Consider the following 112,619-nt stretch of genomic DNA (forward strand, 5'->3'; position numbering starts at 1 on the left):
ATATGCACATTCCATAAACAAAAATGTCAACTTTCAAAACGAAAAATACACAAAAAACTTAACTTCGTTTTCACATGTTGAATGTTTCTGAGCATTGATTTATCATTTCGGCATTATTATGTATGTAAACCGTTCAGAAATATGTTATTTTTTATCCTTTTTGTAACTTACTTATTTCCTATTAATCGAAAAATTCAGATGGAAACAAATATTAATATTTTTCTTTTGCTAGGAATTTTTTAAGAACTAACTTTGCCTTAATCAACGTGAAATACGATGATCACCACAATATAATTCTTAGTTTAAACGATTGAACTATATATATATCAACTTCTTTCACTTTTCACTTCTCTATAATTAATTAAAGAGAAAATTTATTATTAAAAAAGAATATAATTGATCAATTTTATAGTAAAGAATGTCAGAATGATTTGTTATGATGATTATCATATTGTTACTAGTCTGAAGGAATAACTAAATTCTCGATCTCTCCTATATATACAGCTAGTACCCGTGAACTATATTTTTGGCATGTTCGACCTTATTTTATTATCGGAATATAATAAAATAAATACCACTTTTGTACACGAAACTACGTTATTTATTCAGGAAAAGGCTAAAAGTAGTATGATCTCGAAAATATATATCTCATTCAATATTAGATGATAGAAACATTTAATCCGAAAGAGAAATAACAACGATGATTTTATCGTTATGACACCTTAATATAGATTTTATTTGGATCTACTTTAAAATATATATATATATATATAATTCATATTGGATTGTATAAGATTGGCCGCATAAGTATTCCTAAATTTCAAGTTACTCGAATTGGGGTTTTAATTTTTTCCACACTATTGAGCTTTGACCTCATTATTGTGTTAAACCATCTAATAAAATGGGGAAAGTCTGACATTGAAATTATACGATTGAGATATATAAATATATATTTAAAATCCAAACTAGTCTATCTGTCCATCTTGTAACCCCTGTTATGGGGAATGATGTGATAAGTAATAAGTCTACCCATTTGAGATTTACTAAATTAACAATTATCACATGAAAGTGAAGTCATAAACTTTGTCTTTGTTTGAGATTATGAGTAGACTAAATGATGATTCAGAAATAAAGAACAATCATTCCGTTTTAGTCTTTAGATGTGCTTAGTTACTTATATTGGTCGTTTTAGTATGACTTTAATTTGCCTCTTTTAAAGAAACTAACGTTTAATGGGTTCAAAATTTCTAGTTATGAAAAAAAAACCTAGATACATATACTCACTTGCAATGTACTCTAGGTAATATATTTGCTTATTGCTTGGTGTTATACTAATAACGATATGAATAATTGGTCTTTACTAACGTACTAATATAACTACAGTCTAAAAGGTCACAATCGAGTAATATATATTTTTTTTTTCAATCTGAATGATTCATTGATAATACAAAGACCGACAAAGAAATAAACCCTTCCGCAGACTAAAGCCGGCGAGTACAAAAACATTTCTGGAGAGTAAGACCAAACAAGGTGAGCTAAGGGAAAACAATCCGGACAGAATCACACAACATCCATTCATTACTTCATCGAGTAATAACTGATACGATTCATTTTTTACAAATTAATAATATATTTTCGTTTTTATAATTTAATTTAATTATATCAATTAGTTTTTTATATTTTTAGCCTTAGTGGCTATTCTTAATTTGTTCTTTGAAACATATACTAGTAATGGCATTTGACTATAAAAATATATACCCTTATGAAGCTTATTTTTATTGTGTACTTTCTAATTAATAAAGAGGGGATACAAATTTGGCATAAAAACTCTTAAGTTAAGCGGCCTTATCTTTTAGGTCAAGGGCCTGAGAAAACTCTAGAGTTAAGCGTGCTTAAGCTGGAGTAGTCTTAAGATGGTAACCTTCCGAGAAGTGACTGTCGGAACTGTGGGAGTGAGGAAAAAAGACAGGAAAAGATCATGTGGTGATTTGTAGGGATGGTAACAAGTATTTAAAACCTCCCGAACGTAGCAAACCGGCTGTTGGATATTGATGGGCTCACGGGCCTAGTGAGAGGATGTAAGGCCCATTAAGAAAGTTGGGCCGATGGACTGGGATTGGACATGGGACCCATTGAGAGGTGGCGGTCCGAGCGTTACAAGTGATACCATAGCCGAACCTAGACGAGTGTAGAGTCTTGTGGACTCACACCATAGGGGGTGACGGTCTTGGTGCGCAACGAGGACGTTGCGATCAGTTAGTGGGGGTGAATTGTGACATTTCGGTTTCAGGGACTTGTGGAGAGGTTATAAAGAATTGATTTGGACACCTATATCACAAAAGTGCACTTATCTTTTCGGTCAAGGAGCCTGAGAGAACTCTAGAGTTAAACGTGCTTGAGCTGGAGTAGTCTCAGGATGGGTGACCTTCCGGGAAGTGACCGTCGGAACTGTGCAAGTGAGGTCAAAACACATGGAAAAATCATGTGTTGATAAAGTGATTTGTAGGGACGTTAACAAGTCTTTAAAACTTCCCGAACGTAGCAAACTGGTTGTCGGATATTGATGGGCTCACAGGCCTAGTGAGAGGACGTGAGGCCCATTAAAAAAGTTGGGCTCATGGACTGGGAGTGGACATGGAGACCACTGAAAGGTGGCAGGCAGGGCGTTACAGTTGCTCTAATTATTTATGTTCTCTATATCATCTATATTGAAGATCAGTTTAGCTCTAAACTGCTCGAGGAGATTTTTGTAATGCTGGAGTCTGGCTAAAGACTATACCTTTGATTGGGATTGAATCTTTTATGCAGACAAGAAAATATCTTTTGGGATATCTGATTTTTTGGTATTATTCAATCTTAAGAGCTACTTTGAGGAAGAAATGGGCATTAGACTACGACATAATTTACGTTCTTGTCTCCATCAATAATAATCACTGGATATCTTTGTGCATTAATTTTGGCCTAAGAACAGTTGAAGTATTTAATTTTTCTGGTCATACCCACATAAGTCATGTGGATCCATTTTCAATCATCATCCCTCGAATTGTGAAGGAAATTCAGACTAAAACCTACGGTAAATATCTACATGTAGCTCCATATTCTATCATTTTTGTTTCGGTACCACCAAATCTTAATAAGTCACATTGTTACCCACATACTTGTTGATTTTCCAATACGTAGGCCCTTCTAAGCACTCAGCACGAACACGCCATTTGCAAACATTATCAATACAGCGTATACACCATAATCTTGTATCAGATTTTGTAACTCTGTAATCAAAGTTATACTTCAGCGTCCTTAGAAGTTATGAAGTTACAATCATTCGGTTTTGCTTTGCTCACAAAATTTGGCGGGTTTTCATGCATAAGACCGTCAACGCCTCTCTCACTTGAATCACTTGGTTCCTTATTCAAATCAATATTTCTTCTATCACTCACGGTGGCTTTAAACGTCACACACAACCGTATGTTATTCTTCAGTTTCCAATAAGCAACAAAAATTTTCACTTGGCGATCATTCATCATAACAACCGGAGGAGAATCAACACTAAGATCAAAGGGTAAATAATTGAATTCCACATCAACCATATTTTGTTGTGTTTCGTAGTCTTCCAAAACCATCATCTTTAGCTCTTCAAGAGTTGAATTGGCTTGAAAAGTAAGAAGTCTCCCACGTTTTTCTTCATCAACAATATTTATCCATTCATTTTGGCCAATACATCTCCATATGCCACATGTTACATAGATTTGCAACATATTGCAGAATGAACTCTTGAATAAAAGAACAAAAATTTAGGTTAAAAAGTATAGAAGCGTAGGAAAATTATGAAAAGAATGAAAAAATCTCCCAAGTATTTTAACCTGATCGATTAATAATGTTTTCAAAACACGTATTCTAAACGTGTTAGAATGTAATCTTAAGAATATATATGATTTGCATAATTTTGGGATTACGTACATATTTTGTTTCCTTTAATTTTAGGATTCAGTTTACTTGTTAAACATAATTCTAAACTTTGTAGAATATACTTTCTAAATTATGAAGAACATAGAGTAAAGTGTAGAATTAGTGTTCTAATTTTCGGAGGACACATGATAAAATGTATATTTCATATTCTGACTTTTGTAGAATATGTATAAAGTGAAGAAAACAAATTCTAGCATTTGTAGAACATAGAGTTATGAGTAGAATATATATTCTAGTTATTTTAGAACACATACAAAATCCGACATCTAAAAGTTTTAGGAGACATACTTGGGTGAACCTCTTCATTCACCCCCTTATAAAATAATGAAACAAAATCTTATACATTATTATAAAATTCAAAACTTAAACCGCTTATTTATAAACCCAAACCGATATAGAATTTCATTCTATTTGTAAAATCTAAACCCTAACCATCTCATTTGTAAACCAAAACCGACATATAATTTCATTCTAATAGTAAAATCTAAACCCTAACCATCTCATTTGTAAACCCAAACCGACATATAATTTCGTTCTAAATGTAAAATCTAGACCCTAACCATCTCATTTGTAAACCCAAACCGAAATATAATTTTGTTCTAATTGTAAAATCTAAACCCTAACCATCTCATTTGTAAACACAAACCGACATATAATTTTATTCTAATTATGAAATCTAAACCCTAACCACCTTATTTATAAACCCAAACTGACATAGAATTTTGTTTTAATTATAAAATCTAAACCCTAATTCTCATTTATAAATCCAAACCGATATATAAACTTGTTTAATTTTAAAATCTAAACCAAGCCATTATTTAACTTTCTTTAAATAAAAGTATACATAATTTGTTTCCTTAATTTGTTTTGCCTTTTAATTTAATTTTGATTTATTTTTTAAATAAAATATTAGATATAACATTTTGATTGGTTGAGAGGGGAGGGGGTGAATACAAAGGTTCATGTACAGTGCATAGAAGATATATCTATTCTAAAGTTTACAGAACAAGTACAGTGCGTAGAATTTGTAACCTACCATACTTTGAACATGTATAGTACGTAGAATTCATAATCAAATATCTTCAGAATATATACAATTAGTAGAAGATGTATTCTAAATATTGGAGAACAATATTTTCAATGTTAAAAGACCATTTTTTCATCAAAAACACCTTTGGGCAACCTTAAAGCATACTCTTTTTAACTTGTTAATTTTTTTTAAGGAATTAAAACTTAAAATTGTTTAAAAGTTAGTTTCTTTTTTTTTAAAGGATAGTTTAGGCATAAAGGAGGATTTTTTAAAAGTTTGTCCATCTACACTTTTTTAAAAAAGGTTTGGTAAAATAGGTTTTATGGTGTAAATAAAAGCCAATTAAACTGTCAATTATATATTTAGATTAAATTTGTAGATCAATTATATATTCAGATTAAATTTGTAGTTTTTTATTAAATTAATTTAGAAAAACACCAATTTATAGGAGACTAGTATTATACAGTTTAAGAATCACCTAACTATTAAATTATATAATGTTTACATTTTCAGTTTGACATGTACTAATGCTACGTAAATTTATATTTTTGTCCAAAAAATGTTTAAATCTAGATTATGCTCTAGAAAGTATCATGGAGAAGTGATTTAGCTAGCCTAACTTTATTTGAATTACTCTGTACTGTCTCAAAACACTAACTTTTATTGATCTGGGATAAATGAAAATTATTGGGTTTAGGGACACAAATTATGTGGTCTTGTTAACGCTTTTGTAGATCACATGTAACTAAAGAACTCACCAAGATTCAAAAACAATAGTATTAGTTTTGTAGCCAAACTAAGGAAATGCAAAGGAATCAAAGAACAATATGCAGAAAATTGAACTACTATAAATACCTTTTTCTTTGAGATATATGTGGAGTTATATGTGGGAAGGTGGGGAGATATATGTGGAGTTAGAATAAACCAAAATTTAGTTTGCGTTTCTTTAATCAATTAAAATTTTAAAAATATGTGTTAAATTGTTTTCTTTTTATTTTTTTTTAGCCAACGATCATTTTATGTTATATATATCTTGTTAAAAATTAATTTGGTTTTGCTGACATGTCAAAATTTTATTGGTGCAGTGACTTGTGCTTTATAAGATAAAGGATATTGGTTGCAAATGGAGTGGACATAATTTCTACCGTCGTCTCTCCATCTTCACGATCTCACCGTCGTATCTCTCCATCTTCATTCTTCACGATCTCACATTAGGTTAAGGTAAGTGAAATCAATTTTTATGTTTTGTTTTCCTTCTAAATAAATCAGAATACACATTCTAAAATATATTTGAACATATCTAAACAATAAATACACAATCCTAACTATTTATTAAAATTATTTAAAAAATATTTATATCCCTTATTTCATTTATTTTCTTTCCTTTTCTATGGCATTCTAATTTTTACAGATTATAAATTCTAAATTATGTATCATATATCTTCTACTTCTTTTAGTATACAGGGTAAAACGTGGAAAATATATTCTGAATTATGTAGAATAGAGTAAAATGTAGAATACATGTTCTTAGGGGGGTGTATTCAAACCATGATTTTGGAGAATTTGATGGGATTTAGGAAATTTAGAATTTTGATAGATTTTAGGGAAGTTGATATGATTTTCTGTAAAATTCTTTCAAATCTATGAGATATGGATTTCTGTATTTTTAACTAAACAAATCCTCTCAAATCCTCCAGAATCCTAAAAATCATTAAAATCCTAATCCACAAAACTGTTTTGAATAACACTGGATTTTAAAGTAGATTTTTAAATCATATATAAGTTCAATAACAGTGGATTTTAATAGACTTTTTAAAATTCATGATTGAATAACATAATATTTGTAAATTTTACACAAATCACTTAAAATGTCAAGTTAAATACACCCCCTTAATTTTTTAGAACATACAAAATTCAGTATTCTAAAGGTTTTAGAACAAATTTTCCTTCTAAACTATGTAGAACATATACAAACTGTAGAATGAATAATCTAAATGTTTCAGAACTTGAAAAACGTAGAAAATATTTTCTGAATATTTTAGATCAGAAATCATCAATATAAAAACTGATTTTTGACACCAAAACAATTAAAAAAACGAAGAAAAAACCTTAATCATAGTTGTTTAGTAACATGGTTTTCTGGTTTATTTTTGTTTAAAATCTTTAAAACATGGGAGAATTGGAAAAAGGACGTTTTTCCAAAAAATCTCCATATGTACTTTTATTTTCTAGGTTTTATAATAATAAAAACTCATTTTTACCCTTAATTACCTAAATACGAAAATACAAAAATTAATAATTAACAACATTTAAAAAGAAAAGAAAAAACTAAAGGAAACCTCTAATCGATTTAGAGGTTTCTACACCCAAAAGAATGAAAACCCTTTTTCACATTCGTTTCACTTTTACCAACTCAATTGTAAAACAAGAAAAAAATCGACATCGACAGCGGTTTTGACGGTGAGTTTCTTCCACTTGTTCTTCCGATTAATTGACAGCGGTGAGGTTTCTTCCACTTGTTCTCATCTGGGTGAAGTTTCTTCCTTGATTTGTTCCCCTCCTGATCTGTTTTTCTCTTATTCTTGTGATTCATGGTTTTATTTGCTCTCATGGTTTTGTTTGTTCCCATCGCTCAATATCGTTTGCTTCTCCTCAAATCATTTGAAATTCGGCTTGATATTACAGTGTAAATCACTCTAGATTTCTCATTTTGTATAGATTTAATAGTTGCATGTAGATTTTGTTAATCACTTTTGAATTCCTAGCAAAATAAATAAATAGATATTTGAATCTACTGTCGCAATCAACTTCATAATTTGTAAACGTATCCGGATTGGCTTCTTGTATCATGTAAAAGTAGTTTGGTATTTTACCATCACTTTTCTCAGGAATTCCTCTAACTTCATTCACAGCATACTCGCGAGACTCCTATGCCTGCGAGTAAGTTAAATCACAACCATACTCTGTACGAATAATATTAATGATATCATTTGGTTTAGACCCTTTCAATACACCCTCATAATTCTGCATAATGAGATGTCCAATTGTTTTAGCTAAAGGAGTTTACGTCGGAAGTTTTTTTCCCTAAAACATCCTTCCGTTTCGCATCATCAACAACCATAAATAAAGCCAGGTTTTCATTTGGTCTACCATCGCCATCTTCATCACTTCAAATCCAGTTTGACTTTGCTACCACTATCCTCAACACCATCTTTGAATGTCACACACAAATTTATTGTTTTCTTCTTTTTATATTATGAAAGAAAATTTATAACCTGACTATTACTCATCATAATGACAGGAGGACAATCATGAGTGAGGTTTGTGGGTAAAAAAACTAAGCTCCATATCAACAATACTCGGCTCTATTCCATAAGCTTCTGAAACCATAATCTTCAATTCTTCATGTGTTGTACTCGATTCCAAAAGTAGTAATCTTCCACACACCACTCTTAACATAGATATGCATTGCAATCGAAAACAGACGAAACAGTGAAAAGAAATCAGATAAAACGGTTTTAGAGACCATAAACTAGTGCACTAATCGATTAGATTCTTTTAACACTTTTAAAATTTTCTAAAACAGTTAGACTATGTTTTCTAACAATCAATTACGATCATACCTAATATTAGATAAATATTCAGTTTCTTTTTTTAAAGATTCACTTTCTATATTTAGTGGTCTCTAAAAGTTTCAGTGTATCCATTCTATTTTTTCTTAGTAGATATCTACTAATTTTCTCAGAGATAGAGTAAAAGGAATAAAACACATTATAGCGTTTTCAGAGCATAGAGTAAATTGTAGAAGGTTTGTACTAAAAAGTTTATAACATAGAGTAACACGTATAATACACACTCTGAAATATTTAGAATTAAGAATTTCGCACTACTAAACTATTTAGAACATAAATAATTCCTGAAATTAGTATAAAATGTACAAAATGTTAGAACACATCATCCGCTTTTTTCAGAACAACAAAAAACGTTTTCTAAATGTTGTATATCAAACTTTATCCACCAAAAAAATAACTTATACAATTTTTGTTTTTTTTGGAAAAAAATTATATTACCTCTATTATTGTATATCTACTTATTTTCCTATATTTCACTCCTTATAACTTTTTTAATTAAGGTTTTTTTAATTTGTATGAGTATTTTAGGTAAATATGACTATTTTAAAAAAATGTGTCTATGGACAAAAAACATTTTAGTGATCCTTTATTTCCAATTTTTCCATATATTTATTAGTAGCGATATTTATGTCATAATAAAAAATCTTCAAAAAAGGTGTAGATGAACGATTGTTTTAAAAAAAACATCCTTTATTTCCAATTTTCCCTTTTTGTTTTGGGAAATCTCATTAAAATTAGTTACAATTTCATTTCGAATTTTTTCTAATTTTTGAAATTTTATCGTTAGTTAGATAATTTGCTATTTTAAACTTTCATAATGGTTTCAGTATTTGCATATCCATAAACCTTAATTAATAGACAAATTTTACAGTTCCATTTTGGTTACATATAATGACAATTTTAATTTTAGTTTTGTATCATAGTAAAAAAATAGTTAAATTTCTTATAATAAAAGAAGATGAAGGGAGATGTGACAAAATTTTCATATTAACTTTCGTATAGTTTAATATTTTATATTGTAAATGGGAAATTGTAATTTCAACGAAGCAAGATTTTGTTTTTTGTTTGTCAAAAACATTTTCATTAAATGAATTATGTACATGGTTAAGTGACATTAACGCCTCTTTAGCTAACATATCCCCTTTGGAGTTTTCCTCTCTTTTAATAAAAACAAAATTGCAACAAGAGAAAAAGAGAGATAGTTGTAGGATGTCATGGAGAATCCCATGGAATTTCTTGGGTGAAAGCTCCCCGATGATTGCTTTGACCAGCTGTTGCGAATCTGAAGCAAACGTATTTTCCACAGAAGGACCATGCCGGTATCCGCAGCATCTCCTACTAGTGGTGTACCATCCCTAGCATTGTCTAAGACTCCACAGAAGGCAATGTCTAGCAGCTGGAGCTCATGGTTATTCACATTCCCAATCTCCTTTATAGCAAAAAGAGTGCAGGCGAAGGACTTGTGAAAATACCTCTAAATAGGGCTCCTTATTTGAGCAGACTTGGAGCTTGTGGACTTGTAAGGGAGCTTGTCGCCTATTGTCAGCCATAGGGACTTCATTTCTTCCTTGCTCACCTCCATGTTATCTCCATTCCCAGCCTTGAAACCATATAGCTTCTCCATCTCCTTGTAGGTGAGTCGGTATTCCTTGTTGCGCACGGAGAAGGTGATAAACCCGATCCCCCCATCGGGTAGTAGGGTTGGGTGGTCTTCAAAATAGTGCAACCGCAGTGTGGAGAGGAAGTGAACTGTCTCCTCCTCATAAGCTTCGAGGTTGGTTCGCATCATCTTGCCCAGGTGGCACATGTAGAACAGGAAATTGACGTCTCTAGCGATGCCCAATTGCTTCATCATTTCTCGGTGGGGATAGCGGGTACCAACGAAGCTCATCTTGCAGAGGACCTTGAAGAGCTTCGCCAGAGTTTCCACCTCCTTCTGCTTCAGCCTCCACGAAGCTTGGCGTGTCCGTTCCCTCTGCTCCTCCTCACGGTCACGGCTCTCTTCCTCTGAGTCTCGATCCTCTTCCTCCGCTGCTCTCACGGCCACCTTCTTAGCCCTTTCAGAGGCTGGTCTCTTCCCTCTTGCAACCACAGCTCTGCTTCTCAACCTAGAGGATTGGATCTCCTCTGGTTCTCCTCCACCGGCATCAGAATTGACCTCCATAGGATCTGTAACAGTTCTCTCGGACGTAGACAGGTCCCTACGTCTAGGAGATCGGCGGACTGCAACAGCTACTGGGTCAGGAGATAGAACTCGGGTATCTGCCCGATCGGCCGCTCGAGTATCTGCTCGGGTGGTGGATCGGGTTGAGCATCGGGTTGGGGATTGGAAACGTCCACTCAATGGTTGGGAATGCGAGACGTCTCCCATTTAATTCTATTTTCTTTTTCCCTAGAAAACACACACTTGGGATCCATTGATAACAGGGACAGTGCAACATTTTTTCAATGAGATATGTAACGCCGGATGAAAAACATGGTAAGCGATGCTAGGACTAGTCGAGTGCAACCTAAATGGATCGCGGGTGAACTCTGGAAAACAATGGTTGTGCACTGGGATACTGAAGAAGCACAGGAAAGGAGTCGAATCTATTCCAATGCTCGTATGTCAGACCGTAATGGTCTCGGTCCACACTAGCACTTATCTGGGCCAACATCGTATCAACAAGTCAAACAAGGCTTGCTGAGTAACTATAACTTCTGTCTTAACCTTGTTTTTGTAACTTTAACTTCTGTCTTAACCTTGTTTTTGTTTTTGTAACATTCCAGGAAGAGAAACTTGGGAGATCAATGAGTCTTGGTGAGGTTTTCAAACAGACACATACAAGGCCAGATGGTACATATGTCGATCGAAAAGCTGAGAAGATCTTCTCAACTTATGAGAAAAACTTACAAGCTAAGTTATCCGAGATCGAGTCAGATCCTTCACGAGCTCAGGAGCTCACAGCAGAAGATTATACGACCATCTTTCTCCAGGTAAAGTATCATTTTCACAATCTACATTTAAAGAGTCTTCAAAACTTTCATTTTCAGCACTTAACAATTTCAGTTTTTCTTCTCTAAGTCCACTGAGAAGGATTCACGAGGTAATCTTTTTGGACTTAGAAGCCTCAAGGATCATCTTCAGTATCTTCTCAGTGGCAAGAGCTATCAACAAGGACAGTCGTCATTTGTAGCATTTGAAGAGCAAATGAAAGAAACTCATCGTATAATTGAAGAACAAGTTGCCTATAATGCAAAACGTGATGCTGAGATTGCTGCTCGTGAAGCAGAGCATTCCAAAGTTGTGGCTGAGCAACAGAAGAAGATAGAGCACTTGGAAAACTACTTGCGCAAAACTGATCCAGCCTTTTTGGAATTCCTTGTGTCTGAATCAAGTGATGCATCCACCGCCTCTCCAACACAAAGATAACCTACTTCTTAGGCTAATTATCTCTATAACTTAACTCTAATGAACTTGTCAATCATAGTTTTTTGATTGATCATTTTGGTTCTCTTTTGGTTATTATGAACTTGTCACTTTGGGATGATGTGTCAATCATAGTTTATGATTGATCATTTTGGTTCTCTTTTTATAATTGTTAATGTGGTGAACATATTATAATTGTGGTGAACTTTTGGTTATTAAGAATGTGAATTTTAGGTTTCTGTTTGATTGTAAATTCGATTTATAAAACAAAACAAAACAATTATGGTTGTAATCACTATAGTCGTCAAACCAGACATTAAATCTTGTTTAAAGTCGTCATAACATAGTCTTCAAATAGTCGTCTGATAGTAGTAACAGAGTCACATAATAGCCACAAATAGTCGTAACATTGCCACAATCTATTCTCAGACTAGTCGTAACATTGTTATTAGATAGTCGTAAACAGTAATGACTAAATTAGGACTACGTTTACGGCTATGTGTAATAGTCGTAATATCGTCGCTATTTACCGACTATGTTACGACTGAAACCGACTACCGATTTACGACAACGATTATTAGACGTAACTTAGTCGTTATATATGAATTAGCGACTATATAGTGACTATTAGTGCAGTCGTAAATCATCTGTTTTCTTGTAGTGGTTGATGGGACGGCTTGTGTCGCAAATGTATCAATTTCATTTTACAAATTGTTTTGATTTCTGCAAAGATTGGATGATTATGTCCCAACTGAAGCGAAAAGTCGATTACTGTATGATAAATGATTTTTCGCTTTTAGTATAGTTACTTTAATACTTTAACTTCCTTGGTATTTGGCAAAATACCAAAATATATATAGAATACTATGTTCTATGTATACTTCTTTAACATCACAATATATATAGTTCTTAAATCCAATTTTGCAGAAATATCTTCTCTAGTTTGATACTTTTATTAATCAGATTCGTTTTTGTCAGCAATGGTCTGATGTTACATGACTTAATGTTTACAACGGAATACTAATATGGGCATGTTTTTGAAGTGATATATTACAGTATAATGTCACTTTGGTTTCTAAGATAGGCATATAGACAACGACATCGGTTCATACTTTTATTAATCATATCCGGAAGACAAAGTTATAAAGAAGAAATGGAGGAACAATGAAGCAAAGGAGTGCAAAAACACACACAACCCCACTATCCATTATTATTGCATGAGAATGTAAATAAAACAAAACATCAACTGTATGATTCACTCATTTTATAGGTAAGTTATAAGTGTTCAACTTAGCACTGGTAGTTCGCTGGAGCTTTTCTACCGCAAACATTGAGGAGTACGGTGAGATCGATGGGAAGGTTAAGGTTGATTCCAAGAACGTTAGCCTTGACCAAAGTGCAGAGGCAGGCTGCGGCCTCAAGGTCAGCCAAGCCTTGGATGAGAGTGCAGCATGGCTGTACAGGTGGGGATCCCACTGTTATGTCCACTAGCTTGAGAACATTTGCGCAAAGAGCGACCTTAAGGGTATCATTAGGACAAGTCCCTGTGGTTGCGGTGGTGTAAGTGAAGAAGAGGAGGTTGAGGGAAAGGAAGAGTGCAAGGGAGGTTCTTGGAGCCATTTGTTTTTTGGAGTTGAAAAGGCTTAAGAAGTAGCAGTGAGTTTAAGTTTGTTTGAGATTGGTGGAGAGAAATGTTAAATGTTTAGTGGGTATTTATAGGGTTTTCATTAGGAGAGAAATGTGAAGGTTTTCACTAGGAGACAAATGTGAAGGTTCCGATGAGTTGACTAATTTTTTTTTAAAGATAAGATTCGATTACTAATAAAACTTAATTTTCATCATTGTTCAAATTAGCTGGTAATCTCTAAAAGTATATAGTTTTAGTTATAAAGAACGTACAACTTAGTTGGCCGGTGCCTTGGTGGTAAGAAATTATATGTCCATAAAAACAGAAAAATTGGTTAATTGATGAGTTCGTTTTAAACTTTTAACACAAACTTGAGATCTAAAGTCAATTTGATAGTGTGGGAAAAAAAATCCAAATTCGTCGAACTTAAAAGAAAAAAAAATTGTGAATACTCATTTGGCCTTTTCCAATATGATTTGTTACAAAAACAAATTGCAAGAATTAGATCCAATATATGACAAAATCATCGTTGTTATTTCTCTTTCGGATAATATGTTTCTCTATTGAATTGAGATGCATGCGCGAGATCATACTACGTATATCCTTTTGCTGAATAAATAACATAAAATTTCGTGTAGTAGTGGTATCTATTTTATCATATTTCGGATTATAAATAAGGTCGAACACATGCCAAAACGTGGTTCACGGCATTGGTAGTGTGGCTATAGGAGAGATCGAGAAATAGTACTAATTTTGATCAATTGATTTGTAAATTATACTCATTTCTTATTAATATTGATCAATTGATATATATATATATATATATACATTTCTATCATGTGACATTTTTTTGGAGATTATAAAACTTAACAGTCCAATGATAAATTGACGCAATGACATTTCTCTCGTATATAATTTTTCCGTTGGAACTATTATTTCTAATCCAATTTTTAAACACAAACGAAATCAAATTTAATTTTTCACCTGTTCGTTAAACCATTATCCCACCAAATTCGTATGTCCAACGATTAATTCAAAATTTTAAAATAATTTTAGACCTGAATTATAAGCAAATGAATAAAACACCTAATCTTCATAAAATCTTACATATTTCTGTCACAATAAATAAAAACTGTAATGCATAACTATCAGAATTAAGAATTTATACAAGAAAAAAATACAAAATACATTAGTTAAAAAAATTTCAAACCTTTTCTACAGGAATATTCATTCTTAAAGTTCAGTATATTATAATATTTCTTGTATCTGCACACACCTTAAGCTAACTCTTATATTATGGTAAGTATATTTATGGATATAATCTGAAATCTTAGACTACCTAGGGGTGTCAATCGGGCTGGTCCGGTCCGGCCTGGCCCAAAACCCGTAAAACCCACATATATTTGAGCCCGGATTGATCCGGTCTGAAATATTTCCGAGCCTATATTTCAAAGTCCGAGTCCGGCTCTAACAGGGCTACAGGACTTTTCGGGCTTTTTTGGGCTTATCTTACCGATCAAAAATTCAAACTTATAAACCTTAAAAAGTAGTATTTGAAGGTGCACTATAAAACAAATCAATCAAAAAATTAATAACTCATCTATATTCACTACAACCAACTTAATTTAATAGAAAAAGTTTAAAACTAAATAAAATTTCGATACTTTAACCAAATAAACTAATATGTAATTCATATAAAATATCATAGATAAAAAATTATAAAGTATTAAGTATGGTTGTTAAGTAATTATGAAAACTAGGATTTGATTTTAAAACTTTATTTACAATAAATTATTAATCAAATATTGCAATCAAAGAAAAATGTTAACAAAAGGTACAAATATATTTGTTAAAGGGCTTTTCAGGCTGGCCCGAACCCGGTCCGGCTAAGCCCGAAAAATCCTATAGCACAAAAGGCCCGATTTTTTCTGGACATATATATTTAAGCCCGAATTCGATATTTTTTAGAGCTGAACCAGGCTAGCCCGCGGGATTTAGCTAATTGACATGCCTAGCTACACCACATATACACATATCATTATTTCATCTCGAAACGAAGTTGAACTTTTTGTGTACCTCTATTTCTTTTTGAAAGTGGACCCGAAATATTGGGAACGGGTAAAAATAACCAATTACATCTAATTCAAATAACCAATTACATTCTGAAGCTTCGGTTTTCATAGAATATAATTTGTTACCAAAAGAACATGGTCCACACTTCATAATATTTGTTAACAATTCAATAAAATCTAAACTCCCAAGAATTTAGTTGAAATATACAACTGTCTCGTGTCCTATTCTATTGTCATTGGGCTAGAAAAAAAAAACATAATTTAATCTACATTTGATCAAAATTTTAAAATAGATATTAAAGTAAAAGAAAAAATATCAATGAGTTTATCGAGTCTGAAAAAATTCAAAAAAAAAAGAAATTCAAGATCCGAAAAAATTAAAGATAAACTAAAAAAACAAATTTTAATCCTCACTGATCAGAATTTTAAAATAAAACAAAAAAAAATATATATATAACGAATCAGAAAAAAAAACCAAGATTTATAGGATAAATATTGAAATTAAAAATCATCTAAAAAAGAAAATTGATGTTTTAGTAAATCTAATATCAGTTGAGACGAGACTTACATTAATGTATAACAACATAGACGTGAAATCTAATAACTGTCAATATGTTTTGAGTCGGAAATCACATTTTCATATAGTATTATAGTCTAACACATCCTAACGGAAATAAAACCAATAGTCCACCAACTCAAAAATAATAGTTTTAATTTATCGAGTCTAAAAAAAATAAAAAAGAAAAAAGAAATTCAGGATCCGTAAAATTAAGGATAAACTAAAAACAAATTTGAATCCTCACTTTTTAAAATTTTAAAATAAAAGAAAAAAAATAATTACAGAATAAAGAATCAGAGCAAAACAAGAAAAAAATCAAGATTCATAGGATAAATATTGAAACTAAATATAAACTAAGAAAGAAAATTAAAGTTTTAGTAAATTTAATATCAGTTGACTTTTCTCTTTTCTCTTTCCTCTAAACAATGTTATATATTCTTTTTTGCACATTCATTCATTCATTACATATTCAACATTCTATTTTGAATATTCATTCATTACATATTTATTACTTATAATATATAATAGTAATAAATAAATAAAAAACAAATTAACTAAAATTGACGAAAATTTTAAAATAGTTAAAACAATAATATAATTTTTTAGTAAATTATAAAATAAGAAATATATAATATGAATTACGTCAAATAAATGAACATTTAAAATAGTAAAAATAATAGGATGAATTTATTTTAATAATAATGTTATTATTCAAATTTTAAACAAAATGGATCACACAGTATTTCAAAATTTATAATGGGTTAATGAGTTTTAGAAAAAGGTAAGATTTTAATGCATGGTGAAGTAAAAAAACAATTTATGAAATCTATATATACATTTTTGAAGTACATTTTGGGTTCTACCCTTTTAGTTTTGCTTATTTACTAAATTATTCTCTAAAACATTTCCAAAAATAACACTACTTTAGATTTTGTTTCCTAAATAATTTACATTCCATTTCAAATAAACTATGATATATTTAACTACATTTCCTATTATATTTTGAAGATAATCTATCTCTGAATCATGTACAGACAAACAACAAAATTTGATTACCATTTTGTTTTCTAAAACCTGTGAGCTTTGATTGTTAACGTAAGAAGAACTTTGATTGACATTTATTCATATATTATAATTAACAGATATATACTTAATAAAATTTTAAATATTACGAATATGTAAAATTAAAATACTATATAAAGTGGTTATATAGTAGATGATTTATAAAGAGAACATGTTAGAATTAATAAAATATTATTAAATTTGTGCTAACATGGGTTCAATCCTTATTTTATTATTTGTCAAAATTACTAATATTAGAGTATTTAACATATAAAATCAAGTTGATTTAACGAAAAATGTGTAAAATAATTAAATCATTAGGAACAGTGTGACTTAATCACAACATATAAAAATTACTTATTATGTATTTGGATCCTCTATTTTTTGTTATAATAATTAAAAATAAAAATAGAATCTCAAACACTAAACAAAACAAACTAAATATAACAAACAAATAGTCATGAAGTGTATTACGGGTGAAAAAAATTAATATAAACATTTAACCGCACAACGACCAAAAATTTAGTTATTTCTCTATTTGAAAAACATCCAATATTTAACAAATAAATCCAACATAAAATTAAATTATAATAAAAATTATATGTCTGCGGTGTACCGCGAGTTAAAATCTAATTGTATTATAAAATTCTCAGCATAAAAATAAAATTAAAGTGAAACTTTAGTTTTTAGGAAACATATACTACAAAAATTTTGTGACACTCCAGTTTCAGAGACTTGCCTAAAGGTTTAAAAAAAATAGTCACTAATGCCACTAAAGTGCATATTTACCACAAAATCATCGTTGTTATTTCTCTTTCGGATAATATGTTTCTATATTGAATTGAGATGTATGCGCGAGTCAAACTACTTAAATCCTTTTGCTGAATAAATAACATATATTAGTGTATTAGTTGTATCTATTTTATCATATTTCAGATTATAAATAAGGTCGAACACATGCCAAAACGTGGTTTACGGCATGCGTAGTGTGCCTATTGGAGAGATCGAGAAATAGTACTAATATTTATCAATTGATTTTTGTAATTTATATTTTTTTATTAATAATGAATTTACCTTTAGTTAAAGAACATAATATTTCTATAAAAATTGAAAAATATTCACAAAGTATTTATGATAATACTTATGCATCTCATTTGTGTTTTTGTTGTAGGTAAAGACAAAATGTAATTGTGAAATCAATGCAATGAAGAGGAAGATATTTTAAAGATTCAGTTGTTTGTTCTATGCTGTTGTTAGTTTGCTAGAATATAATGTAAAAGTCTAGGACGGTTGTTTAAGCTACTGTTTTCATTGTTCTGTGACTTGATTACGTTATTAGCAATGCTGGATTTATGTTATTGGTTTATATTGGTTATTGTTTCTATTGGAGTTTCTGGTTTAATTTTGTTGTGTATTTTCGTCGTTATATCGATTGGGGTTAGCTTATTAATGTGCATGAGATCACTACTATAATATTCTATTAAAAACAAAAATATAGGTCGGTTCGTTTCACTTCTTCGCAGACATAAGTATGGTCCATATCCCTTCCATGGTCGGGCAATCTCGTAACACATATGAGACAAAACCAAACTAGAACAGAGGTCTTGCTCTGTATTACTCAAACCAGTAATGGGCCTGCTATAGTCGGGCTTAACAAAGGAAGAGAAGTGGGCCTTACGACCAAACCAGAACCCACCAAGTCTGTCCCACAAACTCTGCATCAAGACAGAGGATCTCTGCAGAACTGTGACACAAGGACTGTTAAGTCTGTTCCTCAAATCAAGTTAAGCAGCACGGTCAAGCCTGCTCCCCAAATCAAGCTGAACAACCGTTACGATTGTCTCCTATCACAAGATGCCTTCAGCAACTAATCATATGTCGTTTATGACAACTCATCATTTATGTTTTATGCTTTCTGTCTATATAAAACGAGAGTAGATGTAATCTTTCTTTCTTAAGTTGAATAAAGGTTTTTCACCATTATCTTCTTCATCAAGCTTTTATAAAGATCTTGAAAGATCTTTCATGGTATCAGAGCGTCATGGCTCTCGATCCAACTCCTATTTAGCCTACTACTTCTACTCTTGTTCCAGTCACTACTCCTTTTCTTTCAACTACACTTGTTTTTGCTTCCTCTCTAAGCATCTCACAATGTGTCCCACTAAAACTCTCCTAAAACAACTATCTACTCTGGAAAACTCAATTTGAGTCCTTTCTCTCAAGTCAAAATCTGCTTGGCTATGTCAATGGTGGAACTCCACGTCCTCCCTCGACAGTCACTGTCAGATCTCGAGAAACAACCTCAGAATCTCCTAATCCAAACTTCCACACATGGATACGCAATGATCAACTGGTTCTTGCTTGGCTCTTTGGCTCTCTCTCAGAAGAAGCACTACGTAATGTCTACGGTCTCCACACGTCTCATGAGGTATGGCAAGGTCTAGCCAAAAAGTTTAATCATGTTTCCGTCTCTAGAAAGCATGATCTCCAGAGACGTTTAAACATTGTGCCTAAGTTAGGAAAAACCATGGCTGCATATTTAGATGAGATTAAGGCTATTAGTGATCAGTTAGACTCCATAGGCTTTCCAGTCCCAGATCAGGAGAAAATTTATGGTGCTCTAAGTGGATTAGGTCCAGAATATCAGTCTATTGACACATATGTTGAGAACTCCATGGACCAGTTCCTAGGAACAACCTTTGAAGATGTGGAGTTCAAGCTGATCAACATTGAGAACAAGCTTCTCAAATATTCTAAGACACCTGCAGTCTCCCCTCATTTGGCGTTTCACACTGGTCGTGAGTACTCCAATAGAGGCTGTGGTCAGAGTAATGGCAGAAATGAAGGTTACAGAGGATGTGGCTCCTACTCTACTTGTGGTCGTGGATTCCACCAACAGATCAACACTTCAAACTCCGGTTCCTCTGAATGACCTACTTGTCAAATCTGTGGGAAGTATGGTCACTCTGCAGTAAAATGCTATAAGCGGTTTGATCATGCCTACCAATCAGAAGAACTTCACAATGCTTTAGCTGCTATGAGGATAACAGATCAATCAGGTCCACCAGGACATGAGTGGTATCCAGACTCGGGTGCTACTGCACACATCACCAACAATGTGGAAACTCTCCAGTCTGCTCAACCTTACACTGGTAATGACAGAGTAATCGTAGGGAATGGAGACTTCCTTCCCATCACTCACATTGGTTCACTTCCTCTTCAAACTCTGCAAGGTACATTTCTACCTCTGAAAGATGTATTGGTCTGCCCTCAAATGGCTAAGTCTCTTATGTCTGTTTCAAAACTCTGTGATGATTATCCCTGTTCCGTCAAATTTGATTCTGATGGTGTCCTTGTGAAGGACAAGCGGACAAAGCTGCATCTAGCACAAAGAAAGAGAGATAAAGACATCTACAAGTTGGAAAACCATCAATTGCAAGCTTTTTACTCCTCTCGGCAGCAAGCAACAAGTGATGAAGTGTGGCACATGCGTCTTGGTCACCCTAATAAGGATATAATAATGAATAAAACAAGCTCTCGTGTGTGTGATGCTTGTTAGTTGGGAAAGACATGTAAACTCCCGTTTATTGCTTCAGAATTTGTTTCTACTAGACCTCTTGAACGCATTCATTGTGACTTATGGGGTCTTGCACATGTTTCTTCTACACAGGGCTTTCGGTTTTATGCAATCTTTATTGATAACTTCTCAAGATTCGTCTAGTTTTATCCATTAAAGACCAAATCGGACTTCTACTCAGTGTTTGTCATGTTTCAACAGTTGGTGGAAAACTTATTTTCTCAGAAAATTGCTTACTTTCAGTGTGATGGAGGGGATGAGTTTACAAACAACAAATTGGTGACACATCTGGCAAGTCATGGTATAAAACAACTCATCTCCTGTCCATATACACCAGAACAGAATGGTCTAGCTGAGCGTAAACACAGGCATATCACTGAGTTAGGTCTGTCAATGCTTTTTCAGAGTAAAACTCCTTCTTTTCTCTGGGTAGAGGCTTTCTACACTGCAAGTTTTCTGGGAAATCTTCTTCCCTCATCGGTTTTACCTGATCATAAAAGTCCATTTGAGATGCTCATGGGTAAATCTCATGTCTATACTTCACTAAGAGTCTTTGGTTGTGCTTGTTATCCATACCTTAGACCATATGCTAAGAACAAGTTTGATCCCAAGTCTCTCCCCTGCGTTTTCTTGAGATATAATGAGAAATACAAGGGGTATCAATGTTATCATCCACCTATAGGGAGAGTCTTTATCTGCAGGCATGCTATTTTTTATGAAGCTCACTTTTCTTTCGGTTCCTCCTATGCTCATCTTCTGACTCCATCATCAACACCACTTGCAACTGCTTGGAGACAAAGTCTTTCACCACCTTCATCACCTCAACAGTCTTCCACACTGTCATCACAATCCGATACTGCTGAAGTGAGTGATCCATTGACTCATATGGAGAGGGATGTCCTGAGCGTACGTCAGGCTTTGATCCTGTTACTATTGGCGACAACGTTCCTCTGTCCACAGACAGTCCAGTGGTTGTCTCTAGTTCAGCTACATTAGCAGTGTCTCCCAACAATGAAGTCACTACAACTACAAGCTTGCCGGAAGTCACAACGGATGATGAGATATCTTTATCTACCGATGATGACTTTCCTCCTTTATCATAAAATGAAGACTCTACCTCCTCAACACTAAACACTCATCCCATGACTACAAGAAGGAAAGTAGGAGTGATAACAAATCCTAAATATGCTCTAGTTACTGTAAAACAGAACTATCCTGAGCAAAAGACAGTGCAATCAGCCTTGAAAGATAAAGGATGGACAAATGCAATGACCGATGATTATGATACACTAAAAGTCACGAATACATGGGATTTGGTTCCTCCAGAAGAAGATATTAAATCTCTTGGCTGCAGATGGGTCTTCAAAACTAAGCTATGTGTTGATGGATCTTTGGATAAACTTAAAGCGAGATTAGTGGCTAAGGGATATGAACAAGAAGAATGTGTTGATTTTTTTAAAACTTACAGCCCATTGGTGAGAACAGCGACTATCAGATCAGTTCTTCATCATGCGGTAGTCAACAAATGGGATATCAAACAACTTGATGTTAAAAATGTATTCCTTTATGGAGATTTAAAAGAGACAGTTTATATGGTACAGCCTCCAGGATTCGAAGATGAGAGCAAACCAGAGTATTTATGCAAGCTCAACAAAGCTATATACGGCTTAAAACAAGCCCCTAGAGCATGGTTCGACAAATTTAGTACCTTTTTGCTCGACTTTGGCTTCTTCTGCAGTCTCGCTGATCCATCGCTATTCGTGTATGACAAATGTTCAGACAAAATGTATTTCTTGCTTTATGTGGATGATATGTCTCTCACTAATCAACGACACTCTCATCAAAAACCTTCTTGACAGTCTTGCCAAAGAATTCATGATGAAAGATCTGGGTCGTCTGCATTACTTCCTTGGAGTACAGGCGCACTTTCACAGAGATGGATTGTTCTTGAGTCAAGAAAAGTATGCTATGGATCTTCTCATTAATGCTAGAATGAAAGATTGTTCTCCGATGCCTACTCCTCTTCCTCTGCAACTCGACAAGTTACAGGGTCAACATGAGCTGTTTTCCGATCCAACTTATTTTAGGAGCTTAGCAGGAAAGCTTCCATATCTTAATTTAACTCGTCTAGACATTCAGTTCTCTGTCAACTACGTCTGTCAAAAGATGCACCAGCCGACAATGTCAGATTTTCAACTTCTGAAGTGGATACTTAGATACGTTAAAGGCACAGTTCGAGTGGGGATCAATCTGTACAGAAAATCTGCTTCTAAACTCACCGCCTTTAGTGACAGTGATTACGCAGGCTGCAAAGACACAAGACGTTCAACAAGAGGATTATGTATGTTTGTTGGAACCAATATCATCTCCTGGTCTGCTAAGCGCCATCCCACAGTCTCCAAGTCTTCTACTGAAGCAGAGTATCGAACTATGTCAGAAGTGGCTTCGGAGATGAATTGGATATCATCTCTCGTCCATGATCTGGGTATAGCTCAACCAGACACCCCAAAACTTTTCTGTGAGAATCTCTCTGCCATATACTTATCTGCCAATCCCACTCTTCATAACCGGTCCAAACATTTTGATACTGATTTTCACTATGTGAGGGAACGTGTCGCCCTTGTCATATTGGTGGTTAAACACATTCCTGCACACTCCCAGCTCGCAGATGTGTTTACCAAGTCACTGCCTCAACAACCTTTTTGCTCTTCGTTCCAAACTTGGTGTTTGCTTACCACCCAACACAACTTTGTGGGGGTGTATGAGCCAAAACCAAACTAGAACAGAGGTTTTGCTCTGTATTACTCAAACCAGTAATGGGCCTGCTATAGTCGAGCTTAACAAAGGAAGAGAAGTGGGCCTTACGACCAAACCAGAGCCCACCAAGTCTGTCCCACAAACTCTGCATCAAGACAGAGGATTTCTGCAAAACTGTGACGCAAGGACTGTTAAGTTTGTTCCTCCAATCAAGCTGAGCAACACGGTCAAGCCTGCTCCCCAAATCAAGCTGAATAACCGTTATGATTGTCTCCTATCACAAGATGTCTTCAGCAACTAGTCATATGTCGTTTATGACAACTCATCATTTATGTTTTATGCTTTCTGTCTATATAAAACGAGAGTAGATGTAATCTTTCTTTCTTAACTTGAATGAAGGTTTTTCACCATTATCTTCTTCATCAAGCTTTTATCAAGATCTTGAAAGATCTTTCAACACATGCACCCACTTTTACATACTTCACATTGTGTCACATAAGTGTCTTTTATGTCTCTCCACATTATTCATTGGTGCATCACCAACCAAAGAATCAGTCGCACTCACTTTGGAGCCACAACTTTGCATAGTTGATGAAAAAACTTCCCCATCTCCTACCTAGTTTAGCTATCACGTGTTATAAACGACTAGGCTAACTTCACCGTGAATCCCAATCTGGACATTTCCCCCACGATATTAAGTTCTTAGCCCATGTGACATGTTCTAACTATGTGTTCTCTGAAATATATGGCAGAATACATGCTAGCTCTCAGCACGTCCCATCTCTCAATAAGTCTCGGGCTGAAGCCTCCCCATCAACTTCCAATATATGACATATTAGCAAGGGTTCACCATCCCCAAAACCTAACTCAAATTGCGTATTCACACTCTTCTATGTGGAAGACCAATTACTTTTAACTACAGTCCAAGAAAAATCATGCATCTCCCACTTTATATGTAACCATTTGATTATAGGAGATTAATATAATGTATATATGTTTTCCTCTGAAATCTTTCGAATTGATAAAAGATTTCATGTCACTATTGAATTAAGCACAAGAACACAAGAAACACTTACACAATAACTCTCGTTTTATTGCATTAGAAACTTCTCAAAACTAATGCAAACTCAATCTCTCTAATCTCACAAGTGTTGTTACATCTCAACAATTTCTTATATATATAGAGACCCTTAAATATTCTTTATTTAAAATAATAATTAGATAACTCGTAATTTGTCTTAATCCTAATCTCTTTAGAAACCATAACTCCGTGAGATTAGGATGACTTCTAGTCTAAGCTATCTCAAGCTTATCCTCAACAATCACTACATGCTTATATGGATATTATATGATTTCATCTGAAATCTTTGGCTACACTACATAATAATAATAATCAAGTGATTGAGTATAAACGAAGTTGAAATTTCGGGGTACATATATTTCTTTTTGAAAGTTGACCCGAAATAGTTGGGATGGGTAATGAGATTTAATTCACACACTTCATAATATTTGTTACCAATTTAGCATCTGAACTCCCAAGAATTTAGTTCAAATATATGAATGTGAAATGTCTCGGTGTCTTTCCGACTCTCATTGGGCCAGAACTAAAAAATGAAAAGAAAACAAATTTTAATCCTCACTTAGTGAGAATTTATAATGATTTAAAAACAATAAAACAAAATCAACAGGTTTAAAAGTCAAGAAAAAAATTCAGATTCATAGAATAATTGTTGAAATTAAGATAAACTAAAACAATGGACGTTTAGCAAACCTAATATCAGTTGAGACAAGACTAAATGTAATATATAAGAACATAGGCATTCAATAAATCAAATTAACTGTTAATTAGTTTTGAGTTAGAAATCCGAATATTTTAATATAGGATGTGAAAGGTTGCAGTGGTCAGGGTGGACAAAGCCGTCAGCGGATTAAAGCATTTTTTATTTACCATTCACAAGTTTAGTGCGCAGTTGTGCGGTCCAAAAGATACAGAAAAAAATCACTGCAGACCAATTGTGGACAATTTTTATGTACTAATAAAGTTGGTCAGCAGCAGTCGCCCTAATTTTTAACTGCAGATGAATTTGGCCGCCCCAACCGCAATCACCATTCAGACCCATAATGTTATAGTCTAATGCATGCTAACTGAAATAAAACACGCCAACTCCAAAACTAATAGTATCAAATTTATGTGAAATTTTTATTGAACTGTGTTAAAATTAATTTTGTAATGAATTTAATGAGAATAAATAGTTAGAAAAGTCATATGTATTGAAAGTCTCACATCTACAAACAAACGAAGCTCTAGCAACTATGGCAACAGTGAGAGTTGTGATTGAATTGGAATTCATCAATATTTTCTTTACTTCAGACTCATTAGCCCTATAAAATCACTGAATTGAAAGATCCAAGTTAAAAATTTTATGGAATTCTACAAAAGTTTTAAAAGTGTGTTACCAATCAGGGCTATAATCTGAAACCTTAGGCTACACCACAAAGATAATAATAATCAAGTGATTGAGTGAGAACGAAGTTGAACTTTTTGTGTACATATATTTATTTTTGAAAGTTGACCCGAAATATTGGGAACGGGTAAAAGATCTAATTCAAATAACCAATTACATTCTGAAGCTTCGGTTTTCATAGAATATAATTTGTTACCAAAAGAATATGGTCCACACTTCATAATATTTGTTAACAATTCATTAAAATCTAAACTCCCAAGAATTTAGTTGAAATATACAATTGTCTCGTGTCCTATTCTATTGTCATTGGGCCAGAAAAAAAAACATATTTTAATCCACATTTGATCAAAATTTTATACTAGATATTAAAATAAAAGAAAAAATATCAATGAGTTTATCGAGTCAGAAAAAAAAATCAAAAAATCAAAAAGAATTTCAAGATCCGTAAAATTAAAGATAAACTAAAAAACAAATTTTAATCCTTACGGATCAGAATTTTAATATAAAACAAAAAAGAATTAACAAATATAACGAATCAGAAAAATACAATAAAAAAAAATCAAGATTCATAGGATAAATATTGAAATTAAAGATAAACTAAGAAAGAAAATTGACGTTTTAGTAAATCTAATATCAGTTGAGACGAGATTTACATTAATGTATAACATGTAAAATCTAATAACTGTCAATATGTTTTAAGTAGGAAATCCATGCATTTTAATATAGTGTTATAGTCTAACACATGCTAACTGAAATAAAACCAATAGTCCGCCAACTCAAAAATAATAGTATTAATTTTATGTGAGATTTTTACGGAATTGTAACAAAGGTTATTTTATAAAGAAATTTAATCAGTAAGTAGTTAGAAAAGTTATATGTGTTCTAGCACCTCTGACGACAATGATAGTTGTGAGTGAATCCGAATTCACCAACATATTCTAATTTTTTGTTGTTGTTAATGCTCTAGCAAAAGATGCTTTTATTGTTGTAATGACCACTATCGCAGTGAAATGAGGATTGTTATATTTATTAATATAATGATTTACCCAAAAAAAACAAACGACTTCTAAAATTTTATATCAAAAACAAGGATTGTCAGTTTTCTCTTTACAAATTAATTTTGATTATGCATCTTATAATCTAAACTCGCTACAGCTATACATAACAGTTCACAGATAAAACATTAATATTCTAAAATTAACATACTCTTGTTCGTTTGAGGTTTAACCAGTTTTTGGGTATAAATCAAGATTCGAACGGAAAACAGTTAAATTTGCTTGAAGTGAGTTTAGTGCAGTGGTCAATGGTAAATCCTTAATGCACAAGGCACCATCACACCAGAGATCGAGTCCTTCTCCCTACAAATGTAAAGATTAAGCTAATGGACCGGTCTGTTGTGGCTCAATGGTTGACAAAAAAACAGTTAGATTTGCAATTTTGTAAACTCTATAAACCAAGTTTACAGTTCAAGAGTACATAGCTGATTTTAAATAACGCTTATCGTATTTAAAAAAAATATATATATTTTTGTCTTTTATATGTTTGAAAATGTTAGTAATTTTTGTTTTGGGAAATCTCATTAAAATTAGTTACAATTTCATTTCAAATTTTTCTAATTTTGGAAATTTAATCTTTAATTAGATAATTTGCTATTTGCGGACCCATAAACCTTAATAAATAGACAAATTTTACAGTTCCTTTTTGGTTACATATAGTGACAATTTTAATTTTAATTTTGTATCATAGTAAATAGTTAAATTGGTTATAATAGAAGAAGATGAAGGGAGATGTGACAACAATTTCATAGTAACTTTGGTATCGTTTAATATTTTATTTTGTAAATGGGAAATTGCAATTTCATCGAAGCAAAATTGTGTTCTCCGTCCAAACTTGTAGTTGGAATCTCCAGACTTTACCATACAAATACAATTCATACATCAGTCTCTGTGGCTAAGTACTTAGCTAGGAAAGTATCAAAAGATTGTCTGTGTTCTAGCTATTGACAATGGGAAAATCATGTTTCAGAAACATGGTTCCTTGTCGATCACTCATCACTCAAAAGGTTTAGTTCACTACAAGAAAACAGGGTATTTACGACTACGCTTGGCGACTAAATACGTAGTCACTAAATTTCCCGACTCTCTGCCGACCACTAAGTGACCAAGTTACAACTACACAAATTTAGTCGTAACTCAGATGTCATTTGCCGACCAAATAGAGTAGCCGGTAATGTATTTGTTGATTAACGACCATTATACGACTAAATGGGATAAACTTAATTGAGTTGTATCCAAGTAGCTAATTTGGCGACGAGTTAGCGACTAAGGCAAGGAGTCGGTAAGTTGGCGACTATACATCGACTACTTTTAACTATAAATACAAGAATCATGTGTTTGCATTCTCATATCTATACTTATGTTTAGGTGCAGCATGTCTTATTAATTGTTTTCTATTACTGCAGATGTGAATTGGTTTAATATATGTAACTAATGTTTATATGTAACTAATGTTTTTAAGTTTACATATATCCATGTTTACATTCTTTATATACTATTAGATATTCACATTCTTTAAGTTTATATGTAACTAATGTTTTGTAATTTTTAAGTGATCAATATATATATCATGTAGTGTTGATATATAAGTAGCAAATTTCAAATAATATGCATACTAAACTAAATTATATGTTTTCTAAAATTAAATATGGCTACAGAATCGCGGCTAATAAGTGACTAACTACACAATATTGGGTTTAAACATGTTTATTACGTGTTGGACCAGGTTTTGGACTACAAGACAAGCCCAATTTGTTAAAATAAAATCACATACCAACTCATCAGCTACTAATAAGCGACTAATTTAAAAACATTTTGGGACTAAACAAGCCCGGGAATCCATTTACGCGGTCCAGCCCATAAACAAACGACCTAACCCTAATGCTCAAACCCTAATCTCTCATTTCTGATTTCTCACCGTTCTTCGCCGTTTCTCTCAATCTCTCATCGACGCAATCGCCGATTCTCTCAATCTTCTATGATGCCGGTTAAGAAGGCTAGACGAAAGAGGAATGTTTTCCCCAATGCTTCTCTTAGACACGGTGGCTCGAAGGTGAGAAAAGTTAATCATCTACCGCCGCAGTACAACTACACGTCGGCGGCTTAAAATCCGATTCCTCAGACGCCTCAAGAACAAGTCCGCATTTTCCCCCAACTATCGACGTCAGCCGCATCGCAGGTCAGAAACTATCCACCGCCACAGATCCTGTTTGAGAATTCCTTGAATCGAAGTCGAGAATACCAACCAGCTCTGTCATTACCAGAAGTCCAGAACAATCCACTGGTTCAATTGAACCCTTTGCATGATTCCGCGAGAACTCCAGTTCAAAACTCTCACGCTCAAAGCCATCCGTCAAGGTAACAACTTTGAGGAGCCAGATCCAGTATTGCCGGAACTCCAAAAGGACAAGTTGAGGGCTCTTAACGCCATACTTATGGTGCCGGACCGCGACAAATTTACCACCGTGGTCTCTTCGGAACCGAAGCCTAACACGACCTGGTATGTAAACATGTTTTAAAATGATTGAGTGTTATGTGATTGTTTTGTCATACATGTGTTACATAGTCGAGTGTTATGTGATTGTTTTGTCATTGGTTTGTGATTGTTTTGTGATGCATGTGTTACATAGTCGAGTGTTATGTGATTGTTTTATCATTGGTTTGTGATTGTTTTGTCATTGTTTTGTCGAGTATTATTGTTTTGACATGAAATTTTGTGTTTTGCCATGAACTATTGTTTATTGTTTTGTCATTCCCAAGTCTCTCACCAGTTAGTAGTAAAAAGAAAAGTATATGTGTTTGTCATGAACTATTGTTTATTGTTTTGTCATTCCCAAGTCTGACTTGATTCTTATGTTTTGAGGTTTATGATAGTAGGATTTCCACCGAGGGTATCAATTCCCTATGCAGTTGTAGTACAAAGGGTTATCAATCCACATGGTTGTTATGCTAGCAGATAAGATATGATCAGAACTTTGCAAGTCAAGCCAAGCAATAGTTAGGTTTGTTCTAACAATCCTAAAATAAACAAAAGAAAGCAAATGAACAAGAACCACACGACCTAAGGACTCAATGCAAGCATTCGAGTACAGGATCGGGTAGGGTGATCGAGTAAACTAGATAAACAAGAACAACTCGAAGGTATACTCGAAACAGGTGATCGTGTACCTGTTCGGGTAAGGGATCGAGTGATGAATAAAAATGCAAACAATCTAAATACGAAAGCTCCTAAGGATGGGGTAATCGACTCCTAAGTGTTCCTGACCAATACGGATGTCCTACATGCCTCAAGCAAATATTCCCTAGACAATGAATCTCTAAAATCTTGTTAAAACACTCTCGTGATAGAAACAATCAACCTTAATCACTTCCCTACCCAACTCTCGTTGGAGAAACATGACCAAGCAGGCAATACAAACCGATTCATTATTGTCAATAAAACCCTTACTCATCTAATCTCTTAGGCTAAGTGAGTAAATCTCTAACATTGATTGATTCAAGCATTTCATCTACACCTCTCGGTGGTAAAACGCCTTAGATCTAATCTCAATCTCTCGGTCTGCTGATAGCATTAAGAACACCAATCTAGAAGGGAATTTATAAAACATAAACAACCAAGCTAAGACATCCTAACCGATCAAGAACACAAAATCGTCTATCCCATCCCTAGAAACTTTACTACACTACTCATATCTCATTGCAGTAAACATAAAAGAATAGAGAAACGAAAATTGCATTATATTAAAAATAGAGTAGAGTAGAAGAGTATAGAGTAGAAATCTAAAAGAATAGCAAAAAAGAAGTAAAATAAATCCTAACAAAGATAGAAAAATGTTTGAGTTGCTCAAGATCTCTCTCAGAAGCTCTCGCTCTCTGGTTTGAGGGTTTGCGGCGTGCTAGGGCGAGTGGAAGAAGAGAGGGGTTTATATATGGAAATCCATTAACCCTAGCTTCCCAGTCCTGCCCGAGGGTTTTCTCGATGGGGTGCACGAGGATGTGCTCGGGTCGCTCTTCGGGTAGGCTCTCAGATTGTTCTTTTTGTTCTTAGATCCTCCTTGATCGGGTTGGTGTTTGGGCTGTTCTTCCTGTTCCATAGCTCCTTCGGGTACATGCTCGGGTTTGACCTTGTTTCTCCCCATTTTCGGCTCTTAAGCACCTGTTTTCATCCAAAATATGCAAATGCAAGAATGCAACGCCCTAAATGGCCTAAATGTGGATTCCTACAGTAAATGACCTAAAAATGCTACGGTCAGGGTAAAAACAATGCAAAATATGGACAAAAAGAGATGCTTAAAACATATAAATTAGAGAGTTATCAGACCGCCAAACTTAAATATTGCTAGTCGTCTAGCAAGGAAGTAGGAGGGTGCGGTTCCAAAATGGGACTCATAACCTTTTTGAGCTAAGCGAAGGATTCAAGCTATAGTCCTTAAAGATAGTTTAATGGTGCTAAGATCAATCAACATACTTACAAATATTTTTCTATGCTTATTACTATGCATCGATCTAGTTCATCCTCCAACTAAAAGTAAAGACTTGCAATTCCAAAGAACATCTCTTTCACATTCATTAAAGTGTTTGGCGAATTCTTGCAAATGGAAGGTGAATCAAGCTCAATCTCTTTCAAGGGTAAGGCTTTTGGTAGAGTGGTTTTAAACAGTTTCTTTGGGTGGCTTACTCTCAAAAGAAGAAATTGTAGACAGTTGTGAAAACTATCTAAGATTGAGAACAATCAGGGCATACAAAGCTTAGCTCTTGATAATCTACCCATTTCTCATTCATTTCCTTTTGTTTTTTTTACTTAAAGACTTAGAGCTAATTGAATCGAGCCATAGGGACTTTCTTCTTTAATTTCTCTTTTATTCCTCAACCCAACCACAAATAATCATGCTAACCACCTATCATTCAAAACCGATCTATTAGCTAGTCTAAATGATTCTAAACTTAGCTAAAGCAAGAGCCAGTTCTTTGTCGTTCTCAATACTCTCAAGGTTTCACACCCTATAGCACAATGAAAAGGCCTCACTCAACGATTCACAACAAGGCTTGAAAGAAATTTTTGGTGTCAAGGGTAGGGAAAAACAAATCGGATTAAACGAAAAGATTGGTAAAAATGGTGTGTTAACCCGATTTTAGAGTCACCATGAGCAAGTATTCAAATTCCATGAGCAAGACAATTTAAGTTCAGGTTAGGTCTAATAATATAGAGATGATGCAATGTTCAAGCAAGTGGAGGAAGCTTTCAAAAGATACAAGGCTTTAAACAAAGATTTTTCATTTTTTTTTTTTCAAAGATTGATCTAGCAACAATGAACTGTCATTAAGGGCTATAGCTTCAATTCTAAGGTTTGGCATTAAACAAGGTGGTTTTAATCATTGTCCCCTAAGATGCATATGCAACAATCCTATATGAAGCAATCTAGACTCAATCCTAATATGAAAATGCAACTACATGGACACTTTTTTTTTATTTAATTTTTTTCAAATTTTTAGGATTTTTTTTATGAAAATAGATGCAGACTCAAATTAATAAAACTAGTATGCAAAAATTTGAAATAAGAAAATAAAACACAGTGTTATATACATCCTAGGACCCTCCCCCAAACTTAAATTACACAGTCCCTGTGTAAATAAAAGTCTGAAAAAGAACCCAAGAATCACTCAAAATGAAATAAAACTAAATGCAATGTTATTTACAAAGGTTGGATGAATGTGGTACCTCATGGGTTGGTGAAGAAGGAGGTTGTAGCATCCTCCATACTCGTCAACGTGTAGCCAGGGTCGTCACAGGCTTCAGCAGGCGCCGGGATCGCTCATAAGAGAGCTCGGTTATGCGCACGGACGACCTACTCGGACCAACATCCGAGGGGTTGATCAGGTAAGGCGTCGCGTAGGTCATCGGGTATGGCATCAGGTAGTATGACGGGTATGGTGGGAGAGGTCCGGAATGATCACCCGTATAGCTGCTTGCAGGGTGCATCGAGTAGGGCATTTGATACGGCATCTGATAAGGCGGAGGGAAAGTACCTAAGTGGTCACCCGGATGGGTTCTCGATGGGTGCATCGGATAAGGCATCGTGTACCCCATTGTGTTGGGCATTGGATAGGCGTCTGAGTGGCTTCTCTGCGATCTTTCAGGTCTCATGACTCCCTCTTCTAATTGGGACTCGTAGGAGGATGTCTTGTGGGGCTCTAGAGGTGCAAATCCTCCTAATGGTCCGCTCCTCCCCATCCATGTGGGTGCATAAGCTGAAGTGGGAGCTGAGGCACAGCTTGCCTTGTCTTGCAGCTCCTTGATCTGTCCTCCCATTACCTTCACTGAGCTAGTGAGGTGTTTTACCTTCTTGGCTAGGAACTTGTTCATGCTCTTCAGCCAGTCGATCCTCTTGTGAGCTTCTCTCACCCCAACAGGTTGCTTTTGAGAGCACACATACTCCTCAAAATCATACTCATCCGAGTTGTCTCCCTGTTCTTGCCCAGTCATCTCTCTCTCTCCTGCCTCGGACTCCTCCTCCGGATTGTACAGATCCTCCAAAGGTGGTGTGAAATCTATGTTATCCCCTAGCCAGATTTTGGTGCACACGACGTTGGGCAGGATCATTTGGGTGGCTCCGGTAGTTGGATGGACAAACTTTAAGAGCAGAATGTCGTTTGGCTTTTCATAAGCCAGGAACCTCGCCAATGTGAGGTAGTCGACGTCTAGCCATCTCGGCTCATGAACCACTCCCTTTAGAGGCACATCGCAAGCTACCAAAATTGGTGTGACCAATCCTCCTATGGAGATCTCTTCAGCTCCATCTCTCCTCTCAGTTTTCATTGCCCAAGACTTAAGATGGAGGAACTGATCAAGCAGCACAAAGACCATGCCGGTATCCGCAGCATCTCCTACTAGTGGTGTACCATCCCTAGCATTGTCTAAGACTCCACAGAAGGCAATGTCTAGCAGCTGGAGCTCATGGTCATTCACATTCCCAATCTCCTTTATAGCAAAAAGAGTGCAGGCGAAGGACTTGTGAAAATACCTCTAAATAGGGCTCCTTATTTGAGCAGACTTGGAGCTTGTGGACTTGTAAGGGAGCTTGTCGCCTATTGTCAGCCATAGGGACTTCATTTCTTCCTTGCTCACCTCCATGTTATCTCCATTCCCAGCCTTGAAACCATATAGCTTCTCCATCTCCTTGTAGGTGAGTCGGTATTCCTTGTTGCGCACGGAGAAGGTGATAAACCCGATCCCCCCATCGGGTAGTAGGGTTGGGTGGTCTTCAAAATAGTGCAACCGCAGTGTGGAGAGGAAGTGAACTGTCTCCTCCTCATAAGCTTCGAGGTTGGTTCGCATCATCTTGCCCAGGTGGCACATGTAGAACAGGAAATTGACGTCTCTAGCGATGCCCAATTGCTTCATCATTTCTCGGTGGGGATAGCGGGTACCAACGAAGCTCATCTTGCAGAGGACCTTGAAGAGCTTCGCCAGAGTTTCCACCTCCTTCTGCTTCAGCCTCCACGAAGCTTGGCGTGTCCGTTCCCTCTGCTCCTCCTCACGGTCACGGCTCTCTTCCTCTGAGTCTCGATCCTCTTCCTCCGCTGCTCTCACGGCCACCTTCTCAGCCCTTTCAGAGGCTGGTCTCTTCCCTCTTGCAACCACAGCTCTGCTTCTCAACCTAGAGGATTGGATCTCCTCTGGTTCTCCTCCACCGGCATCAGAATTGACCTCCATAGGATCTGTAACAGTTCTCTCGGACGTAGACAGGTCCCTACGTCTAGGAGATCGGCGGACTGCAACAGCTACTGGGTCAGGAGATAGAACTCGGGTATCTGCCCGATCGGCCGCTCGAGTATCTGCTCGGGTGGTGGATCGGGTGGAGCATCGGGTTGGGGATTGGAAACGTCCACTCAATGGTTGGGAATGCGAAACGTCTCCCATTTAATTCTATTTTCTTTTTCCCTAGAAAACACACACTTGGGATCCATTGATAACAGGGACAGTGCAACATTTTTTCAATGAGATATGTAACGCCGGATGAAAAACATGGTAAGCGATGCTAGGACTAGTCGAGTGCAACCTAAATGGATCGCGGGTGAACTCTGGAAAACAATGGTTGTGCACTGGGATACTGAAGAAGCACAGGAAAGGAGTCGAATCTATTCCAATGCTCGTATGTCAGACCGTAATGGTCTCGGTCCACACTAGCACTTATCTGGGCCAACATCGTATCAACAAGTCAAACAAGGCTTGCTGAGTAACTATAACTTCTGTCTTAACCTTGTTTTTGTAACTTTAACTTCTGTCTTAACCTTGTTTTTGTTTTTGTAACATTCCAGGAAGAGAAACTTGGGAGATCAATGAGTCTTGGTGAGGTTTTCAAACAGACACATACAAGGCCAGATGGTACATATGTCGATCGAAAAGCTGAGAAGATCTTCTCAACTTATGAGAAAAACTTACAAGCTAAGTTATCCGAGATCGAGTCAGATCCTTCACGAGCTCAGGAGCTCACAGCAGAAGATTATACGACCATCTTTCTCCAGGTAAAGTATCATTTTCACAATCTACATTTAAAGAGTCTTCAAAACTTTCATTTTCAGCACTTAACAATTTCAGTTTTTCTTCTCTAAGTCCACTGAGAAGGATTCACGAGGTAATCTTTTTGGACTTAGAAGCCTCAAGGATCATCTTCAGTATCTTCTCAGTGGCAAGAGCTATCAACAAGGACAGTCGTCATTTGTAGCATTTGAAGAGCAAATGAAAGAAACTCATCGTATAATTGAAGAACAAGTTGCCTATAATGCAAAACGTGATGCTGAGATTGCTGCTCGTGAAGCAGAGCATTCCAAAGTTGTGGCTGAGCAACAGAAGAAGATAGAGCACTTGGAAAACTACTTGCGCAAAACTGATCCAGCCTTTTTGGAATTCCTTGTGTCTGAATCAAGTGATGCATCCACCGCCTCTCCAACACAAAGATAACCTACTTCTTAGGCTAATTATCTCTATAACTTAACTCTAATGAACTTGTCAATCATAGTTTTTTGATTGATCATTTTGGTTCTCTTTTGGTTATTATGAACTTGTCACTTTGGGATGATGTGTCAATCATAGTTTATGATTGATCATTTTGGTTCTCTTTTTATAATTGTTAATGTGGTGAACATATTATAATTGTGGTGAACTTTTGGTTATTAAGAATGTGAATTTTAGGTTTCTGTTTGATTGTAAATTCGATTTATAAAACAAAACAAAACAATTATGGTTGTAATCACTATAGTCGTCAAACCAGACATTAAATCTTGTTTAAAGTCGTCATAACATAGTCTTCAAATAGTCGTCTGATAGTAGTAACAGAGTCACATAATAGCCACAAATAGTCGTAACATTGCCACAATCTATTCTCAGACTAGTCGTAACATTGTTATTAGATAGTCGTAAACAGTAATGACTAAATTAGGACTACGTTTACGGCTATGTGTAATAGTCGTAATATCGTCGCTATTTACCGACTATGTTACGACTGAAACCGACTACCGATTTACGACAACGATTATTAGACGTAACTTAGTCGTTATATATGAATTAGCGACTATATAGTGACTATTAGTGCAGTCGTAAATCATCTGTTTTCTTGTAGTGGTTGATGGGACGGCTTGTGTCGCAAATGTATCAATTTCATTTTACAAATTGTTTTGATTTCTGCAAAGATTGGATGATTATGTCCCAACTGAAGCGAAAAGTCGATTACTGTATGATAAATGATTTTTCGCTTTTAGTATAGTTACTTTAATACTTTAACTTCCTTGGTATTTGGCAAAATACCAAAATATATATAGAATACTATGTTCTATGTATACTTCTTTAACATCACAATATATATAGTTCTTAAATCCAATTTTGCAGAAATATCTTCTCTAGTTTGATACTTTTATTAATCAGATTCGTTTTTGTCAGCAATGGTCTGATGTTACATGACTTAATGTTTACAACGGAATACTAATATGGGCATGTTTTTGAAGTGATATATTACAGTATAATGTCACTTTGGTTTCTAAGATAGGCATATAGACAACGACATCGGTTCATACTTTTATTAATCATATCCGGAAGACAAAGTTATAAAGAAGAAATGGAGGAACAATGAAGCAAAGGAGTGCAAAAACACACACAACCCCACTATCCATTATTATTGCATGAGAATGTAAATAAAACAAAACATCAACTGTATGATTCACTCATTTTATAGGTAAGTTATAAGTGTTCAACTTAGCACTGGTAGTTCGCTGGAGCTTTTCTACCGCAAACATTGAGGAGTACGGTGAGATCGATGGGAAGGTTAAGGTTGATTCCAAGAACGTTAGCCTTGACCAAAGTGCAGAGGCAGGCTGCGGCCTCAAGGTCAGCCAAGCCTTGGATGAGAGTGCAGCATGGCTGTACAGGTGGGGATCCCACTGTTATGTCCACTAGCTTGAGAACATTTGCGCAAAGAGCGACCTTAAGGGTATCATTAGGACAAGTCCCTGTGGTTGCGGTGGTGTAAGTGAAGAAGAGGAGGTTGAGGGAAAGGAAGAGTGCAAGGGAGGTTCTTGGAGCCATTTGTTTTTTGGAGTTGAAAAGGCTTAAGAAGTAGCAGTGAGTTTAAGTTTGTTTGAGATTGGTGGAGAGAAATGTTAAATGTTTAGTGGGTATTTATAGGGTTTTCATTAGGAGAGAAATGTGAAGGTTTTCACTAGGAGACAAATGTGAAGGTTCCGATGAGTTGACTAATTTTTTTTTAAAGATAAGATTCGATTACTAATAAAACTTAATTTTCATCATTGTTCAAATTAGCTGGTAATCTCTAAAAGTATATAGTTTTAGTTATAAAGAACGTACAACTTAGTTGGCCGGTGCCTTGGTGGTAAGAAATTATATGTCCATAAAAACAGAAAAATTGGTTAATTGATGAGTTCGTTTTAAACTTTTAACACAAACTTGAGATCTAAAGTCAATTTGATAGTGTGGGAAAAAAAATCCAAATTCGTCGAACTTAAAAGAAAAAAAAATTGTGAATACTCATTTGGCCTTTTCCAATATGATTTGTTACAAAAACAAATTGCAAGAATTAGATCCAATATATGACAAAATCATCGTTGTTATTTCTCTTTCGGATAATATGTTTCTCTATTGAATTGAGATGCATGCGCGAGATCATACTACGTATATCCTTTTGCTGAATAAATAACATAAAATTTCGTGTAGTAGTGGTATCTATTTTATCATATTTCGGATTATAAATAAGGTCGAACACATGCCAAAACGTGGTTCACGGCATTGGTAGTGTGGCTATAGGAGAGATCGAGAAATAGTACTAATTTTGATCAATTGATTTGTAAATTATACTCATTTCTTATTAATATTGATCAATTGATATATATATATATATATACATTTCTATCATGTGACATTTTTTTGGAGATTATAAAACTTAACAGTCCAATGATAAATTGACGCAATGACATTTCTCTCGTATATAATTTTTCCGTTGGAACTATTATTTCTAATCCAATTTTTAAACACAAACGAAATCAAATTTAATTTTTCACCTGTTCGTTAAACCATTATCCCACCAAATTCGTATGTCCAACGATTAATTCAAAATTTTAAAATAATTTTAGACCTGAATTATAAGCAAATGAATAAAACACCTAATCTTCATAAAATCTTACATATTTCTGTCACAATAAATAAAAACTGTAATGCATAACTATCAGAATTAAGAATTTATACAAGAAAAAAATACAAAATACATTAGTTAAAAAAATTTCAAACCTTTTCTACAGGAATATTCATTCTTAAAGTTCAGTATATTATAATATTTCTTGTATCTGCACACACCTTAAGCTAACTCTAAAAGCATTTGCATAAACCACATATGGCTTATCCTGCTCAGCCAAAGCCACTACTTGTGTACTAGTCAACATCTGCTTCACGCTCGCAAAAGCCGTCTCACACTCCGATGACCACATAAAAGGAACGTCCTTCCCTATCAACTTAGTCATCGTTTGGGCCATACTCGCAAAACCCTTCACAAACTTCCTGCACTTGCTCAACTTAACAAAAAGCTTCTACTCCTACAACTTCTTCAGAACTGCTCTCAGATGGATTTTATGCTCTTCATGACTCTTCAAATACACCAGGATGTTGTCGATGAAGATAATAACAAACTAATCCAGAAACTCCTGAAACACACTGTTCATCAACCTCATAAACGCAGTTGGCGCATTAGTCAAACAAAAGGTAACCAGACACCAATTCAATCTTGGAACCAAATAACACCTCTCAACAGATCCAACAACTCATCAATCTGTGGAAGAGGATACTTGTTCTTCACAGTGACCCGGTTCATACCCCACCTATTACAAAGATTTCAATATTTTCAAGTAATCACATTAAATACTGTTGTATTCATTCATCAGCTAAAACAGAGAAAAAAAACAAACAAATTGATACTTAACTACCGCTTCCGTGAAAAGAAAACAAAAACTACCACTGGCTTTGCTAATCGAAATCTACTCACCTTAACTTAATTGGTCGTTGAGAATTGAAAAATCCACTCTGTCATTTAAGTTCACAGGAAATCAAAACTATATCAAGATTTAATAAGTGGTTAATTATGCAAAATATTGGGAATCAAAACTATTTCAAGATTTAATTTGATGTTGGATAGTGAAGTTAAACCATATTTATAAACTAACAGTAGTATCATCTTTCATCTAGAGATGGCGCATCATCTAGAAATTAAAAGTAGTAACAAAACAAATAATTTTTATTTCTAAATTATTACGTGAAGAAACGATATATATCAGATAAAGTGATAAATCGTTGTGTTCGAATTAAATAGTCTTCACATATAAACATGTACTTCTTTCTTAGTTACAAACCTGTACTTTTTGAGTGATTTTCTGCGTTTGAGCTCTGCATAAGCATCGGCAAGAGAAACATCCTTCTCAAGAAGATGCTGAAGATCTAAGATGACTTTCCTCGGTGAATCTTCCACTTCTTTACTGAGCTTATCGACTAGATCCACCAATGGAGTAATCCTGATCGTAGCGTCGTGACGGTCCAAGATACATCTTGTTGTTAAAGATCTATATATCTTTTGCTCTTATGATAGCATCGTGAAGGTCCAAGAGCTGCCCCTTTCGTAAGCTCACTAATTGGCATTCTTTTTCGAGACTAATGAATCGTGATTAGGAGGAAATTAGCAATTCAGCTCTTGTGGTTAATGTATGAAGGAATTCATGTACATGCATGGATTCTTTTGTCAACAAAACGAGTTGTTTTGAAAGAACTGCTTGAAGATTGAAGACTAGAGACGTTGACTTAGACTAATAGGTATGGATCGACGACTCTCTTTCTTTTTAGGTAAGAGCAGATTTTGGAAATTTATATACAATATAATCCAAGTGTTATTTATATCACTGTAAATTAAATATCATTAAAAATGAAATGTTTAGGAAATTACATCAAGTTAAACCTATGGCTTTTCTAACCTTGCCAAAATTAAATAAAAAAAGAGAGTAAAAAACAAGAGTTACAAATAATATGAAGACACAGCTTGTAGTCATTAAATCATGGAGAAGGAAAAAAATTTATCGTTGACTTGCACGAAAATATCCAGAAAAGCTCTTAACCATGATTCCATGAAGGAGAAGGACTAAGGATCTTGATTAAGTAGAAACCATTATTGAAAACTTGTATGTTTAAGTGGAAACCATTATATAAATGTATGTTTTTTTCCATAAGCAAATTTGTGAGTTTCATTTTACCTTCATACAAAAAAATATTGTCTTTCATTTACCATTTTCCATGTAAGGTTTTGTCATTTTAAAGACAGAATGACAGATTAATTAACGGATCTAAGCTGAGGAGGATTCATTGATTAGTGAAATAGTCGAGGTTACACTTAATGGGCCAAAAACTTTCTTTTCGTAAAATGACCTTAATTTTTATGTCGATGAACCTTTTAGGAGCCCAAGTTCACAAAAGGTTGAGTATAAATAGCAAACTAATATCTTTATCCGATTTTAAATCTATATTAACATTTTTACACTATTTTTTATAAAGAAAACTTGGAGTTCAAAACTATTTACATCCAATGCCATTAATATTTAATTTTTAGTAAAGAAAATTTAAACTAAAATATGAAAATTGATTTAACGATTTTGATCACCAAAAATATATTAAATTGGAAGTAATTTAAATCTGATAAATATGGTAACTAATTATTTTTTTTTATGGTGATAACAAAAACCACATTTATAGGAATATTTTCTAGATTTTTTAAATAAAAATATATTAATTGTTTACAAAAATCTTGCTATCAATCATGATTTGCAATCTCGAATAAAGATCTAATAATGAGAATATTCCATATCCTAATGTTTTCACGTTAATTAAGTAATTAGTTTTGTAAAGATTTATTCAGCCATAAATCTAGGAGGATCCACACTCATTCCATCTTACATATATATGTTGTTTGCAAACATTCAACTGGAAATATATATGCTGATGACGTAGGGCGTGGTGGGTATGTTGGTGGATACCGTGGTGGCGGAATTCATAGAGGAGGCGTGGTCAATTAAACCGTGTTGAATGATCACAAAAGAATTACGAGTGTCATAGCGGGACATATCGTGGGTAAGCTTTCTTTTTGTTTTGTTCACTATTTTGATTGGGTAACTTCTAATATTTTGTGTTTTTTTACTTGTTACTTGAAGATGTTAGTAAGTGATCTACAACGTGAGAGAGTGGTCATGAAATCGAGGTACTATTGAAGATGAGATTCTTCCGTAAGTATTCTGCCTTAAGTCTAACTTTCACTCTCTATGTCGTGAACTCTACACGGTTTTACGAATGAATTTTTGTTTTTAGTTTATTCGTCTTTCAATAACTCATTCATGACATATGAGAGTACTATGAAAGGAAAGGAAGACAGTGCCAAAAAGACAGCGAAGGAAAGAATGATCTTAAGGATAAGAGATTATGGGAGCAACGTGTAATATAGTTAAATTAACAATATATATTGTTGAAAATCTCATAAACACAAAAGAGCCTACTTCTATAAGGTTTTTTCATATGTTTGACAAAAAAAAGTTTTTTCATATATGTTTGTTGCAACATTTCATAGTTTAAATTTATATGAAATCTATGTAGGTAACTTTAGTGAACTAGATTTGAATTGAAAATATACTTTTTAATTATATGTTGTTCGTTTCAAACTATGTATATGATTTTTACAATTATTAAGATTCTGAAAGAAAAAATTTTGAACATATATGTAATATCAATACTTAGTTACATATACTTTAAATCTAAAAATAAAAAGGTTTAAATCATATACTTTAAATAATAATATAAAAGTAAGCTTTAATTTAACATAATTGTATATATAAATAGAATATTTTCTTGCAGTTTATAGGTAAATATTTTCTTAAACGGGTTAAATATTTTCTTACCGGTTAAAACCAACGTTTAAAAACCAAATATCAAGTTCAATATATGTTCATGTTAATTCTTAAATACTAACCATTCTCTAATACAAATCTTCTAATATGAATCATTTACAAAATCGTCTTGCGGTACACCGCGAGTTAAATTCTAGTGTTTTCTTTATAGATAATAAATATTTTTATTTATTTCTCATTTCATATATTTTTAAAAAAATCTTAATCAAAAAGGAAAATTTTATATTTTAGGTCTTTATAATAATACTAAAACCAAGAAGAGTTCGTAATAGGGAAAAAAAAAATCCTAAAAAAGACCCGAAACAAACGAAAATTTAATGTATTTGTTTGATAAAAAAAAAAAAAAAAAAAAAAAAAAAAAAAAAAAAAAAAAAACATTATCTCCAATACCTAACCGACTCTTCTCATCCAACCACTGTTAAAAAGCACTCAAAACCAAAAACTTGCCCCCGAGGAAAAAAAATCTCAAAATCTTTCGCAGAAATGAAAACCCAAGCTTCTCTACTAGTAGATCTCCTAGAAATGGCGACGATTCCAATGGACATCGTCAACGACATATTCCTCCAATTACCAGCAAAAACCTTAGTTCGTTGCCGTGCTCTCTCAAAGCCATGTTATCATCTCATCAACGATCCCGATTTCATCTCATCTCATCTCCGTCGCGTCCTTCAAACCGGTGATCATCTCATGATTCTTCTCAGAGGCGCTCTTCGTCTCTACTCCGTGGATCTCGATTCGCTAGATTCGGTCCACGACGTTGAGCATCCGATGAAACGTGGTGGTCCGACTGAAGTTTTCGGATCCTGTAACGGTTTGATCGGGTTATCGAATTCTCCGACTGATTTAGCGGTTTTTAATCCGTCTACTAGACAGATCCGTAGATTACCTCCTTCGTCTATCGATCTCCCCGACGGTTCGAGTAATCGCGGTTACGTGTTTTTCGGATTGGGATATGATTCCGTGAGTGATGATTATAAAGTTGTTAGGATGGTTCAGTTTAAGAGAGATTCTGATGATGAGCTTGGTTGTACTTTTCCTTATGAGGTTAAAGTGTTTAGTTTAAAGAAGGATTCGTGGAAGAGGATTGAATCGGTTTCGTCTTCGATTCAGCTCTTGTTTTACTTTTCTTATCATCTCTTGTATCGTCGTGGTTACGGTGTTCTTGCTGGTAATAGTCTTCATTGGGTTTTGCCTCGAAGGCCTGGTTTGATTGCGTTTAATCTCATTGTGAGGTTTGATCTTGCCTTGGAAGAGTTTGGGATTGTTAGGCTTCCTGAAGTTGTTGCGTATGGTAACGTTGATATTCAGATGGATATAGGTGTTCTAGATGGTTGTCTTTGTTTGCTGTGTTACCACGACTTGGGTTATGTTGACGTTTGGATGATGAAAAAATACAATGTGAGAGGCTCTTGGACTAAGGCTTTTACGGTTTATAAGCCGAGTAGTGTCAAATCGTTTTCGTATATTAGACCTTTGGTTTATTCTAAGGACAGAGATAAGGTTCTTTTGGAGATTAACAATACAAAGCTAGTGTGGTTTGATATAGAGAGTAAGAAGATGAGTACTGTTAGGATTAAGGATTGCCCTAGCTCGTATAGTGCTGAACTTGTTGTGAGTAGCCTTGTTTTGGGATGTAAAGGAGATCTTAATAACATTAGGTTGCGGAAAGAACAACAAGCTAAAGAAGCGGAAGAAGCTAAAATGATGCAGAACAGTAGAAAGAGGTGTGGCTTTATTCTTCTTTCATAGATATATTATGAGAGTAAACAAATCTAATGATTATGTATTGATATACTCAGCATCTTTCTTGTTGTTCATGTTAGGGATGACTTCCTGTCCAAGGGATTTAAGCTGGTCTTATAAGTAAAAAAAAAAGCAAGAAACAGAGAAGTTAAGTGTAAAAGTGACCATTGTTAATGGTGTTTAGTTTGCTGTTATGTCCTTATTTTCTTCTTTGCTTGCTTTCTGTCTCTGTTTTCTTTTGTCGCGGACGAGCATTTTTCATATTCGGGTGGGCACAAGAGAGTCAAAGGCAGAAGTCTGTCATAGGTATTGATTGCTTAGAGCATTCTTCAGAAAGTGTGTTAAGCAGTCATCATTAGGACCAATACTTTAGCTTATAACCATTTCCAAGTGTGCTTTTTTTCACACGAGTCTTTATGAGAATTGTCGATCTGCAAACCATCATTGGGATTTGATTTTTCAGGGCGGGGATATGGAGGAGTGGAGAATTAACTTCAACCAAAAAGCTTCGAATACCACAGGAGATGGTAATAAACAACTTAACCCAAGTATATGTATTTAGAGAAGAAGAGAGTATACTTCAGATAAACAAGTGTCGTTGGTTTGTAAATAAGTGAAATCTAGAATCCCTACATAACTCTTTTGAAGCTTGTCATTACTTAATAATACTAACGCTTTGTACATGCTTTTAAGGTCTCAGCATATACATAGATCAAAACAAAACTTTAATCACTTGCACACCTTCAAAACAATACAGTAGCTGTTTTTTGTTAGTTTTAAAAATTTCTGAAATTATTGAGACGAAAGTTGAATTTTTCAACGTCAAATTTTTACTAGTCAATAAGAAACATTACAGTGTCTGCTTATCAGCCTCGTCAAAATGATGTGTTTGGTGAGCAAACCTAGTCACGGTACACTATTTTGCCCAAACTCTTTTAATGACAAAAAAAAATTGCAATAATCCAGGAAGACACAAGAAAGATTGGATTGCATAAAGACACATTTGATCTGGGCTGCTCCGTGGGGTTTGATTTGTTATATCGTGAAAGATTAGATTGCAACAAATAGTCCACTTTCTAGAATTTTAGTGTTGTTATATAAAGTTCAGCACCATTTCGACTAGCTAGCCAAATGATATGAGCTAATTTGCGATGACAATGAAACTTTAGGAAATAACTGACTGATTACGTCTTGTTCGAGCTCGTTTACCACCAACATCCACCAAAAGTTCCTTGAAAACCAACTCTTAAGAGCCGTCCCTTCATTCATTTTATGTGAGAGTTGTCGTCCAAAAGAGGATGGTACATATTACATATCATTGGTGCTTACTGCTTTTATCCTTATGGCCAATTTTTTTAATTGTTGTTTTTTTTCTGGTGTTTTTTGTTCAAAGATGTGTTCTGTATTTATTATTTACAAAGTATTATTACACAAACTTTTTGGTGTTTTTCATAAATGTACTTTTTTATACAGATTATAACATTTCTATAGCAGAAAATATTACATTTATCAAATTTTATGATAAATAATCACTATATAATAAGTTAACTATCAACATTCAATATAAGAGCCTTATGTTTTCATGGAATATGAATGTGAAATATACTATTTTAAGGATAAGAGATTGTAAGATTTTGTCATCTTTGTTTACTCTTCGAGTGAGTTTTTTGAATTATTTTTCATATGATATATATTGAATTATTGATTTGTCAATGTTTTTATTGTTACATTAGACAATATATGTTGTATATAGATTAGTAAAATAAGTATGAACATTTATATAGTTTTCTTTTTGAAACTTATGTTATATTCAACAATTCACATTGATACAAGTTTCTAACTAAAATTTTGTGTATCGCGCGTGTAGGAATTCTGCATAGTGCGTGTATAGAAACTTCTAAGTGACGCGCCTCTAGAAACTTCATCGCGCGAGTAGTTTATTGTTTGCTTGTTCAAAGTAACTTTTTGTATTTATTATTTTTATAGTATTATTATTACACAAATATTTTGGTATTTTCAGAAAAAACTTTTTTTTATATAGAGATTATAACATTTATATGGGAGAAAATAAAACTAGAAAGTAAATATTTTTATTTTGGTAGGAACTATAAAGTTAATATTGACTTGGTAATTAAAGACCAAAGAAAGTAATTAAGCAAAAAAAAAAAAGTCCTTACTTTTTTTCTGTATCTGAGTAAACTAGGAACCGTTTTAACCATAAATGGCATTATTACTTAAATTCAGAGATTCTAATTGTAATACTATAAATTTCACATAGCAAATACATTCATCTAATCACAATTAATATAATTAAAATAAAAATAATTACGTCTGTTTTAACAATGGCGTAGAGAGAGAGAGAGAGCCGTAATCTCTCTGTGTTAAACCCAGACGAAACCTCCGATCATCTTCTCCTCTCTCTCTCTCACTCTAATCTCTTCATCTTCCTCACCTCACCGCACCGTTACGGTTATTTTTCCGGAGCAATCGATTTTGGGATAAGGTTTTGGTTAAACTCAAACCAGAACCAAGGGAGAGAGAGCTAAAAGAGGGGTTTCTCGTCTCTCGATGACTCTAAGCCGTTCATCAGCCGCCGATTCAACCAATAACTCTAACCGATCTTTCTCCGCCGTGGCTGGAACCGATCTCAAACGGAAACTAGACGATTTCGACGCTTCGTCGTCGACTCCTGATAATCGCCATAGGATGAAGAAACACGAGGCTGAACCCGATCACATGGCTCAGCAGACTTCGGTTTCCTGGAGATCCGGTGAGAATTCCGGGTTTGATCGGTCTTCCGCCGACGACTGTTCTTCCTCGAATCGCCCCGAGTCGACTCGGTTACAAATCTTTGTGAGGATGATGTCTGGAGGCAAAACGATAGTGATCCACGCCGATAAAAACGACACCGTGGAGAAGCTCCATCACAGGATTGAGTGTAAAACGAAGATTCCGGCGGCTCAGCAGCGAGTTATCTACAAAGGTAAGCAGTTACAGAACGAACACTCGCTTGCTTACTACTCGATCGAACAAGACGCTTCGCTTCACCTCGTTGCTAGGATGCAGAGTACAGAGCATCCCGTGGCTTGGCAAACGATTGATGATATTATGTACACAATCTCGAGATTGTACAAAGGTGAAACTGTTCATTCCAACATCAACGAGAAGCTCGTTGCCTTCTTTGCCATGATTCCTCCGGAGAACGATCACAACATTGCCAACTATTTGGGGATTTTCTCGAATTCTTCGGTTCCAGCTGCTTTAGTGATGCTCTACGCTTCTTCCTTAGAAAGGAACAAATCATGTGCTAAAAGTTCTGTTAAGCTCTTCTTGAGTAGTTGCACAGCGTTGCCCAAGATTCAGCAGAACCATTGTTTACCCATAGTGTTAGACTTCTGTAAATTGCTTAGGAAAGTTTGCCCTGATCAGAAGCTCTATATTACTTGCCGGAACGCCTTGGGCTCAATGCTGGAAACGTTTGATAACCCTGATGTATTCAATAAGGGTAATGGATTAACGACTGTTGGGGTGGAAATTTTCCCCTTCTTTACTGAGTTAACTGGTCTTTTGGTGAATGAGTTACACCAGAATTCAGGGCCTAGTTTCAGTGACTTTCATAAATTATCTTCCTTTTGGCAACACTTGAGGAAGGCCATTGAATACCAAGTTGCCTACCCGGTTCCCATTGTCTTACCTCTGCGGAATAATGTATTAGAGGCGGAGATCGGACATCTCCATCGGTTATTCGGAACATTGCTGAGTGCAATGGACGTTTGTATGTGCAGGGTCGAATCTACGCTGGCTGACAAAGAAGTTGGAAACAGTGAAGCTACGTCTTCATCATGGTCTCAGTATCTTGCTATTCTCAAGATTATCAATTCGATGTCTAACCTCTATCGTGGTGGTAAGGGGCAGCTAGCTGCTATGTTAAATAAAAATAAGGCTTCATTCTGTACCCTCATTCTGAAATTGGCAAAGAGAGGAGATGACCACCAATGGATCTTTGAGTACAAGGAATCTACCAACTTTGAAGCTAGGAGGCATTTGGCAATGCTGCTGTTTCCTGATGTGAAAGAAGACTTTGATGAGATGCATGAAATGCTAATTGATCGCTCTAATTTGTTAGCAGAATCTTTTGAATACATAGCGGGCGCAAGCTCTGAAGGACTTCATGGTGGACTGTTCATGGAATTTAAGAATGAGGAAGCGACAGGTCCTGGTGTTCTACGAGAATGGTTCTATCTGGTATGTCAGGAGATATTCAATCCAAACAATACCCTCTTCCTTCGATCTGCTGATGATTTTAGAAGATTCTCTCCAAATCCGGGTAAGCTTTGTACCAGGTTATGTTGCTTTTCTCATGTAGTCTCTAGCCTAGATACAAGTGAATTGAACATGCCTCTAGTTTCTTATTGTCTGATATCCCCATTCTCCTTAGAATCCTGAGAACTTATTTTTAGTCTGTCAGTATTGCATAGTCTGTTTTTCCTACTGTGCTCGTAATTTGTTTGGTGGTTATGTGAAGTATACATGCACAAGTATACACTTTATATATAAACCATTATTGTACTGTCATCATTAGTGATGAACTCATCAGAATCCTAAATTCTTACATGATTGCTTGACTAATGGTACTTCATTTCCTGCTTAATTATCTGAATTGAAGCTTCATTGAGTTGAAAATATTTGGAAGCTGCCTTGGAAACAAGAAAGAAAGCTTTTGAGATGTCGCTATTTGCTCTAATTAGATATTTTTATTGTCTATGTTGATCCAATAATATTAGATTAATTGTCTTATATTCAGCATCCAAGGTGGATCCGTTGCATCCTGATTTCTTCGAGTTCACGGGTCGTGTGATTGCCTTGGCGTTGATGCACAAAGTTCAAGTGGGTGTGCTGTTCGATCGTGTATTCTTCTTACAATTGGCCGGAATGAAAATTTCTCTGGAAGATATTAAGGACACGGATCGAATCATCTACAATAGCTGCAAACAGGTGTTAGAAATGGATCCAGAGTATTTCGATGCAAACGCTGGTCTTGGTCTAACATTCGTGTTGGAAACCGAGGAGCTGGGAAAGAGGGATTTAATAGAGCTATGTGTAGGCGGGAAATCCCTGGCTGTTAACAGCAAGAACAGGAAACTATACGTCGATCTCCTCATCGAGCGTCGATTTGCAACACCAATCGTTGAGCAAGTAAAACAATTTTCCAGGGGTTTCAATCATATGCTTTCGGATTCTGCACCGCCCAGATCCTTTTTCAAGAGGTTATACCTAGAGGATCTCGATGGAATGCTTCGAGGAGGAGAAAACGCGATAAGCATAGATGATTGGAAAGCTCATACAGAGTACAACGGATTCAAAGAGACTGATCGCCAAATAGACTGGTTCTGGAAGGTAATAAGTAAAAAGCTCAAGTTATTTTGCTCAAATTTTAAACTTAGGATTTCTGATTTTTGAACCCCTCATTGGATTTTTGTATAGATTCTGAAGAAAATGACAGAGGAAGAACAGCGGAATATACTCTTCTTTTGGACATCGAATAAGTTTGTACCGGTGGAAGGTTTTAGAGGATTATCATCAAAGCTTTACATCTACAGATTATATGAAGCTAATGATCATCTTCCAATGTCTCATACTTGCTTTTACCGTCTCTGTATACCAAAATACCCGTCGATCAGTCTCATGGAACAACGCCTAAGACTCATCGCTCAAGATCATGTCAGCTCCAGTTTCGGTAAATGGTGACGAGTTATCAAAGTAATCTCGTTCTCTTTCTATCTATCTCTAATTAGGGGTTAGTAGATTCGTGCTTTTGGTGTATAGATTTAGGGGTTGTGGTCATATCTCTGTTTATGGCCGGGAGAGGAAGGTGAAACCTTTCTTAACTTCTGTTTCTTAACTTAATGGATGATTTAATTTTATGTCGAGGAGTAAAATATAAGTAAAAAAAAAAGTATCCTTTTGACATATTTGGCTTTTTGTTCTCTCTTTTGTTATTGGTGTTGTTGTGGTGTGTGTTTGGATATGTCGAATCATGTAAATAAGAATAAACATTAGGGTGATTAACTTCGATTTGCAAATATGTGTATGCGTTTGTAGTTTGGTTATCTGTGACATTTCTTTGTTTAAGTAAAAGAAATTAGATCTACAAGAACAGTATAAAGCTTTTTTGTATTATTATTGACCAAACAAACATCAAACTTTTTAAGACCACCTCAATGGTCTCATGATAGACAAATAAACTCATATTATATTACATGAATCGTACTAGCACCTTAGTAATCTTATTATAATCGAAGCTCATCAGTCATCACCTTATATTAGGATTTAAGAGGAAACAAAATATTCTCATAGGTAGAAAAGCTCTTTTTTAAACTGTCTTGCCGTCAACAGCCGGAGCTTCTGCAGCCGGTTTAACATCTTTCTCCTCCACAGCTGCTGGAACTTCAACTGGTTTCTCCTCTGTAACTGGAGCTGTCTCGGTTTCTTCCGTTTCTTTCTCTACCTTTGGTGCTTCTTCTCCTTTGATTTCAACTTCGACCGCGGTGGCTGAGTCATCTGTGTGAACGGTTTCTTTAGGCGTATGGGTGGTTGGCTCGGTTGTTGTTGTTGTCTTCTCTTCTGTGTTTGGTACTATTTTCTCAACCTGCAGTAAGTAATCAATCGAGCGTTACATCATGAATCAGCCTTTATAGAGAGGATTAACAGATCAACCAACAACTAATGGTGATGGACTATTAAACAATAGATATTATTACACTAACACACATGTTTAGTTGTCTGAAAATACGGTTAAGTTTAGTTAGTTGTACATATGTGACATGAGTATGAAATTTACAAATGGATAAAAAAAGAAATTGATAAATACCTCAACACCAGCCATTTGGAGATTCTGAATATGAATACTAGGAACAAAAAAAATATTGAAGTATGTGTGAGTTTAGAAAAGAATTGATAGGTTTGTGAGTGAGTTTGGCGAAGAAGAGAAGGATGGTATTTATAGACTTGATCTTCAAAAAGTTCAAAAAAAACATATAAATAAATAAAAATTGTTGAAGCATATGGATGATGACAGATGTGTCATATTTACAGGTAAGAGCTCAAAGTGTCCAAAGTAAAGTACCTTGTGATGAAGTGTCGATGTTTTGGCTCGTGGAGAACAAATATCTGTTACCCGTCTTTATCTATCATGTACTAAATTTTATTATATTTCCCACAAAATTTTGATATCTTTTTATAAGTTAAATTTGTTTCTGATGTCTACTAATATCATCATTAGATCTTATCATAATACAAACGATGATTTTATCACTCATGAAGAAACGAATCTAATCTTTAAACATCACTTGAAAAGTACATCAAACAGAGTTAAATAGAAGAACACTTTGATGTGAGTATAACAACAATGTCCAAATAAAATAAAATTTTGATAATGAGTTGGTTCACACTATTTTGTGTGTGTGTGTGTGTGTGTGGTACATTTAGACATATGTATAGATGACTGATGACACCCATCTGTCGTTCTTATGCTTTCCTTTTCGTCCTTTTTTTCTACTTTAGAAGTTTAATTACCTCACGTCACTTCTGTTTATTATAAAATCTTTATTCCTTCAAGTTCTTTGGTCCATCCATTGCTTTCAAGTTCTCCCATGTTTTGATATTCAACCGAGCTTTATAATACTACAAAACGAATCATTCGATTCTTTTCTTGCTTTTGCTAGTTTTGCTATTTTATTCTGATACTCTTTCTTTCAAGAGAACCAAGACTGAGTGTTTAGCATCAAATCTGGTTTTTACCAATATAAAAAGTTTTGTTATTATTATGTGATTCGAGCCACTACTAGCAAACCATTTGTTTTATCCTTACCAAACTAAATCGAAGCATTCCGTTCTCGTAATACACAGTAAACCAAACCAAATCATACCGGCAATAAATAGTACTATTTGGAGAAAATTTTATAAAGAGAGTTTTTTGCAAGTTACAATAAAAAAGAAATAGAAAAAACTGAAGCAGAATCTATTAGCTGAAAGCTGAAACATAAGAAACAACTGGTTAAGATTCGGGTTCAAATGGATATTTCTACAGAGTTTGAACGTTTTCAACGTCTGAGTGAAGTAAACCAGATCTGATCGTCTGAAAACCATATGTCTCTCTACTTCACGAGTTTTCTTAATACGGATTCTGCGCGCTGCTCAAATCGAGGTAGAGCCCATTCGTGTTGAATTATGTCGAGACCATCCTTCTCTGCACCCAGGCTCTGATCAAAGTTACAATGCAATGATACAGATTCAGAAAGTGACTTGAGAATGATCATACATAAGGTTAAACTTAGATATTTTGATTACCTTTGATGCATCAAATCCAAACCCACCCATTTGCATCATACGCTGTGTGTCATCAATGGCTGCATAAGAAGCAAAAGGATACCATTATGGCAAAAATGTTACTGTAGAGATATGTGAGAAAATTAGTGTGAAAAAGTTAGGATACGAAAATTAACCATTTTCATCTCCGAGAATTAGACTGAACAAGCCTCTTAATCCAAACAAGTTCAAAAAGTACCTGAAAAGTGACAGAATAACTCATGAAACAAGAGAAAGGGCAATCAATATTCAGAAGCAACTATGATCGGCATATCGAAAAGTTGGAGAGGACCGAGATAACAGAAAATCCTTTATGTAAAGGAGGGAAAACTTACCAAGAACGACTACTCACGTAGCTAACATCAACAGTGCTCAAGTCAATGCCATTCTGTAGCATTGATCTGAACCTTTGAGTCAATGGAAACGGTATTTTGGCTGCAAGATAAACGAAGAAGACTCAGATGCTATGGGATTGTTAAAACTTTCCGGAGACTAGTTAATCATAACAGTGAAACAGTTATGATTGCAGTTTATCAAGTGAGAGAAAAAAAACAAGGACAAAAACTTTGTTTAGGGTAGTGAACCTGCGACAAATCCAGAGAAGAAAAAGTTGACCCATGCAAAAGTGAGAGTCTGCAAAATTGAAAGTGATATCAGTTTCTAATATTACCAGTAATGCAAAAAGATAGAAGAAAATTTTCAGATTCAATCTACCTGAGGAATAATCATGGAAAGGTTCTTCTTCATCATATCCATGGCCATGTTAGGATCAGAAAACATAGCAGCTTGTGGATTTGGAGCTTCTCCCTTGGGAACATGTAGCAAACCATTCTCCTACAACAAGCAAAAAGACACATATTTCTCACATTCCATATCCATAGAAACACTCATTTGAAACAATTGAGCTGTTCACTTCCATTTCCCACAAGCAAAACAAAGAGACAGTATAAGAAAGACAAGAGGCAATAAAAAGCTTTCCTCGTGCAAAGCTACACTGCACAAAACTAATAACTAACTACACCGAGCTTAGCAGCACACAAGGGTACAAAGAAAGGTAACTAATTCTATACAAATGATCACAATTCAAATGGTTGAACACTGCCAGGTTAACACGACCCCATAACCCTTTTACACATTGGAATGTTTCTATCCATTTAAAAAGCTTTGACCTTTGATGAACAAAGCTAAGCAGAACCTAAAAACAAAGACCACAAAGATGCTATCTACATAGGTTATGAGCTACTCACGACTAACCCACAAAAAAAATAACCAAGCTTTCAAAGGAATCACACAATGAAAATCTCAAAATTAGAAACCAAAGACGAGACGAAAGGTCAAAACTTTCTTTGAAAACTCAAATACCTCGTTAGTAAAGTAGAATCTCCGAGTACGAAATGATCTCGGCGGGATGAAATTAGCACCAACTTTAAGATTACGAGCTCTGATTACAACTTGCCTAGAAAACCAAAATCAAAATCAAATCAGCTAACAACAACACACATATATATATATATATAGATCACAGTTCTCCATAGAACGGGGAAGAAGAACAAACTCACCCTTCTTTAACCATCTTAGCATCTGGAGTTGGAGAAGAACGCATAAGCTTAGAGACAAAGTATCTCAAAATACCAATAAGAACCATCACAACTGAGAGAGGAATCAGAACCCAATCTCTGATCGCCGTATCAAGAACCAGATCCTCCGCCATTGAAGCTCCTCTCCTAAACCCTAATTCTCTCGTCTCTGCTTCTTTTGAGATCTTCTTCTTCTTTCTTCTCTCTGTTTCGATCCGATGAAAGCAAAAAACACGATCTGAGAGAATTGTCTGAGCAATCAGATAAATCAAGTGGAATTATTTTTATTTACTAAAAATAAAAAAATGTGAAACCTTCTGACTCAGCCGGAAGTGTTGTAGAGGGGCAAAAATGACAATTCACAATACGAATTAAAACCCTAATTCGTTGTTGTTGGCAAACATAAAACCCTAAGCTTATTCTTCTTCTTCTTGTCGTCGCTTCCTTCTTCTCTCAACTCTAAAAACACTCAGAACCTAAGAGACGCAGAAGAAGAAGATGACGGTAGAAGCAGTAAACCCTAAGGCTTACCCTTTAGCTGATGCTCAGCTAGCGATAACGATTCTTGATCTTGTTCAACAAGCTACGAATTACAAACAGCTTAAGAAGGGAGCTAATGAAGCTACAAAGACATTGAACCGTGGTATCTCTGAGTTCGTTGTTATGGCTGCTGATGCTGAGCCTCTTGAGATTCTTCTCCATCTTCCTCTTCTTGCTGAAGATAAGGTGAATTGATTCCCCCGTCTTATCCTTCTTATGAATCTCAATTAGTAGTTTCTTTGGCTCTGGAGATTTTTTGAATATGTTTACTTGTTGTATATCTTCTTCGTATGATGTACAAGTTGAGATTTTTTGGTCTATTAGACTCTAATTTATAGATTGTGTTCTGATTTAGCAATCACTTAAACTAATTGATAGCTGTGTAGATCTTGGTTTTTGAATGTTAGAGACTGAATCATTTCAAGATTCTTAGGTATTAAGAAACTCTTTTTGTTCTGTATTAACATAGCTGATGTGATTAGTTTAGTCTGTGGTTCTTGGTCTTGGGATTTGAAATTTCAGGACTTTAGTTTCTGGGTATCAAACTCTGTTGATTCATGAAATGTTAAGCTGACAAGGAAACCAAGGATGTGATTGTTGCATCCTTAAATTTGGATGCATATGTGTTTTAACAAATCTGTTTAACAAGCTTGAGTCTCTGTGTAACTAACTTTGTTCACTGTCTTTGTCTTTGAATTGTTTGCAGAATGTGCCCTATGTGTTTGTGCCATCAAAGCAAGCCCTTGGAAGAGCATGTGGTGTAACAAGGCCTGTTATCGCCTGTTCGGTTACATCAAACGAGGCTAGTCAGTTGAAAACTCAAATTCAGCACCTCAAGGATGCTATTGAGAAGCTCCTCATCTAATACTTTTGGTGGGTATGATTGAATGAATGAATGATGGGTCTCTCTCCGTTTACGGTGTGTGGCTTTGACTGAAGTGGAGTTTTGTGCATCTTTTTAGCTTATGAGAAAAAAAACAAAAACATGAACAATTCCTGTCCCATTTTGAAGATTTGTAGTGCTTTTATTTATTTGATATTTTGTGTTGGTGCTAATGCATCTTTGAACAAGAACAATGATTTTGAAATTGAGTTTCTTAGATTTTGGTTGTTGGTTTGGTGATTTTAATTTTTTGTTCGTTCAAGGAGGGAGACATAATAAGTATTGAAGAATCAATATGCGAATACAAATAATTTTCCGTAAGGAAAAGAAAGCATACTTTAAATCGATTTTTTTCCCCACTCATTTAGGTATATTGAGTTAATTAGTGAGCTAACATTGTTAGTTGTTTAAGAAAGTGATTAATAACTTGGTGTATTTAATTTTAAGTGATTTGTGTGAAATTATTCAATTTTAAGTGATTTGTGTGAAATTTACAAATTCTATGTTATTCAATCATGGATTTTGAAAAGTCTATTAAAATTTATTGTTATTGAACTGATGATTTAAAAATCTATTGTTATTCAAAATAGTTTAGTGGATTAGGATTTTAATAATTTTTAGGATTTTAGAGGATTTGTTTAGATAAAAATACAGAAATTCAAATCTCATAGTTTTACAGAAAATTATATGAACTTCCCTAAAATCTATCAAAATTCTAAATTTCCTAAATACCATCAAATTCTCCAAAATCATGGTTTGGATACACCCCTTTAATGATTTGTTTTTGGATTTCAAAATCCAGAGTATGTTTTAAATGGATTTGAATGGATTTGAAAGTGTAAAATAGAAGGGTTCAAATCCAAGGATAGAACATGTTATTTCAAAATCCATGTGTTTTGATTTCTAGAATTTACAATTCTATATGGATTTAGAAATCATCTCTCCAATAACAGTCCCAGCCTAGCGATGGCAAAAAGATTAGACGTCCACCCCCATGCTACGGTTCCCTGTGTCCAAATGGACCTATTATCATTAACTACTCTCCAAATGGACCCATTATCATTAGTCTTTTAGAGCATTATTACTGGAAGATGCTCTCACACATTACTGGGAGATGCTCTCACAGTTACTCTTATAAATGAAACCCAAAAACAAAATTAAAAATCCATTATTTGGTTCAGTAAGAAGAGAATTGTTTTTTCTGTTGCTCGTGGAAGCAACGATTCTCAACAAATATCAACATGTGTCAACTTTTGAATGACTACAATTAATTGTCATAAAAATAATATATTTTTTTTAAAGGAACGTTGAGAGCGGTGCTGGGCTAATGATGGTTTTAGGTGTTCAAATTAAATTATATCAACTGTTTTAGAATGTATTGAATCCGTATTTTTTTAAAGTATGGTAAATTAAAAATAAAATGTAAATTGAATATTTCCATAAAATATAATCGAATATATGATATTACTAATATTTTACATTTATCTCGTGACTTTATAATATAAATTACTGAAATCTTATTATCTAAAGTTGGATTTTGAAAATTAGCCATTAACTGAATTTTGACACGTGTCAAGTTATTAATCTTAGATTTTGACATATATAAAAGTTAATATTTAATAGGAGTGATTTGATTATGACAAAAAAAACAAAAAAAAAATTGTTTAAACAAAAATTAATAATGTAAAACTATAATTATAAAAAAAATTATAAAAATTAAACAGTTTTTTTGATAACACAAGAAAATTAACAATATGACAACAACAACAAAAGACATAAAAAGACCAATGCAACAAGACTCTTAAACCAAACAAAGGAACAACGACACAAGAGAACATAAAACGAAACCAGCATCATCATCAACCACTGATGAAGAAATGTCCGTTACTGATGACTCAAGTCTCAATCCATTTTTCCAAGGTCATCAGGACCTGCCACATGAGAAGACTCCGGAGATTCCAGAGGGGCATAGCACAACTGGCACTCTTTATCAACATATCGGTTTTGAAACTCGCACTTACGGCAGTTGATCCAGCGAATGATCGGTCCATCCCCATACACTTCTGGCATTCCTTCTTCAAGATTCTTGACGAATCCATCGAAGTGGTTACCAGTGTTTGTTGTACTGGTTTCCAACTTGTGCTTTAAGCAAGTGAAGTTTCCTTCGTCGAGGGCTTTCTGTATAACCCAACGTCGAGTCATTTCGTGATTCCAAACCATTATGCTCGCTAGATCTCGTCGGTGTCCCAGGTACTGCATCTTCGTGCTACCATACTCCTCCGTCATGTAGTATTCGAACACACAACTCCACTTCAGTACCTGCCTGCACTGAACAATTAGCATCTCTGCTTCTTTTACTGTCCTTATGTCCAGCTCGCTCACTCCGCATCTCTCCACTAGTTTCGGAATGAAGTTGTCCTCTACGAATCTCTGATTGGACTTAGCATTCTCCATTTCCTTCTGGCGTGCCTCCCAGATATTCAGGCGGTAGATCTGAGTGAGTTCACGTGAAGAAGATTCCCCCACTGGACCAGCCACTGGAACACAATTCCAGTTCCCATTATGCTCTTGCGCAGTGCGTAAGCAGACCCAACAGAAGCTATACCTGATTCATAACAGTTATAAGGAAAACAATAATGTGAGTTTAAAGATCTAATCTTTGCAAATGTTTTTGAACATACAAATGAAAAAAAAAACCAAACCTGCAGATACACTCCATTAGCTTGTAATCAGGATCCTCATTCTGCTGCACAGGACTTCTGCAGTTGGGACAGCGTTTGGTGTTTGCATGGATCCAAGAAACGGTCCTTGACTGATCCAACAGGTCCGTCGACCAAATTGATGCTTTCTTGCAGTCCATCGGACGGTGTGACTCAAGGCCACATGTCCAACAGAAGGTGTGGCCACACAAACAGACCACACCGAAATCGACTTCGGCATCTTCCTCAAGCAGTATGGCGTTTTCACAATCCGATGCAGGACACCATTGGATGGTTGCCTTATGGCACTCCATGAAGGATTCGAGAAGCCATCCCTCGTGCATCTCCTTCACTGTGTCAGGCAGTTTCTCGATGGTATCGGGTCCAACAGAGGCGACACAGCCTTGGTTAAGGCAAGAGATGATGAGTCCTGTCTCCTCTTTGTTCTTCACCAGAGCATCGTTGAGATATTCACTCCAGCAAGTTGTTGAAAACTTGTGTGAGCAAAAGGGCGTCGAGACTAAGTAATCTCCATCACCATTAGGAAGGGTAGTCGTCTCACGACCTGCAGAAGAAGAGTTGGAAATAGGAACTCGAGCCAGCCCTAGCTCCGCCAGAAACTTATCCTTGTTGTCAACAAGAAGATCTGAAGCCTTGAACGAGTTCCAACGGAGACGGACTAGGATCACGGTTGCATCAGACTTTGACACCGAGAAGACTTCCGAGATCAGATTGATTTCTTCCATAATCTTTTCACGAACTTCGGTTTTCACGAGAACAGAGTATTTCTGACCATCGGCTTCCATTGCTGCAGAGAAATAAAAAAACTAAAGATTTATAATTTAAAACTTAAGAGTTACCGAAAGAAGATATTTTGTTAAATCGATAGAGGTGATTTTGTAGTTACTAACCAACCTAAGGATTGAACGGGAAGAATAAGGTTTATGGTAGTTTGGGGATCAAGGTAACAAAATCAACTCAAAAAGAAAGGGAGGATAAGGATTGGAACTGAAAGAAACACTGATGATGAGTATATGAGACTACAAGCTAGCAAGAAGTATTTATATACGAAACTGGAAAAGTTGTTGACTCACAATAATCTAAAGAAAAAATTACTGTATTTTTAGCAAATTTCAGTAATCAAATTTATCATTAATTTCTGTTTTTTTGTTAATCAATTAACATTGTCTTTACTTTGAAATAAGAACTTATTAAAGTTTCATTTGAGAAAGAAATCTAAAGTAAATTTAATGCCGTCAAACTATTTTTCTTAAGTTGCCGCGTGTCGACCAAGAATCTTTTTCTCTTAAAAGATGAGATTTCTTTGGATTATACATTGTCAATTACCTTCTAGAGATAATAAAATTTGATATGTGGTCAAAACCGAGTGAAAGTTTACAGATAACGTTTAAAGTCACACTAAATCCCGTGGTTAAAGATTATTATGATATCTACGAGGAAGATGACGATGTGTTTATAATTATAAGTGAGTTTATTTTGAAAATTTTAAATAACCAGATTTTTTTAAAAAGATTTATATACACAAAACCATATATTATAAAACAAATAAATGCAATTATAGTTATTAACAAATCCTCTTTTTTTCTTTTTATGGTTTTGTGTATATAATTTTTTTCAAAAAAAAGAGTCTTGGACCGTCGCACTCCTGCCCACCCCCCATGGGGACTAGACCTAGTTGAAACTCATTTTTGACAATTGTGTCAGACTACTTTTTGTAATAAACTTTCTGACTAATTATACTGACTGAATAATCGGATTATGAGAGCGATGGATTCCTTGTTGCGAACCGAACACTATAACATAGTGTATTCATATGTACAATTGATGCTCATTTGGATGAAAAGAACATGCCCAAAGTTGGTTGCTTTTGGGTTAATCAAGAACTCTGGTTCAAGTTAGGAGGGTTCTTTTTACTTTTGTGAAATAATATTTTCAATTGTATGAATCTTTATATATTTATTCTCTGAATATCTTTATAAATTTATTGTGTCTCTCTAGTGGGCAGATATGTGTTAAACGTTTTTGAAAGAGGCAAAGTGGTACAAAAGTGATTACAAACCCAACTTTGAAGAATACATGCAAAATGGTTGTATCTCAAGCTCGGTCCCTACAATACTTCTACACTTGTTCTGTCTCTTCTCCGACCAAACCTTAGATATTCTTGTCTCCTATCATCACTTCTTCGGTCAGTCATGGTTCCATAACGTAACATACAATATATAAGTTTTTAACAGATCATGACAAGATCAATGTCATTACCATCAAGAACGATCTCATCCTTGACCTTCTCAGATCGAACAATGATGGAAGACCTCTCATATAATAACCAATCAATGATTTTATGATTCCTTCCAAGCCAATACGTTCGATTATCACTTTCACGAAGACTCTGATCCTACATTTCCAACAACACACATAATCAATGATAGATTGATTAGCTGGTTATTAGATGCTGAACATAGATGGTAGAATTCAAAATTGCAAAAGCACGATAAAGAAAACAAAAGCTACTTCATCAAGTCTACTCATAGATTTAGCATACCAGTCCTACTCATAGACGCAAAGAATGTATACTGAGACATGAAGATCACTAGTTCCAAAACTCATAAGTGGAGCAAATTCAAACTACAAGACATGTACTAGATACATTTCCACACTTGATGGGTATTCAACAACGTACGGAGAGAAACATAAGAAAAATTGCAATCGTTGTCGTTCGTGATAGATCTGAGATTCGGATTCCGCCATCTTCGGGAACCTCCCAGTGAAAAAAATTAGGTTTTAGATCACTTGTTTCTGGAAACCGATCAGAACCCCGATCGTATTGATTTCCTACTTTTTCATCGTTTTGATTGAATGGAAAGAGAATGAGAAGTAAAGGAAGAAAAAAAAACGTAACCAATATAATATTGACCCCGTATGGTGTCTCTAAGAGCATCATTACTCCCGTCCCTCTCCTAACTTGCTCAGAAATTAATTAATTATATAATTAATACTAAATTAATTAAAGCAACTCACTTAAAAGTTATAACGTAGATAAAATTATTTCTCCACTAGAGTACCCCAAATAAAGTTGCTCAACCATTTAAATAATATTTTTTAAAATTTTGTTTATTAATTATCTAAAATGATAAAACAAATTTCGTACTGAACAACAATCTTGAAAGAACAACAATTTCATACTGTCATGCTTCTATGATTATAACTTTCTTTAAATTCTGGTTTACAGAATGGAGGAACTACATTGAATCAGCTAGAAGGAAGAGTAGGAATGTGGGTCAATACTGCACTGGGAACTCTCTGTCTACTGGCTATGACAGCCTAAAATTTCTATCATGTATGTATCAACCAGAGCAGCTACATTTTTCCCCATGTATACCAACACATTGATTCAAAAATAATATATTCTTTTGTATTCTTTATGGAAAATAGCTTACTTCTAGTTCTTATATCATACCTAAACTAACATATCTGAGAGAATGAACAAAAAAAAAAGAATTCAACATTCGACATAGCCGTATATCAAACTTGCTCGGTACCCAAATCCTTGGAGGTTTCATGGAAGTCGTACTCAACAATGACACCAAGATTGTCAACCAGTTTATGATACTGAAGACATCCTGCACACTGCAAAAGGAATAATAAAAGCAATTAACCAACCAAAAGCATCTCTCTTGGACAATTAAGAAAACATGTGGTGTGCACAAATTGGGAAGCAAAATCAAAGACACACCTAGACAAAGACAAGGCCACGTTCATGAGCATGTCGATTGATAAGCCGCTTAGTTCTTTCTCCACATGAATTGCAAGTAAACTCCACTTGCAAACTTCTTCTCGATAGTTTAATATCCACAGAAGCAACCTGACCCTGCATAACAACAACAACCAAAGTTTCAGCGAGAAAGACACAGACAGAAACAACATTAAAAGACCCAATTTGATTGATACCTCTACTGAATCATTCGATTCCTCATGCCTGATTTATGAGGTAATGCCACCAACACTCCTTTTTCTTCCTCTTACATATTCTAAAACAGAGGAGAAGTCGCAGCTTCAGCATTAGCAGGTGCTTAGAGAGAACAACAGTCGATGTAATGAAGCCAAATGCAAAACAAACATTAATAGACCAGGCATTGAAGAATCGAGAGATGCAGGAAAATATAGATACATGCACCAAGAGTTGAATCTTCATTCAACTTTATTTTGGTCAAAGAGGAGTGACGAAAATATAGATACATGCACCAAGAGTCACTTTGGAGGAAAGGATAAATGCACCAAAAGTTGAATCTTCATTCAACTATCTATCTTTATTGTTTTTAGTTTCAATAATAGTTAATACTTGCCTTTGTTACCAAGTTTCTTTTCCTATATAAACTCATGCAAGAGCAATAAAATAATCATCCAACTTTTTATCAAAACCTTTTCTTTTCTTTGAGAGTGATTCTTTTTTGTTCTTTGTGAACAAAACCGATTGCTTGGTGTGATTCCAACAATCAAAACCGACTACTTGGTGTGATTCCAATAGTCAAAACCTAGTCAAAACCCGATCTCCTTGGTGCAAGGCTGAGAGATCCGATCTTTTTGGTGCGAGGTTGAAAGATCAAACTGGTATATCAAGAGTCTTTCCGTAACTCTTGTGCAACCATTCTTTCCACCATCCTTATTCTTGAGGTATCATCGTCTGTAGAATCAAGGTGTCTCTATCTACCAACTCGAAGGTGCCGATTCCTTGAGAGAATCATATCACACATGAGGAGGGCAGAGCCAAGGTTCTCTCCATGGTGGAGGTGTCAAAGAACTTCCACAAATACATTGGAAAATTTAACATTAGTTATTATCAAAAGATTTTGTGGCGTTGGAAAAGGGTTTTTCGTTTCATTGGTTGCCAGAGCATGCCACTTTGAGATAACTAAAAGACGTGAACATGTTCTCTCCACACATGAAGAAGGCAGAATCAAGGTTCTCTCCATGGTGGAGGAGGTTGGACGTATGCAAGGTTATCTCTCCAAAGGAGGAAGGCGGAGCCAAGGTTCTGTTTATGGTGGAAGAGGTTGGAAATTTATAAACCGTTTTTGATATAACCATATGAGCTTGGAGACAGAGGCTACATCATGATGTGTCAAAGACACTTCCACAAATAGATTGGAAAAATTAACATTAGTTACTATCAAAAGATTTTGTGATGTTGTAAAAGGGCTTTTAGTGTCATTGGTTATTGGAGCATGCCACTTTGAGATAGCTAAAAGACGTGAACATGTTCTCTCCACACATGAGGAGGGCAAAGCCAAGGTTCTTTTCATGGTGGAGGAAGTTGGACGAATGCAAGGTTATCTTCCCAAGGGAGGAAGGCAGAGTCAAGATTCTCTTTATGGTGGAGGAGGTTGGACAAATCTGTTGGTTTGTTTGGAGTTTCGATTGTGGTGTTTGTGGATGCGGTTGGAGCGGTAATTCTGTTGGGTTTGTGGTTGCAGAGAAGATGTTAGTAATTTCCGGATCTGGTAGATCCACGGTGCGACTCGAAGACTAATGTTTCTTCTTTGCTTGATCCTTCCCTTGTGTAGTTACCATTCATGTTCATCTCATCGTCTTGAAGCCGTCAGTTTTGTTTGGCTGTGATTGCGTTACCCGCCCAGCCTTTGCCTTTCCTCTCACCCTTGGTCTACTCTCCCAACCTTTGTTTCCCAAATGGTTCGTTCCCTTTATAAGCATGGGCTTCGTTTTGATGGAAGATATGCTAGTCTTCTAAGTTTGCAGTAGGCTCTTCTCATGTTTTGTTGCTCATTGTGGATGATAGCTGTCTCGACAATTCTTTGTTCTCTTTAGAGTTCAGTTTATTCGAGAGGTTAGACTTCGGTCCTTGTCTCTGCTTTGCAGATCTGGATAGATCTGATCGCGCTTTGAAGTCTTCTACCTAGACGTAAAAGGACGCAGTGGTCGTCGACGTCGCATCTGGAAGTGTGTTCGTGTCTTTGCTTGCCGGATTATGAAGATTTATGTTCTGGTTTCGAGAGATTGGCTCTCATAATGATAGGAGGAGGTTGTTGTTATCTTGAGGTTGGCCGTGGACACCCTTGATAAATCTCTTTTGTTTGTGCTTCAGAGAAGAGGTTTTCTTGCATCTTAAGACTAGTATTTTGTAAGATGTAAGCCTAGTAGCTTATGCTTTTAGTTTACGGGTTCGTCCTCTTTCGTTTTAGGTTTGAGTTTTTCGGCTTTGTTTTAAGTATTTTTTTCTCTTGGATAGGATTTAGACTCCGGAGAATTCTCATTTTCCGCTGGTTTAGACACCGGAGACATTTATGTCGTCCGCGGTTTAAGTTTCTCTCTTTTGGGTTTTGTATTTCACTTTGATACTAAAGCTAGTTCATTAATAAAATTTCAGATGGCAAAAAAAAAGTTGGGACCAAAAAAATAATAATCCTAATTATATAATCTTTATGACGGTCATCTTTGTCAGAGGGCAAATCTGACTAATTACATACATGTAAGCCTGCCTCTCTCTAATTCTCAATAGTATATATAACCTCCTCTTCAGAACAGACCTCATTAAACTCTTATTACAGATCTTTTAACACAAATTCTGAATTCAGCGATCTCAAAATCCGAAAGGTAAAATAAGGAACCCTAAAAGTTACGAACACGAAATCGTACGCTTAAGCTTTCGATTGCTCTGTTTTTTATTTTATTTTATCTTCGTGATCTTCGCAATCTGAATTCGGGGGAAACCCTAATTTTGTTTCCCTTTTACGCGATTTATTCAGAAGGAAGACGATTATGTCGTACTGTTTGCAATTGAAACCGGCTTGTATAGGATGTCAATCACAATCCGATTTGTACGGAAGCTCTTGCAGACACATGACCTTGTGTTTGAAGTGTGGTAAAACCATGGCTGAGAATAAAGCGAAGTGTCTCGATTGTGGAACCGTCCTCACACGTTTGATTCGGGTTAGTTTAGTTTCTGATGATTCCGCTAGGAAAAGTTTCGTTTTGTTGATTTTTTTTTTTGTTTTTTGGTTCAGGAATATAACGTTCGTGCGGCGGCACCGACGGATAAGAACTACTTCATTGGTAGATTTGTGACTGGTCTTCCTAATTTCAAGAAAAGCTCTGAGAATAAATGGTCTCTTCGTAAAGATATACCACAAGGTCGTCAGTATACTGATGCACAAAGGGTTAGTGTGTGTTGGTTCTTTAATCCCCAATCAATTTATGGTGGTTTTTGTTTACAATGCTTATGTGGTTTTTTTTTTTTTTTTTTTTGTAGGAGAAGTTAAAGAACAAACCTTGGATCTTGGAAGATGAGACTGGTCAGTTTCAGTATCAAGGACAGCTTGAAGGCTCTCAGTCTGCAACTTACTATCTATTAGTGATGCAGAATAAAGAGTTTGTTGCGATCCCTGCTGGTTCTTGGTATGGAGAAACAAATTCAATAGTTTTCTTCTGTTGATATGTTTCTCTATTAGTGTTTTTGGAGTCTTTTAAAGGAAGATTATTGTGGTATAGTTCACACGAGATGTATTTCGATGGATCAAGTTTGTTAACCATTTGAGACTGTTTTTTTTTTCATTTAATTTTCTACTATTGTGTTAGGTATAACTTCAACAAGGTGGCACAGTATAAACAACTTACATTGGAAGAAGCGGAAGAGAAGATGAAGAATCGTAGAAAGACGGCTGATGGGTATCAAAGGTGGATGATGAAAGCTGCTAATAATGGTCCTGCGTTATTTGGAGAAGTGGATAATGACAAAGAGGCCGGTGGAAGCAGTGGAGGTGGTGGCAGGGGTCGTAAAAAGTCTTCAGGGGGTGATGAAGAAGAAGGAAATGTCTCTGATAGAGGGGACGAAGATGAAGAGGAAGAGGCATCACGGAAAAGTAGACTTGGGCTTAATAAAAAGAGTAATGATGATGATGAAGAAAATCCAAGGGGTGGTGACCTTGATATGGATGATGATGACATTGAGAAGGGTGAGTAGTAATCTATAGATGTACAGGATTGTTCTTCATATCTATTAGTAAAAATGATAAAATGTCTGTATATATTGATTCATTCAGGGGATGACTGGGAGCATGAGGAAATTTTCACCGATGATGATGAAGCAGTTGGTAATGATCCTGAGGAACGTGAAGACCTTCTGGCTCCTGAAATTCCTGCTCCTCCAGAAATAAAGCAGGTCTGTATATTTCCTCTGAAACTGAGTATAGTAATCTCTTATGGCAATCCCAGTTTTATATGTTATCCAAGTTTCAATGTTTATTAAATACTGGAGTGTTGAGTCTTTAACATTCTATGAGGTTGTAACTTTCTTTTGACTTCCCTTACAGGATGAAGATGATGAAGAAAACGAAGAAGAGGAGGGAGGGTTGAGTAAATCTGGTAAAGAGTTAAAGAAACTGCTCGGTAAGTCTAATGGTTTGAATGAATCTGACGAAGACGATGATGATGATTCAGAAGAGGTAAGCCCTCTTCAATTTTTGACAGATTTTACTTACTTAAACAAATTGTTCAAATTTCAAAGCTGACTCATCTTAACTGGTTATGAATACACACGCAAATGTTAGGAGGAGGAGACAAACTTTAGTCCAGTTACGAATTTAAAACAGGAGGTGGCGAAAGAAGAACCTGTTGAAACTGCACCTGCAAAACCTGCACCATCTGGACCTGCTCGTGGAACACCTCCTGCAAAACCATCTAAGGGAAAGAGAAAACTAGAAAGCGATTCTAAAAAGCCTAGCAGCTCTGTTCAAAAGAAAGTGAAGACTGAAAACGTAAGATACTTGGTCGTGTTTATGCTATGTTTGAAATAATCAATCTATGGATGAGGTGAAAGCATATGAAGTAAGGAGGATTGATCGCTTCTGTTGTCATTTGATTTCTAACTAACATGTTTTTGTAATCACTGTAAAGCAGGATCCGAGATCTTCAGTGAAGGAAGAGAGAACAAACACAGTTTCAAAATCCAACACACCAACAAAATCAGTGAAAGCTGAACCAGCTTCAGCTCCTGCATCATCCTCAGCTGCGACCGGGCCTGTAACTGAAGACGAAATACGGGCAGTTCTGATGGAGAAGAAGCAAGTCACTACACAGGATCTTGTTTCCAGGTTTAAGGCAAGACTTAAGACCAAAGAGGTAAAAGATCTAATCTAATTTTCTCTAGGAGCCTCCTAGTCTAATGCCGTGTTGAATGAATTGACCATATTATGGTTATTGATATCTTGAGGGTATACTGATTCTTGTTGTGTTACTTATTACAGGACAAGACTGCTTTTGCCGATATTCTGAGGAAGATCTCAAAGATACAGAAGAACGCTAATTCTCAAAACTTCGTCGTCCTGAGAGAAAAATGAGAGACGTTGCTATATATTACTTCACAGCTAACTCTTTCTTTCAATATTTTCAAGATCTCCCATATATATATTTTTTTTGTTGGTAGTTCAAGATCTCTAATATTATGACAGTGGTACAAGTAAGAATGTTTGTCATTTCTTGATTTTAAAATGTTTGATTCGGAACGATTTTTTATTTTCTCCAAAATTATTGCTTTCTATTCAGTATTAAAAAAAAAAAAAATTTGGTGCTGTTTTCGTATTTTTTTTTGTAACTTTTATTAACTTCATAGTAACAATAAATATAAATAAGCATTGACCAATTAAAATTTTAAAGGAGGTCAGGGCAGCTTTGTTGCTTTGTTTATGATGCATCGATAAAGCTCCAGGACCGAATGAATGGGATGACAACTTTACTTTATCATAAGGCATGGAGTGTTGTAAAAATGTACTTCCTCTTTTTGGTTAATTCGTTTTCTGATCAGGGTTACTTTGACAAGCGTTTGAACACAACGCATATTTGTTTAATTCCTAAGGTAGAGAAATCAACCACAATTCCGAAGGTAGAGAAATCAATTCAGATGGCGGAGTTATGGCCGATTAGTTTGTGTAATGTGAGATATAAGGTTATTTCAAAAAAATTATGTCAAAGGTTAAAACTGGTGCTACCAGGACTTATTTCGGAGACTCAATCGGTGTTTGTCCCAAGCCGTTTGATTTTTGATAATATTTTGATCGCTCTAAAAATGTTTCATGGACTACGAACTAATCAATATTACAAATAAAAGTTTATGGCCATAAAGACATATGTGTAAGGCGTATGATAGGGTTGAGTGGATTTTTATTGAGCAGGTGCTTTGGAAAATGGGTTTAAGAGATGGATTTCCTGGATTATTTTTTGTGTTACCTCGGTGGAGTATCGGGTTTTACTGAATGGGCAACCGTATGAACTTACTAAACGAGCACTGGGTTTAAGGCAGGGACCTGTTATCACCCTATTTGTTCATTCTATGTACAGAGGTTCTCATTGCTAAAGTTTGGAAGGCGGAGACGGATAAGTTGATCACAAGCATTAAGGTGGCTAATAAATGTCCCCTTATCATTCATCTGTTGTTTGTGGATAATAACTTGTTTTTTGGTACAACATCTAAGGAAGAATGCGGGGCTATTTTACGTGTCTTGAAAAGCTATGAGGCGGCCTCAGCTCAACAGATAAATTTTTCCACATCCTCGCTTCAATTTTGTCACAAGGTACTCGACGAAAGAAAAGGTTTTTCTTTACTCACAAAAGGCATTACAGTCCGAAAAGTCAGGGGTTCTAAAACAAAAGGTTTTTCAGTGACCTCTACTCAATGTTTCGGTCTTCAAACTTGTAATCTAATTTTTTGTGGACTAGAGTTTTCATCAGTTGTGTTTGTTCGATATGCCAAAACAATATAATAGGACAAAAGCACTTCCGGATAACATTGTCGTATAATAAGATTCCTAGAGATATTCTTGAGCCAAAAGCACTTCCCGATAACAAAGAAAGCCTATGTTCTTGGCCACATTCATTTTTTAACAAATGCAGATTCGGCCAAGTCAATGGCTCGAGCAAGACCAGCAGCTTTGTTCTCGCACTCAAAGTGTTCGTCCTGCGGGTCACTATCAGCTACTACACCGGCTCCAGCTTGTAGATAAGCCACCTACTCACTGCGTTTGTTGGCATTCTTGTATGAGTACATTGTACTGTATTGTATTGACATGCTGTCGGGAAAACGATTGTCCTAAGGGATAAAGCAATGTCCATGTCACGAGTGAAGGAGACTCCACCAAAATCGAACAAATACGATCTTACATAAATATTTAGTTTTCTTTTTCAAATATTCACTTCCTATACTTAGTGAAATCTAAAAAAATTAGAGTATAGATTCTATATTTCTGTAATATATATATACTAATTTTCTCAGAGATAGAGCAAAAGAAATAAAACATCTTCTAACGTTTTCAGAGCATAGATGAAATCCTAGAAGGTTTATACTAAAAAGTTTAGAACATAAAGTAAATCGTAGAATACATACTCTCAATATTGTAGATTTTTGAATTTCGGACAACTAAACTATTTAGAACAAAAACCTTTTCTGAAATTAGTATAACATGTACAAAATGTTATAATACAAAATCTGGTATTTTCAGAACAGTAGAAAACATTTTCTGAATGTTTTATATCAAATTTTATCTATAAAAAATAACTTATAAAATTATATTGCCTCTATAATTGTATATCTACATATTTTCTTATATTTCACTTCTTAAAACTTGTTAAATTAAGATTTCTTAATTTGTGTGGGTATTTAGGTAAAAATGACAATTTTGAAGAAAATGTGTATATGGACAAAACTTTTTTTAGTGATCTTTTATTTCCAACTACCCCTTAATTGTTTTGCCTTAAAACCCAATATCCCTTTTTGGGATCACAATGCCTTGTAATTATATTTAAACACACTAAATTTAGAAATTAAACACAATTATTCTCCATAAATATGTCTATTTAAATCCTTATCCAACACTAAATTTTGCTAGTCCAAAGTTAGGCCAATGTAAAAAGTAACAAAATTTGATAAAATAATAAGTTAATAATTTTTTTTGAAATCTCCATGTAAAATATGATCCCAATAATATCATAAATTAATAATCATGTAAATATATATATATACATATATGATGATATAATAATGTATGTTTCTCTTAAAGCTTATATCTATAAAACAATTGTTATGTTGTATTTTCAAATTATAATGATATAAATATTCTATAATATATCATAAAAATAGTTAAAAACTTTAAAAGTTTTTAATTTCTAGATATGCATCATATATATTTTGATAATTAGATAGAATATTAAAGTACTATAATTGATTTTATCATTCATAAATTTGGATTTATGTCATGTGTATAAGTGATTTTGTAATTTATTGACAATAATGTTTTCTAAATATTAAAAACTCTGTTCAATACCATAAAAGTTACAAACATCTAAAAGTTAAATCTTATTTTGCTAATATTATCTCAATTCATGAATCTAAAAAATTTAAACAATTAAAAGTATATCTATAAAAAAAATTTTGTACTCGAAAGTATATCTATAAACTAATAATTATTAATTTACACTGTAAAATAATAATTATTAATTTATAGATAAATTAATATCAGTATGAATTAATAAATTGTCTTGGTCCCAACATTATTAATTTACAGAGGTTGTACTGTAATTTAATTAACTACAAAAATATATATTTGTCATATACTAAATGGAAATTATATTAAATTAGTGTTATTTGGGTCTAGAGATAGAATGTTCAACTAAAAGAGAATATATACTTTGATATTCAATTAAAGAAAATCATATCTTTCTATAGTCACAAGATCTAAAATTACAATTACCCACTCTATATATATCCTCAACATGTAAAATTTTGTTAATACAACTCTTACATAAATTTCTATAGTGTAAAGAACATTAAAAATCGATATATTCATATAATTTTGCGTTCGAACTCATGAAAAAGAATGATCTACATCCATTTGAGCCGTTTGAGGACAACCGATGGAACATCCTGATAACGTTGACACCATCAGACATAGGTTTGAGTAATACAATAACGTTTCCCGCAGAGTTAGTAATAGCCCAAGTATTATCTACCGTGACTATGGATTCTTTCACAGGATTGTTTGATTTTCTCGATGTTGATAATGATGTTGTATCATCTCTTATCTTTGAAAAACATAAAAATGGATATTATCTATTTCATGGGTGGAGTATGATTCTCCAGCGAAATAATTTCAAGACAGAAGATATTGTTGGATTTTGGTGGGATAAATCCAACCGTAAATTTAATTTCCAACTACTCTTTCTCGCTTAGTTGATGGAGCGGATTTTCGTAAAGTTCATTTCATCAATATTCTTATTTAATTATATTTCTTTTTTTTCAGTAATAATCTATATATAATAGCAAACTCATTTTTTTGTCATCTTTCTAATCCAATGGTTGAGGTTAGTTTTTATCTTTATCCAGCTGTTGTGATTTTTTATGTTTGCTACAAGTCACTAAACCAAGAATGTGTCTTTCAATCGCAACCTTTTGTTCACGTTTATGTGAAGCATCACCTCTTTCTACTAAACCAAAAGATGTGTCTTTCAAATGCAACCTTTTGTTCACGTCTTATGTGAAGCATCGCCTCTTTTTATTCTCATTTTTCACGACCTTTAATTGTGCCTCTTCATACTGATTTATCTACCTAAACGTAAACAACCATGAAACAAAAAGTGGTGTTGTTCCCTCTTCTGAAAGTTGTATTAGTTTTCGTGAATTGTGATTCCTTTTGTCACAAACTCGTCGTAGACTCACTTCTCACTAGCGACACGCAGTCGGTTTTGGTTGCGATTCTTTATTCTCACAAGGCACACCTTTTCACAGTTTTGATTTTATTCCGTTTTGTCTGGTAGCATCTTAAAATTTTGTTATTCCTCTTGAGAAACTTCATATTTCTCACCTTTAATTTTTGTTGATTCATAAATTAGGAAAGTTATGTAACCACATGATAATTAGATATTAAGCCATGTGGATTATAAATATCGCCTAAATTTTCATATGAAAAATTATGTTATAATGAAGAAAGATTTTTTTCTTTAAACTTTGAAAAAACGTGAGAATTGGGTTGTACATACTTCGGATTGTTCGTAGTAAAAGGTTATTAATTACGATGTGAGATTTATCCACTGTCTCACCATCTCTCATTATCGTATCTTTTGTTTGATTTACTTCTGCAACAGTATGGGAAACGGAAAGTTTGGATTTTGTTATCCCTTTTGGGTTTACTTGAGTTCTCTGTTTGTGTTTATGTTGTGGTTTAGTTATTTACTCCTGATTAGAGAAGTTGAAAAAGTATGATAGCTTTTTAGAAGTAGGATATACGAGAAGGGAGCAAAATTACTGTGTCATGATGGAGACATTAAATAAGATTTTTTTTTTCTTACATCACGCTAGGAAGTTGTGTTTTAAATGATTTCACTCTTTATAATGGGTTAAAACAGAATTTGCTAACAGATTGGAATTCTGTTTCAGGTCAATCACACCGTATGTTGATGTTCCTCTCGCCACTATTGCCTATTCTGATCGCTGGGCTTACGAAGGCCAACTTTCTTATTCAATAGCTTAAAAAGCATTTGATCTTCATTCTGAACCCCTCTGAGCTTGCATCATATCAAAACGTTGGTTAGTATTTTTTCCTGAATTAAAAAACCTGCATATCTCTTGTGCCCATTGATACGTCTACTATTCTGTTTAGAGTGTAAATCCTAGATTTTCAATTCTTTTAGTCACCAATTTTTTCCATTAAAATATAGCGCTGTTTTGACAAGGTATTGACGTTACTATTAGATTTTTTCTTTTTTAAGGATGATGTGTCGAGCATAATCAACTATGACGAGGTGAAGTGACGATAATGAAAGAAAAAGTGAAATATATTTAACAAGCATGTTAAATTTGGTTATATTTGTTACAGCATTGTAACAAATATTATTTTAATTGTGAAGCAAGGCCATTTGAATTTAATGATTTAGGTTAGCTATCAATATAATATAAAACAAGTTTTTTAGAACATACAAACGGCGATGAGAAGGAAAGCCAAGACGCTGAGGAATATGTTTCTTTAGTTTTTCTTTACATCATCTCAATGAATTTTCTGATTATATGGCAAAACAAAACAATTGTTTTCTACTATTATGTACTTAACTCTTCAATTTTGATCCAAAAAAAAAAACTATTCCATTTTGAATATTTTAAAATCTAAAACAATGGGACGAGAGTGAAATGTTGCTTCTAATCTGCTAACAAAGAGTTTCAAAAATAAAAGAACTTTTAGATATGTTACATCATGGTCGCAAGTCACAACATCACATGAACAACTACATCGATTTAGGTCTGAATGGTAACGATGTATTTGATTGTGCGTGACAAAAAATTGATAGTACAGTACGGTTCAACTGTGGTTCATGCGGAGAGAAATATATTTACGGGACAAGTGCGGTTTATACCGAATTAGCACTACAAAACAATTTTTCATTGGTGAAAAGAATAATTGCGGTTCATAAAAAACTTATATATATTGTTACTATAATATTTGTATGACTAGATTAGTAAAAATATAAATAATTAATATAACTGCAAACTTCTATATCTTTTGTGTTAATTAAAAAAATATTTAGAACCATAAATACCCAAATTTTATTTAAATTAAAATTTAGCTTCTTATGTAAATATTTTTGTACCCAATTAATAATATTATTCATAAGTTATTAACATTTTGGTTATTTATTTTTTTATTTTTTTATAATTTAATAGAGAAAGAAGAGAAAAAGAATATTTTTTTGTAAATTTGTTTTGCCACAAAATAAAAGAGAGAGAACGTATATCTGTATTAAAATTATTAAAAAACATTATAGTACTGTTGCAGTTTCAAATCCATTGGGTAAAAAGCATTGCTGATTATAAAGACGGTCCAAGGCAAAAAATGTTAGATAAAACTGTGAATTACTTTTTTTTTTTGAAAAACGCAAATTAATAATTTTTTACATGAATGGTGACTTTACCCGAGTTTCACAAAAACATCTTCCAAAAAAGCTTTTATGATGTCTCCATTCACAACCTTAATCTATGGTTTAGTTTTGGTCTACTTCAGATGGTTTATATAGCCAGCCTATGGGGAAAGTGTGGAATCATTTTATTCTAATCAAAGGTGCTGTTTATTCATAGTATTTTTTTGTATGTTTAAAACCTTATACCAACAAACAAAATGCCTCTTTGTTTTTAAAAGATGTCATTCTCTATTAACCATACCAAAGATTTCCTCATCTTCAATGCTTGTGATTCATCATATACGTCATTTTTTGTTATATATTTTAATTAGGGTGCAGCCACCATTGACCCACGGTTTCAAAACTCATTGCAAGTTAGCCATTTTATCCGACTTTGTTGTTTACACACGCTCCTACTTTCTTCTTAGGCTAATAAACACATTGCCTCTTCGATTTCAAAAGTTTTCCTTCTCCATTTGCCATACTGTTGGGGTTGGATTTCGACGGTAGGCAGGCCCATAGGAGAAACCCAATAAAGGTCGGTTGTAATGATCATTGTCAGGTCCGTTATGAGCCCAAGAAAAGGATCCGTTTTGGAGGCGCGTCGAGTCAACTGCGAGACTGCGGAATCACAAACCAAGATTTTCGGAGGAAATAGTTAGGATATTGTTTTGTGTTTAAATAGGGGAACTTAGGTTGAGGAAGGACATGAAACCTTGATCAAGTACAAGAGAAATATTCAATACAAAAATTCAGTTCGCTGTTCTTCATTGTTTTTCTTTTATTAATTTAAACTGAAAGTCTGTCCAAATCTCGTTTCATTTCCAAATCAATTTATTTGTTGTTTATCGCATCAACACATACCAAAGGATATTTCATCTTCAATGGCTGAGAATCTTCATTTACATCATTCTTTGTTTATACATCCTTAGTTGGGGTGTAGCCCCCACCCCTCTATTCACCATTTCCCCACGGCTTCAAATTGTAGGTTAGACATTTTATCCAACTGTGTTGGTCACACAAACATCTACTTATTACTCTTATAGATTAATGGGTTTAGTGGGCAATCAATCACAAATTTGCTAAATGCCAGGAAAGATTGAGAGGTAAACATGTAATTTGGCTTAATATTTCAAACGAAAGTAATTTGCTCCTTTCAATTTCGATAAATGTTTTCCCTTTTGCATAACTAAGTGGCAATTACTGTAAATAAAGCCAACATTTCAAACATTTTAAAAAACTTACTCCTCTTTTAATTATAAGAAGATACCCACATCGATTATATCTTCCAAGTATTAATTTAGGCAATTGATTGTGATTTCTAATTTTTCATAGATTTATACTTTTAGTCAATTTGGTTGGTTGTAGACTTGCAGTTTTGTTTTTTGTTTTTTGGCAAACATTGCAGACTTGCACCTATGAACTCTTTCTGTGTGCTTCTCTTATTATTTTTTGTAAATTTTGATAGAACAATGGTTTAAATTTTGTTTTATGTGAATATCTTTCAAAATTGATTATCTGAGTATGATTCAAGAAGCCTTGATTCAGATATGTTTAACATTATTTTTTTATTGTCATTGAATCGATTTTATATATGCAACAAATTTTTTATTTAATTAATTTGGTTGATTCATCTTAGTCATTGTTTCTGATTTTTATACTATGCAATTAAAGGATTACCATAAAATTTACACTCAAAATGTAAAATTAATAATGTTAGTCATTTCAAGTTTTTTACTTTCCCGTGCGGCAACGCACGGGCCGACATCCTAATAAATATTAATAATAAATAAATATTATATTTTGCAAGCATAGAGATCATGTATTTTCTTTTCAGTAATAAATAAATATTGATAATAAATAAATTTGACTGTTTCTATTAAATTTTATATGGAACCATTCATGGGAAAAAAGGTTTTTTCATACCCCCACTATGATCATATGTTCAATTCATACATGATTTATGATACCGTGCCAAATCATACTTTTATTATACAAAACTTCAAATTTACTACATTAACTTATAATTTTGTGCTAAACCATACATGAGACATAACAGTGTTAAATCACCGTTAAAACTTGATTATGTGGCTGACATGTGTTGTTTTAGGCCAAAAACGACATTTTTTTTTATATGCTACTATTAGACGACGTAGTCTTGGCCAACGCATCTTGAGTTCTCTACTTCAACCTCTCAACGAGGAAACACGATTTGAGATTTACAAAACTGTTAAATGTTAATTAAATGGCATACAATTGAACATTAGGAATTGAGAATGAAAACAGCAAACAGGTTTATAATTCATCTCCCGACGATTATTTTCTTCCCAGCGAACTTTAGCTGGTCGATCTAAGCTCGTCGGCGGAATTTGGATCAAATTCGTCGATTGACGAATTTGAAACGAATCCGACATCAACATGGCAACATTTCCGGCGACGCTTCGATCCCGGTACACTGTCCATGGACACGATGGAGGCAAAATCTTGAGATGCAAACATGATAGGAGGAGATGTTGCGACCGTTGCGACGGAGGTTATGTCGGTTTGAATAGCTTATGTGACCTTTGCGGAGGAGGAGATGGGTAAACAAAGAGATAGATAAAAGAAGAATCTGAGAAGTGATTAAATAAGAAATTTTTTTAGATCGAGATTTTAAATTGTTGAACTTAAGATCGAGAAAAATCAATTTTAGAGATTTAAAATTTTGCTTGATTTGTTGTAAAATTAATCAAATGACATGTGAGGAATTAATGAATCAGACGTGGATGTGGTGGTGAAGAAATTGATGTGAGAGTGAGGGATGATCTTGATGAAACGTTTAAAGAACATACAAATTTAATTACTAATCACCTATAATAGATTATGAAGACATTGAGATAACAAATCTGTTGTATCGTTGCTAATAGCCTGGATTTCACTAAACCCAAATAGTTGTGTTCTTCGGCGAGAGGTTGAAGAAGAAGAATCAAACAGTGCAACATGGCAACCATGTCATCACAATTTAACGGTGATTTAACACTGTTATGTCTCAGATATTGTTTCACACAAAATTATAAGTTAATGTAGTAAATTTGAAGTTTTGTATAATAAAAGTATGATTTGGCACAGTATCATAGATCATGTATGAATTGAACATATGATCATAGTGGGGGTATGAAAAAACCTTTTTTCCAACCATTCATTATTTGGAGGATTTTTGGCCGATGGGTAAGGTCGTAGATTGGCGAATTATGGCTTTTACGTGATTGTTTCATGCAATCTTATTTAAACCAATGCTGCAATCTTATATATTGACCTCTTTTGTTTGTTTATTTATTTATTTTACTGTTACAGAAAAAGTAGACAAACGATAATTATAAAAGTTTTGATACAACGAAGTTGTCATCACGGAAGACGTAAGCGCAATTAGTATAGTAGAACATTAATAAAAATGACCGAACGAATTCCGTTAGAAATAATATCAAAATAAATGTTTAAAGTTGACAAAAAAAACGATTTCCCGGAAACAAGACTCCACAAATATAATGAAAAGTGAAATCTCGGATGACAAAGAGAAAAATTGAAACACAATATAATAACAAGAGATTTTTTATTCATCTTCTAGTACTAAAACGTATACTACGTTGATGTGTGTCAGGTTTTAACCTAGCATAACACAACTGAAAAGTTGCAAATGCACAGTAAATCGATTGTAATACTTAAAAGTATTAATCCCACAGAGACTAGTAAGCTATGCAATGAGTTTTATGAAAAAGAAATATGGCTAAGACAAAATAAAAAGAGGTTTGTTGTGGGTTTTTCTACGAACCAAATAGAAAGTAAATAAGAAATAAAGGAATCTAAATATCAATAGACGAAGTGTTGGGCAGCAGAAAATTCTTAGGGTATCATGGATCGAGTCATACTAATAAACTAAACAGAAAATTATCGATTATTAATGTTCAAGAACTCAAATTTGGACTAAGCAATTGGCCCCATAGAACTCTGTCTAGACAACCTAGGTTACTCTATATATTTCCGCAAGTAAATAGAAGCTAAACACACATAAATAATGCAAGTTTGATAAGTTCACAAACAAAACTCAATAACTCAACTTTTGGTTGGTAATGACACTGTGCTCATCTAAATTACTTCAGGCGATTTAAATCTATTTTAAAAGCAGTAGCTAAGGCGTAATTCAAGCAGTAAGCAACAAAGATATATTTAGATGGAGAACAATAAATGAACAGACCCAAATCTAATCACCCTAGTCAACAATCCATGAATCCCCTTTTCAAAACTCTTAAATCCAACAAGAGAACTACTCAGACATACTCATGCAAATCAAAGCTATATGAATAAGATATTGCATAAAAGATGAAAGGTATGAGAAAAGGGTTAAGAGATCTTCTCTAGAATAGAATGGAAACAAAAGAAACTAGAAAGACTAGAAGAGATTTGGGTGACTTCAATTGATGGCTTCCAAGAAGAGCTAAAAGAGGACAAGCTTCGACGGCTATGAAGGAGTCTCTGGTCGTCTCTAGGACAGCTGGTGGAGGCACAAATGAATCACAAAGAAGGCACACATGAAACCTTAGGTCTTGAAGAGTATTTTTTTTATCTTGGATTAGGGTTTGTAAGGGTAAAGTTGTCTTTTCTTCTTGAGTGCAGTACAAGGGGCAGCGAATGAGGGTTCTGTACTGTCGTGAAAGCTTTGATTGGGCCGCCGTAATGGTTGCTGGTCAGGCTTTCAATAAAAGTTCATCGACTAGATGCTTCTCTTTACGTCGGTTTATAACACGTCTCAGTAAATCGGGAATATATTTCGGCTGGACGAATGGATTGATTTGATTCCATTTTGAGGAGAAAGATGACTCTTCCAGCTTTCCATAGAAACCAAGTTTGATATAATAAAAAATCTGGAAGTTTTTCAAACGTGGTCCTTATTGTAAAGCTCTAAATCTGTCTTCAAACATGTTTTCCTTGTATTTTTGTCCAATTTGATTTAAACCTGTAAAACTTGTAAAACCTTCTTGAAACCTGAAATACTTGATAATAGACCTTTTATACCTAAAATCTTATAAAAATCTTCCTAAATGCATATGAAAACTATAGTTAGTATTGATATACAAGGGAATAAGTATAATTCACTTCCCATATATGGATATATATTGCTTGTACAACAATCTCAATCGTGTGTATATAGTGTGATTATAATGTAATGAGAAAGGATCAAGGTTGATTAACCAACATGGTATCAGAGCCCTAACATAATAATAAAAACCTCGTCTTCTTCTTCTTCTTCTTCTTCTTCCTCTTCCTCTCATTCCCCTTCTCTCCTTACAATCTCTGTTTTTTACTCTCTCTCTTCTTCTCTCCATTTTCACTCCACTTGCTCCAACCTCTTTCGGTGGCTCAAGCGGCTCACAAAGCATTCACTCTGACTCATATTAAGTCACACATCCCTCTTGTGCTCGACATGCAAAAGATGAAATACGACGCATGGCGTGAACTCATCAAAACTCACTGCTATAGCTTTGGTCATCTCAATGGTACAACCACTCCAGCGAACGATGAAGACACTCCTTAGAACGAATACGACGACACCATCAAAATGTGGATCTACGGCAGCATCTCCCCTTCTCTTCTCGACACCATTCTTAAAACACGTAGCAGCGCTCGTCAGATCTGGACGTCCATCGAGAATCTCTTCAGAGACAACAAGGAGGCCCAAGCAATTTAACTTGAAAATTAACTCCATTCATTTACCATCGGCGACCTCTCCGGCCATGACTACTGTCAAAAGCTGAAGATACTCTCCGATCTCTTGGCCAACATTGACTCTCCCGTCATGGAACGAGTCATTGTTATGCACATGATCAATGGACTCACCGAGAAATACGACAACATCAACAACATCATCCAATATCACAAAGCTTTTCCATCGTTTGCTAATTCTCTCTCCATGCTTATTGAGGTGGAACGTCGTCTTTCCAAACAAGTCAAAGCCGGAACATCTACCTCCATCGACTCTTCCTCTCCTACTGCGTTGTACACTTCCTCCGGTGGTAATGACTGCAACAACAACAATCCCCGTCACAACAACTCCAACGGCGGTAAGAATGGAACTGGCCGCAGACGTGGTTACAACGGCAGAGGACGTGGTCGACAACAATGGAACTGGGGCAACAACTGGCGCATGCCCCCTTAGTGGCCACAACTTAATTGGCCATAACAACCTCCCATGGCATATATGACTACTTCCAATCCCATTGTCGGCGTACTCGGATCTTCTCTGTAAACACCACCACCAGCTGTCCAACCAACACAGATTCCGCCAGGTCTTGCTGCGGCTTTTTGGACTATGACAGTGCAAGATCCCATGGATGGCAATTAGTACATGGACACAACTGCCACGTCCCACCTCACGTCATAGCCAGGTACCCTACATTCTCTTTTTGATTCGAGCTCATCCCCATCGGTTATAGTCAGTAATGGATCCTCTATAACCACAACTTCTTTTGGTCTTTCATCTTTTTGGTCTAAAAACCGACCTTTGCATCTTAGAAATGTGCTTGTTTGTCCCTATATTATCAAAATGTGATTTCAAGTTCACTTCAGTGTTTGAGAGGACATTTCAGGCAGAGATGAGCACGAAGGTGCATATGAGTACAGTCTATCATCCTCAGACAGATGGGCAGTCTGATAGGACAATCCAGACTTTGGAGGATTTGCTGAGGATGTGCTTGCTGGATTGGGGTAGCCACTGGACGGATCACCTGAGCTTGGTAGAGTTTGTTTACAACAACAGCTACCAGGCGAGCGTCAGGATGGCTCTTATGAGGCATTGTAGGGGAGGAGGCCATGTCGTACACCGTTATGTTGGACTCATGTGGGGGAGAGGAGCATATATGAGGCCAGTTTTGTTGAGGAGATCTCAGAGAAGATTCGGGTTCTGAAACTGAACATGAAAGATCCTTATACTGATAAAAGGAGGAAAAATCTTGAGTTTCAGGTTTGAAACAGAGTGTACCTCAATATAGCCATGTTGTGGGGTCCAAACAGGTCATTATAAAAGACTAAGGTGAGTCTGAAGTACATGGTCCATTTAGAGTGGTTGAGCGGGTGGGACAAGTAGATATATACAATCAAATTAGATAATATACATGTAATGTTGGTGTGGTCGTGTGGTAATGCTCAAATTTTATATATCTACTAAAAACACTAATATTATAAAGATAAGGTATTTTTGTTCTAACAATATTTAATAAAGTATTTTTATTCCAATTTAAAATTATTAAGTAATAAACTTTCAAATAAAAAATTAGATGAGGTATTTTAAAAAAAATTTCCCATACTTAATTAGACCCAAATATAGTGAGCTGCGCTAATATTAAAATATTTGGAATCTTGAACTAAATTTGATGTCGGGAATAGATTATATAGTAGCTTATTACAAACATTGGCAAGAACACAAACGCTTCACCATGGAATATTGTATGATTCAAACGAATTATTTTCTTCTTATTGTGTTCTTGTCCATTTCTTTTGTGTCTATAACATAACTCATCAAAAGGGTGATGTAGATATAGTTTCATCAATGTATGAAGACGTTCGTATTGGACTGGTGGTGGACATGGGTTCCATGGAAGGAAAGTTTGTGAGAAGTTCAATTTCCATGGCGCTTTCTGATTTCTATCATCTCAACAATGGCTACAGAACCAGGGCAGAAACTCTCATGGTGACCCTCTCCAAGCTCTAGCGGCAGGTACTTCAATACACTTTTGTATTCGTTTCTACAGTTACCTTTGATGCTTGCGTCTTAGATTGTTTTCTTTGGAACAACAAGATCACAATACAGCAAGTATCGGTGTGGTGATAGATAAATCAACGCAGTATTAAATTTTTAAGACCATGATTTGAATCTTGCTAGTAAAATTTCAGTTGTAGTTGAAACTAGTACGCCTTATGGTAAACGTAACATGTCCTGACGCTTTGAAATTGGCTTGGTATGAAGAGTTATCGGAAATTCGGTTAAAGTTCACCCGGTTATATAAAAAATGTTAGAAATACCTAAGCTTAATTAACTAGGTTGAAACAAACGAGATGAATTCAGATGCTTTTAAAAAAACAAATTGACATAGTGATATGGTATATAAACTTTAGTTTCAGTATTTTTGTTTAGTACCACGAAAAAATAACAAATCAAGAAACTATGTGAAAGATTTTGGGCAAAACAAAACAAAAGATTTTGGTGATATTTTTGAAAAACACAAAACCTAGTAGTGGTAAATTTTATTGGCAAAAGTAGTTTTTAATGTGATATTGTTTAATTGCATTAGTTTTGCATCACCTTTTGAAAGTGTTCACTTTTCATTTTGCGTAACTGTCTGGACATGTAATTGTTAAAACAGCCATGGATCTCTTACAAACTGGACAAGTGAAAACAGTTGTTGGTGGACAATCGTTGCTTGAAGCAAAAGTTTTGGCAGAACTTGGAGAGAAAGCTAAAGTGCCAGTGATATCATTCCAAGTACCTAGCTCTTCGACCTTGACCAAATATAGTCACTTTATTCAAGCTAATTGGGGGAATCTTAGAATTTACTACTGACATCAAAATAATGGATAGAAAAATAATCTCAAAAAAATTTGAGATTATAAATATGATAGGACGAGGTGAAAGAAGTGTAGGATTTTGGAGTTCTGGTAGTTTCATAAGTACGAATTAAAGGATAGAAGAAAAAAATCGTCTTCTACCAATGTATGTACTTGAGACAATAATATGGCCTGGAGGGACTACTAGAACTCCAAAAGCCCGTTTGTCGAAAGAGGAGAAACGTAGTGAAAAGAAGAAGCTGAGAGTTTTGGTACCAGCGGGAAACTTCAGACCACAATTATTGGAAGTTTTCGATCGAGACGTCAATTCGACCTTTCAATTATGAAGTGGAGTACATACCTTGGCCTGTTGCATTTAACTACCATCACTACAACGAGCTAGTGTATGCAATCTATGACCAGGTTAACAATTATATGTTTGTATTTCATATTTTCATTCCAGATATCATTGGAGTTATATACTTGTATACATACTAATCTTTCATTATTTTTTGTTTTGTTTTGCTACTTCTCTTCGACAGAAAGACAAGTATGATGTAGCTGTTGGAGATATCACAATTACTGATAACAGATCTACGTATGTAGATTTTACATTACCATTCACTGATATTGGGCTCGCGGTTGTGGCTGCCAAAGACAAAAGCATGTGGATTATTTTTAAACCTATGACACTTGGTCTATGGCTAACAATTGTAGCTTTCTTCATTTTGACCGGGGCTGTAGTTTGGATAATAGAGCGGCATGATAACACTGACTTCCAAGGCTCTTATGCCCACCAAATCGGAACAATGTTAAGCTTTGGGTTCTCGACCCTTGTCTTTGCACATCGTAAGTAGGAAAACTCAAATCCACTTTCTTGATTTTGCTTATTACAAAACCTCTCTAACATTTTTTTTTTTTTTTTTTGGTTAATATGTAGGGGAAAGGCTAGAACATAGTCTGTCAAGATTTGTGGTGATTGTTTGGATATTTGCGGTGCTTATACTGACCTCAAACTACACAGCGACGTTGACATCAGTGATGACGGTTCAACAAATACAGTTGAAATCTCATGAAAACATTGGATTCTTTTGGGACTCAATTGCAGCAAAACTGGTTTATGATAATCCTACATTCCAAGGGCCGACTTACAAAGGTTTAAAGGCAGCTGATGATTTTATAAATGCTCTAAAGAATGGAACAATCTCGTTCATCGTAGATGAAGTTCCATACGTAAAGCTACTTGTTGCTAGATACCCTTCACAATTCTACATTGTCAAAAACCGTAAGCCTCACAAAACGGCTTTGGATTTGTATAAAATAAGTTTACGTTTTCTTGGTCTTGTGATTGTGCGTGTGTAGTTTCGATTAAAATATAGCATGTTCAATTAAGTAGTGAATCTAATGAAAATAGTAATCTTTCAATAACCAAAGACTCTTTAAATTTACAATCAGCCACAAAAACTATATAAATCGTTGTTACAGAGCAAATCATAGTTTAAACCCAAAATATTCACAAAGTTTTGTTGGGTAAATCATGTAGGCAACGTACTTAAGAGTAATAAGACACAATGACTCTCTCTCTGCTCATGAACTAGAGAACAGAGAGATTTTGTCTTTCGAAAGTGCCCAAATTGAGTTTAAGAGAAGGCTCTCTAAAAATGGCATTTTTCTCTTCCCATTTTCTTCTTCTCTCCCTTCTCCATATCTTCTAAATTTAACAAAATCAAAACTTTACGAGAATTTTAAGAAAAATAAACGAAAAATGCTAAAGAGTTCTATCGGATGAAGGTTAAGGAAAATGCAAGATCTAAAGGTTTTATTTTAAAACTTTCGAATCCTTGTTACATATGGATCCCTCAAAAAATACAAAAGATTCCAAATACAAAAGATTCCAAAAAAAGTAAAGACGATACTTGCTCTCACAGGAAAATCTTAAACCCTAGCCGAATTGGGGAAGACGAAGTGATGGTTATAAAGTGGCTCGATAGGGGTATACATGTCTTTTCGTAATTGTATGCTTTGACTAGAATCCTCTTTCTGAGAAAGAGACTTCTTTGTCTACGCTCTGTTTTTTTGGAAAACTTGAGGCTTGACCTGATATTTTTTCCCTCTAAACTTAAAACTAAAGTCTAAAATAAAATATATCTTAAACTGATTTGGTTTTGTTAATTATATTCAGAACATTGTAATTTTGTAACTGAACCCAAATTAAAAGGTGAAAATTTGAGATTAAACTTTTTTTTTAATATTTTGCTGGAAACAACAATTAAAACAAGTAACTAGAAGCTGTTACAATGGGGGTGAGTAACTTCAGATTCCCTTCTAGCCATCTTTGAATTGGGCTATGTGTGCACCAAAAAGAACAACAGTATGCATTTGACGTTCCAAGAATCTTCAGCATGATAGGGTGCTTGCAACGTGACTTACATTTCCTGCAAATTGGGCGAGATACACTATTATTGAGCACAACCTCATATGATCCCTGCGAATCTTTTACTGTGCTTCTTGGCATGAGCCCTGAAAACTCTCCCAGCACACACTCTTTATGCAAACTAGAACCATGTCTCTGGATTGGTTATTCCTTCACAAATGTCACACCAATAGTGACAGAGGATGATCGCCAACCCTATGCTTTATCACTTGTGGTAAAGTGGCACATCCAAAGAATACAAAATATTTACAACCATCTTCAATGCATTCGAGCATTCTATAGTCCATCCTGTTACAACCATTGCAGATTTTTTCTTCACCCGGTGAAGTGTAATATAAGGGATGATGGGGATGACTTGGATGGACAAATGGCTCAGAAATTCAAATGCACAGAACATCTAATTTCGTACCATCATGCTGGTACCTGACATTCTATAACAACCATCACAGAAAAAGGACTCAGCTTCGTTTGTAACTAAAGTAAGACGTTCATTGTGTAGCACATGCCATTTCATTCTAAGGAATCCAGCGCAGTTCTGATGGAGAATGAAGTCACAATCCATACAACTGTAGAAGGATTGTAGACAGATGGGATGAGTGCATGCCCTGCCCCGCTTGTTGTCGTCACAAAGAACAACATTAACGTGGAGTCTTAGGTAATGCTCTTTGTGGCTAAAATGTTGTGTTGTGTTGTCATCTATAACCACATACGGCTCTATATCTTCTGTTTCTTCAGGTAATCCTTCGAGTTCTTTCCCGTTCACATTTCGAATGAACCATATAGTCAGGACACCACTCACAAGAATAACCTCCCCATGTCCAATCAACCTTCTGGTGACAAACTCCACATACAGAATTCACAACACCAACAAGAGAAGTTCGAGAAATGCGGTGATCATAGGTTTGGGACGGGTGCTCGATAAATTTGGAGAACTCGCCACATTTCTTGTGGACGAAAAAATCGTAGGTTTTGCAGTAGTAACCATCACTGATTACTTCCAAGCGTCCACAGCAATCACCTCTCCTCAGATCAATCCGAAGGAGAACAAGAAGAGGTTGGATCTGAAATCTCAAAGCTATGCTCCTTCCAGTTCTATTTTAATATATCAAGACTTTTAAATTGGTAGTCTTTCATTAACAATAAAAACAACAATTATTATGGTTGAATGATAGTGATAGTACCAAAGAAACATTTTCAAAATCATAGCGCAAATGTGAAAAAAAATGATATACCACATACCACCATAGTTGGTCTCGTAATAATGAATGTTTCCTTTAGAAAATAATACAACTTTGTATATGTTTTCGCAACAAAAGGATACATGACATGTCCATAATCATATGAATCAAAAACTAGTCTTTAAATTTAAAGAAAGTTCAATAACTCAATAAACAGAAGAAGAAAAAAAACTCACAAGTAATTGGCCAACCATGGAAGATCCTTGTTTTCTTTCAATGCAAAGGCAACATCATCACTTGGAAAATTCAGCTGCAGCTTCTGCAACCTATGCTTCTCTCCAGGTTCACAGAGAATGATTCTGCATTCACCAAGATCACAACCGATTTTGAGAAGAATGTCCCAACCCGGAAAAGCTTCTCCATTGGTTAAGCGAATAGACGATACTGTGGTTGCCACTCTGTCGAAGGTTGTCTCTGCCATTCCTGTTTTGTAAAGCTCATGAACCATAGCCGTCAAGAAGATCTTACTCAGTTTCGATACACTCTTCATAACTTGAATATGAGGTGCCTGAAACATCTCTTGAATAGCTGCTTCAACATCTCCCATAATCACCAGCTGACTCTTTGCGGTTTTGTTAGTCTTTAGACGGTGATCCGCTACTTCTGCAGCACGCCTGCATATCTCAAGGGCACGTCTTGCATCTCCTGAAATCGCAGCTACTTTTCTCGAAGCGAATTCAATAGCTGTCTTCTCAAAAGCATCGATTCCGTTCAGCCTTGTAGAAATGATTTCTTGTAGCTGAGTGTGGTTATAAGGACCAAAACAAAGTCTCTGTATTCCCATTCTGCTTGAAATCCGAGGAAGCAACTTCTCTGGAAGATCCATAGTGTTTGCTATTCCCAACACAATCAATTTAGAGTTAGGCTTGGTAGGCCAATCCAGAATGTTGTATAAAACCGACTGATTTCTAGTGACTAGAAGGTCAAGTTCGTCGATGAGAAGTATGCAAGGCTTGTCATCCTCTTTACCAATCTTTTTTCCTTCTGCAAACCTCTCATTCAGAGAGTGTAAAGCTTTCTTCCAACCGACACGATGACCACTCAATGCTTCATAGATAACACTGTAAATGTTCTCAGGTGAAGCCAGCTTGAGACCATTGATCTCCACAAAGCAATATGGATTTACATTTCCAGCTTCAACCTCAGCCTTCAGATTTTTCATCACTGATAGCACACTAATAGTCTTCCCAGTCCCGGGAACACCATGAATGTACATACATCTTCCTAAACACTGATCATCCGAGATTGAACCCTTTATAAACGCAGTAATCTCTTCCATTTCTCTGTTCCTACAAGGAAGAGACTTAGGACGTGTAGCCAACAACAAAGTAGCTTTCGCCTTTTCCAACTCAGTCTGCTTATGACATCTCACATGTTCAGGAATCTGCTTCGCTCCCACCTTCTCAAGCCCAAAGAAACGACCTTTACGAGAATTCGCACCTCCTTTCACACTCGTTAAACCTCTCTTACCCTTTGAATCTCCACGAACAACACTTTCTTCATCTTCCTCAACCTCCACCTCTTCATCACTATCATCAATCTCCTCCTCCTCTTTCCTACCATTCCACTCTTGGTCACTATCAGAATCTCCATCAACCAATTCAGCCAAACGCTTAAAACTATGCCAATGCACATCATACTCATACTCACACAAAAACACATCATCACCATCATTACTCGCCTTTGAAAACTCCTTAGGACACTTGACAAAACAATGCCTAAGAACACAGTCCATCTCAATATCAGCAAAATCATTAGTCAAATAAAGCTCACGTTTCAGATTATGCGGTTGCCTCCCCGAAACCGTCTCTTCAGGTATCATATACCAACGAACCCTAATCCAATACACACCGTCACCAACCTCTTTCCACAACTTCTCAATCCGAGCAGCCCATAAATCACTAGAGAGAAGCTTCTCCCTCATAGTCCTCGCCAGTTTCTTCCCTTCCGGTGGCTTAGGAACAACAAGTGTTTGACTTTGACCACCACCTGACTTGTTAACCTCACAAAACTGACAGATCCAATCACCTTCAGGAACATCCTTCAGTGGTGGTTTCAAGCATTTCAAATGAAACCCACCTAAACAATCATCACACTCAAGCATCACATCACTACCACCTGATTTGAAACAAATCTTACAATCTTCAATCTCTGGATCTTCTTCATCCGAATTCGCGTCTTCTCTTCTCTTCACATAAACATCATCGCCGATTTCGAATTCGGTCTCGTCGAATTCGACTCTATTGTAATAAACTCTCTTCTTCCTCTTCGTCTTCGTCTTCGTCTTCTTAACCTCTTCAGATTTATTTTTCCTCTTCTCCGTTCGATTTGGGGAAACAGGAGAGAACGAAACTTCGGAATCTAACTTCGTCTTCTTCGTCGGAGTTTTTAGACTCTGTGGTTTCTTCGATTTCTCTGAAACGTCGTCAACCGATTGTTTCCTCGGCGGCGCTCGTTCTCGTTTCCGAATCAGATTCATTTCTTCCTTAGATTCGATTTCGAGAACATCGATTGGGTCGTTACCCAGATCGATTCTACGGGAGACATGACGAGCGGATCTACGAAGAGGAGTGATAGTTTGTGGGGTTTGAGGAGTGAGTGACGGAGATTGATACGATTTGCGATAGATGTTGTTAGCTGTTGGGGTTTTGGTTGGGGATTTGAAGGTTTTGTTTCTTGGAGTGGTGGTGGCCATTGATGAACCAAAGTTAGGGTTTCTGGGTGAAGCAGAGAGAGAGATGAAGATGAAGAAGAAGGAGGAGGTAGAGAGAGAAAGGGGAAGAGAGGCTTTTTTTTAACTCTGAGAAAGTTTTGGCGGGAAATGTTCCCTCGAAGAAGAAACTAATTTTTTATTTACTTAACAGAGAGTCATTAATGTGGTAAGAAATGTGTGTTTACTTAATTAGATGCAAATGATTTGTTGAATTTAAAGATAATTTGACTAATTAATCTTGTTTTTTTTTCATTAAACTAATGTTGAGTCAGATTTAATGTTGAGTCAGATTTAGTTAACCGGTGTAAAATCGGATATTACTTTGATTAGGTTTTGGTGTATAATTACACGTTTTTTTTTCAAATTAATTTGTTTTAGGCTATGAAAAAAAAAAACTTGAACAAACGTGTAATTAAGAAGTAAAACTATATTTTCCTACCAAAGAAAAAAGAAGAAAATCTATATTAGCGAAATTATGATTCACTCAATTCTATAACGGTCTTATTTTGTTTGGATTGGTTTGACTCGGTTCGGTTAAATGTAAACGTAAACATCAAATGAAATCATCAAAACCAATTTTTCTAATAAACACCAATATGCTAAAAGATAAACACAAAATTCGCGTGTTTGGTATTTGTCTTTTGCCAAAAATATAAAAATAAATAAAGTTCTAAGAAAAAAAATGTCATCTACAAGTTCTAAAAATGTGTGATTTACTCTATTTTACCACATATGTAAAAAAAGCAAAGGCAAACGCAAAAGTTAGCGTTTGAAACAATAGAAACCTTTTTGAAACTGAACAATAATCCTCAAATAGTCCTGTCATAGTTTACTTACATTTGAAACTAACCTTGGGATTTATTTATCAAGCATGTGACATGTGAGAAAGTAACATTTGGCAATTGGCATATATTCCCTCCGTTTCAAAATATAGAATGTTTTAGTGAAAACACGCATATTAAGAAAGAGTTACTTTCAAAAAATTTAACCAATCATAAACAAGTCTGCATAATATAAAATATAAATTTAATCTAAAAGTTGTATAGAAAGTTGTAAACATCCTATATTATGAAACAAAAATACTTCTCTAACTTTTATAGGATGAAACAGAGAGTATATAATAGGATGATACAAAAGAGATGTCCCAGTCCCATCCCAGTTACAAGATTTATGAAGAACTTTTTCATCAACATCATTTATACATTTTCAACAACAGTAGTCTCCGCTTCGGATACAACATAATCATACCTATAAACAAAACCATTTGTCAAAGATATAAATCATTGAAACCCAAGTTTACTATAAACCGCTAGATTAACCTGTTGTACGTCTCATGTAAATTGTAAAACGCAAAAGCAAAAGTAAAAAAGTTGTCTATGAACTCACTTTACTTTACGAGTAAGTTGGTATATCCCAGTGGCTGCCATAGCAACATTAACACTAAACAGGTTCCAGTTTTTCTGTAAAATCAAAGTAAAAGAGTCAACCAAAATTTAAATTCAGATATACTAAAATTCATATTATAACCTAATCACAAAATGACAAAATCATTATAAAACTCAAAAAGGGACTCTACTAAAGAAGAAGAAAACGAAACTTACAGGAGTAATCACAGTGCTGCAACGACACCATATCATTCCCGTACATGTCACAGCTAAGTACACCAATTTTAGATCAAATTAACAAAACAAAACAAAAAAATGTAATAATTAAGAAGAAGAAGATTAACTCGAGAGATATTGTATCACCAAAGATTAGTAGTAAGTAAATTACCAATTTGCTGAAGGTATGAAATGTTTTCTGGAGGTTTCTGGAAATCTGCGATGTTAGCAATGCTTATACCCCATTTAAACGTTGGAGCCCAAAAATGAACTGATTAACACCAATAACAACAACAACAATAACAAACGAATCCATTAGAGAATTTTAAGTGATGAGTTGCTATAACATCAGAAAATTCGTACATTTATCCAATAGTAACGTTTCAGTACAGTCTTAGTAGATTCATATATGTAGATTGCTCAAGAAAACCAAATAAAAAGATAATAAGAGTAAGTTAATTAATCATGAAACAATGTGTAAACTGAAAACTGAGTTGAGTCTCACTTGTCTTAGGTCCTGCCGGGTGATTCCATAGAGCTTGAAGCTTCGATGTCGCCATCAACTATTTTCTCGTCTTCTTCTTCTTGGAGTTTCTCTGTTCTATCTACATCTATTGGTCCATTATGTCTTGATTCAGTGAACATAGATATCAACGAAAAAAAAAATGGTACTCGAAAACGGTGTCGTCTTTAGCGGTGCAATTAAAGCCAATACAATGATCAAAGCCAAATTTTGTATTGGGCCTATTGTTATAGTGGACCTTTAGCATATATCTTTTGTAACTAAAAGGAACTATAGGGTTTTTACTGTATATATAAGCTTTGCTCTTGTTGTTGTTCTTGATACATTCATAGCGAAAACCTAATAACTTGTGTCGTCGCACTCTTTACAACTTAACCCTAAAAGAAGGCAGATTGATTACTCGATATAACACCAAGAACTTAAGATAAGTTAAATGGATATTGATCTCATGAGCTTGTCGGATTTGAACAAATTGATAAGGACGTAATTAAGTTCTCTCTCTATTGATCTTTTCCTGTTTTTTACTTTCTCAATCTTTTATATACGTGAATTTGTAATAATTGTATCAGTTTTTTTTTTCTTTAACTAATTTCATGGTGAAATCCACAATTAGGTTACTTGAACTGGCACGTGGAGAGAAAGAAGTATGTGATAGCATAGGGTAATGATGGCTCCTTATATCAATCTTCTTAGCAATTTTACAGCCGTTAAAGTTATGACCATCTCACGGAAGACTCTTCAGGTACGTATATCAAAGTTGATGATATTAAACTCTTAACTTTTCCATTACTTCCAATGTTTTTATATAACTTTCAATGTTGTATGACTTCTTCTCTTTGGTCGCAGTTGGTCTATTTTTTCCGAGACGACATTAACCCACTACCCAAATTTCGTAGCTTGATCCGTCTGCGTGCTTCAATGTTCTTAGACACCTCTTTGGTATTATTGCCAATCGTTCTTGAGAGCTGCCCGAATCTTAAACACTTGACCTTGGTAATGACTTGCTTTAGTTTACACTTTACAAGTTCTTACCTAACAAAGGTTTTTTTTTCTGTCATCAGTTCATTTTTCTTGATTGGTGTTTGCAGGAATTAGTTAAAGATGATGATTCTAGAAGGGAAACCAAGCTTTCGACTGTGCTGTCTTTTTGTTTGGTATCGTCCCTTGAGTCTATTGAAATGGAAAGCCCAATAACGGAGGAAGAAACAGAAAAGAAACTGGTTAGATACTTTCTAAACAATGTGACATCACTCAAGAAGCTCGTTCTACGTTTGAATCTGTCTCAGGGAGAGAAACACGAGTCTGATGATCACTTTAGATCACTCTTTGACTCTCCAAGACGCTCTAGTGTGTGTAAATTCGAAGTTATTACTACAGTGGCTCAGACTGCAAATGTATGAATAAAACTTTGCCTGTCCAACTATAAAGCATACATTTTTGGAGATGGACCTAATTAGAAACTATGCTTTGGGTGCAAATGGTTGTGGGATAAAGCATTCCTCTAAATTTTACCATTTAGGTTGAGAAATGTGGAATAGTATTACAATCATAGTTGTCACACTAACCCTGAGATCTGAAGATTAGAAAATAAGTTTCTAATATATAATCGAAGACCAACTGACCAACTCCAATTAGTATGAGGTATATTGGGAAGGAGCCCAATAACAAATCTGTGCGGGCTTTGCCATCTCGGTCCAAAGTGGACAATATCATACTAATGGGAACTTGGTTTGGGCTTGGAAAGCTCAACAATTGGTATCAGAGCCTAGTTCGAAAAGTGGACCTAGGGGAGTGTGTGTGGGCTCGGTGTTCGGTGTGGGAGGATATCTAAAAAAAAATGACATGATTAAGGGTGCCTCAAGGATATATACTTCAGGAATAAAGGGGTACCAGAGCCTGGGTACCTGGGTTTCGCTGAAGGGGAGACCAAAATATCGTGGTACATAGTTTGAGGGGAGATTTGTTCGGATACAAACAATGTCCCACATCTGAAGATTAGAAAATAAGCTTCTAATATATAAACCAAGACCAACTTCAATTAGTATGAGACCTTTTGGGAAGGAACCCAATTATAAATTCATGTTCATTAAAAGAAAGAGAGTGTTCTTTTTCCATTGCCATTTGGCAATCAAAGCAAAAGCACTTCAACGCGTATCTCATGCAAATATAAAGAGTAATGTTCTCTAGCTAGATCTTACTTTATTTTACGAGTAAGTTGGTATATGCCTGTCGCCGCCATACCAAGACTAACACTAAAGAGATTCCAGTTCTGTAAACAAGAGTTACAAAAAATCAAAATAAACCAGTAAAACAAACTAGACAATGACTTCAACATGATTTTTAGTAAACATACCGGAGTGATTATAGAACTGTAATGTGACCAAATAAGTCCAGTGCCTGTGATCACTCATAACAATAGATAGCAAACAAAGAATTATAACATATACGAGACATACTATTGGTGTATGAGCGGACAGTCCATGTTAGTAGTTTATTATGAACTTTAATATTGTTGTAAACCCTACAACATAGTGTTATATAAATTCTTGTATTATTGATTAAGAAACACAACATAGTAATAAAGATTTTTCCCAAAATCTTTCTCTACTTTCTACATGGTATAAGTGCAGGCTATTCTTGTGAATCTAAATTAAAGCTTTCGCATTAATGTTCTTGTGATCCCAATGATCATGGGATGTGAAGACAACCAGACGTTGACGTAATCTAAGTATCGAAGATTACGTAATTTTTTTTTCTTATTTACTTGAGTATTATTTGATTTTCGTTATATTAAAAAAAAAGTATTGATTTCTATCTTCTTTTTAGTTTATGGTTTTGATGGGAGAATTTGTTTATGTGTCTCGTCGTTTGTGTCTTTGATGCAACAGTAGAGGGAAATAGTTTTGGGTTTTTTTTGCAATAATTGATGGGGATTTTTTTATTTAAACTATTGATGATGGTTTCGGTTTATAGGGTTTATGATTTACATGGGTTTGAGTTATGAATTTTTCTGAGTTTTTTTTATCTGGTAATAGTTTTACCATTACGGAGAGTTGTTTGGAACGCTCATGTTTTTAGGTCATTTTCCTTTTAGTCCGATTTGTGGACTATCTGAGATTATGACAATTATTTGTGGAGATTGCAGGTTTTGCATCCACGGGATGTTGTTATTCCCTTTTACCAAAGATCGGAGACGAGCTAATGTTCCACCTCAATTTTCAAGATTAAAGTTTATGCCCAGAGGATTTTGTTGACATAGTTTGTCCGTCCTTGACAAGTGTCCACGACATACGCGTTCCGTTTTATGATTTCAAAGTTTTGCATTTTGCATACCACGTTTGTCGTGTGGGGGAGCTAGTATTGGTGTATAAGCCGACAGTCCATGTTGGGCTTTGTTTATGTCGTTTATTATAAACCTTAATGTTTTTGTAAACCCTAAAACATAGTGTTATATAAACTCTTGTATTATTGATTAAGAAACACAACACAGTAATAAAGACTTTTCTCCAAAACTCTTTTCTAGTTTCTACACATATTGAGGAGATTTGTCAAGAGTATTATTAATACAACTAGGACTCAGACCCCCACGATGTCGCGGGGGAAGTATTTTAGAAAAAAAATTAAAATTTAAAATTATACATTATGAAATTATTTGAATGTAATAGAATCGTTTGAATACATAAACATTAAACATAAACTTTTATTAAAAACACAATCATCAAAATGACAAAAAAATATTATGTAGAATAGACGCAACTTTGCAAAACATATTGTTTAAATTATTATAAATATAAGATATTTTATGAAGAATTATGGTAAAGATGTACAATTAAAAAAATTATTATGACAAAATGATCCTAACTGAGAATATTGACTTAATGGTTGTAACGAGCAAATATAATTTCTTCTTAAATAATTATAATTAAAAATATATTTAAGAATGAGTGAAACTGTATCAACAAAATTTTAAATTGAAACACACAACTCTTAAAACAAAATAAAATTAATTTTAACGAAAATTTACGATAAATAGACGCAACTGTAAATTCTATATTAAGTTTTATTAAATTTCTATAATACTATAATCATTTCTAAAATTTTAGTTAGATTATAGAATACCATTTAATATTAGATATTAAAATTCTAATTAGTTAGATTCAACAGAAAACGAAAAATTTCTTTCAACGGACAATTATTTGTTAGATATTAATGAAGAGACAAATATATAGAGAGTTCAAAAGATATGAATAATTAAATAGACACACCTATTAGAAGTAAAAGTTGTGATAAAAAGATATGAATAAAATATAATGAAAAGACACAACTCCAATGAATAAATACAACTGTTTGAGTTTTTTTTTTAAACCATTTTTTTTACAAAAAGTACTACGAAAAGTCGCAACTGTTGTTCGCATTTATTCAGATTGTTATTCTTATTTTTAAATATGAAAATATTTTTTTTAACGAAAAGTTACGAGAAATAAATGTAACTGTAAATTATATATCAAGTTGTATTAAATTTCTCTATTGATATAATCATTGCTAAAATTTTAGTTATATTATAGAATAACGTTGAATATTAGATATTAATATTCAATTATTTAGATTCAACATAAAAAATGGAAAATTTGTTTCAACGAACTTGTTAGTTAGTGATGAAGAGACAAATATAAAGAGAGTTCAAAAGGCATGACTATATAAATAGACACACCTATTAGAACGAAAAGTTGTGATGAAAAAATATAAATAAAATATAGTGAAAAGACACAACTCTACAATGAGCATATATAATCATTTGAATTAAAAAAACAAAAAATAAACATATTCAACTGTTGTGTTTGCACTTGATTGTACCTACAAACTCATATAAACTGCTTTTAAATAGAAGACATCTTTATTACCATATTCAAAGTCAAATCCAAAAGCTCACTATATAATCCATCTAACTCTTGGAAAACAAATCTAGGTATTTTCATAAATTTTTTATATATAAAATTAACTAAAAGTTGTAAATTACTAAAAATCTTTTGTTAAATCACGAATTTGAGGAATTTCTTTACTTAAAAAAAAGAATGCTAGAGAATAATTTGGAGAGCTGTAAAAACCGTTGAGATTGAAATTTTATATTATTTAGTGTCATGGCAAAAACATGAAAACAGTTCAAACATAGAAATATATATAGACTTCAAAAGATACGAATATTCGAATAGACACAACTCTACAATGAACAATTACAACTTTACAAAAAAAACCGTTACAATGAACAATTGCAGCTTTTTGTAAAACACACAATTTAAATTTTTTACATATTTTTAAAAAATTATCCAAAAGGTAAGATTGAAAAAACACAACTTTTGGTTGACATTTATTCGTATTGCTATTATATATCCAAAATGTACGATTGAAAAAACACAACTTTTGGTTGGCATTTATTCGGATTGCTATTATATATAGATTTGTTGAGAGTATGAGAGTGTCTCTAGAGGTTTCTGAAACTCTGCAATGTTGGCAATGCTTATACCCCATTTGAACGTCGGCGCCCAAAAATGAACTGACAATAAATACGAAATGACTTTACAGTTCAGGTTATGTAGGAAACTTGCTCAAGCTACCAAAAATGCACTTATTTTGACTAAATTTTGATTTTGAATCCACTGGTAAAAAAACTGAGCAATTTAACCAAACCGGTCTAAACCAAACCAGCCAAACCAAAACCGATCTGAACCGAATACGAATCTATGCATAAAACTGATGAACACATTCGGTTAAGGTTATATTCAATCAAAACTCCTACAGAGTCAAAGTTGGTAGCAGCCAGCATATTGTTGTATCTATACATCCTCAGATTGAATTGATGCAAATAGATAATCATGGCATAGACATGTTACAAGTGAAAATCAAAATGAGCAACAAAAGATGAAATTGTCTACAAATATAGATAAGCTCTAATGCTCGATAGTCAAAAATTTCGATGATCATAAAGTCTCAGAGAGCTTGAAGTTGACTCACTTGTTTTAGGTCCAGCATGATGATTCCATAGAGCTTGAAGCTTCGAAGTTGCCATTGGATCTTTTCTCTGTAATAACAAGTTTGCTCTATTCTCTATGTAATATTATTGCCAGTCGTCAAACATGAAATATTCTCTGAAAATTTATAATACCAGATAGTCTTAATTTGTGTATGCAATTTTAAAATTCAGTATAACATTGAATCGTACTTAATAGTAAGGTGTTCAGTATATTGTTAGCAATGCTTATACCCCATTTAAACGTTGGAGCCTAGAAATGAACTGATTAAGAGTTTAAGACCAATAACAACAACAACAACAAACGAATCCATTAGAGAATTTGACGTGATAGATTGCTATAACATCAAAAGAATCATACATTTTTCCAATAGTAACGCATCAGTTCAGTCTTAGAAATTATCATATATGTAGATTGCTTAAGAAATTTAAATTCGGTTATCAAGTCTCAGTTAACTAACCCATATAAAAGATAATAAGAGTAAAATAATTAATCATGAAACAATGTGTGAACTGAAACTGAGTTGAGTCTCACTTGTCTCAGGTCCTGCCAGGTGATTCCATAGAGCTTGAAGCTTCGATGTCGCCATCAACTTTTTTTCGTCTTCTTCTTCTTGGAGTTTCTCTGTTCTATCTTAAAATCTATTGGTCCATTAATGTCATTGTCAGTGAACTGGAGTGTCAAAATGGGTAACCTGACTCATGCCTATGTGGCTTCGAGACTTTTGTGGGCGGGTTCAACCCGACCCATTTATTATAATGGGTTGAATTTATATACCCAAACCCAATAATAAAAACCCAATGGCTAAATGGGTTATATGAGTTACCCATATATAAATAAAATAAAATAAAATAATTAATATTAAATTCATAACATATTATAGAAAATAGAATTATAAAACCAACCAAAGTTTTCAAGCTTAAGAAAATAATATCAGATATTAAAATAGAAAAAGCATCATAAAATCCTTAAGCCAAAAATCCATTAAACCAAAATAACAAGTCATTATATTAGATATATATCATTTTTGTTTTTTTCGATTAACTCATGGGTAACTAATAACCCTAATTGGATTACCCCGTTAAATCCACAAACCCATTGGACGAACCCATCAATACCCATTTACTTATATAAGTATAAAAACTTAACACATACCCGTTAAAATAATAGACAAACAGGGTAAACCCATGGGTTTCTACCCATTTTGACACCCTAAGTGAACATAGATATCAACAAAAAAAAACTCAACAAAACAGTGTCGTTTCAGCGGTGTAATTAAGCCAATATAACCTTCTAGATGTTACAACAATGATCAAGCCTCAAAGTTTGAATTGGGCCTATTCTTAGTGGACCTTTAGCATATTATATCTTCTGTAACGAAAACTATAGGGTTGTTGTTCTTGATACATCATCATAGCGAAAACCTAATAACTTGTGTCGCACTCTTTACAACTTAACCCTAAAGGGAGGCAGATTGATTACTCGATATAACACGAAGAACTTGAGATAAGTTAAATGGATAATGATCTCATGAGATTGCCGGATTTGAAAAAATCCATAAGGACGTAATTAAGTTCTCTCTCTATTGATCTTTTCCAGTTTTAAACTTTCTCAATCCAGTTTTAAAATCCATAAGGACGTAGTTAAGTTCTCTCTATATTCATGAATTTTAATAATTGTATCAGTTTTTTTATTAAATAATTTCAGGGTGAAATCCAGATTTAGGTTACTTCAACTTCAAGAGGCACGTGGAGAGAGAGTAGTATGTGATAGCAGAGGGGAAGATAGGATAAGCTTATTACCTGAACCCTTGTTATGTCATATACTTAGCTTTCTTACGACTGAGGAAGCTGTTTGGACAAGTGTTTTGTCCTCTAGGTGGAGAAATCCCTGGAAATGGGTTCCGGTTTTAGACGTAGACAGCTTTGATTTCCCAAATGACGAAGCATGTGTGGATTTCATCAACAAGTTTCTGAGTTTCCAGAGCGAATTCTACTTGCGTGAATTCAAGCTACTCACTGAAGGTGAAGTCTCTATTTACGAGCCCTGTCTCGTTAGAGTGCTGAAGCGCAAGATCCAACATTTCCAAGTTGATAATCACTTCGGACTTCAGAGCATCAAGATTCCCTTAAACCAATCTGTTTGTAAGAATTTGGTATGCTTAAAGCTCTATTTTACAAGGCTGACTGAGTTTGAGTCCCTTTCCTTACCCTGTCTCAAGATCATGTACTTGAAACGTGTTAAATTGCCTAGGGATGTAGTTGTTGAGATTGATACTCCGAGGTTTGAGTATCTGACTCTCATAGATTACAGCTTCAAAAGATTCTTCAAGATTATCAGTATGAGTGATTCTGTCAAGGTTGATATTGGTGTCTACTTTGAGGTAATGATGGCTCATAAATTATCGCAAAGAAATGTTATCTATACTCTTCTTAGCAATTTTACAGCCGTTAAAGTTATGACCATCTCACGGGAGACTCTTCAGGTACGTATATCAAAGTTGATGATAATAAACTCTTAAGCGTTCCCATTATCAATGCTTCGAATGTTGTATGACTTTTTCTCTTTGGTCACAGTTGATCTATTGTTTCCAGCACATCAACCCATTACCCAAATTTCGTGACTTGACCCGTCTGCGTTCTTCAATGTTCGTACACGCCTCTTTGGTAGTATTGCCAATCGTTCTGGAGAGCTGCCCGAATCTGAAACACTTGAACTTGGTAATGACATGCTTAAGTTTACACTTTACAAGTTCTTACTTAAGGAATGTGTTATTTTATTTTATTTTTTTTTCATCTGCTCATTTTTCTTGATTGGTGTTTGCAGGAATTAGTTGAAGATGATTATAGCTTGGAAACCAAGCTTTCGACTGTGCTGTCTTTTTGTTTGGTATCGTCCCTTGAGTCTGTTGAAATGGAAATCCCGATCACGGAGAAAGAAACAGAGAAGAAACTGGTTAGATACTTTCTAGACAACGCGACATCACTCAAGAAGCTCGTTCTACGTTTGTATCTGTCTCAGGGAGAGAAACACGAGTCTGATGATCACTTTAAATCACTCTTTGACTCTCCAAGACGCTCTAGTGTGTGTAAATTCGAAGTTATTACAGTGGTTCAGACTGCGAAAGTATGAATAAAACTTTTCCGGTCCAACTATAAGTTAGAGATGGACCTTATTGTTACCATTTAGGTTGAAAGGTGTGGAAAAGTAATACTATCATAGTAGTCACACTAACATTTCAATTTCTAACTGCAATAAACAATCTATAACCCCAAACAGATTTGGGTGTCTTCATCATTCTTTTGCAACAATAGGATCTGCTTCAGATGCATAATCATGCCTGCAAACAATACATATATCAATGTCAAAACAGAGACAAAACATCAATAGCGAAGTTTGAAACAAAAGCACTTCAACGCGTATCTCATGCAAATGTAAAAGAGTAATGTTCTGTAGATCTTACTTTATTTTACGAGTAAGTTGGTATATGCCTGTTGCCGCCATACCAAGACTAACACTAAAGAGATTCCAATTTTTCTGTAAACAAAAGTTACAACAAAATCATAATAATAAACCAGTAATCCCAGTAGCCAATGACATGAACATGAGCTGCAGTAAACGTACCGGAGTGATTGCAGTACTGTAACGTGACCAAATAAGTCCAGTGCCTGTGATCACTGATAACAATAGATAGCAAACAAAAATACTGTAAGAAGACTGAGGCATGGCGACACAATGAAAACGATATAAAGCATTTATTATATTAGGAGATTTGTCAAGAGTATTGTTAATACCAATTTGTTGAGGGTATGAAAGTGTCTCTGGAGGTTTCTGAAAGTCTGCAATGTTAGCAATGCTTATACCCCATTTGAACGTGGGCGCCCAAAAATGAACTGACAATATAGTACAAAATGACTTTTGTAATTTAGGTTATGTAGGAAACTTGCTTAAGCTACCAAAAAAATGCATAGTTTGATTAAATTTTGTATCAACTGGTAAAAACAACAGAGCAATTTTAACCAGACCGGTCTAAACCGAAGTAACTAAGCCAAAAACCGATCTGAACCGAATAAGAAGTATCTATGCATAAACCATTCGGTTAAGCTTATATTCAATCAAAATTCCTACAGATCGATTTGATTAGTTTGATTAAAAATGCACTTAGTTTGATTAAATTTTGAATCAACTGGTAAAAAAACAGAGCAATTTTAACCAGACCGGTCTAAACCGAAGTAACTAAACCAAAAATCTATCTGAACCGAATAAGAATCTATGCATAAACACATTCGGCTGAGCTTTTATTCAATCAAAATTCCTACAGAGTCAAAGTTGGTAGCAGCATATCATTGTATCATCAATACATCCTCAGATTCAAAAGTTTGAATTTTATGCAAATAGATAATCATGGTGGCATAGACTGGTTACAAGACAAAACTGAATCAAAACAGAAACTGAAATCGAATTGAGCAACAAAATTGAAGATGAAATTTTCTACAATTATATTATAGATTTGTTCAATAGTCAAAAATTTCGATGATCATAAAGTCTCAAAGAGCCAAAAACTAATTAAAAGTTGACTCACTCGTTTTAGGTCCAGCTGGATGATTCCATAGAGCTTGAAGCTTCGAAGTTGCCATCGGATTTTTTCTCTGTAATAATAAGTTTGCTCAAGTTTCTCTGAAGAAATATTCTCTATATATGTAACATTGCGAGTCAAACAAATGAACATTAAAAAAAAGATGTGATTCGTTCTTATTTTAATCGTGTGGTTGGCTGCTATTGAGTACGACTTCGTGTTTAATACTATTTGAGTATTTGTTGATAATCGTCCCTACAAAATAAATGGAGACGTGTATTAGGAAACTTTTACTTCTCTCAAGTCTAAAAACCTTGATATTATTCATCTATAATATTATAACAAATCACCCATAAATACAAAATATACTTATATAAACCCTATGTATTACTTGATTATCACTTAAAAGAGAAGATAAGCAAATTGATTGTCATATCTTATTATGAGAAGATAAGCAAATTGATTGTCATATCTTATTATATAAAGCTTGATGACAAAATTACTAATTAACAAGATTGTGACATATGTCAATTGTATTATTTAGATGTTGATACATGTCAATTTTAAATTAATTAAAATAATAAAAAAATAAAAATTTAAAAATTCAAAATTTGCCATAAAAAGGTTTTATATAAACGTAAAATAGAGAAAAGAAAACCTAATTTTATTTAAAATATTTAAACAGTTTTAAAATTTAGAAAAAATTATTATAAGGAAATTATATATATATATATATATATCATAAAATTCGAAATTATAATATTGTTTACTTATTTTAATTTTAAGTTGCTAATTTTACAAGAAAAAATATCAAAAAATTATACAATTAATTACTATTTCTAAAAAAATGTAAATACTCACCTTTACACAATGAAAAATATTGTTGAAAAAAACATTAAAAAAAATAGATTGTCTCACATTTTTTTCACCAATCAAATAATTTATTCAAAAAAACTGCTATAGTAATAATAAGATAGGAGTATTTAAGATTAACATATGCGTTTTTGTAACTACATAAGTGTTAAAGTAAAGAGACATATAATATATTCTTTAATGTGTTCATAAAGACAATTTGTTGGTAGTATTAAAGACTAAAGAGTGTATTTTAACAGTAAAATATATTTGTGTATACAAACACACTTTTAGTGGTGATGTAAATAGTAGATTTGTAAATAGATATACATTAGTGTATTATAGCAAAAAAAACAACTATTTTTTATAATTAAAAGTTTATCTCTTTACTTTTATATATTGTTTTTACTTACGAAAGAACTAAATATATTTCATAAAGACAATTTGTTGGTAGTAGTAAAGACTAAAGAGTATATTTTAACAGTAAAATATATTTGTGTGTACAAATACACTTTTAGTGGTGATGTAGATAGTAGATTTGTAAATGGATATACATTTGTATTATAGCAAAAAAAAAACAACTATTTTCTATAATTAAAAGTTTATCTCTTTACTTTTATATAAGATTTTTACTTACGAAAGAATTAAATATATTTCAAAAAGACAATTTGTTGGTAGTAATAAAGACTAAAGAGTATATTCTAACAGTAAAATATATTTGTGTGTACAAATACACTTTTAGTGGTGATGTACATAGTAGATTTGTAAATGAATATACATTAGTGTATTATAGCAAAAAAAAATAACTATTTTCTATAATTAAAAATTTATCTCTTTACTTTTATATATTGTTTTTACTTACGAAAGAACTATATATATATTTTTTGTTAAATTTAATTTTATTTTAATAACTTTGAACTCATCTACATCTATTTTCTTGGGAAAATCGGTAATTTCATACTCCAGCTAAGGGGGTATATTCAATTCCTACGTGATGTTTAAACCTGTGTAAATCCATACATTAAGTTAAATAAAATTTAAATTCACAACCCCAACTCTTCAAACTGTGCTAATACATACCTAAGTCATAACGGTGTTAAGAAATTGTTAACGACATCTGACGTGGACGCCACATATGAAACGACGTCGTTTAGAAAAACCAAAAAAAAACTTCTTTTGGTCAAAAGGACGTCGTTTCCTTCCTTCTTCTTCTTTGTTCTTCTTCTTCCTTTTTCGCTCGCTCGCTCCAAAAGCTCCTCCTCTGTTGCTTCAATTCCGATTAAAACCCCAAAGAAACGTCAAATCCGAGAAAAAGATTAGTGACAGTATGAACTTAGGGGTTTTATTTACCATTGCAAATCCAAGATGAGGAGCCATCGGTGATGGAGATATCAAAACAAGAGTGATGCCAAGAGCCTTTGATGAAAATTGGATCAGCGCCGGAGATTTCAAGGCGGAGAAGACAGCGCCGCTTCAGAGTTCAAAGTCGCCAACGACGATTTTGGGAGTCAACTCCAACGATTTTGATCTTAGGAAAAATTTAATAATTTCTCATTCACGCATAAAATTGGATTTGCAAAATTGAAACAAGAATCACATCCCAAAGATTACAACCTATTCTAAATTCTAACAACAACCCTAGCGCACTCTGTGTTCTCCATCCTCCTCTTCTGCAGCCGGTTCAATCGCAGAAACCCAAATTCCTTGGGTACGGACTCAACAAAATCCCACCTCAATCAAAAACACGAAAATGTAGATCCGAATACAGAAACGAAGGAGAGAGCTGGGTTAAATTCTCGAGAAGGAAATTCTCAGGTTTCTGATAAAATAGAAGAAACAAGAGTCGAGACTTGAACAAACGCGAGTCGGGAAAGAGAAAGAAGAAGAAGGAAGGAAACAACGTCGTTTTGACCAAAAAAAGTTTTGTTTTTTTTTTCAAAACGACGTCGTTTCATATCACCGTCATTATTTCCACGTCAGAAGCCGTTAACGGTTTCTTAACACCATTAGAACTTATGTATGTATTAGCACAGTTTGAAGAGTTGGAGTTGTGAATTTTAATTTTATTTAACTTAATGTATGGATTCACACAGGTTTAAGCATCATGTAGGAATTGAACATACCCCCTTAGCTGAGGTATGAAATTACCGATTTTCCTATTTCTTGAACTAAAAGTGTATCTATTTACTGTTTTTTTTCAATCAAACAATTAAAAGGAAATTTCTCGGTTAGCTGCCCAAACCGGAGGGAAATGATTTACAAAAGAGACTTCAGAGATAAGAGAACACGAAGCACATACAAGACAATCCGCCTTAGTATTTGACGCATGCGGGATCCAAGAGATGGAGAACAGTGGTAAAGACTCAAGCGAGTTAAACTCATCGAGCAGGTTGGAGAAGGACTGCCAATCAGTCTCAAAACGTTGACAAGCAATCCCTTCAACACATATCCGTTCAATGGCCCACAACAACATTTTTAACTCTGAATGCAGGGGGAGGGGCTCTGTTTTAGACACTTGGCCCCCAACAACAAGGTTCGCCCCTCACCAACGCAACACCACCTGCCCAATCATGAATGCACATTGGTTGCTTTTCAAGAACCATCAATCTGACAACGAGGTGAAGAAACCTGGACATTTGAATACAAAGATGGAGCTGACATGACTGCCGTAAAAGAGAACGCCTATTCCCAGGCTAAATTATCGCCCAAATTCTAAGTAATTATATCATTCGCCTCTATCTCTTAACCTTGATTTTTTTTTATGGCCTTCCAGATTGCCCATAAAATCCATGGTAATTGAATGGTAATTGAAGAAGTTGATCAGGACCACCCGGTTGAGAGGCATCCCTCCAGATAGCAAAATCCAAATTCGAATACACTCACTCATATGGTAAACCCTCTGACAAGACCGAAGTCAAAGATAAATCTCAAAGTTCACACGAACGAGGACATTCAAAATAAAAACGTGATTAATAGTTTCAACCGTAGAGTCGCATCTTTTACATCAAATATCATATTGGACACCTCGGTGTATCTATTTACTTCCTAAACAAATTTATTTTATATTCTTTGATAAATTTAATTTTATTTTAAAAAATATAAACCCGCACATCGGGCGAGTCCTAATCTAGTTTAAAGTAAAGATTAAATATCCAAGTGATCTCGTTTCCTAAACTGAAATTAGTAAAAGTAGACACATAAAACTCATTTACGACATAAGTCATATTTTCCAAAAATTAAAAACTAAAAATGTTAGGTTCAATTAGATTAAGACCCATGCTAGAACTATTATGTTTGGACGAACCTATTCCTAACATAATAGGTTTCCATTATACTAACAATACTATATTAAGATCCGTGATAGAGCACCGGCTGAAATTCATTTTATTTATATTGTAATTTTTTTATAAAATATAATTTATGTGATTGTTTTTAAAAGTTTTTTTGGATAAAATATTATGCAATAATATCATATGGTAAATATGATGACTTGAAAACACACTTATTTTGTAAGTTTTATATTGTTAATGATTCTAGATAAGTACCCGTGCTATAACACTAGTTAAATTTTATTTTATACAAAATTTTGTATATTTTCTATTTATTTTAATATGTTGTATTAGTTTATGTACCGTGAAGTTATTTCAACAATGTATATTCTACCTCATGACTTTAACGTCATTATAAGACATAATTTTGTGAACTTGGTTTTTAAAAAGTGAGTTATTATATTATGAGTAATTTAATATATTGTTATACTTTTTTGTTTTAATATACTTGGTTTTTTGAAATTCTTTCATATTATAATGACGTATTATAGTGACATATTATTGACATTGCTATAACAAAGCAATTTAGAGTGTTTATAGTTTCTAACTTTAATATCAAGTTTCAAAATATTTCAAAATAAATTATTTAAATTTTATTATATTATATAAAATTATAAAATTCAACAAAAAGTATGAAATTGAATTTAAATATTCAAATTTTGACCCGTTACTCAATAAAAATTTTAATTCAATATATCTTATTTTTAAAGAATAATATTAATAAAAACTGAATAGTTTATAGATTGAATCATTTATATTTGTTTTTAAAAATTCAACTTATTGTATATCCGAAAATAAAACTATTTTTTAATTATAATAAATAAGATGATAATTTATTTGTTTCACAAAATAGTCTCATATATAAAAATGAGAGGTGAAGTATAATAATAATTAACAAATTAATATGTTAAGTTAGATATCAAAGGATTTTATTTGATGAATAATTTAATAAAGGAAATTTGATGTGTCGGTATTTTATAGGTTTTAACCATAGTTTTTAGGTTTGTTTTGAGTCTTTTATTGAGTCAAAGTGAGCTTTTAGAGTCTTTTTAGTATTTTATGAGTTTGTATAGGTTCTAGGTTGCTTTTGAAGGAAACTGAGTGTTTTGAGGATGAAAACAAGCATCTAGAGCCATTTTGGTGAAGACTGATCGGCTGATCCATATTTTAGATCGACCGATCCCGAACCCAAAGCAACTTTTCCTTTTTCGTTTTAAACCGACTTTTAGGGTTTTATTTTAGTATTTAAGCAAGAGGCACGACGTCTAGAGAAAAAACTTTTATTCTACGCAGCTTTTGAGTATTTGTAAACTTTGAGAGAAGATCTCTAATCCTTCTTGACACCTTGGAGAAGATTTTTTGAACCCTCTTTATTTCTTTTGCAATTCAATTATGTCTTCTTCATCTTTGATTTGCTGTTTCTGTTTCTCCATGTCTGAGTAGTTTCTCTATTGGGTTTTGGGTTTCAAAGGGGTTTATGATTATCTAACGATGGTGTTTTAGATTAGGGATTGAATTATTTGTTTTTCATCTATTGTTGTTCTTAAAGCCTAAACTAGATTAGCTACCTAGTTTATGATCATAGGTTAAATTCATCGGGGCACCGAAAGTGTTGTTGAGTTGCTAGAAAAGAACATAGGTGAGCAAGGTGGACCTTAGCCAATGGAAGTTGAAGTTGAGGCATCTTGTGAACAGATCAAACCTAAACTTTTATTGCTTGCTTGGTTTGCTAGATCCAAACGACGGTTTAGGGTTTAGTGAATACATTGCATAGATAGTTAACGTTGCAGAAGTAGGTTAGCTTTACAACCGTGATTTGAGTTCTAGAACGGTGCTTAACGCATCCCTATCTATTCACCTTAGTCCGAGATTATATTCCCTGCATCCAATATTTCCTTTTTGATTTAAAACAACTTATTTACTTTACGTTTTTAATTATTACTTGTTTCACAAACTTCCTTTTTATGTCTTAGCTATATTCGATCTTCATAGTTTCATAGTGCAATTATTTGGTCCATGTGGATTCGATCCTGAAGTGTTACGACGATACCACTAGATCGTGGTTGAGTGCACATTAGGTTTTAATTGACCTGTTGATCAATTTGGCGCCGTTGCCGGGGACTAAAACGATTGCCTTTGAGATTTTAGAATTGAGTATATTCTAAGATTTCTTTTTTTTTACTAATTATTTTTATTTTCTCTTTTTTGTAGAGTAAAAAAAATGAAAAAAAAAATGAAAAATGTTTTAGGGGCCATGGATTATGATGACTGGCCACAGGAGGAGGAGACCACAGTTGATGAAGACATTCTAGATGAGCTTTATGTGGAGCCACCGTTTGATAAGAGTGTTCTTACACCGGATCAAAAAGTTAGGTTGGATGAGCTTTCCATGGAACATCCAACAACAACAAGGAGGAACTTAGCAGTAATGATCAGGTTGAATCTCATCTCACATCGAGAAGTACTTGAAGGGAGGGAGCCCACTTTCACAGAGATTAAGGAAGCTCATGCTTGCAGAAAGGTAATATATTGGGTACTACCTAGCCAAATAGAAGGTACATGCGTTTCCACCCTTGAAATTCATGATTTTGAGGATATTCACATGCCATGCATTGAAGATGTGACTTCTAGTTTGGATACTCCATTGCTCATTGATGAATGCTATGATTTGATATGTGAGTCTCAACGTCTAGACATTATAAGAGCAGAAAAACTTGCTAGGGATTATCATGAAATATGTTTTGATATTGAATATCATTGTGCTTTGAATGTTCATGATCTCGAGTTTGAGTTTTTAATGCCTGATATATCTAGCTCTCTTCTTGAAGTATCCTACCTAGGGTGTGTTCTTGATATTGATACAATTTTGCATAAAACAAAGGACCCTGAGGTTGATTATATGAATGAGGATATTGTGTTTTATGAAACTAATGGTGATGAAGTTGATTATTTTGTGAAAACCTCGTTTGAACCTATGATTGACTTTATTTTCCCATTAAATGCATTTGATCCTCATGAGCATCCAACCATCAAGCAATATTTCAAAGTATATGTTACATTTGTAGTAAACTTCCTTGATGTGGATTTTATAGTTTTTCCATGGATAATTGTGTGTTACTTGACACATATTGTTTATTGCAATGACAAGAGAAGGACTAAAGGTCCATTGGCTTAGCCTTTTGATACTCATGATTAACATTTTGTGTTGAGCGGTCAAGCTATAGACCTTAAACAAGCGCTTATGGGAGGCAACCCATGGGTTTTGTGCTGGCTTACCCTTTATTTTTTTTAATTTGTCTTAGGATTTTGGTTTTGTTTTTACGATTTAGTACTGTGAAATCACGTCTGGTGTTAAGTATTTATAGGAACAGGTTCCAAACGCAGAAGATGCGAAATTTTTTTGTTCCAGGAGTTTCGGATCGATCAATCCTCGTTACAGATCGGTCGATCCCGGTGTTCACTGCGCGCATCTACAGTTCAATAATGTTGCAGATCGGCCGATCCCATCCCGAGACCAATCGATTCCCACCCTTGCCAACACCACTCCAACACCAGATGCGAGATCACCGGTTTTTGTTTCTTTTCATTTCTTTTTCATTTTCATTTTTTTTCTTATTTGCTTTGTGGGATTCATTCTTTTCTTGGCTTTGCTTTCACATCGGGACGGTGTGAAGTAAGTCCGGGGGAGGGATGTCTCCAAGTTACTGATGTCGTTTTCTTTGGTTGTTTTCTCTGGATTTTTCTTTTCTAGGAGTCTTGTTATCGAGTCAAAAATATAAGTTGGGAAACTATGATCATTTCTAGGAGTATTTGCTTTGAACTAACACTCTTATGATTGCTTTAGTACTTTTGATTTTTGAATGAAACTTGGAACGAACATGAGCAGAATCAACACGCCCCAAAAGACCCTCACTGACGAGAACTAGAAGTTGATCATGCGTTGTCTCTAGCTTTGAAATGACTTAACCGGATTTAACTTCTTGCCTTGGGACTTGTATACATTGAACAAGACTCCTCCCTTAAGCAATACAATACATGCATCTGCTCACAAAGTATGCTTCCCCTCTCTCTTCCCTTCAATACTCAATAAAAAAAACAGAAAAAGAGAGAAAAGAAAAGAAGAAGAGGATATAGGTAATAAAGAAGTGAACCGAGGGTTGTGCGTAGACCTGTGCATCCTTCAAAATTCATGGAAACCTGTCCAAAAGAAAAGAGAAAGGGATCGATAAAAAAAATACAATGATACCCTAGAAAATTAGGGAGAAATCGATCCTTTAGAAGTGAGAAAAGAGAGAGGAAAGGAAGCATATGTAGGAAGTCTTGGGCATTAAAACGATGAAGGAGTCAATAAGTTCAGTGATCGATATTCCCTCGACAAGACCACACATTTTCACTAATCTGATTTAGAGAGACAACAATGGGGATGCTGAAGGTTCTTTGAGGTTGTGGAGTTCAGAGTAGGGAGTGTTGATCCTAATCATGGGTAGAGTACATAAAGTAGTTATTAATTTGATTTAATGAAGAGTGCAAAGAAGAGGTTCCCAAGAATATGTGAGTTTCCACTTTCAAACCTTTTCTCTGTTCCTGAGTTTTTAACTGTTCTTGCTTGAGGAAAAGCAAAAATTCAAGTCCGGGGGAATTGATGTGTCGGTATTTTATAGGTTTTAACCATGGTTTTTAGGTTTGTTTTGTGTCTTTTATTGAGTCAAAGTGTGCTTTTAGAGTCTTTTTAATCTTTTATGAGTTTGTACAGGTTCTAGGTTGCTTTTGAAGGAAACTGAGTGTTTTGGAGATGAAAACAAGCATCTGGAGCCATTTTGGTGAAGACTGATCGGACTAGCAAGCAGATGGAGAGAAGTCATAGGAAAAGCATCCTGGATCGGCTTATCCATATTTTGGATCGACCGATCCCGAACCCGAAGCAACTTTTCCTTTTTCGTTTTAAACCGACTTTTAGGGTTTTATTTTAGTATTTAAGCAAGAGGCACGACCTCTAGAGAAAAAACTTTTATTCTACGCAGCTTTTGAGTATTTGTAAACTTTGGGAGAAGATCTCTAATCCTTCTTGACACCTTGGAGAAGATTTTTTGAACCCTCTTTATTTCTTTTGCAATTCAATTATGTCTTCTTCATCTTTGATTTGCTGTTTCTCTTTCTCCATGTCTGAGTAGTTTCTCTATTCGGTTTTGGGTTTCAAAGGGGTTTATGATTCTCTAACGATGGTGTTTTAGATTAGGGATTGAATTATTTGTTTTTCATCTATTGTTGTTCTTAAAGCCTAAACTAGATTAGCTACCTAGTTTATGATCATAGGTTAAACTCATCGGGGCACTGAAAGTGTTATTGAGTTGCTAGAAAAGAAAATAGGTGAGCAAGGTGGACCTTAGCCAACGAAAGTTGAAGTTGAGGCACCTTGTGAACAGATCAAACCTAAACTTTTATTGCTTGCTTGGTTTGCTAGATCCAAACGACGGTTTAGGGTTTAGTGAATACATTGCATAGATAATTAACGATGCGGAAGTAGGTTAGCTTTACAACCATGATTTGAGTTCTAGAACGGTGTTTAACGCATCCCTATCTATTCACCTTAGTCCGAGATTATATTCCCCATAGATTCCCTGCACCCAATATTTCTTTTTTGAGTTAAAACAACTTATTTACTTTCTGTTTTTAATTATTACTTGTTTCACAAACTTCCTTTTTTCTGTCTTAGCTATATTCGATCTTCATAGTTTCACAGTGCAATTATTTGGTCCTTGTGGATTCGATCCTGAAGTGTTACGACGATACCACTAGATCGTGGTTGAGTGCCCATTAGGTTTTATTTGACCTGTTGATCAAAATTAATATGGTAAGTTAGATGATATCAAATGATTCTTTAGAATATTCTCTTTAAGATTTTTGGAAACAATAAATCGAGACTATACAAATAATATAAAACTTAATATATAACCTATTTATAACCAACTTATTAAAATTATATAGTCTACAAAACAATGTTGTGTACTTCTGTTTTATTATATAAGGGACTTGATTAAAACCCGTGCTCTCTAGCACGGGTTGAAATTTTATTTATCTAATAATTTTATAATAAAATATAATTTATATGATTATTTTAAAAGTTTTTTTGGATAAAACATTATACAATAAAATCATATGTTAAATATAATGGCTTGAAAAAAAAAATATTTTGTAAGTTTTATATTGTTAATTTTTTAATTTTATGTATGAGAAATGATTATGTTTGTTTTTATTTTAATTTTTGAACATGTTTG

General features: G+C 34.5%; 11 protein-coding genes, 1 long non-coding RNA gene, 1 other non-coding gene and 5 pseudogenes across 27 annotated transcripts; 8 read left to right on the forward strand and 10 right to left on the reverse strand.

Annotated features, from left to right (window-relative positions):
* Window positions 1-13,126: 13,126 nt before the first annotated feature.
* Window positions 13,127-13,718, reverse strand: LOC104738427 (putative lipid-binding protein AIR1 pseudogene; annotated as a pseudogene).
* A 23,541-nt stretch (window positions 13,719-37,259) lies between these two features.
* On the reverse strand, window positions 37,260-37,849 carry LOC147929891 (putative lipid-binding protein AIR1 pseudogene; annotated as a pseudogene).
* A 5,182-nt stretch (window positions 37,850-43,031) lies between these two features.
* Window positions 43,032-45,129, forward strand: LOC104737270 (F-box protein CPR1). 3 transcript variants are annotated; one of them, XR_759711.3, is made up of 3 exons: window positions 43,113-44,427; window positions 44,527-44,752; window positions 44,910-45,129. XR_759711.3 is itself a non-coding variant. In XM_010457405.3 (2 exons), the coding sequence occupies exons 1-2, from the start codon at window positions 43,187-43,189 to the stop codon at window positions 44,564-44,566; spliced, it is 1,281 nt and encodes a 426-aa protein (XP_010455707.2). In that variant the 5' UTR covers window positions 43,032-43,186; the 3' UTR covers window positions 44,567-45,129. The 3 variants fall into 3 exon arrangements, 2 of the variants coding, with proteins under 2 accessions (XP_010455707.2, XP_010455706.2); XM_010457405.3 differs by having other exon boundaries at window positions 43,032-44,427; window positions 44,527-45,129; XM_010457404.3 differs by lacking the exon at window positions 44,527-44,752.
* Window positions 45,130-46,703: 1,574 nt separating this feature from the next.
* LOC104737271 (E3 ubiquitin-protein ligase UPL5) lies at window positions 46,704-50,416 on the forward strand. The gene is made up of 3 exons (XM_010457406.2): window positions 46,704-48,773; window positions 49,251-49,843; window positions 49,931-50,416. Exons 1-3 carry the CDS (start codon window positions 47,015-47,017, stop codon window positions 50,192-50,194), a joined length of 2,616 nt encoding a protein of 871 aa, XP_010455708.1. The 5' UTR covers window positions 46,704-47,014; the 3' UTR covers window positions 50,195-50,416.
* Window positions 50,417-50,601: 185 nt separating this feature from the next.
* LOC104737272 (uncharacterized) lies at window positions 50,602-51,565 on the reverse strand. The gene is made up of 2 exons (XM_010457407.3): window positions 51,318-51,565; window positions 50,602-51,095 (listed from the first exon to the last, which is right to left on the reverse strand). Exons 1-2 carry the CDS (start codon window positions 51,330-51,332, stop codon window positions 50,820-50,822), a joined length of 291 nt encoding a protein of 96 aa, XP_010455709.2. The 5' UTR covers window positions 51,333-51,565; the 3' UTR covers window positions 50,602-50,819.
* Window positions 51,566-52,371: 806 nt separating this feature from the next.
* On the reverse strand, window positions 52,372-54,681 carry LOC104737273 (uncharacterized). Its single transcript, XM_010457408.2, has 8 exons — window positions 54,373-54,681; window positions 54,176-54,269; window positions 53,528-53,647; window positions 53,398-53,446; window positions 53,149-53,248; window positions 52,951-53,012; window positions 52,796-52,854; window positions 52,372-52,707 (listed from the first exon to the last, which is right to left on the reverse strand). Exons 1-8 carry the CDS (start codon window positions 54,522-54,524, stop codon window positions 52,603-52,605), a joined length of 741 nt encoding a protein of 246 aa, XP_010455710.1. The 5' UTR covers window positions 54,525-54,681; the 3' UTR covers window positions 52,372-52,602.
* Window positions 54,682-54,779: 98 nt separating this feature from the next.
* Window positions 54,780-56,040, forward strand: LOC104737274 (uncharacterized). The gene is made up of 2 exons (XM_010457409.3): window positions 54,780-55,116; window positions 55,637-56,040. Exons 1-2 carry the CDS (start codon window positions 54,889-54,891, stop codon window positions 55,793-55,795), a joined length of 387 nt encoding a protein of 128 aa, XP_010455711.1. The 5' UTR covers window positions 54,780-54,888; the 3' UTR covers window positions 55,796-56,040.
* Window positions 56,041-57,508: 1,468 nt separating this feature from the next.
* On the reverse strand, window positions 57,509-59,626 carry LOC147929892 (putative E3 ubiquitin-protein ligase ARI16). Of its 3 annotated transcripts, none has more exons than XM_087480459.1 (3): window positions 59,424-59,626; window positions 58,516-59,320; window positions 57,509-58,418 (listed from the first exon to the last, which is right to left on the reverse strand). In XM_087480459.1, exons 2-3 carry the CDS (start codon window positions 59,316-59,318, stop codon window positions 57,716-57,718), a joined length of 1,506 nt encoding a protein of 501 aa, XP_087336585.1. In that variant the 5' UTR covers window positions 59,319-59,320; window positions 59,424-59,626; the 3' UTR covers window positions 57,509-57,715. The 3 variants fall into 3 exon arrangements, with proteins under 3 accessions (XP_087336585.1, XP_087336586.1, XP_087336587.1); XM_087480460.1 differs by having other exon boundaries at window positions 59,428-59,601; XM_087480461.1 differs by having other exon boundaries at window positions 58,516-59,339; window positions 59,424-59,550.
* A 5,380-nt stretch (window positions 59,627-65,006) lies between these two features.
* On the forward strand, window positions 65,007-68,070 carry LOC104737276 (transcription initiation factor IIF subunit alpha). 2 transcript variants are annotated; one of them, XM_087482162.1, is made up of 10 exons: window positions 65,007-65,142; window positions 65,295-65,478; window positions 65,553-65,705; window positions 65,798-65,943; window positions 66,124-66,500; window positions 66,588-66,706; window positions 66,858-66,989; window positions 67,095-67,301; window positions 67,441-67,665; window positions 67,791-68,070. In XM_087482162.1, the coding sequence occupies exons 2-10, from the start codon at window positions 65,308-65,310 to the stop codon at window positions 67,881-67,883; spliced, it is 1,623 nt and encodes a 540-aa protein (XP_087338288.1). In that variant the 5' UTR covers window positions 65,007-65,142; window positions 65,295-65,307; the 3' UTR covers window positions 67,884-68,070. The 2 variants fall into 2 exon arrangements, with proteins under 2 accessions (XP_087338288.1, XP_087338289.1); XM_087482163.1 differs by having other exon boundaries at window positions 67,444-67,665.
* A 3,865-nt stretch (window positions 68,071-71,935) lies between these two features.
* LOC147929893 (uncharacterized) lies at window positions 71,936-75,244 on the forward strand. 7 transcript variants are annotated; one of them, XR_015577614.1, is made up of 3 exons: window positions 71,936-72,303; window positions 72,968-73,117; window positions 73,300-73,504. It is a non-coding gene; the product is annotated as an uncharacterized LOC147929893 (long non-coding RNA). The 7 variants fall into 7 exon arrangements; XR_015577620.1 differs by lacking the exon at window positions 73,300-73,504 and adding an exon at window positions 74,907-75,244 and having other exon boundaries at window positions 71,963-72,344; XR_015577618.1 differs by lacking the exon at window positions 73,300-73,504 and adding an exon at window positions 74,907-75,244 and having other exon boundaries at window positions 71,963-72,303.
* A 7,834-nt stretch (window positions 75,245-83,078) lies between these two features.
* LOC104738428 (glutamate receptor 1.4 pseudogene) lies at window positions 83,079-84,414 on the forward strand (annotated as a pseudogene). Its single transcript, XR_015577712.1, has 3 exons — window positions 83,079-83,475; window positions 83,595-83,901; window positions 83,993-84,414. The product of XR_015577712.1 is annotated as a glutamate receptor 1.4 pseudogene (transcript).
* Window positions 84,415-86,733: 2,319 nt separating this feature from the next.
* LOC104737278 (origin of replication complex subunit 1B pseudogene) lies at window positions 86,734-89,549 on the reverse strand (annotated as a pseudogene). The gene has a single exon (XR_015578314.1). The product of XR_015578314.1 is annotated as an origin of replication complex subunit 1B pseudogene (transcript).
* LOC147929894 (small nucleolar RNA snoR28) lies at window positions 88,323-88,399 on the reverse strand. The gene has a single exon (XR_015579090.1). It is a non-coding gene; the product is annotated as a small nucleolar RNA snoR28 (small nucleolar RNA).
* An 897-nt stretch (window positions 89,550-90,446) lies between the features above and the next one.
* Window positions 90,447-91,712, reverse strand: LOC104737279 (mitochondrial pyruvate carrier 2). Its single transcript, XM_010457412.3, has 5 exons — window positions 91,544-91,712; window positions 91,211-91,309; window positions 91,039-91,091; window positions 90,824-90,897; window positions 90,447-90,685 (listed from the first exon to the last, which is right to left on the reverse strand). Exons 1-5 carry the CDS (start codon window positions 91,596-91,598, stop codon window positions 90,634-90,636), a joined length of 333 nt encoding a protein of 110 aa, XP_010455714.1. The 5' UTR covers window positions 91,599-91,712; the 3' UTR covers window positions 90,447-90,633.
* A 516-nt stretch (window positions 91,713-92,228) lies between these two features.
* LOC147929895 (F-box/FBD/LRR-repeat protein At5g18770 pseudogene) lies at window positions 92,229-92,961 on the forward strand (annotated as a pseudogene).
* Window positions 92,962-93,755: 794 nt separating this feature from the next.
* Window positions 93,756-97,625, reverse strand: LOC104737280 (mitochondrial pyruvate carrier 3-like). Its single transcript, XM_087480776.1, has 4 exons — window positions 97,571-97,625; window positions 97,017-97,112; window positions 93,915-93,967; window positions 93,756-93,830 (listed from the first exon to the last, which is right to left on the reverse strand). The coding sequence occupies exons 1-4, from the start codon at window positions 97,623-97,625 to the stop codon at window positions 93,756-93,758; spliced, it is 279 nt and encodes a 92-aa protein (XP_087336902.1).
* Window positions 97,626-99,102: 1,477 nt separating this feature from the next.
* On the forward strand, window positions 99,103-100,928 carry LOC104738429 (F-box/FBD/LRR-repeat protein At5g18770-like). The gene is made up of 4 exons (XM_087480777.1): window positions 99,103-99,152; window positions 99,295-100,072; window positions 100,164-100,307; window positions 100,414-100,928. The coding sequence occupies exons 1-4, from the start codon at window positions 99,103-99,105 to the stop codon at window positions 100,717-100,719; spliced, it is 1,278 nt and encodes a 425-aa protein (XP_087336903.1). The 3' UTR covers window positions 100,720-100,928.
* Window positions 100,629-102,464, reverse strand: LOC104737281 (mitochondrial pyruvate carrier 3). Of its 2 annotated transcripts, XM_010457415.3 has the most exons (5): window positions 102,170-102,464; window positions 101,382-101,480; window positions 101,212-101,264; window positions 101,051-101,124; window positions 100,629-100,927 (listed from the first exon to the last, which is right to left on the reverse strand). In XM_010457415.3, exons 1-5 carry the CDS (start codon window positions 102,222-102,224, stop codon window positions 100,882-100,884), a joined length of 327 nt encoding a protein of 108 aa, XP_010455717.1. In that variant the 5' UTR covers window positions 102,225-102,464; the 3' UTR covers window positions 100,629-100,881. The 2 variants fall into 2 exon arrangements, with proteins under 2 accessions (XP_010455717.1, XP_087337995.1); XM_087481869.1 differs by having other exon boundaries at window positions 101,212-101,480; window positions 102,170-102,353.
* Between the last annotated feature and the right edge of the window lie 10,155 nt (window positions 102,465-112,619).

Source organism: Camelina sativa, chromosome 13 (genome assembly GCF_030686135.1).
Source record: "Camelina sativa cultivar CO46 ecotype springtype chromosome 13, ASM3068613v1".
NCBI classification, from domain to species: domain Eukaryota; kingdom Viridiplantae; phylum Streptophyta; class Magnoliopsida; order Brassicales; family Brassicaceae; genus Camelina; species Camelina sativa.

Coding starts and splice junctions, on each gene's coding strand:
- LOC104737270 (XM_010457404.3), top strand. CDS start 43,187: ATGAAAACCCAAGCTTCTCTACTAGTAGATCTCCTAGAAATGGCGACG. Junction 44,428..44,909: donor ATGCAGAACAGTAGAAAGAG/GTGTGGCTTTAT, acceptor TTGATTTTTCAG/GGCGGGGATATGGAGGAGTG.
- LOC104737271 (XM_010457406.2), top strand. CDS start 47,015: ATGACTCTAAGCCGTTCATCAGCCGCCGATTCAACCAATAACTCTAAC. Junction 48,774..49,250: donor AAGATTCTCTCCAAATCCGG/GTAAGCTTTGTA, acceptor TCTTATATTCAG/CATCCAAGGTGGATCCGTTG. Junction 49,844..49,930: donor AAATAGACTGGTTCTGGAAG/GTAATAAGTAAA, acceptor ATTTTTGTATAG/ATTCTGAAGAAAATGACAGA.
- LOC104737273 (XM_010457408.2), bottom strand. CDS start 54,524: ATGGCGGAGGATCTGGTTCTTGATACGGCGATCAGAGATTGGGTTCTG. Junction 54,270..54,372: donor GCTAAGATGGTTAAAGAAGG/GTGAGTTTGTTC, acceptor TTGGTTTTCTAG/GCAAGTTGTAATCAGAGCTC. Junction 52,708..52,795: donor TTGGATTTGATGCATCAAAG/GTAATCAAAATA, acceptor AACTTTGATCAG/AGCCTGGGTGCAGAGAAGGA.
- LOC104737274 (XM_010457409.3), top strand. CDS start 54,889: ATGACGGTAGAAGCAGTAAACCCTAAGGCTTACCCTTTAGCTGATGCT. Junction 55,117..55,636: donor CTCTTCTTGCTGAAGATAAG/GTGAATTGATTC, acceptor AATTGTTTGCAG/AATGTGCCCTATGTGTTTGT.
- LOC147929892 (XM_087480459.1), bottom strand. CDS start 59,318: ATGGAAGCCGATGGTCAGAAATACTCTGTTCTCGTGAAAACCGAAGTT. Junction 58,419..58,515: donor CTAATGGAGTGTATCTGCAG/GTTTGGTTTTTT, acceptor GTTATGAATCAG/GTATAGCTTCTGTTGGGTCT.
- LOC104737276 (XM_087482162.1), top strand. CDS start 65,308: ATGTCGTACTGTTTGCAATTGAAACCGGCTTGTATAGGATGTCAATCA. Junction 65,479..65,552: donor TCCTCACACGTTTGATTCGG/GTTAGTTTAGTT, acceptor TTTTTGGTTCAG/GAATATAACGTTCGTGCGGC. Junction 66,707..66,857: donor CTCCTCCAGAAATAAAGCAG/GTCTGTATATTT, acceptor CTTCCCTTACAG/GATGAAGATGATGAAGAAAA.
- LOC104737279 (XM_010457412.3), bottom strand. CDS start 91,598: ATGGCGACATCGAAGCTTCAAGCTCTATGGAATCACCCGGCAGGACCT. Junction 91,092..91,210: donor TTCATACCTTCAGCAAATTG/GTAATTTACTTA, acceptor TGGTGTACTTAG/CTGTGACATGTACGGGAATG. Junction 90,898..91,038: donor GCAGCACTGTGATTACTCCT/GTAAGTTTCGTT, acceptor TTGATTTTACAG/AAAAACTGGAACCTGTTTAG.
- LOC104737280 (XM_087480776.1), bottom strand. CDS start 97,625: ATGGCAACTTCGAAGCTTCAAGCTCTATGGAATCATCATGCTGGACCT. Junction 93,968..97,016: donor ACTCTCATACTCTCAACAAA/TCTATATATAAT, acceptor TATTGTTATGAG/TGATCACAGGCACTGGACTT. Junction 93,831..93,914: donor ACAGTTCTATAATCACTCCG/GTATGTTTACTA, acceptor TCTTGTTTACAG/AACTGGAATCTCTTTAGTGT.
- LOC104738429 (XM_087480777.1), top strand. CDS start 99,103: ATGGATAATGATCTCATGAGATTGCCGGATTTGAAAAAATCCATAAGG. Junction 100,073..100,163: donor TCTCACGGGAGACTCTTCAG/GTACGTATATCA, acceptor CTTTGGTCACAG/TTGATCTATTGTTTCCAGCA. Junction 100,308..100,413: donor ATCTGAAACACTTGAACTTG/GTAATGACATGC, acceptor TGGTGTTTGCAG/GAATTAGTTGAAGATGATTA.
- LOC104737281 (XM_087481869.1), bottom strand. CDS start 102,224: ATGGCAACTTCGAAGCTTCAAGCTCTATGGAATCATCCAGCTGGACCT. Junction 101,481..102,169: donor TCCAGCTGGACCTAAAACGA/GTGAGTCAACTT, acceptor CTATATTGTCAG/TTCATTTTTGGGCGCCCACG. Junction 101,125..101,211: donor ACAGTACTGCAATCACTCCG/GTACGTTTACTG, acceptor TTTTGTTTACAG/AAAAATTGGAATCTCTTTAG.